General features: G+C 53.0%; 1 protein-coding gene and 1 non-coding gene across 13 annotated transcripts; both read left to right on the plus strand.

The window, feature by feature from the left end:
• The first annotated feature begins 33880 nt into the window (after nucleotides 1–33880).
• PRRC2B (proline rich coiled-coil 2B) lies at nucleotides 33881–121435 on the plus strand. Of its 12 annotated transcripts, none has more exons than XM_078436338.2 (32): nucleotides 33882–34155; nucleotides 61849–62018; nucleotides 62786–62963; nucleotides 65751–65853; nucleotides 68373–68445; nucleotides 72229–72372; nucleotides 74617–74858; nucleotides 75323–75444; nucleotides 76202–76344; nucleotides 81602–81692; nucleotides 84841–85033; nucleotides 88704–89019; nucleotides 91010–91203; nucleotides 93373–93568; nucleotides 98491–98707; nucleotides 99358–101421; nucleotides 102749–102945; nucleotides 103520–103665; nucleotides 104216–104357; nucleotides 106123–106205; nucleotides 106674–106862; nucleotides 107007–107204; nucleotides 107648–107734; nucleotides 108451–108555; nucleotides 108710–108902; nucleotides 109746–109843; nucleotides 110784–110911; nucleotides 111489–111729; nucleotides 114512–114691; nucleotides 115272–115363; nucleotides 117492–117573; nucleotides 118880–121435. In XM_078436338.2, the coding sequence occupies exons 2-32, from the start codon at nucleotides 61904–61906 to the stop codon at nucleotides 119012–119014; spliced, it is 6687 nt and encodes a 2228-aa protein (XP_078292464.2). In that variant the 5' UTR covers nucleotides 33882–34155; nucleotides 61849–61903; the 3' UTR covers nucleotides 119015–121435. The 12 variants fall into 12 exon arrangements, with proteins under 12 accessions (XP_078292471.2, XP_078292464.2, XP_078292465.2 ...); XM_078436339.2 differs by having other exon boundaries at nucleotides 114515–114691; XM_078436340.2 differs by having other exon boundaries at nucleotides 106677–106862.
• LOC132663958 (small nucleolar RNA SNORD62) lies at nucleotides 113666–113749 on the plus strand. The gene has a single exon (XR_009603345.1). It is a non-coding gene; the product is annotated as a small nucleolar RNA SNORD62 (small nucleolar RNA).
• Nucleotides 121436–121896: the final 461 nt, after the last annotated feature.

The following is a 121896-nucleotide window of genomic DNA, read 5'->3' on the forward strand; positions in this document are numbered from 1 at the left end:
GTAAAGGTAAGACATCAAACAAATACAACTAATGCGTTAGCTGAATACAACACTGTCTGAAAATACATAATGCAGGGGCGCCTGGGTGGTTCAGTCAGTTGAGCGTCCGACTTCGGCTCAGGTCACGATCTCACAGCTCATGGGTTTGAGCCCCGGGTCGGGCTCTGTGCTGACAGCTGGGAGCCTAGAGCCTGCTTCAGATTCTATGTCTCCCTCTCTCTTTCTTCCGTTCCTCTGCTCATGCTCTGACTTTCGCTCTCTCAAAAATAAATAAACTTAAAAAAAATTTTTAAAGCAAAAACAAAAAGCTGCTTCATGCACGTGATGAAATGAACTATATCCCAAGATTTCGCAAGGGACGGTTCACCATCAGGAAAAATCAATCGGTGTCATTGAACACACTCACTGATTAAAGGAGAAAAAAACAAAACACAGGATCATCTCAACAGATGCCAAAGGAGCATTTGTAAAAGTTCGACATAAATTCTTGGTAACAGCTTCTCAGCAGTTCAGAAATGGAAGGGAACTACTTTGGCTTGATAAATGGGAGAACATTAGCAGCCTTCCCTCCAAGGTTAGAAACAAGAAACATTCAGGGCACCTGGGTGGCTCAGTCGGTTGAGCGTCCAACTTTGGGCTCAGGTCATGATCTCACGGTTCGTGGGTTCGCGCCCCGCACCGGGCTGTCAGTGCGCAGTCCGCTCGGGGGTCCTCTGTCCCTCTCTCTCAGCAACCACCCCCCCCAGCTTGTGCTCTCAACCACCAGTAAAACATTAAAAACAAACGAGAAGTGTTCTGTGTACTTTCCTGCTTTTTCTGTCAACAGTGAGTATTTCTGCGGTTTGGGACACCCAGGGCGTGGGGTTTTGCAACGGCAGCCCTGGCAAATTCCTGCAGAGACCGAACGTTTTCTGGCGAGCTTGTTGACTGTTGGATTTGTTCTTGGCGAGTTGCCTGTCCCTGTCATCTGTCCTTCCCTTGTTCAGGAACCTGAAGTGTGCTGAGAGCCCCTCACCTGGGCAGGTCAGCGGCCCGCCATGCTGAGAGCGAGATCTTGCTGCTGGACAGAAGTAAAAAGGTCCCCAGAAGCAGGTGGCCTCTCTTAGGATGACGGGAATGGCTTTCAATTATTCAAGGAACCAGGAGCCCACCTGCAGAGGTGTGGGCGTGGTCTCCCCAGGGTGATTGTTTCCAGGCTCCCCAGGTGATTCTGGTACAGCCGAGAACCAGCAACCTTGACCCTCAGCTGGAGAAGTCAATGGCGTCCAGCTGGGGTGGGGTGGGGGGGTGGCCCAGGCCTCTGCCCCCAGGCTGATTCAGGAAGGCCCGGGTGCCTATTTCTACCAATCCCGCTGCAGGTAAGGAGCAGGGGCGTCTCACCCCCCCACACACACACACACTGGTTTGTGTTTATTCTGTTTGCATAAGTCATGCTGCTGCCAGAGCCACTGCGTGTCAATCCAGTGGTGTTTCCACCTGCACGTGAACCCAAACCAGGCTCTGGGTCCGCGGGACTGGACCGCAGCACCAACTTCCCATCAGCAACTGCGCAACTTTGGGCAAGCCTCTCGACTGCTCAGGGCCTCGGTTTTGGCGCCTCTAACTTGGGAGGAATGGGGTTGTTTGGAGAATTAGCTGTGCCGGAGTTTCAATCCTGGGACGGCTCGGGTGCGTGAGTAGATCAAGTCTCTGCCGTGGGGTGGGGCTGGGTTTCTGTCACTTGGAACCAGTAGGGACTGGAGGGGACAGGAGGCTGTTGGGAGGTGGGGGGTGGGGGGCGGTCATGGAGGTGAAGGGTGTTCACTGTAACCAGGGTGGGGTGAGCAGGCTCACTGGAGACTGGACCACTCCTCAGTCCCCTACCCCCAACCCCAGGAAACGGGGGGAAGCCACGTTGACCCCCTGCCCCTGTCTCCAAGTCTAGGTGATCCCAGACAAGCGTAACAGTTGCTTGCACGGATAAAATCTAACAAATATTCTACTGCCGACACTTACCCAAACCTGTGAGCTGGCCACCTGTCCTTACTCACTAGACTCACAAAGAACGGGTCCCGAAATCACGAGGGGGCTGACCTACATTTCCTGACATCTTTATGCGATCAGGGCTCCTTATCTGTAGTATGCATCCTCTATTACCTGCTTTCCGTGAAATGGTATCATTTGCTGCATAATTCTTATATTTCAGATATATTACACTTATTCTCTCTTTTTTTTAATGTTTATTTATTTTGGAGAGATGGGGGGAGGGGGAGGAGACAGAGAATCCCAAGCAGGCCACGACTGTCAGCGCAGAGCCCGGCGCAGGGCTCGAACCCACAGACTGCAAAATCGTGACCTGAGCCGCAACCAAGAGTCGGACACTTAACCGACTGAGCCACCCGGGGCACCCTCCCCCTGCCGCCATTTTTTCAGTAATCTCTACACCCAACGTGGGGTTTGAACTCACAACCCCAAGATCAAGAGTCGCACGCTCCGTCGACTGAACCCGCCTTCTTGTCCCTTTTTGAATTGAGTTTTTTTTTTAATTTTTTTTTAATGTTTATTTATTTTTGAGACAGAGAGAGACAGAGCATGAAAGGGGGAGGGGCAGAGAGAGACGGAGGCACAGAATTGGAAGCAGGCTCCAGGCTCTGAGCCATCAGCACAGAGCCCGACACGGGGCTCGAACTCACGGACCGCGAGATCGTGACCTGAGCTGAAGTCGGACGCTTAACCGACTGAGCCACCCAGGTGCCCCTTGAATTGAGTTTTTAAAAAAGCCCCGCCTTGGGCTCTGTGTTGAGCGAGGAGCCTGCTTGGGATCCTCTCTCTCTCTCTCTCTCTCTCTCAAATAAAATTAATTAATTAAAAAATGAAAGATATTTTTCACTTCTAGGAGTATCATTTGCTTTTTTCGAGATTTTATTTGTTTTTTGAATTTAATTTATTTTTTAAATTTACATCCATATTAGTTAGCATATAGTGCAACAGTGATTTCAGGCGGAGATTCCTTAATGCCCCTTCCCCATTTAGCCCCTCCCCCTCCCACAACCCCTCCGGTAACCCTCTGTTTGTTCTCCATATTTAAGAGTCTCTTCTGTTTTGTCCGCTCCCTGTTTTTACATTATTTTTGCTTCCCTTCCCTTATGTTTGTCTGTTTTGTCTCTTAAAGTCCTCATATGGGTGAGGTCACAGGATATTTGTCTTTCTCGGACTAATTTCGCTTAGCCTAATACCCTCCAGTTCCAGCCACCTCGTTGCAAATGGCAAGATTTCATTCTTTTCGATTGCCGAGTAATATTCCATTGTATATACATACCACATCTTCTTTATTCATTCACCCGTCGATAGACATCTTGGCTCTTTCCATACTTGGGCTGTTGTCGAGAGTGCTGCTATAACCATGGGGGTGCATGTGTCCCTTCAAAACAGCACACCTGTATCCCTTGGGTAAATACTTAGTAGTGCAATTGCTGGGTCATAGGGTAGTTCTATTTTTAGTTTTTTGAGGACGCTCCATACTCTTTTCCAGAGTGGCTGCACCAGTTTGCATTCCCACCAGCAGGGCAAAAGAGATCCTCTTTCTCCACATCCTCGCCAACATCTGTTGTTGCCTGAGTTGTTCATGTGAGCCATTCTGACAGGGGTGAGGTGGGATCTCCTTGTGGTTTTGATTTGTATTTCCCTGATGATGAGTGATACTGAGCATTTTTTCATGTGTCGGTTGGCCATCTGGATGTCTTCTTTGGAGAAGTGTCTGTTCATGTCTTTTGCCCATTTCTTCACTGGGTTATTTGTTTTTTGGGTGTTGAGTTTGATTTTAAGATTTTATTTTTAAGCAATTTCTGCCTCCAACATGGGACTTGAACTCACAACCCTGAGATCAAGAGTTGCACATTCCACTGAATGAGCCAGCCAGGCTCCCTGCTTTTGATGTGTGTGTGTGTATGTGTGTGTGTTTGTATACACACATGCATTTTAATCAGGGTTATATATATGTTTATTTATTTTGAGAGCTTGAGCAGGGGAGGGACAGAGAGAGAGGGAGAGAGAATCCCAAGCAGGCTCCACACTGTCACTGCAGAGCCCCACACGGGGCTCGATCTCACAAACCGTGAGATGATGGCCTGAGCTGAAATCAAGAGTCAGACGCTCAACTGACTGAGCCACCCAGGTGCCCACCCCCTCCCCCCCATTTGCCTTTTCAATCTGTCCTTTCCCGATCGCTCTTTTTTTGTCACGTTGTGCCCTTGATCTCTGGACGTGGGGAACACTCTGGCCGTTCTGGTTCTGGACCTGACCATTCCCATACCCGCAGTCCTTGAGGGGTCATGCTCCTGCTGACTTGCCTTCACTATGTCATTAATCTCTGTCTTCGAGTTCACGGTTTGATCTTGGTCTGTGAGCACCCCCCTGGGGGCCTCCTTTGGCCACGGCATTTTCTTTCAGTGAGGGTTCGCTCTGCTTCTGCTTTAAAGCTGGGATGTCCCCCTTCCAGGCTCAGAACTGGGGCCGGAAGCCAGGTCCTGCGCCGCTGTTGCTGGTGGGGGTATCCCCGCAGCACTGTCGCCATAGGAACGTGGCCTCCGGGCACCTCTGTGCACTGGCTAAGCTGGACGAGTTTCCTGCTCTCTGGCCCTAACACTGCCCCCTGCCTCCCCCCAGCTGCTACCACCCTGGCCTCAGCACCTGGCTGTCCACGCGTCCCTCTTCAGCTCCCGAGGCCCCAGCTCACATTTGTTCATTTGTCTTCTGTTTGGGGACTCTTCTTTTATGACTTTTCCATCCGGGGTCCGTTTTATGTGGCAGGCGTGTCCCTCAGAGCTCCCGCGGTTCTGGTTGAAACACCAAGGCCCCTCGAGCCCTGGAATTTGAGCCCACGCGTGTGCAGCTGAAAACCCACGATCCTCAACCACGTCCCAGGCTTCTGACTGTTGGTGACGGAGCCACGATCCTCCCAAAGGCTGGCGACGGGTGCCGGGTGCCCCCACGCTGAATGGCCAGACTGCTTTGCTTTTAGAGTTCTCCTGGCTTCTCTGAAGGCTTAACTGCCTCCCCTTCGGGTCGCCTCTTCAGGTTTCTCCACGCGCTCTAGACGGGGCCTGGGCTCCGTAGGGTCTGTGCACGGTCACGGGAGCCCCGGGCCGGGTCTGGCAGGCTCACCTGCGATCTAAGCACAGACCTTCACCACGGACTTGGACAGTGCCCACCTTTTTTTCTGCCTATTTTCTCGGCCACAGTTGGGGATGGGGGACCTCCAGGGTCATGAGATGCCTGCTATGTAGACAGGGTGATAAGTGAATTCATCTGAAAGCCTGGGACTGTGGTGATGAAGAGCCTACGCCTTGAGGTCAGACCGACTGGGACCCAAGTGGTTGTTCCGCTCAGAGCTGCGTGACCCCGGGGCAAGCCCACTCCTGGGTCTGAGCCTCGGTTTCTTCGCCCGCACCATGGGTATAACGATCGTATCGTAGTCCTGGAGTGCTGGTGGCTGGTGAATGAGCTTATCCACATAGACAGGTCGGCGTGTGACGGCCACTTGGCTAGAGCTGAATAAACGTGTGTGTGTGTGTGTGTGTGTGTGTGTGCGTGACCCACAGAGAGCTTTTCAGCAGGGCTTCCTGGTGCCAGGTTCCATGCTAGGCCCCCCCCCTTTTTTTTCATCTTTTTAAAAATTTCTTTTGAAGTTATTTATTTTGAGGCGGGGGGAGAGAGAGAATGAGTGGGGTAGGGGCAGAGAGAGAGGGAGAGAGAATTCCAACCAGGCTTCATGCCGCCTGTGCAGAGCTGACGCGGGGCTCAAACTCATGAACCATGAGATCACGACCCAAGCCAACACCAAGAGGCAGATGTAGGGGCGCCTGGGGGGCTCAGTTGGTTGAGCCTCTGACTTCGGCCCAGGTCATGATCTCGCGGTTTGTGGGTTCAAGTTCCGCGTCGGGCTCCGTGCTGACAGCTCGGAGCCTGGAGCCTGCTTCGGATCCTGTGTCTCCCTCTCTCTCTGCTCCCACCCCTGCTTATGTTCTGTCTCTCAAAAATGAATAAATGTTAATAAAAAATGTTTTATTTTTTTTAAAGAGTCAGATGTTTAACCACCTGAGCCACCCGGGCGCCCCCATGCTGGGCCCTTTACGCACATCGCCATGTTTTTGCCTCACAGCCCTAAGAGGTAAGACTTTGATTATCAGTAATTGAAGGGGGGGGGGTACGTGGAAGCCTCGTGAGGTGGGCAGCCAGCTGAGAAAGGTGGGTGCTTCGAGAGGAGCCCTCCAGCCTCTGGCTGAAACCCAGCCCTCTTCACCAACCACATCCTGGCTCTTTGGGCCTCTGGGCTTCCAAAGGAGGTGGGAGGTCACTCTCCCCCCACCCCCCCCCCCCCGAGGTCGGGATCATGTTCTAGGCCTCTGGGCCCCCCAGCCCAGCCCCTGGTGTGTTCCCAGGCTGGCTGAAGAAACAAGCAAAATGCAGGATCTTCCTGTTTCCCTACCCCCCTTTCCTGCCCCAGGAGTGCCCCCTCCCCACTTGACAAAACTCTGAAGAAGGGCCGGAAAGTGGCAGGCTTTATCTTCCCCTCCTGGGAGGAGAGGCCTGGTTGGAATGTGTCCCCTGATAACAGGGCTTGTGAGGGGCTGGGGCGGGCGGCTGCTTGCCATGGGCTCGGGGACGTGTGGTGCTGACAGATAAGGGCTCTAAAGGGCATCAGAACCGCAGCCCCAACGACATGAGCCGTAGGCAGGGAGTGAGGAGGGGCCAATGTTGCCGAATTCCCATGCGGGGAGCACAACTATGGCGGGGAGGGGGCCATTAAAAGGAGAATTTGCTAGTGATGAAATTTTCTTAATGATCCATTAAGTTATTCAACAAATGTTACAGAGGCCAGGCTGAACGAACGAGCTGAGAATCAAGGTTAAGAGTGAGGGCTCTGGGGGCGCCTAGGTGGCTCAGTGGGTCAAGCGTCCAACTCTTGATTTCAGCTCAGGTCATGATCCCAGGGTCAAGCCCCGCGTTGGGCTCCATGCTGAGGGTGAGGCCGGCTTGAGATTCTCTCTCCCTCTCTTTCTTTCTCTCTCTCACTCTCTGCTCCTCTCCCCAGCTTGCATGCTCGCGCACTCTCAAAAAAAAGGAAAGGCTCTGGAATCAGCCAGACGTGGGCTCAAGGCCTGGCTCTGTCACTTGGTGGCCTGTGACCTTGCCTTGTGGGCCTCAATGTCTTCATCTATAAAGTGGAAGAACAAACATGAGGATCTGAGGGGGTGACGTGTGTATCTCGGGCTCCAGGGTCTGGCCCATCCTCAGCAAACAAGTTTTTAAACCGTGACTCAGGAATTCTGACGGCCTGGTGGTCAAAGACGATCTTAGCTCCGCCTGCCACGGCGGGGCCGTGTGGGGGTCTAAGGCGGCAATGCGGGTTTTGCGTGGGGGTGTAGGGCAGCCCCCTGGAGCCTGGGATGGGAAGGGGTGCAGAGGGCTGAGAACCTGAACCTAGCAGGCCTGTCCCCTGGGGCATTTGTCTTTCGGTGCACCTGCCTCATTTCGTCCTTTGCAGTCTGGCCCCTTCTGCTGTCATGGCCCCCCTCGCACGGACCTTCATTATCCCCTCCCCGAATCCTGGTGTGGTGTTCTTTCCTTCAGCCAGTGCCCACCCCATAGGACCGGAGGGCCCAAGGCCCAGTTCCAAACGCCCGGGAGAGTTCATGGTAAGACCAGCTTCTGTGTGGTCCCCTGCTGAGCCCACTCAGCTGTGGCAGCCGGCTGGTGGCCCCGTGTGGGCAGTTGGTGGGCAACAGGACCCCCAGGGACCAGGACAGGGCTGGGCGCACAGCAGGCCCTCAAGAAAGCATTTTCTGGAAGAACAGCTCTTGCTTCGTAGCCCCCGCCATGTGCCAGGTGGTTTAGGAACACTGCCTGACCTCAGCCCCGGGGGGGGGGGGGGGGGGTCTTGTCTCCACAGTTAAGTGAAGTGATTTGCCCCCCACCAGGCCACAAGGCAACTCAGAACTGTGGGGCGTCTGGCCTGCGGTGGGCGGTGCAGGTGGGAGCGATAGGGCACCAGGGAGTCAGGAATATTCCTGCCGTGCTCAGCCCCTGAGTCTTGTGATGCTGAAACTCAAGAGCCCCCTGACTCAGCAGGATATTAATAAGCCTGGCGGGCTCCCAGGGGGCCGGCTCTGCCAGGGGCTAGAGCCGGAAGACTGAGCCCTGTGGCCTGGGATCTCCCTCCCCATGTCCCCAGCTGGTCCCAAAGCTCCAGCTTCTTCCCCAGGCCCTCCTGATCCCCTGCCCTCCCCCCTGCTCTCCTGGCAGTGATTCTCCTGGAGGAGACCCCTCCCCACCCGCTGAGCATGCCTGAGAAAATCCCACTGAGGTTAAGGAAACCATCTAGAAGGGACCCAGAAGGAAAAATGGAGCCAAAACGCATGGGGACAGGGGACAGAGGGCAGGGGTCAATTGTTGGGGCTCTTGGGGTCAGAGGTGAGTTCACACTCCCGCTCTCCCACTCACCACGTGGGGACCTGGAACAAACCCTTTAACAGAGCCTTAGCTCCTTAATCCGTAAAGCAGGGGTCCTAAGAGCACCTAGCCCTAGATCTGCAGTGAGGACCCCAGGAGGTAGTTGTCACAGAGGGCCCGTCTCGGGAATGACAGCTCCTTCTCACCTGTCACCACCACATCGGGTGCGGGGTGGCCACTGACAGCTGGTTGGTCGGGTCTGGACTGGGTTTCTGTCCCACAGTGCCCTCTAGTGGGGAAGTGTGGTTATTGCCGGTCGTGTGGGCTGTACTCCTTCTGAACCCCCAGGAGTCTAAAACGTGCCCTTTCTGATGGACTTAAGTTCACGGTCCCTATTATGCACAGGAGGTCAGGCTAAGAGAAAGGAGACCCATTCCCTTCAGCCTGCCTTGGCATCAATGACCTCTGTCCAGTCCTGTCCTGGGTTCGGCTCCCTGTAGCCTGGACGAGTCACAACCTCCCTGACCTCATCTGTGGATGAGACATGGAACCTAGAAGGCCAGACCCAGGAGGCAGGCATTCAGGAAGCGGCGGTGACCAGGGGTCTGCACCCGGGGCAACCGGGGGCCCTGACAGTTGCAGATGCAGCAAGGCTTGGAGCCCCCAGGGGGAGGGGTCCCTTGCCTGCCATGGCTGCCAGACTGGAACAAATATTTGCTCCCAGCAGACCCAGCCTGTCTTTGCCCAGCCTCCTAGCACCCCCAGCTCCTCCTACAGGCTGAGGACCCCGTGTCCTTAAACGAATGTCCATTTGCTGAAGATTCCCGGGGGTGGGGGCTGCATCTCCTGGAAAGTATCTGCATTCTTCGTCTCGGCCATCCCCCCACCCCCCACCAAGACACAGCCCTCAGGCTTCCAGCTGTTTCCCTGAACAATCCCCTCGGCCTTTTCTAAATCCACGTTTGCCCAGGTCCTTCTGGATTTGTCAGTTTCAAACGCTAGCTATTAGCTTCCTACCAGGGCTCGTCAGGGCTCAACTTTCTTACCTCACCCCCTCCTTCCACAGCTCACCTTCCCTACGTTCCCCCAAAGTGCTTACACTCAACTTCCCAAAATGGTTCCATCAGAAGTTCGGTAAAAATAACCAGAGTTTATCACGAGTATGCAACTGTGGGACCCAATATTTCACTGAGATCTAGTCTTCAGCCTGCACGGGTGGCTGGCTGGCTGTCAGTAGAGTGTGTGACTTGCTCTTGGGGTCATGAGTTGGAGCTCCGTGTTGGGTGTAGAAATTACTTTAAAAAAAAAAAAAAAAAGCAGCAGCAGGTGCCTGGGCGGCTGTCGGTTGAGCGTCTGACTTCCGCTCAGGTCATGATCTCGCGCTTCATGAGTTCAAGCCCTGCATCAGGCTCTCTGCTGACAGCTCAGAGCCTGGAGCCTGCTTTGGATCCTGTGTCTCCCTCTCTCTCTGCCCCTCCCCTGCTTCTGTGTGTGTGTGTGTGTGTGTGTGTGTGTGTGCACGCGCGCGCTCTCTCTCTCAAAAATAAACATTAAAATAAATAAACTTAAAAAAAAAAACAGGAGTCAGTTGCTCAACCAACTGGGCCACCCAGGTACCCCTGAATATCTGACTTTGACTAAAGAAAGCTTCCTTTTCCACATTGTCAACTAATTTCCCTGAACAACCATAAAGGGATCACGTTTTTATGTTCTTAACAAGTAGGAAAAAAAAAAATCCAACAAGTTCATCAAAAATCTACTTAAATTCTTTGTCTAGAAGACTTTCGGTTTGCTTTTGATTTTTTTTTTTTTCTTTTCAAGTAGGCTCCACCCACACCTAATGTGGGGCTCGAACTCACGACGCTGGGATCAAGAGTCGCACGCTCTACCCACTGAGCCAGCCAGGCGCCCCTGTTTGCAAGATTTTTGAACAGATGAGAAAACTCCATCCCCAAGTTACTTAAGTTTGCAGATATAAGAGCTCTTATGTGTGACCAAATCACGTAATACTAGAAACATGCCAAACTTCCGTTTTTCGAAACGCCCTCTCTGTAGCAAACATTTGTCAAAAAGTAATCTTTGTGCCATTCTCTGCCTTGACTTCGGATGGATAGCGTGTGTCCACGTTTATTATGGCAGATCTCTTGGGTAGCACGCTGCTGAGAACCACTTGTCTTCACTGCAAAGGCCAGGAAGTTGGGAGCCTGCGACTTTTTGTAAAAGAAATATGCGAAACCCGTGTGTAAGTTACAGAGTCCATGTGAATTCCTTGCCTTGGGGTAACCAGTGAACTGCTCTGTGATGCCAACATTTCTATGATCATTCCCTTACCTTATGGGAAAAGGTTGGAAGGGAGGGGGGGCGCCTGGGTGGCTCAGTTAAGCATCTGACTCTTGATCTCAGCTCAGGTCTTGATCTCAGGGGTTGTGAGTTCAAGTTCCACACTGGGCTTCACATTGGACCCCACATTGGGCATAGAGCCTACTTAAAAAAAAACATTGGGGGGCACCCGAGTGGCTCAATCGGTTAAGTGTCCTACGCTTGACTTCGGCTCAGGTCATGATCTCACGGTTTCGTGGCCCTGACAGCCAGGAGCATGGTTGAGATTCTCCCTTTTTCTCTGCCTCTCTCTCTCTCTCTCAAAATAAATAAATACACTTAAAAAAAAATCGGAAAATTCTATTATATAAAGTATACTTTGGGGACACTTGGTTGGCTCCATTGGTAGAGAGCGCAACTGTTGATCGCAGGGTGGTGAGTTTGAGCCCCACATTGGGGCTCGAGTTTATTTTATTATTTTTTTTAACATTTATTTATTTTTGAGACAGAGAGACAGAGCATGAACGGGGGAGGGGCAGAGAGAGAGGGAGACACAGAATCGGAAGCAGGCTCCAGGCTCCGAGCCATCAGCCCAGAGCCCGACGCGGGGCTCGAACTCACAGACCGCGAGATCGTGACCTGGCTGAAGTCGGACGCTTAACCGACTGCGCCACCCAGGCGCCCCTCGAGTTTATTTTAAAAAATAAAATAGGGGCACCTGGGTGACTCAGTCGGTTAAATGTCCAACTTCCACTCAGGTCATGATCTCACAGTTCATGAGTTCCAGCCCCGCGGCCGGCTCTGTGCTAACACCTTGGAGCCTGGAGCCTGCTTCAGATTCTGTGTCTCCCTCTCTCTCTCTGCCCCTCCCCTGGTCACACTCTGTGTGTGTCTGTCTCTCAAACATGAATAAACATTTTTTTTTTAATTCTTAAAAATCCAGGAACTATTTTTTAAAAATTAAAAAAAAAAACCCAAAACTGTACTCCATGTACTTCTGGCTTCCTTTCTTCCCCAGGAGTGATACGTGGAATGATTTTTATGTTGTTATCTCAATAATGGCATCCCAGGATCCTCGGCTTGCCCCGGTCCAAAGCAGCTGCCCCATCAATAACTATTCTCACACAGTCGGGTTTATTTTTTCCATCAATCACCGTTTTTATTAAATGAGTCACTTCACGCAGACCACATCATCTTTGCTTTTGAGACTCACAGAAATTAAGGAGTAGTGCTCTGGTCTTTCATCAGTGATGCGGAATCTGGCAAATGCCTTAAAGCAGAGACATGGGGAAAACACCCACCTGCCTGCACAGTATGTCCCAGTACGTGTGTCTTCAGCCGCCCTTTCTGCCCAGCCTTCCAATAATATTTGCTGGTGAAGAAATACGTTTTTTAAAGGAGGGAATAGGGGCACCTGGGTGGCTCAGTCGTTAAGCATCAGACTCTTGGTTTTGGCTCAGGCCGTGATCTCCTGGTTTCAAGAGTTCGAGCCCCGCATTGGGCTCACTGCTGTCAGTGCAGAGCCTGCTTGGGATCCTGGCTCCTCTCCCTCTCTCTCTGCCCCTCCCCTGCTTGTGCTGTCTCTCTCTCTCTCAATAAATAAATAAATAAACTTAAAAAAAAAAGGAAATAGATGAAATACATTTTGGTTCTTTGCCAAGTTGTTTTTTTATTTTCGTTACAATTTTCACCACCGACAGTTTTATCACAGCAGGAAGAACAAAGGTTTCCCAACGGTACTTAAGTTTCTGCTTTTGCCGTGAAGAAACCTCCACGGGGCACCTGGGTGGCTCAGTCGGTTGAGCGGCCGACTTGAGCTCAGGTCATGATCTCACAGTCTGTGAGTTCGAGCCCCGCATCGGGCTCCATGCTGACAGCTCGGAGCCTGGAGCCTGTTTCAGATTCTGTGTCTCCCTCTCTCTGACCCTCCCCCGTTCATGCTCTGTCTCTCTCTGTCTCAAAAATAAATCAACGTTTAAAAAAAATTTTTTAAATAAAAAATAAAAAAAGAAACCTCCAAGGAAGACTTCAAAACATTTACATTAAGTTTAAAGAAATTTGGGGGAAGGAAAATATTGAGTATGATACAGCTTTAAACATTCTTGGAAAAACTGTGGAGGTTTGTCTACACGTTTGATTTTTACATGTTTTCCAACTTGGGATGGCTGAGTATCATATAACCTAGTATAACATATATCTCAAGGCCAATTCTATGTCCATTTAAAGACACTGTTTGGGGCACCCGGCAGGCTCAGTCAGTGGAGCATGTGACTCTTGATCTCGGGGTCATGAGTTCGAGCCCCACCGTGGGTGTAGAGATTACTTACAAATAAAATCTTGGGGCGCCTGGGTGGCTCAGTCGGTTGAGCGTCCAACTCTCGATTTCAGCTCGGGTCATGATGTTGTGGTTCCTGAGATCGAGCCCCACCTCCCACTGTCGGTGTGGAGCCTGCTTGAGAGTCTCTCCATTTCTCTGTCCCTCTCCTACTCTCCCTCTCTTTCTCTCTCTCAAAGTAAACATTTTAAAAGTTAAAAAAATAAAATCTTAAGACCATAAAAAATAAAAAATAGACTGGCTGGCAACCCCCCATCTCGAATAGTCTTCTGGATTAATCCAAGCCCTGGGACAGGGAAAAGGGCCGATGGCTCTGACATTGTCTTACTGTAGCTCAGTTTTTATCATCACCACCCTCAGCCACTGTTTGCTTTTCCCTAGATGGCTTCATTGTTCTTTTATTGCTTTATTGACGTAAAATTGTTGGAGAGTAAACTGCAAGTTTCAAGTGCACAGTGTGATGTGTGTTGTTGTTAAGTTTATTTATTTTGAGAGAGAGCGCGTGCGCGAGCGAGCATGGGGGAGGGGCAGTGCTATTGGCTCAGAGCCCAGCACGGGGCTCGATGTCGTGAACCGTGAGATCACGACCTGAGCCGAAATCAAGAGTCGGACGCTTAACCGACTGAGCCACCCAGGCGCCCCAGTGCGAAACCATCACATCGGTCTATCTCCCCCGCCTCCACAAGTTTGCCTGGGCCCCTTTGTCACCCTCTGTCCCCCCTCTCCCATCCCCAAGCAACCACTGATACATCACTCTAGATCCGTTTGCATTTTCTAGAATTTTATATAAATTGGCTCACGTGTCATGTACTCTCTGGCCTCTTGCATTCAGTCTACTTCTTCCGAGACCCAGAAATGTTGAGTCTATCCCCAATTCCGTGGCTCGTGGCCCTTCTTCCGTCTTCAAAGGGCATCCCTCCAGCCCGTGTTCCCAACGTCACACCTCTCTGCCTCTGACCCCCCTGCCTCCCTCTTCTAAGAACTGGTGATTACAATGAGCCCGCCCAGATGACCCAGGCTGATCTCCCCATCTTAAGATCCTTAACTTAATCAGATTGTCTGCAGAGTCGTGTACGGTAACGGTGGGAGGTTCAGGAGATTAGGACAGGGAGATTTTTCGGGAGCCATTATTCTGTCTGTTACGGCTACAATGAACATTGGTGTCTGAGTTTTTGTGTGGACATATGCTTGAGTTTATCTAGGAGCAGGCTAGTTGGATCCTACGTTAGTATAGGGTTCACTTCTTAAGAAACTGCCAGATGGGGGCGCCTGTGTGGCTCAGTCGGTTAGGCATCCCGCTTTGGCTCAGGTCATGGTCTCACGGTTCAGGAGGTTTAAGCCCTGCGTTGGGCTCTGTGCTGACAGCTCAGAGTCTGGAGCCTGCTTCAGATTCCGTCTCCCTCTCTCTGCCCCTCCCCTGTTTGCACTCTGTCTCTTGCTCTCAATAATAAATAAACATTAAAAAAAACAACAACAACAAGGCAAGGATGTCTGCTCTTACCAATGCAATAATGTAAACAAATAAAAGTCCTGCAGATCAGAAAACAAGAAATAAAACTGTCTCTTTTGGCAGACTGCATGGTTGTCCATGTAGAAAATCCCAGGGGCGCCTGGGTGGTTCAGTCAGTTAAGCATCTGACTTCGGCTCAGCTCATGATCTCACAGTTTGTGGGTTCGAACCCCATGTCGGGCTGTGTGCGGACAGCTCAGAGCCTCGAGCCTGCTTGGGATTCTGTGTCTCCCTCTCTCTCCGCCCCTCCCCTGCTCACGCTCTGTCTCTCAAAAATAACAAACGTTAAAAAAAAAGGAAAACAAAAAGAAAGAAAGAAAGAAAGAAAGAAAGATCCCAAAGAATCTACAAGGAAGTTACTAGAACTTGTGAGTCTAGTGGGGTTACAAAAAAAAAGGTCAGTATACACGAGTCAGTTGCGCGTCTGTATGCTAACTGCATTAGCTCCCCACTGCTGAGTAACAAAACCATCCTAACACTTAGCTTCCTGAAACAACAAGCTTTTATGATTTCACGTGGTTTCTATGGGTCAGGAATACAGAAATGGGGCTGAGGATCTGTCACGAGGTTGCAGTCACGATGTCGGCTGGAGTTGCGTTGTCACCCGATGGGTTGACTGGACCTAGGAGGACCCACTTCCCTTGATGTCCTCATCACCAAGAGAGAGCAGGGCAGAAGCCGTAACATTTTATGCTTTATGATTGAACCTTGGAAGTCACAGTCTGTCGTTTCTGTCATATCCCGCTGGCGGCATAGGTCAGTTCTACGCAGGGCGTAAGGGCACTAACCACTCGAGGGAATGGAGAGCAGGAGAGGGAATCGCTGATGGCCTTCACGGGGGCTGGCTGCTACCCCAGTACTGAGGCCTGGACACTGAATTGTAAAAAGTACTGTGCATAATAGCACCACAACCCACGAGGTACTTGTGTCTCAACTAACAGACGGGTACCCGGTAGAGGTTTGCCACCCATCAGTTATACCACATGCAAATGGCACTTTCTTTCGCTTTTAAAAAAAAATTAATGTTTATTCATTTTTGAGAGAAGTGGGGTGAGAGAGGGAAGCAGGCTCCAGGCTCCGAGCTGTCAGCACAGAGCCCGACGCAGGGCTCGAACCCACGGACTGTGAGATCATGACCCGAGCCGAAGTCGGATGCCCAACCAACTGAGCCACCCAAGCGCCCCTGCCTATTTCTGATTGCAGAAGATTTCAGATTATCAAATGCTACAGCAGGAGGGGGGAAAACCACAGCCTCTGGTCTAAATCTGGTCCGCTGCCTATTTTTGTAAAATAAAGTTTTTTTTGGAGCATGGCCACACTCGTTTGTTGGTTATTAATTGTCTACAGTGTTTTCACGCTGTAATAGCAGAGGGAAGCAGCTGCAGTGAGACCACACGACCCTCAGAGTCTGAAATATTCACTTTCTAGCCCTTGTTTTGCCAACCCCTAAAGGCTAGAGTAATTTAGCCTTTTGGAAAAAGGAATCTCCAACTTATATCATGAGAATACTTGCCAAGCAACTAGTAGGTAAGTACATATGTAAACTGCTTATCTATTGGTCAGTCTTCCAGCAATACAGACCTTCGAGCCATATTCTTGGAGCACCTGACTGGCTCAGTCAGCAGAGCATGTGACTCTTGATCTCGGGGCTGTGGGTTCAAGCCCCATATTGGGTGTAGAGATTACTTAAAAAATAAAATGTTTTTGGGGCGCCTGGGTGGCTCAGTCGGTTAAGCGTCAGACTTCGGCTCAGGTCACTATCTCACCATTTGTGAGTTCAAGCCCCATGTTGGGCTCTGTGCTGACAGTTCGTAGCCTGGAGCCTGCTTTGGATTCTGTGTCTCCCTCTCTCTCTGCCCCATCCCCACTTGTCCCCTGTCTTTCTCTCTCTTTCTCTCTCTCTGAAAAATAAATAAACATTAAAACATTTTTTTAAGATTTAAAAAAAAAAATAAGATTGCTATGGGGCCTCTGGGGGGCTCAGTCGATTAAGTGTCCGACTTCAGCTCAGGTCATGAGTTCGAGCCCCACGTCAGGCTCTGTGCTGACAGCCTGGAGCCTGGAGCTTGCTTCAGATTCTTTGTCTCCCTCTCTCTCTGCCCCGACCCCACTCACGCTTTGTTTCTCTCTGAGAAATAAATAAACGTTTAAAAAAAATTAAAAAAAAAAAAAAAGATTGCTATTTCGAGTACCTGGGTGGGTCAGTCGGTTAAGTGTCAGACTTCGGCTCAAGTCATGATCTCACAGTTTGTGAGCTTGAGCCCCACATCAGGCTCTGCGCTCTCAGTGCAGAGCCTGCTTTGGATCCTCTGTCTCCCTCTCTCTCTGCCCCTCCCTCACTGGCATGCTGTCTGTAAAATAAACAAACATAAAAAAGAATAAAGAAACAAATAAGATTGTCATTTGAAACACAAAAAAACTTTGGGATTTAAAGGGCCCATTTTGGGGATCTGGAAAGCTAACTTATGGCAAATAATTCGTATTCTTCTTAAGACACCGTTTTGAAAGAGCCGATCATATTCACAAATCGTGTTGTAACTGAGCACCAATTAACCGGTCAGGAGGGACAGAGTTCGTGGGATTAAAAACCCTTACATTTATAATCTTTCTCATCCATTACTGTCAATAATCTTCTTACTGGATCCATTTTGAGAAGGCAAATACTGGTATTTTCACTTGTCCTATTGAAATTACACAAAACGTGCCAGGGCATAAAGGGACCATCGTTCTTTGCCAGAGCATAGCCCTGTGTGCCATCCTGGGGAGTAGCCTGATGGTGGAAAGTGGAGGTTCCATGGCCGGTTGCTAAGTTCAAACCCTTGCTATGTCATTTTACCTGCTGTGCAAATGGCGGTTTCCTCTTTTCTAAAGTGGGAGTGACCAGAGTATCTGCTTCATAGGATTGTCGTAAGGACTTAACAAACTAAAGCATGCAAAGCACTCGCAAAGCGCCCGGGGGGCACATGAAGAGGAGTAACTATTTGTGTCGTTAGTACTAATTATGATTATTAGTATTTCAATGTGGATTCCCCCCTGCTGGTTCTGAAGAACACAATGAACTTTTTATTTAGCAACTTGACCTAAGTAAAAATTCCGGGTCATTTTTGGGTGATCCTCTGCTGGCAGAATAATCTTGTGTGTTTTCACCACCCTAGAAAATTTAAGTGATCTGGAATGCTCTTAATGACCTGATTCGGGAATATCGTCAAGTCGACTCTAAGGAAGAATGCGTTCAGGTCGCCTTACGTGCACCCCTTTATACGCGTAAGCCTCCCTGTTTCCAGGGGTCTCTTGGAGATTCGATCATGCAAGGGACTGACTCAGGGGGACTTCACTTCTTAGTATATCATCTGGCTGTTGCTGTTGCCATTTTTGCCACTACCTGTCTTTGTCATGCAGCAAGGACCCCTGAGTGACGAAGCACCTCCCGTAGGCCGGCAGGAAAACCTCCTCTCAGAAAGTCAGTCTGATCTCTCCTGGGCCTCGGGCATCTCACAGATAACAATCTTGATGCAAGAAAACATTTTTTGGCTTTTTGTAGTGGTGGATTTCTTGCGAGTCTTTCGTGTAACTTCTTCAATAACTTCAGGACGATCTATGCAAGACAAGCTCATTCCCACAGATGTTCTTTCTTCCTCCACCACAGTTAAGTCCGGGACGGGATTTATTCGCCCACAGGCCACGGAGCTTCTGACAGAAGCACCTGTGCGCAGATTTCCGCTGGTCACGTTTCTCCTGGATCTTTCCCCCTTGGCCAAATGCCTTCAATCCTCCTTCCTCCTCCCCCCCCCCCCCCCCGCCAACCAACCAGTTCCCTCTTGAGAGGAGTCTGAGCGCTGAGAGGCTCGCTGCCAGCAATCAGCTTTTTGCTGTGTTTCGTCCAGTTCCCTTGCTCCCGGACCTCTGTGTGCTCCAGAAGCTCTCCACCTGCTCGGTCAGATTCAGTTTCCTGCAACTGCTCCTGACGGGTCCTGTGCATCTATCTGCTGGAGCAGAGAAGCCTCCGATCCCGGCTTCCGAACCCTTAGGCTTCCCAGGCCCGGTGGCAAGCCCGGGGACCTTGCTAGGTGTCCCGTGTCGACCACGCCACCTGGCGTCATCGCATGTCCTCCACCAGAGGTCCAGCCGGCATCTCGGTCCTTCGCGGGCTGGCGGCCACACCCCGCCTCTCCTGCTAGCCCTCTTAGCCCCTCATGCCTCAGGCCTCTCCACCTGACCGGCTCCCAGACCCCTGGGGCCTGGGGATCGCCGCGCGCCGCCCAGCAACCAGCACCCGGAAGCGAGAGCCGCCCTCGGGCGCCCGCAGACCCCTGGGGTGGCAGCCTCGTAGACGTAACTTGGCAAATCCTGCCCCCACCGCAGCACTTCGGCCAATCGAGGCTGGCCACCGGGCGAGAGGCGGCAACTCCGTCCAATCGCGTCTCACCGACCCCGGGGGCTCGCCGAATCGCAAGGTGAAGCAGCCAATGACGCCTCCAGGAGAAACGAGGAAGGCGGGGAAAAGGGAAGGGGTGTGGCCACAAGGCCCCGCCTTCCACTCTGAAGGAGAGGTGGTGCGCCTGCGTGAGGGAGCCTGGGGCAATAAGGCGGAGGCGGCGGTATCGAAGGTGGGTGTCTGTCCCTCAACCCTTCTTTGTAGGAATCTTTTAAAACCACCTGTCCATACTGTGAGAGCCAGTTTAATTAAAACCAAACTTACTGCGCTGATCCACTTATCCAAGCACTGCACGTGACACCTTCTATTTATGTTTATTCTGTTAAAAAATTTTTTTTAATGTTTATTTATTTTTGGGAGAGAGACGCACAGAGCGTCAGCAGGGGAGGGGCAGAGAGCGAGGGAGACACAGAATCCGAAGCGGCCTCCAGGCTCGCAGCTGTCAGCACAGAGCCCGACAGGGGCCTTGAACCCACGAACCGTGAGATCATGACCTGAGCTGCAGTCTGACGCTTAACCGACGGAGCCACCCAGGCGCCTCTATTTATGTTTATTCTAAAAAACAAAACAAAACCCACAGCGCATGACATTTTACTGATATGTATTATGCAGACTGGTCCTCAGCTGAGTGAAGGCACCAGGGTCAATCTGTATCATACGTATGAGTAAAGTCTATCTCTCTGACTTTTTTTTAAAGAATAAAGATAAGCATAAATAGAAGGAACCTATTTTCCCCTCGCGCCCCAGTGGACCAGCTGGCATCCTCCCCAGGGTACTAGCACGTCACTTCGGAGACTCTGCTCTAGAACAATTTCTTTTGTTGTCCGTAAAGAGGTAGGAAAGGGGTAAATGTGTAAATAGGCTTTGGAGACAGACTACCTGGTTGGAGCCCTGTCTCCGCTGCGTACTTGTTGAGTGATCTCAGCCAAGTCACTTAACCTCTCTGTGCAATTTCCTCAACTGTCAAATAAGAGTATTAACAGTACGTCCCAGGGTTCTTGTGAGGATTGAATGAGTTAATATGAAAGTGCTTAGAACAATGCCGAATCTAAAGGCAGCACTTAATCAGTGATAATGATGTTGAGTGGGTGGGTGGGGTCTCAGCGCAGGTAGGGGCTCACTAGTGTCATCTGTCCTTATTCTTCTTTTAAAAAAATTTTTTTTTAGTGTCTACTTATTTTTGAGAGACAGAGAGAGACAGAGTGCAAGCAGAGGAAGGGCAGAGAGAGAGAGAGAGAGGGAGACGCAGAATCCGAAACAGGCTCCAGGCTCCGAGCTGTCAGCTCAGAGCCCAACGCTGGACTCAGACTCACAAGCCACGAGATCGTGACCTGAGCCGAAGTCCGATGCTTAATCCACTGAGCCCCCCCAGGGGCCCCTGTGCTTGCTTTTCAATTATAGGCTTTGAGTTGAAAAGATCAGATTCCACAGTGATTCTGCACGCATGAGCCTTTCACCTCAGAAACTTGACGAAAGCTTTCTAAGCCTCAGTTTCTCCTCTGTCAATGAGAGCGGACACAAGTATAAAATGACAACATGCGCGTGACTTCTTCAGCCCGGTGTCTGACATTTATCAGATGCTCATTCAGTAAATAAGCCCCGTAACAGAGACTGCTCTGTGGTCAGCAATTCCCGCTTCCTTCTCCTCCAGGGGACCCACTAGACTAATTCCCAGCTTCCCGTGCAGTCACGTGGGGCCACCAGACTGAGTTCTGGCCAGTGGAACGTGGGCAGACGTGATGTGCACACTCCCGGGCCTGCCTCCCTCTCCGTCGCTGTGTCTGCACAGCTGAGAGTGATAGTGGCAGGTTCCTGAATCCCTGCGACACCTCTTGGAACAGAGCAGCTCAACCAGGAAAACACTTGGGAGGAAAACAAAACATAGACTTTTATTGTGATGCCCCGCAGAGATGCTGGGGTTGTTTGTCACTGTGAAAGGTCACCCGAATACATGGTCATTTCTATTATTCCTGTAATGTTATTATTTTACTTTCTTTTTCTCCCTCAGCACTTCTGGTTCAGTTGCCACAAGATTAATCGTACTTTTTGAGGGTGTGTTGTTTTGTGAGGGCATTTTGGTTTTGTTTTTGTTTTTTGTTTTTATTTTTTTTTAACGTTTTATTTATTTTTGAGACAGAGAGAGACAGAGCATGAACGGGGGAGGGGCAGAGAGAGAGGGAGACACAGAATCGGAAGCAGGCTCCAGGCTCCGAGCCATCAGCCCAGAGCCCGACGCGGGGCTCGAACTCGCGGACCGCGAGATCGTGACCTGAGCTGAAGTCGGACGCTTAACCGACTGAGCCACCCAGGCGCGTGTGAGGGCATTTTGAATGTGTGCTCAACACGACTGGAAGCCCCTCTCTGAGCTCTGTATCTTTTCTGTGCCCTCACCCCTGCCCTGTGCCTCACATTCACAGAGCCCAGTTCCTCCGGCAATCCCTGTGGAATGATGAGAGTGGTAAGTATCTCTCGCCACCAATGATGAGGTGGGCACAAAAGTTGTTTCCTACTTCATTGACTTGTTATTTCACCTACTTCTCCCCTCCCCTCCTTTTCTGATGGATTCCTTTGTTCATCCATTCACTCATTGGTTTAGCAAGTATCTGTTGAGCTCCTACCCTGTGCCGGGCACCGTATGAGACTCAGAAGCATAGCTCTGAACGTTCAATCACCATCCCAGTCCACCGGATCTTACAGTCTAACGGGCAAGGAAGACAAGCAAACAGTGTCATTGATGTAAAACACTGGCCCGTGAACTTCATGAACATTGTATGTCTTGTAAGTCACCGCATCCCTGGCCCAAGTGCTGGCCAAGTGATGGAGGTGAGAAGGCTGGTCCTCTGGCAGTTTGGAGGTGGGCACCCACAGGGAAGGGTTCTTAAAGGAAGTGATGTCCAAGCTGAGGCCTGAGGATTGAGGAGGATTCACCCGGGTGAAGGAGGTTGTGTGGGCAAGGGGGGAGTTTATTCCAGGCAGAGAGAACAGGTACCAAGTCTGGAGGGGAGAGAAAGCCATGACTCTGGAAAGTGAGGAGGTAGAGAGAAGGCTGGAGAGGTCAGGAGGGGCCAGAGGATATTCCAGAATGCCAAGGAATACGGCCAAAGGCGTGAAGACCTGGTAAGAAAGACTTCCAACTGGTACTTCACTGGTTAATTCCCAGCTCAGCCTCTCAGGGCCGGGACAGGGGATAAGCACCTGGGAAAAGCCACCGCTCACCATGCTGCCAGAACTTCTGCAGGTGTAGAACCTGACCTGTGGGGACACAGCCCAGGGAAGCCAATCATCTCATTATTCTTGTTGCATTTTAATTTGCACACCTGGGCCCCACGGGCATGTCCTTCCCCCCTCTCCTGCCCCCGGCTGTTGTTTGTGTCAGGTACTCCACTGGGATTATGAAAACCTGTACACCCAGCCTTTGTGAGAAGGGACTCGCCGTGATCACAGCCCATCATTCTTAATATACGTTCTTTAGGGGCGCCTGGGTGGCTCAGCTGGTTGACCATCTGACTTCGGCTTAGGTCATGATCTTGCGGTTCTCGAGTTTAAGCCCTGCATCAGGCTCGCTGCTCTCTGTGCAGAACCTGCTTCGGATCCTCTGTCCCCTTCTCTTTCTCTCTCTCTCTGCTCTTCCCTGGCTTGTGCTCTCTCTTTCTCAAAATAAATAAACATTAAAAAAAAAATACACCTGGGACACCTGTGTGGCTCAGTCGGTTAAGCGTCTGACTCTTGGTTTTGGCTCAGGTCATGATCTCATGCTTTGTGGGTTCGAGTCCTGCATCAGGCTCCATGCTGACAGTGCAGAGCCTGCTTGGAATTTTCTCTCTCTCTCCCTCTCTCAATAACAAATACACTTAAAAAATTGTTTTTAATTTTTTTTTAATGTTTATTTATTATTGAGAGACAGAGAGAGACAAGCATGAGCAGGGGAGGGGCAGAGAGAGGGGAGACACAGAATCGGAAACAGGCTCCAGGCTCTGAGCTGTCAGCACAGAGCCCGACGCGGGGCTCGAACCCACGAGCTGCGAGATCATGACCCGAGCCGAAGTCGGACGCTCAACCGACTGAGCCACCCAGGCGCTTCCAAAAAAAATTTTTTTTAAATAAAAAAAATACACCTTCTTTAGACCAGCCTTGTACACAGCTACTCACCCTCTGGCCCAGGCGAATTCATTTTGTTGGCTCTGGGAAGTCAACAATAGATTCATATAGGCAGGGTAATTATTCAAACTTATTTACAATATTAAACTTTCCTTTAATTATTTTCCTCCTTTTCCCCCTTGATCTAACTTATGACCAAAGGTTTTGGTGCCAAACAGAATCAGTATGGCACAGTTATTAAGAGGATTAGCTTTGAAGTCTGGCAAAACTGGGTTTAACTCCTGGATGTGGTCATCACTAGCTGCCATGGGCTCTTCTCTGGGTCTTGCTTTTCTCATCTGTAGAATGGGGATGTTAGATTCAATAAGACAGTGTATGTCAAATGTTTAGCATATCATTTGGCATGGTAGGAGGAAGCCAGTATTCAAGATTCAAGGGGCATCTGGGTGGCTCAGTGGGTTAAGCATCTGACATCAGCTAAGGTCATGGTCTTGCTGTTTGTGGGTTCGAGCCCCGCATTGGGCTCTCTGCCTGCTTTGGGTCCTTGGTCTCCCTCTCTCCCTGCTCCTCCCCTGCTTGTTCTCTCTCTCTCTCTCTCTCTCTCTCTCTCTCTCGTAAACTTAAAAAAAAAAAAAGATTTAAAAATGTTTATTGAGCTCCTACTATGAGTCACGTGCTCCATAAATAATTCAAAGTGAGTCTGCTTCTTCTGGGTGGGTTTGTCTGTTCTGCTTTTAAATTACCATGAAGGAAACGAGCTAAAACAGGTAGTTTTCAAAGTGGTCTCCAGACTCCTGGGGGTCACTGAGCTCTCAGGGACCTGCAAGGGTGAACATTATTTTTATAATAATACTGAGATATGATTTGCCTTTTTCACTGTGTGTGGACGTTTTTGCACGGGTGGTACAACAACAGAGGTCGGTAAACCAGCTGGCCCCTTAGGGCGAATCGAGGCGGTCCCTCCAAGCTGTATTAGTGACCATTGCATTCTTCAACTGCCACGTTCTTGCAGGAAAAAAAATAAAAGCCAGTTCTATTCGAGAGTGTCCTTGATGAAGCAGTAAGAATCATTTTATTAAATTTCGACCCTTGAGGACATACCTTTACAGTACTTTGTCTGACAAGATGAGAAGTACCCAGAAGGCGCTTTTCTGCAACGTACCAGAAGGTACAGTGCTTGTCTCCAAGAACAGCACTCAGAGGACGGAGTTGTCAGCTGAAGCGGGCCACCATTTTTATCTGACAAACGATGGCGATCGAGACTAGACGGATTCGTTTTTGAAAGTGAACAAAGGGGGCCTGTCCTTTCAAGGAAAGCAACTGCCAGGATTTGTTTTCACTGACACAACTTGAAATTGCAGGCCAAAGTTAGAATTTTGGAAAACTCGTACCAGCCATTGTGAGCTTGACAGTTTCCTGGTTAGTTTCTAAGATTTTGGTGGTGCTTTGAACAAATGCGATTTGGAAGTGTTGTCAGATTAAGTTTGTTGGCATCTGGCAGGTCTGTGTGAATCCGTGAATCAGTATTTTCCAAATGACCAATGCACGAGACTACAAGATGAGTAAAGGATCCATTGAAAGGGAAAGATAGACCAATGGATCTCGAGATCACAGAGTAGGAAAAGTTCATCGTTATGGTTTCAGCTTCAACATTGCCGCTAAGAAACTAAAACTCGACGAGTTTTGGTGCACTGTTAAAGAATAATATCCACAGTGATCGGCAAAGGATTTTGAAACAGCCCCCCCTTCTCCAACGGGGTGCTTCTGTCAGGCTGCATTTTCCTTATATACGTCAACCAGAACAACATATCACAATAGATTGATTTCAGAAGTAGCTATGAGAATCCAGCTGTTTTCCGTTAAGTCAGACATTAAAGAGATTTATAAAAAAAAAATTTTTTAATGCCAATTTCCTCGGTAAAAAAAAAAAAGTGTTTTGGAAAATTGAATTATTTTCATAAAACCATAGTATTTATATTAATATGTAATGGGCTTGTTGTAATTTTAATTGAAATAATATTTAGAATTTTTCTGTTTTAAGTTCTAATATGGTAAATAGAGATGGTTATAACCCGTGTAAACAAAATCTCTTCGGGGTTGTGTTAAGATTGAAAAGGAATTCTAGTACCAAGAAGGTTTAGAAGCACTGACTTTGTTTACGACGTGCTATAAACTGTTCAGAGCATTTCATGCATACTGTCATCTGAGCCTTAAATCAAACCAATGCGATAGCTTGTGTGAACTGTCCATTCCATAGTCTCTAACTGCCACCAAGGAGTCCAAAGCCACCTCCCTTCAAAAATCCTAAGCTTCTGGGGCGCCTGGGTGGCTCAGTCAGTTAAACATCTGCCTTCTGCCCAGGTCACGATCTCACAGTTTGTGGGTTCAAGCCCCGCATTGGGCTCTGCACCGACAGCCTGGAGCCTGCTTTGGATCCTCTGTCTCCCTCTCTCTGCCCCTCAACTGGGCTCCTCCTTCCCTCAGTGAATTTCCTCCCAGGGGTTCTTACTCAATTCTAGGACCTGCCATCCACCGGACCACCCTGCAATCTGCCAGCCTTGTCGGCCCAGAAGCTAACCCAGAAGGCTCCTCAGATGCCATTCAGGACAGAGCCCCCCCACCCCGCCCCGCTCCCCGGCTTTAAATACCTCACCTCACCTTGGACTCAGCTGCGTGAGTCTTTTAGAAATAGACAGAAAGTTGCGTATCTTCCTTAAAATTTAAATATCACCTGGAAGTTTGGAAATGTAAATGATACACGTGTAAACCAATGAAGGTAACGTAACTGACCAAGATCCCTGCAAAAATGCCATTTCAAATCAGATTACTTTTGTTGTGGTAAAAGACACACGACATAAAATCTACCTTTTTAACTACTTCTAAAGTGTGCAATGCAGTAACACTTAGTACCCTCACAGTGTTCTGCACCCCTCACCTCTGTCTGGTTCCAGGATTGTTTCATCATCCCGGAAGGAAATCTCATACCCGTTAAGCAGTCACTCCCCCTCCCCTCCCCCCCGACCTCCCCTCACAAACACTAATCTGCTTTTTTGTCTCTATGGATTTGCCCATTCTGGGGATTTCATGTTAAGTGGTTCATACAATTACGCGGCTTCTGTGTCCGACTTCTTTCTCTTAGCATAATGTTTTCAAGATCCGTTCGTGTTGTAGCGTGCAGAGTCCTTCGTTCTTTTCAGCAGCTAAATAATGTTTCAGGATATGGATCTGCCGCATTTTGTTTCATCATCAGTGGACGGACAGCGGGGTTATTTTTACCTTTTGGCTCTTGTGAATAGTGCCGGTGGAGACTTTCCTGTGTACATTTTGTTCGAGCATCTCTTTTTAATTCTTTCAGATATACCTAGGAGGGGAATTTCTGGGTCATAGGATAATTTTTTTTTTTAAGTTTATTTATTTATTTTGAGAGAGAGAGAGGATCCCAAGCAGGCTCCGCACCAGCAACGCGGAGCCCACCGTGGGGCTTGAACTCCCAAACGGTGAGATCAATGGCCTGAGTCAAAACCAGGGGTCCAACGCTTAACCGACTGAGCCACCCAGGCGCCCCTTGCAGGGTGATTCTGTTTAGCTTCATGAGGACCCACCGGACTGTTTTCTACAGCAGCTGTACCATTTTACATCCCCACCAGCGCCTAGGAGTATTCCAATGTCTCTCCATCCGTGTGAATGCTTGTTATCACCCATCTGTTAGATTACAGTCATCCTGGTGGCTATGAGGTTGCATCTCACCGTGCTGTTGACCTGCGTTTTCCAGGTAGCTAATGATGCTGGGCGCCTTTTCACATCCTAGTGGGCCATCAGTATGTCTTTGGAGACACGTGTGTCCGAGTCTGTGACCCACTTCTATATTGGGTTGTTTGTCTTTCTGTCTTTGAGTTGCAGGTGTCTTTTTACTGGAGATCAGACCCTTACCAGATATTTGGCTTGCAAACATTTCCTTCCATTCTGTGGGCTGTCTTCTCTCTTGAAATCAAGTTAGATTTGGAGATCTCTTCTTTCTCTAGTGCCTACATTTCGGAGAGACAGTGGCTGCAGAGGACAAGACCTGATAACTAACTTCCCCCGCCGATGACCCTCCGGAGAGCAACGTGTTGAGGAAGGCGGTGAAGGGACTCACGGGGGAGGAGGCGTGGGTACGGAAAGGGAGCAGGTAGGCTGTCTGGCCGGTGTCTGCCGTCCCTGTCCTTTATTTGGGAGCCCCCGGGAAGAGCTGACTCTTCCTTTCCTTCCTTTGCCTTCTCAGACCCCACCCCTCAATAATTTGTCGCTGCTTTTTCTCAGCTGAAGTTGCTCAGTTTTAAATCTTTCCCTCAATCTTCTTTTATTCCCAGTCTTGGCTCTTTTCCTCCCTGTCTCCCCAGTGGGAAAAGGAGGGCAAATTTGTAAGAATTCCGTGTGATGTGAACAGGTGTCAGGGCTCTCTGCCCTGGACTGTCCTTGTCATTGAGCCTCTCCAAGGAGATTGCGTTTAGTCTCTGTGCGTCAGGTGCTGAGACTCAGCTGCTGTCCCCGCCATGGTGTGAGGCCCCCTAGGTCTGTGCAGGGGCAGGGCCCCCCCCACCCCCCGCTGTGTGCTCAGACCCTCGTGTCTTATTTTTAGCTCAAGGCTCCCACCCTTACTGGAATGCACATTCCCTGGGATGGGGCCACTTTTCCAATGGCTACCAGCCAGCCCGTGGGCCCCTCCCGCTGCCCAGACACTCCTACCTCCAGGCCTTTGTTCAAGCCGGCCCCATCCATCTGGAATGTTCTTGCCCAGTCTCCCCAGCTGCAATCCATTTCTCCCTGGACTATTACCCTTTTTTCTGCCCCCATTCAGATGACTGAAACAGGGACTCGCTCGCTCTCTCATTAGACAGTGCCCTTTGGAGAACAGGTGCAGTGAATACGAAAGCAAGGCCCTTCCAGGAATCCTGGGACGCATGGTCGCTCGCTACACAAGTTGCAGGCCTCCCGGTCCTGGAGTATATTGACGGATAGCTGTGGGCAGGTCTCCCGGCGTCCTCCTGCAGTCCTGGGCCGCAAGGAAGCACCAGACCAGGTCAGAAGCAGGCCCTGGTGATTCGGACCCACCTCAGGCAGGTGCCCGGCAGGTGGTGAGAGCCACATATGTCAGTGTTCATTATTGCAGTTTTGTTTTGTTTTTCATGAGTTTTGGGAGTTTCTTGAGCATAGGGAGTGTGTATTTTCTCTTCTCGCCAGTTTCCCAGCACTCTGACTGGCTTGGCCATGACTGATCTCAGTATGAAGTGTTTTTGTTTTTTGTTTTTGTGTCGTTTTTGCAGTCAGACCGAACGTCTTCATTGGACAGAATGGGCGGAGGGCATAGGGCGGGGGAAAGCAAGAGGTCCTGAGAACCTGAAGGTTCATCCACGAGTAATCCGCCAACGAACCGTTCCCTCCCTGCACGCGTATGTAGCTCTCACCTTCAAGAGGGGGGTTATCTTTTCTTCCCCTGGAGTCTGAGCTAGCCCTGTGACTCACTCTGATGAACAAAACAATGCATCAGAAGCGACACCCTGAAGACAGACGCCTGTCTGCTTCCTCTTACTCCTTCGGAATCCAGCTGCCATGCTCTAAGAAGCCCAGACCATTTTTCTGGACAGAGAGCACATGGAGACTCCTGGAGGGTGATGAGACATCACATGGAGGGGGAGGCAGTGTGACAGCATGATTGACCCCAATCAACACCAGGTGGAACAGGAAAACTGTTCCCAAGCCCACCAAATGATGAGCCGTAACAAACTTTTTAAGCCACTGGATTTGGGGGCCGTTTTGTTACGCAGCACGAGTGACTGCAAGAGGGGCTCTGATGTGTCTGAGAACAGGAAGGAACGACTGTGATTATAGACATGCATTGAGTGCCGGCCAGATGCCAGCTCGTGCTGACAGGCAGTGCACAGAATTCTCATTCAGTTCTCACAACGGTCCTCCTCCCCGATTTTCAGAGGCTCAGAGAGTCGCAGTCACCTGTCTAAAGACACACAGTAAATGAGGAGAGAGACAAAATTCACATCAGGTTGGTCTGACTCCAAATTCTGGACTCTTAACCGTGGCTCCATGCTGGGGGCCCGCCCAGGGAAGGGGCACAGACCCAGTGCCTGCTTCTGGGTTTATCTGGGAAAGGCCCCACTGAGGAGGTGAGCTGAGATGAACCTGGCTGGGCTTCTGTGTATTGTGGAGTCAGTGTCAGTATGCATGCCCACGTTGCTCACAACACTCAGTCTCAGAGGAGCTGGAGGGAGGCTTGCCTTGAAACTAGACAGGGTCCACTTGAGAGGCTTCTGGGCCTGCCCCTGGGCTCTGTGCCTGGGCTAGCACTTTTAAAGGCTGGCTCTGGAGTCTGGGTGACCAGAAAAGCTCTCCTAACCACAGTGATATGATAAGCATCTGGGAACTAAGCAGCGGTAAGTGAATGTCCTGGAGCCTCATTTTACTAATCTGTAAAATGGGGGTAATAATAGACCCTAAGTCACAAAGCCTGCTGAAGAGGCTGTGATTCACAGAAGCTCTTCTGGCTTCCCTTTGAGGCCAGGACTGGATATGGTACCTGCAGAGGTCAGATTCTCAAATTTTCTCTGCCTTAAATTTTTTCTTTCATTCAATAACTTCTCATTAAACACCTACTATATGCCACAGATTGTGTGCCAGGTGCTGGGGCACCTTGGTGGCTTAGATGGCTAAGCGTCTGACTCTTGGTTTTGTCTTAGGTCATGATTTCGAGGTTCGTGGGTTTGAGCCCCGTGTTGGGCTCTGTGCTAACAGCGCAGAGCCTGCTTGGGATTCTCTCCCTCTCTCTCTGCCCCGCCTTGCTTGCTCTCTCTCTCTCTCAAAAATAAATTAATTAATTTAAAAAATTGTTTTAATGTTTATTTTTGAGAGAGAGAGGCAGGGAGAAAAAGAGAGAGAGAGAGAGAGAGAGAGGAATACACAGAATCGGAAGCAGGATCCAAGCTCTAAACTGTCAGCACAGAGCCTGACGCGAGGCTCGAACCCACAAACCGCGAGATTATGACCTGAGCCGAAGTCAGATGCTTATCCAACTGAGCCACCCAGGCGCCCCTAAATAAATTAATTTTTTTTTAATTTTTTTTTTAATGTTTATTTATTTTTGAGACTGAGAGAGACAGAGCATGAATGGGGGAGGGGCAGAGAGAGAGGGAGACACAGAATCAGAAGCAGGCTCCAGGCTCTGAGCCATCAGCCCAGAGCCCGACGCGGGGCTTGAACTCACGGACCGTGAGATCGTGACCTGAGCTGAAGTTGGACGCTTAACCGACCGACTGAGCCACCCAGGTGCCCCTAAATTAATTTTTAAAAAATATTGAATAATTCAGTGACTCCGTTTGGCTAAGCTCCTGGTCTTGTATACAGGGGACAGAGGTATGTATAGAAATGACAACCACCAGCCAGATAGAGGCTGTGATAGAGGGAATGTCAGAGTGTTAGAGAAGAAGAAGCCAGAGCGCGGGGAAGAGAAAGAAGAAACAGAACATAAAAGGAGATAGTTTTTTAGATGAGTTAAAAAAAACAAATCAAAACAAAACAAAACAAAACACAGAATGTGACCATGGCAGGGTTTTGTATATTCTACAAGAAATCAATGTGAAAGAGATCCGTATCTAGTCATACTGTGGCTCAACAAAGAAAATCATGGATGTGGGGCACCTGAATGGCTCAGTCGGTTGTGTCCAACTTCAGCTCAGGTCACGATCTCAGTTTGTGGTTCATGGTTTGTGAATTCGAGCCCCACATGGGGCTCTGTGCTGACAGCATGGAGCCTGCTTGGGATTCTCTGTCCCCCTCTCTCTCTGCGCCCCTCCCCCACATTCTCTCTCTCTCTCTCTCTCTCTCAAAATAAACCAATGGGGCGCCTGGGTGGCTCAGTTGGTTAAGCCTCTGACTTCCACCCGGCTTGTGATCTCACAGTTTGTGGGTTTAAGCCGCACGTCAGGCTCTGTGCTGACAGCTCAGAGCCCGGAGCCTGCTTCGGATTCTGTGTCTTCCTCTCTCTCCACCCCACCCCTGCTCACGCTCTGTCTCTATCAAAAATAAATAAACATTAGGGGCACCTAAAGGGGCTCAATCGGTTGAGCGTCCGACTTCGGCTCAGGTCATGATCTCACAGTCGGTGAGTTCGAGCCCCGTGTCAGGCTCTGTGCTGACAGCTCAGAGCCTGCTTTGGATTCTGCATCTCCTTCTCTCTCTGATCCTCCCCCGTTCATGCTCTGTCTCTCTCGGTCTCAAAAATAAGTAAACATTAAAAAAAAATAATAAACATTTAAAAAAAACTAAAAATAAACTTAAAAAATTCTTTTAACATAATAAAAAAGAAAACAATGGATGAAAACCTTTATAAGAATTATACAAAAATATTACATTTCAATGTAACAAAAATCATCAATCACATTTTGGGAAGAATAAAATTATGTAGATATAAAATCTGGATTAGGTCTCTAGGGATGGATGAAATTCCCCTTCTGTTCAGTTTGGAGGTCTGAAGGGGTTTCCCCACCCATTTGCAGAGTTGCAAGTTACCTAATATTTGGAAAGTAAAAAAAAATAATAATAATAACGCAAGTGAAATAAATGTTTGCTCATTGGTTCTTGTCAACTCTCTGCTTGGTCTGCTCCTTCCTTCCTCTCAGTATTCCCACTCTGGACACTTGCTGTTTACAGTAACTTCAATGATATGGAAATGTCTCCTTGAATGTACCCCTCTACACGGTGGACAGTCTCTTGAGGCTAAGTGACCCCAGGAGCCTTGATCCAGCCCTCCTCATGCTCTGCTCCCTCCTTCCTCCCTCCCTCTGGTCTCTCTGGGGCCCTAGTTCTGCGAAAATTTGGCCAGGCTTGGCTGGCCCAGAAAAGGTGCTCAGTAAGTGGTACCCAGCGTCGCTGCTGTTGTCACCCCAGGAAAGTGCAGAAAGAAAAATGTTTCTCGAACAGGGCAAGCGATTTGGATGCAGCCTGATCCTTGGGTTTTGCAGGAGTGAAGCATCTGCTGCCTTTGAAGTCCCAGGAACTTAGCAGCCCTCCTGTCCCCAGAGGGCGTCACTCCCCTACACCAGACCTGCCAGAGCAGAGCACTTGTTGACTTGGTTTTTACCCCCTTTGTGGTCTTTACTATTTCCTCCTCTGTCTTCCTGGAGCACTCAAGGCTGAAGCTTTTCATCTTATGTTCTCTCTTGTCAGATCATTAAAAAAGAGACTCCCCCCCGCCCCCCATTCTTAGGGAGTCTCTACCCACCAGCCTATAAGAGCCACTCATTCTGCCATTCAACAAACCAGCCAGTATTTATAGAGCGCCTACTGTGTGCCAGGCACTGTGCTCTGTGGCAACCCCTAACCTTATTCGTTAGGCTGCAGTAGGTTGGCTTTCCTGTCAGGTCTTGCTGTGTGGCCTTGGGCAAGTTACTTAACCTCTCAGAGTCTCCGTTTCTCATCAGCGAATTGGAAAAATCACATCCGCCTCAGGGGTGGGATTAAATGAGGCAAACCACTCCAGACTGTTGCACACGGGGTAGGGCCTGTGGCTGTGGTTTAAGGTGTAGGTGATCAAGTGCCAGAGACAGGGGCAGATGGTTTGGATTCCAGGTCCCAGCCACATTTCCTTATGCTGTTTGCTTTTGCGAATTGTTTGTTGTTCTAATTGCCAATGTATTGAGAATGAAAAGCGAGAAGTCTTGGCTCTCCAGACCTCAGACTGCAGAGGTAACCGAGACAAGAGTGCATTCTCCCAGACCTTTTGTTTTGCATTGACGCAAGTACACAAACACCGAAGACGATTGGCTTATTTTTCCTCATTTTCCAAAAACGGATAAAGTATCTATATCGTGCAACAACCTTGCTTTTGAATTAACAATGTATTGTTTCTGTTTCCTCTCTGTGTACATATCCTATAACAAAATCCGGGCTCACGGTCGGTCAGGAGGCGCGGCAGTGCTGAAGGGGAGGGGGCGGGGATCCAGGCTCAAACCCCCTCCCTTCTCAGCCCTTCTTCCGTCTGGGCCTCACCACCTCAGGCCCTCTCCCTCTCTAGCCCAGCCCTTCTTCCGGACCACTCCTCCCCGCCCCCCTCCCCCGGCTCGCCCCAACCTCCTCCCCAGGACCGCCTCCCCTTCCCTTCCCTAAGAACCCCGTCCCCTTCTCTCCCCGGACCCCTTCTCTGGGCCTCCATCCCAAGTCCACCCGCTTCCCAGACCGCCTTCTCCCAGCTTCCTCCCCTCGTCTCCCAGCCCCAATTCCGGCCCTTTTCCTTCCCCCTTAGCCCTCTCAGCCACCCCAGAACCCTAGCCCCCCATCTCTCGTACCCGTTCCCCTCTGTCCCCCTGGGACCCCAGCCCCCCACTTCTCTTGTGCCCCTCCTGTCCGCTGCCCGGCTCCTCCCCTCCCGGGACCCCAGCCCCGCTCCTCCCGTGCCCCTCCCCCGCCCCCGCTGCCCGGCCCCTCCCCTCCCCTCTCCTCCCGGGACCCCAGCCCCCCCCTTCTCCGGTGCCCCTTCCCCTCCGTCTCCCCCGAACCCCAAAGCCCCTTCTCCCGTGCCACTCCCCTCCGCTGCCCGGCCCCTTCGCCTCCTCGGGGGGGGGGGGGGCCCACCCGGGGGGGCCCACCCCGCCCCCGCCTCCCTCCGGCGCCCCTCCCCTCCCGGGGCCCCCAGCCCCACCCCCCCCCCCTCCGGGCGGGCGGGCGGGCGGCGCGGCAGGGGGCGCTGCGCGGGCCGAGGCGCGGCTGCGGGCGGGCGGGCGGCGGGAGGAGGAGGCCCGGAGGAGGCGGGGGCGGCGGCAGGCGGGGGGCGGGGAGCCGAGCGCGAGAGGGAGGCGAGCGGCGAGACACAGGCTCCGAGGCTCCAGCGAGCGAGCGAGCGAGCGACGAGCGAGCCCGGGAGGGAGGGAGGGAGCGAGCAGCCGCGCCGCCGCCTCGCAATCCGCCGCCATCCCGCCGCCTCCGCGCCCGACCGCCGCCCGACCGCCATCGCCCGGCCCAGTCGCGCCCGCGGAACCAGACCAGGTGGGCCGGGGCGGCGGGGTGGCGGCGCGGGCCGGGGGCCGGGGGCCGGGGGCCGGGGCGGCGGTCGGGCGCTAAGATGGAGGCGGCGCGGCCCGGCGGGGCTTTGTCTCGGCGGCGGCAGACCGACCGACTGACAGCGGCGAGCCCGGGCCCGGCCGCCCGCCGTCCGCGAGCGCGCCGCCGCCTGGGCCCCGCCGGCCGGGGCGAGGGCCGCGGGGCCGGGCGGGGCGGCCTGGGGGCGGCGGGCGGCCGGGCCCGGGCTCGCCATTGTTGTGCGGCGCCGCGCGGCCTGGGCGGGCGGGCGGGCGGCGGGGTCGGGGCCGGCGGGGCGGGGCGGGGGGGGGGGGTCGCCGCCGCGTCCCGGGGCCGCCTCCCGCCCGCCGGGGGCCGGCAGCCCGGAGCGCCCCGCTGGCCTGGAAGTAGCCGGGGCGGCCTTCCTGCGCCCCCCGCCGCCCCCCCCTCCCCCCGGGCCGGCCTGCAGAGGCCCCACCCCGCCCGGGAGTCCCGGGGTCGGGGCGCCCCCCCTTCCCCCCATCCCCCCATTCCCCGGCGGGCGGTGTGGGGGGCGGCGGCGGCGGGGGGCGCGGCGGTGCCCCTCCCCCTCGCGGAGTCGCCGGCCGGGGGCGCGCAGGGGGCAGGGGGCTCGCCGCCGCCGGCCGCCCTTTCGGTGCGCCAGCGACGGGATTATTTTCGAAATACTCCATGCTCTGTTACTGAGCGTGTTTAATAATAAACAGGATGTCGCTCCTCGGGGCCTGCCAGATGGGGATTTTTCCTTCCTTCTTTTTTCTTTTTCCCCCCTTTCGCCTGAGTGAGGAACAGCGCTGTTGAGACCGTGGGCCTCTGGAGTGGATTTGCCCACACACAAAGCTGGAAGGCGGTTTTCTCTCTCCTCCCTCTCTCTCTCTCTCTCTCAATACCGTGGGAGGTCCGAGCCCACCTTTCGGCGAGGAGAGGAGGTGTTTTTCGAGGGAATGGGTAGCTCGGAGGAAGTGGGGGGAAACGGGGGCTGGGGAGGCTCCCCAGACGGTGTCATTTGCTCAATGGCTGCCAGGGAGAAACCTTTAGAAGCCTTTGGTTTACGGGGTTGTTAAATTGGCCCTCCCCCCCCCCCCTCCCTCTTAAGATTTTCTGTGCATTTTGTGTGGCTGTGTATACATTTATCCGGTTTGGTTTTTGGAACCAGCCGTGTGGAATCCGAGCGTGGTTTCTCCGAATCTGAGCCTTTTAGCTCGGTATACAGTGGTGTGGTGCAAAGAGGGCCTGGGGGGGCCCAGGCTTTGGGGTGCAGATCCTTCTGCCAGAGAAATCTAGGGTTCAGAGAGCTGTCATTGGCCTACATTTCGCATCCCCCACCTTGTAGAGTTAGGGAGGTGGTGAAAGATCTGGAAGGGCCCGGCCCGCAGGTGAGTGTTTAGCAGTAGTTTCTGTAACTGCCGTCAAGCCCCAGGATGGAATTTAGCCACCGTGATGCCACCCGTAGGACTGACTGACCTGACGGAGCTGGTGCAGATGCCACAGGTGCTGGGCTAAGGCGTGGACGGGAGAGGCATCGAAGGCACCGAACGTCTCCGGAGCACTTGGCTTGTTCGGTGCTCAGCCTCTATGGGGAGACAAGGGTGGGAGAGAGTAGCGTGTGGAGCTCCCAGGAACCGATGGTTGTAAGTCCGTGTCCTCGGGTCTGGGCTGCTTGTCCCCTCCCAGGCACGTTTCCAGCTTTGTGTAAGGCAGACTTAGAACAGTGAGAGATACCGAGAACAAGCAGAGGCCGGGGACTTTGGAGGATGACCGCTTTCCTTTGGGGATGGCAGATGACCACTTGGGGAGCCTGTGCCTGCTCGGGCAAGTGTCTCTCCTGGAGCCTGCATTCTGGTCTTCACCGGCTTGCCCTCGGCAAGTCTCTGAGCCGCGGCTCCTGCATCTGTGAAATGGGAATGATTATGCCTTGCCTGGAGCATCTGTTGGGGCTCTTGTGAGGCTCATATTCTGTTTGTACAGCAAACCGCTTCGTTCTGTGGGAGGGTGACGAGAATGTATCTCGTTCTTGTTGATTTCCCGCTTTTCTCATCCTTTCTCAGCTCCTGAACTTTTTCTCCTGTTCTCCTGGCTGATGGCGCCGTGACTTCCCCACCCCAGATTCTATCCTTAGCTAGTATTTGCGTGTCACGGCCACTACTCGGGGCCTGGAAGCAACAGAACGGCCTAGAGCAGCTAGGCTGCCCCGGGGTGTTTATTAGAGACCATAGGGAGGACTGAGGCTAATGCAAGGGAAACTGACCCCGGGTCTCGGTCATGGGTGAGGGCCGAGACCCAGGTTATGTCTGGGCCACACCTGTAGCATGTTTGGAAACGGCCCTGGAGACGCTCTGCTTGGGCTTACTGTGCTTCTGCAGTCTCCTGGGCAGTTGTTTTGGTACACTCTGGCATTCCCCCAACCATCTTGGTTTTGTTGTGTTCTCTCTTTTTTTTTTTAAGCCTCCTTGGAACCTCCTCCAGGCCCACTGGCTGCGGGACTGAAGACATCTTAGCGGGGGGCCCTGTCTTTAGTTTTCCCAGCTTCCTGCCTCTTGGCCTGTCTTTTCTGTCTGATTTCATTGTGGCCAGGTCTGGCCCTGCACTATTACTTAGGGAAGGAGAAGAATCCGCTGTCCTTCCCCTTAAGCTTTTGGATTACCTGTGAATTTCAGTTACCCAAGGCTTCCTGGAGGGGCCACGTTTCTGCCCATTGTGGGGGCCTGCCTGCAGCGGCCTGGGTCCTTTGCAGTCTCCTTCAAGCCCAAATGGGTAAAGAAAGAGCCTGGGGAAGGGAGAGCCAGAAAGCCCTGGGAGAGTAGAATTTCAGGAATGGCAAGCCAGAACTAGTTCCAGCACCGACTGGTTGCCTGGGGCCCTGCCGAGGGATTTTTGTTGTGCCCCTTCACCATCCCCCACCCCCTTTTAAATTTCAGTTCTCTTTTCTCCTGAAGGATTATTTTATTGTACTTGAAAGATTTTTCTTTTTCTTTTTTTTTTGGCTTGCACAAAGTCCTGACTCATGTTGCTAATGGCTGTGTGCTGGTTGGATGTCTCATTATTCTACCATTTAAGATTGATCATTTCTGTGTTGGTTTCTGTTTCACACCAGAATAGGCCGGGTGGGTCAGGACATGTATTTCTAAATTTGATAATGAGGCTTCTCTACTATCAAGCGTATGTGTCTTGTTATGGGCAGGCAGATCTTAAGTGGGGCCTGTCTACACTAGATTTTAAAGCTGTGCGCTCCCCTTGAAAAATAGTCTCCGGCAGAGAGCTGTGGGGCTTTGTGCTCTGAATCTCAAGAGTTTTTGGTCAGGGGTAACCAGACTGCTTTTCAAGTCGTAACTCAAGTTTCTTAAGAAAGTCTCGTTTTTTTCTGGGCCTCGTGTGGACTTGGGAACCTTTGGTCTGTCATTTGGACGGAGAAATAGAGCTTGTGGTGCTCAGGACGGATGAGAAAGACTGAGAGCTTTCTGGTGGACGGAAATTGTGGATGACAAGCTTTTCGGCTTCAAAGGTGCCGTCTGGACCAGGCCGCCTCACCTGGGAGCTCCAAGACCCCGGCTCCGTTGTCGGACCTGTGTCACCGATCGTGTCTGTGGCTGGCGTGTGCGAAGCCTCGGCCCCGGGAGAGAGGCTTGCTCTGGTGACTTGAGCCAGAAGTCCGGGTTGAGTGTTGCTGTTAGCTGTACTTGTTGATTTTGTTTTTTGTCCCCCGCCCCGTGTGGCCTGAGCCGAGGGCTGGGTTGCTTCTGTATGATGCTGGCAGCCGCACTGGTTTGTAGAGCTCTCTGCCTGCAGCGGGAGCGGTCTGTGGGCAGAGTGAGGTCTATCTTAGGTTGCTGGCGGCCCTTCGCGTTCCCTCTGAGAGCACGTTCTTCTCCCACCTCTGCAGCTGGTTTTGGAGCTCGGGCTCTGGATCCTTTCTCCCTCTCAGCCTCTTTCCTCTCAGCGGCGGTGTGGCGAGGCAGTATGTAGCGCCTTTAAGAGTCGCTGTCCTGCACCAGCTACTCCTTGAGCGTGTACTGTTTGCCAGGCGTTGTGCAAGGCCCTAGGAGTACGTTTTTCCCTATTCATAAGAATAACATCTTTATTAAAGAGAAAAAAAGGGAAATACTGAAAGAAAAAAGATAAAAAAATATAAAACACCTCTAAGCTCACCATATGGAGAGAACTACAGAAAACACTGGTGTATTTTTTTCCTTTGCTTAGGTATTTGTTTTTTCAAAGTTAGGCAAATACTATATACGCTGTTCACAATTTATAGTTCTTGGTTTTTTTAATGTTTATATTTATGATTTGAAAGAGAACAGATGGAGGAGGGGCCGTGAGAGGGGGACAGAGGCTCTGCGCTGAGAGCAGTGAGCTCGAGGTGGGGCTCGAACTCATGAACCGAGAGATCTTGACCAGAGCCGAAGTCAGACACTCAACCGACTGAGCTGCCCAGGTGCCCCCATGGTTTATAGTTCTTACCGTTAGAGTGTATTTTCTTAACTTATCGAGAACATATTTTTATTTTATTTCATTTTATGTTTTTAATTTTTTAAAGTTTATTTATTTTGAGAGAGAGAGAGTGCGTGCCTGCACAAGTAGGGGAGGAACAGAGAAAGAGGGAGAGACAGAATCCCAAGCAGGCTCCACACTGTCAGCACAGAGCCTGATGCAGGGCTCGAACCCACAAACCGTGGGATCATGACCTGAGCCGAAACCAAGAGTCGGACGCCTAACTGACTGAGCCACCCAGGCGCCCCTACTTTATTTTATTTTTTTTTAAGTAAGCTCTCTGCCCGACACGGGGCTTGAACTCACAACCCTGAGATCAAGAGTTGCACGCTTCACTGACTGAGCCAACTAGGCCTCCGGAAAACATTTTAGTAACTGTGTAATTGCTTTATATGGACTTGCCATGATTTTTTTTTAACTCTGTTATTAGACATTTAAGTTGTTGTTACCATTTTTCCTTCACGTAAACAAAATTTTAGGGCACATCCTCCCATGTAAATCTTGGTGTATGTTGCTCATGATTTCCCATAAGTGGCATTTCCTGGCCAGAGAGAATGCAGGCTCCTTCTTCAGTTCTGTTTTCTCCCTTAGCCCTTGTCCCTTTTGACTCCCAAGGTGGTTTCCTGCTTGAGCCACCAAGTTCTGGGTGTCTCGGACCTGGCTGTTTCAGTCCTGGCTGAGCTGTCTGATGAGTGAAGTTTGGGGTTTTAATCCATCTACTGGGTTGAGTCTGAACCAAGTGTCTTGACTTCGACATTTACCAGTCTGAGGCCACATGGCTGTTGGTGCCACGTTTGTGTTCCTTGGGAGCTTGTCCAGTGGGGAGAAAGCGAGCCCCTCCTTAAAGAGGCCTCCGGACCTCTCAACCCGATTGTGTCATCACCTCCCTTGATTCTTTCCTTTCCTCCGTTGCTGTTCTCTGTAGTTCTTTTCACAACTTTAAATACACTTTCTTAAACAGTTATTTTATTGTGAAATATACATAAGGTTTATCGTTTTAGCCATTTCTAAGTGTACGATCAGTGGCGTTAAGTTACAGTGTTGTGTAACCGCCACCCCCCTCCAGAAAGTTGTCACCTTCCCAAACCGAAACTCTGTGCCCGTCAAACACTGACTGCTCACTTCCCGTCCCTCAGCCCCTGGCAGCGACCGTCTGCTTTATGTCTCTCTGAGAGGAATCATACCCTATTGGCCCTTTTGTGTCTGACTTCATGCTTTCAGGGTTTGCCCAGGCTGTGGCGGGTGTTCGAACTCCATTCCTCTTGGTGGCCGAGTAGTATTCCATATTCTGTTTATCTATCACGTTTCGTTTACCCCTGCGTCTGTCAGTGATGACAGCTTTTGAATGCAGTTTTGCTCTTTATTGACGGGTACATTTTCCCCAGTGGGGTGAGTGAGGGAGGGGGGGCCAGGAAGCAGCATTCTGTTTCCTGTTTGCTGTGCTCGGCGTCTGACACAGGGAGGGGGCTCAGGTGCGGAAGCACTGGAGCTGCAGATGAGGTGCGTGGGAGTCAAGGCCATCCCAGCCTGGGTGTGGGGTGGTCAGGGAAGACCTTCTGGAAACTACAGCAGACTTGGAAATCAGCACCTGACCAAGAGCATGTGATTCTTGATCTCAGGGTTGTGAGTTTGAGCCCCATGTTGGGTGTAGAGATTGCTTTAAGAAAAAAAAAAAAAAAATTCTTAAACAGAACCAGGCACCTGTTGAAAACAGTACGCCAAGCCCCCTGGAGTATTAAAAATGCGTTTCTAAGTTGGAATCAGAACCGCGTGAGCCACGGTAGAAAACTTGCCGGTCAGCTTGCTTTGCAGAACGCGAGAGCCCTTTGGACGGGAACCTGTTAGGCGAGTACTTTGCTGTGGCTGGTGGCCAGCCCGGGGGAGGGCAGACAGGACTTCGGAAGCTCGAGCTGACTTCTCCCACCGGGGCTTCGAGATCATCTCTCTTTGTGTAGAAGGATGGGATGCGTTGCCGCAGGACCAACTGGGAAAAGGAGGTCATCCCCGGCACTCTTTCCACTCTTTCCACGGCTCCTTTGTGTCTTCCAGCGCTTTTTTCGGCAGGTGTTGTTTACATACAGTTCAGAGCTTAAAGAACTGCTCTGTTTCAGGCGCTACAGAAACATAGGCCTGTCTGGGAGCGGTGCTGCCTGGCCGACCTGCCGGGGGAGTGAATGGGCTGAGTGTTCAGAAATAGCTGGGGACAGTGGAAACGTTGTCCTAAGGCAGAAAGTGGAATTTTTTTTTTCCCCTGATAGAAAATTAATTACAGAAGTATACACACTCATTAAGAAAGAGAAAAAGCAAGTGTATGAGGGAAAATGAAAGCTCTTTCCTCTAGCTTTCCAGGCAGTAACTACTGTTTACAGCTCAGTGTGTTTATCCTCCCAGACTCGAGTCTTTTTTTTTTTTTTAAGTTTATTTATTTTGAGGGCGGGGGAAGGGCGGGGGGAAGGGCGGAGAGAGAGCGTGCGAGTGCTCTCCAGAGGATTCCAAGCAGGCTCTGCACTGTCAGAAACCCAGAGCGGGCCGCTTAACCCGCTGAGCCACCCAGGCGCCCCCCACGACATGCGTTCTTAAACACATCAAGAGCACGTTTTCATATTAATGCGTACCAGTGTGTTACGCTGCTAACACTTTTAAGATAATGCTTCTGAAGCTTTTAAAAAATCTACAAGCGTATGAAGAAAAACAAAAACCGCTAGTAATTCCACGACTCAGATATTTCCAGTTGACTTTTTTCAAGAAAACAGTTAGGAAAGTTAAGCTGTATTAAAAGTGTAAGGGCTCTTCCCCAGTCTCTCTGTAGAGAAACCACCGTGAGAAGTTTGTCATTCCTTCCAGAAAAAAATTGTGCACACGTATGCCACGACAGTCCGTACAGATGGATTACGTCGTCTGTTTTAGCAATGCAGAGGATGTTTTGTGCATACGCTTGGTTTAATCTGTTTCCCATTGGTGGACATTGGGGCTGTTTCTGACTTTTGGATATTGCACAGTTTTGGTAAAATTCTGCCAATTTTCTCTTGAGAAATGTATAATTTGTACATAATTGCATGTGTTTCTGTAGTGTGGACCCTTCGAGATGAATAGCATTTTGGAAAGAATTCTGCTAAATTCCTCTTCAAAAAACTTTGTGTCGGGGGCACCTGGGAGGCTCAGTGGGTTAAGCATACGACTTCAGCTCAGGTCATGATCTCGCGGTTCGTGGGTTCAAGCCCCGCGTCGGGCTCTGTGCTGACAGCTCAGAGCCTGGAGCCTGCTTCGGATTCTGTGCCTCTTTCTCTCTGCCCCTACCCCACTCACACTTTCTCTCTCCCTCTCTCTCTCAGGAATAAGAATAAGTTTAAACCCAACTTTGTGCCCATTTGTAAGTAATAGTATAAATCTGAGAGCGGGTGTTTCTGGACTGTGGACTTTACTAACCCTAGAGCCTTTAACTTGTCCCTTTGGATGAATGAGCACGGTTTCCCAAATCAAAAGCAGTCACTGTTTCGGACTTGCTCTAGTAGTCAGTGTCGAATCTTAGGGTTTTTTTATGGAAGCAGTATTCACTGTGGTCTTCTGGTGCTGGAGTGGTGCCCTGGGCACCTCACTGGGGGAAGGTCAGGGTGGGAACCAGAAGGAGGTTGTGGAGAGAGGCACAGGTAGCCTCTTGGCACAGATGTTTTCTTCCAGCCTTTACACACTGGAGCCTAGCCTCTCTGGAGATTTCTGAGGCTCCCGTTTTGCAGCCCTTGGTGGTTTTGTTGCTGTTAATATTTCTTACTGTGTGGAACTTACCTGGAGGCCAGCTCTCCGTTGCATTTCCTGCTAATGGCTCTTAGGCAGATCTGCTCAACCACTTGGCTTCAGGGCCCACGTCTCTCTCCCTTCTAGCTACTCAAGGAAATCACACTTCCTGGGCGAAGTGACTGCAGAAAGGAAGCCCCTGGAAGTGCCTGGATGGTATTTCATCAGGCGGGGTTGGGAAGGATTTGTGCTTGTACCCAGGGGAGGTACCCTTTGGGATTACACTGCTCCTGCCCTTGAGGGCTGTTATTGTTAGCTTGAACTGGAAGCAGTCGCTGGCAGGGTTGGGAATGCCTTGCCCTCTCCTCTGCTCCCTTTCCTGATGGAGAGTAGCCCTCGGCTTCGAGGTCCACTGGCTTCATATCCAGGTTCGTCCATCCACTTGCGAGCTGGGTGATTTAAGGTTATTTAATCTTTTGGAGTCTCTGTTCTTGTCTGCAAAATGGGGGGTAGTAATGCCATCCTCCTGGAAGGGGGAGGGATCCAGTGGGTCCTGTACCAAAGTGTGTAGAAGGTACCAGGCACGAGGCAAGCAGGCTCGCAGTAAACAGTAGCTATTAATGGTTCCTGGATACAGCACTAGCCAAGGGCCTGGGGGTTTGGAGTAGGCAGGCGTATACACTTGGGGCTCGTTTGTTTACTAGATGTGGCTGTTTCTAATAGTGTGCTAAGTCCTGTGCTACGTGCAGAAGACTTAGACCCAAATCAGATAGCCCCCGTCTTCACCTCCAGGAGCTCAGACACCTTAAGCAGGGGCCTCCCCGAGGGGCAGGTGCATCGGAGCACTTTCTGCCATACTTGTCTTCGTTCAAGGTAAATCTGGTCACTTGCTGGCGCCCTGTGCTGTTGCAGGTAAATGTCTTGCTAGGAATAGAGATAGGTGCACTCAGGCAGTTGACGGGTGCAAGGGAGGCCCTGCAGCTTGCTGGGCTACGACCTGTCTCGGCATCAGGCAAACGGGAGCGTTCATTTCCATCTACTTGCTGGAGGACCTTGAACAAGTGCCCTTCATCCCTTCGAGCCTCCGCTTCCTGCCAGATGGGGATGAAACCTGTCACACGGTGTGGCGGTGACCACGGCACCTACTCAGCTCAAACGGTGTAAGGTGTCGATTCTGTATTGCTCAGTTTACCCAGACCTTAAAAACAATGTATCAGTAATGACACAAGCTTGTTACAAAAATGCCCGAACGCTTTAGAAGTGCCCAGAGTAGAAAATGAGTCACTTCTTCCCGCCCACTATTCTGCTTTCCGATGAGATAGGGCACCTTCGGGGTGGGATGGCCATAGGCCGCCATCCCTTTTTCAGATCAGTTGATGAGTGCTGTCTGGAGAGCAATTTTGTCTTCCGCTAATGGGAAGGCTTTATGCATATGAATTCTAAATCGGAAGTGACCACTGGAAAATAGGAGCTAATAGGTGCTTATAGGTATATCTTAATATAAACAAAGGTAAATAAAAGACATTTTATATGTGGTGTCCATATATGTTGTATATTTAATGTATATGTTAAATGTATAATTGCCTGTTACAGATATAGATAATATTTCCTATATTATATGTTTATATAATGTATATATTATCACGGGGGTCCTTTCTTGTTCTCTTAAGGAATAAAACAAAAGGCCCTCGTAGTTCCCTGCACCCCGGGTGAGTCATGACGCTGTGCCGGTCATACTGAGCAGTGGCAAGAGGAGATTTAATGAGCCAGTGTGGCCCTGCAGAGATCTTGCGGTTGTGCGATTCGGTGTTGACACGGGGAGTGGGGAACGAGGTGGGCCGTGTGGTCTGTGGTGCGAACTTGTTAGGGTAGAGAGCAGCACACACGGCCTGTGGTAGTTCGGGGATGGTGGCCGAGACGACGGAGCCGGGAGGGGGCCCGGGATTTGTGAGAATAGAGCTCCATCGGTGGGGGTGACGTCTCTAAGACCCGTTACGAATAATGAGTGAGTGGAGTTGGTGTGTCAGCCGTGGGCGCACATGTTCCTTTTGACCTGTGACTGGCTTGGCGCGCCCGTGAGAGCCCCTGGGGACACTTGGCCCTTATTTTTGGGTTCTTCCTTTTTGTTACTTCAGACCTGGTCTTGCCCGATGGGAGGCCCAGTGGCTGTAATCATCCTGGGTTTCCTGTGGTGTCTGAGGCTTGGGGAATAAATAGCCTGTGGGTTCCGGGGCTCTAGTGCTTTGGGCTTTGTTGGAGATCATTTAAACCAACCGAGCCCTTTTAGCCCCCCCCCCCCCGCCCCCGCCTTCAGCATATTTGGGTTTGTTAATTTATTTTCTTCAAAGAGAAGGTGGATTTGCAGGGGCTGAGTTGTTGATGAAACGTCTCTGCGTAAGCACACCCCCTGGTGTGTGTGGCTCGCCTCTGGGTCGGCATGAGTCGCTGAGTGACAGAACACAGAACGGAGTGACCTGGGCCTGTGGCCTCCACGTGGGGGTGATAGTTAGGACACCCACCTCTGCGGTGGTTAGCGGGGTCCTCTGTGCAGTTGTGACCGTGACTGAGGCGGCCTGGTGAAGTATTTCCTCGCCGGATTAAAGGGCCCATCACCTCCGGGTGGCATGGCTTGTTGCTAGGGAGTCTCCTTTGGGGCTTGTCAGGAGGCCACTGCTGCCCCCCCGCCCTGCCTCCTCAGGGTGCAGCCACGAGAGTGCCACCGTTGGAGGAGGGCTGCAAGATGGGGTCTTCGTCTTGTCGCAAGTGGGGCGCGTTCTGCAGCCCTCAGGGCGCCCCTGCCAGAGGGCATCTGTCCCCCGTGAGGTTCACCGGGGGAAGGGTCTGGAGTCCGCAGCGCGGGGCGGGGTGACAGCTCTCATCTGCTGCCTCTCAGCTCCTTGGGCACAAACTGGAAACCTGCTCCGTGGAAGTGTCAGATGGTCCGCAAGTGTTGGCCCGAGTGCGTATAGGCGTGTGGACTGCGATGCTGGCTGGCGCATTATTTGTCATAGCACACAGCTGGAAGTCGTTTCTGTATCTGTCTGTAGGGCAGTGGGTAAAGGCACAGCTACGCCGTGAAATACGATCAGGCATTCAGACGATGAGATGGATCTGTATGTGTTTTCTTGGGAAGATGACCCCAGTGTACTAAGAGAGTGAGCTACAGCATAACACGGAAACTTCCCACGTTGGTGGGCTGAAACTCCAAGACCCCGGGCCGCTGCTAGGTTTGCGCGAGCTGAGAAGGAACGGTATGGAGGACGTCCGCCACGTTAGTGAGTTGGATTGACGTGTCGTGTTATTTGCATTTGTTACACTGGATGCGGGGTAGTGACGGGTACTGGTTGCGAAGGGCGTACAGGTGTAACAACCATGCGTGCTTGTGGGTGGTCGGGGCCAGGACTGGGCAGCTCGCGCATTACTGGCTCTTTTCCGGCAACAGCTTCGCCCAGGGTCAGTATTTTGGTCAGCCTCATCCCGAGTGCCCCCGCTCCTGGTGTTGGGGCCCTGACGGTTCACAGGAATCCACCTGATTCAGTCATGTGTCTCTGTTCATGGCCCTTGGAAACCGCTTTGTTGATCTGGTTAGAAAGAACAATCCAATTCAAATGCCGTCTCGGTTTCTGTTCTCTGCTCAATCAGACCTTACGATATAGAACATGGATTTTGGTGGCATTTGCAAAGTGCTTCTCACTTGCTAATTTACCGTTAACGGGAGGTAGAAAAGGAAGGAGAAACTGAAATAAAGGTGTATTTCTTTTTTTTTGCCAGGTCCGTGGTAAGTTTTTCTTTTTCTTGTTTCTTTTTTTCCACTGTTCATTTATTTTGAGAGAGAGAGAGAGAGCACTTGAAAGAGTGTTCATGGGGAAGGGGCAAAGGGAGAGGGAGAGAATCCCAAGCAGGCTCTGTGCTGGATCTCATGAACTCTGAGATCGTGACCTCAGCCGAAATCGAGAGTCAGATGCTCAGCAGACTGAGCCACCCATGCACCCAGTCCTTGGTAAGTTTTGACCCTGGAGAGGGAGGCCTGTGTGTGGCATGTCTATCCCGAGTGTCCGTCTCCAGCTGTAAATTGAAATTGCCTTTTTTTTTTTTTCTCTCACTAAATTAACTGTATGTTCAAAAGGTGAGGTTGGCTGGGAGCTCTGCAGACTGCTTATGGATTTCTAGCAGACTCTTCTGCAGGCTTCAGCCCGTTCCTGTGTGCCCGTGAGCTGGGCGTGTAGTGACTGACCCCATGGCCCATGAAGAAAGGAGCCATAACAGAGTTTAAGTTGGTCAGGAGTGATGACAGGGTCCCTGGAACCATTCAGGTACGGTGGCTTAGAGACTCAAGACAGACCCCTGTAGGGGCACCTGGGTGGTTCCGTCGGTTAAGCGTCCTTCCGACTCACGGTTCCTGAGTTTGAGCCCCGATTTGGATTCTGTGTCTCCCTCTCTCTCCGTCCTCCCCACCCCCCCACTTGCTGGCACACCCGCTGGGGCCACAGGACTCTTGTTAGAGTCCCTCACCTGACGTGGTGCCTCCTCAGACCCCACCCCAGCCCACATTTGACCTGTACACTCACCACGGCCCCAGGAGCACTGGGAGAGCTGGGGGGTACTGTGGGCATTTTATTCTGGTGGCCACGTGGTCATTCTCTGGTGCCCACATGGGTCCATGCTTCAGAGCAGACCTGAATGTCAGACTGAGCTGGGTTTGTTTAGGCTCAGGTTTTACGACGTCCTAACTTGTTGATAGTGACCTTGGGCCAGTCTTTTAACCTCACAGACTTGGTGTCCTGTCTGTGAAATGAGGTACAAATAACTGTTTCTCAGTGGTTTATCTGTTTTATTTCTTGGTTCAAAGAACTACTTTTAATACCATTTTATTCCAATGTATTCAGTTAAATTCATTTAATTATTTTCGGTTCATTTTTCTTCATTGTTTCTGCTTTCCTTTGCATTCCATTGTGTCTTTTTCTGACTTCTAGAATTGGATGCTTAATTTAATCTCATTCTTTTCTCTTGGAAATTTAAAGTTTTTTGGGGCACCTGGGTGGCCCAGTTGGTTAAGCGTCCGACCTCGGCTCAGGTCATGATCTCGTGGTTTGTGAGTTCGAGCCCCTCATCAGGCTCTGTGCTGACAGCTCGGAGCCTGGAGCCTGCTTTGGATTCTGTATCTCTCCATCTGTTGGCCCTTCCTCTGCTCATGCTCCGTGTCTCTCTGTCTCTCAATAATAAATAGACAAAAATTTAAAAAAAAAGGAAATTTAAAGTATTTAGATTATTAAATTTCCTTTGAGTATAAATTTGTTTTAAAAGTTTTGATAGTGTAGTGTTCTCTCCTCCATTTGTGGTTTTCTAGGGATTCTGCATCTATGGTTTTGAATTTCCCTTTGATTCAGAATTTTTTAAGAGTGTTTTAAGTTTTCCAGCCGGTAGTGTTCTTTTTTACTTCTGCTTTCATTATGTCTTCTTTTATTGCACTGTGGTCAGAGAGTTTTGCTTTTCAGAATTTGGGTTTTTCCTTAAAGTTACATGTGTAGTAATTTCTTTCTTTCTTTCTTTCTTTCTTTCTTTCTTTCTTTCTTTCTTTCTTTCCTTTCTTTTTTTTAAAGACTTTATTTTTAAGTAATCTCTGCCCCCCAACGTGGGGCTTGAACTTACAACCCAGAGACCAAGAGTTGCGCGCTTCATCGACCCGGTCAGGCGGGTGCCATGTAGTCCCTTTCTGAACATGTTGGCTGATCTACCTTAATCAGACCATCTGTGATCTTCTCTCTTTTGAGTGGGCTTTATCCACCAAGGTGCAGAGATTTTTTTCCCAGTGTTTTCTATTTAACAATGATTTTTTTCAATGCCTTTTTTTTTTTTTTTTTCGTTTTGAAGTTACTCTGCATATATAGGTTTGCGCCAGTCCGTGTTTTCGTTACGGATTGCCCCCTGATGCTTATAAAATGACTCTCTGTTCTGCTTCTTTTTTGTACGTGCTTTCATTCAGCATGATATCTGTGAGTTTCATCAGTGTGGTTTGTGTGTGACAGTTTATTCATTCCCATTGTTGAGTAGCATTCCATTATGTGGGTATGATATTTATTTGTTCTAGTGGTGATAGACTTTTAGCTTCTGTTAGTTTCCATTTTGAGCTATTCCCGAATGATGCTGCCGTGCACCTTCAAACAAATATCCCTGGACGTGTGTGCGAACTTGTTCTGTTGGGTACGTACCCAGAAGTGGGAAGGTTGGGTCGCAGGGTCGGCATATGTGTGGCTTTAATGGATGGCTGCCAGTTTTCCAGTGATTTTACCAACGGGCACGTCCACTGGCAGTGCGGGGCAGCTGTCCTGGCCACGCATATCAGCAGCGCTTGGCCTTGTGAAGATGTCAGTTCTCCTGAATTTGAACTCTGGGTTCCATGTAATTTCGGTAAAAATCCCAGCAGGCTTTCTTTTATTGTTGTTGTTTTGTTTGGAAATTGACAAACTGATTCTGAAATTTATACGAAAATGCGGAGAGCCAAGAATAAAGCAGTCTTGAAGAATAGCAAAGCTGAAGGACTTATCCTACCAGATGTCAAGACTTTATAAAAGCTGCAGTAATTAGGGCAGCACAGTGTTGTCAGAAGGATAGACAATAGGCTGTTAGAAGAGAGGTCTTGAAACAGACTTCACAGAAGGCCGTTTACGACAAGGGTGCCTCACGACAAAGGGAAAAGATGGCCTTTTCAAAAAAGGTACTGGGAAAATGAATCTTCTGCCTCAAATCATATCCAGAATCAGGTTTACATAGAGCATAGAGCTGACCATGAAAGATGAGACCGTAAACCTTCTAGAAGAAAACACAGGACAATATCTTTCCGATTTCAGGTGAGACAAAATCCCTTACGTGGGAAAGCACACCAGAACGGATACATTGGTTGATAAATTGAATGACAATAAAACTTCAATCTTCTCCTTTTTTGCAAATGCTCAGTAAAATGCAGCAAATGCTGTTTTCAGATTGCACAGATACATTAGGTAGTTGTGAGCTCTGTTTACCTCCTGGAACCCTCCCCGTCTTCTTGCCTGTCGTGCAGTGGCCATCTTGGGCTTCCTTTGCATGTCATCCTGGGACTTTGTCCCTCTGTGCTGGATCCCTTGTTTCCTGGATCCCATGTGTGTACCAGTCGGGTAATTTGAACATCAAGTAATTGCAACCATCTTAAGCTGCCTTGAACCACGAGGACGTTATTGACAGAGGAACCAGGTATGTTAATTGGGTGGGTCATGAACCCATGCTGAGCCGCTGAGCCTACAGCCCAGCCCAGCCAGGGGAATGGGCTTCTAGACCCTGCATACCCCCCCCCCCCCCCAGGCAGGGTGTGGGTCAGTCCCCTCAGGCTGGGGAAGGACGGGATCGCTTTTCCTCTAGGAAAGAGGAAGGGAGAATTAGCATCTATGACGTTTGCTTCTGTGTTGGATTGCTCTCTCGTTTGTTAGAGTATATTCCTCTGGAACTTTCTATGAAGGTATATGTTTTGAGTCCTCATGTGAGTCTGAAAGTATCTTTTTCTATGCCCATATTTGATTTGGTCAGCTGAGTATTGGATTCTAGGTTGAAACTCCTTTTCCAGGGAGGGGAATGACGTGGATGAGAAATGCAGACACACATCATTGTTGTTCATGAGTCTTCATGGCCGTTCTCATTGCTTCTACCTGGTAGGTGGGGTGCTTTCATAAACTTTGGGGTTCTTCTCTTTGTCCCTCATAATACTGGAATGTCACCTTGTACTCTGTTCTTTTCACGTCCGTTATTCTGAGCACTAGGGGTGCCCTTGCAATCTTGGGCACTTCAGCTCTGGGGATTTTTCATGTTTTTTTCATTTGATAAATTCTTCTCCCCTGTTTTCCTCTCTGTTTTTATCACTCCTGGTTAAATTTGGACTCCTGGGTTCATCCTTTAATTTTGGGTTGACGGAAACACTAGCGTTCATCTCTTTGTTAACTTCCTGAGATTTTCTTCACTTTATTTTTCATTTTTTCTACTGAAATTAAAGTTAAAAAAAATTTAGAAGAGTTTGGATTTACACAACAGTTGTAGTTTCTGTATACTGTGCTGCCGGTTTTTCCTATTACGAAGTTCTAGCGTTAGTACGGTTCTTTGTCCCAATTAATTACCCAGTACTGATATGTTATGATTAATTGAAATTTTATTAGAGAGCATGTGCACACGCAGGGGCGGAGCCGAGAGACAGGGAGAGACAGAATCCCAAGCAGGCTCCGTGCTGTCAGCACAGAGCCTGTCGTGGGGTTCCACCCCACTAACCTGTGAGATCATGACCTGAGCCCAAATCAAGAATTGGCAGCTTACCCAACTGAGCCACCCAGGTGCCCCTTAGATTTTGTTAGTTTTATACTTAATGTCCTTTTTCTGTTCCAAGATACCACATTTAGTTGTCATGCCTCCTTGGTTCCCTCCAGACTGACCCTTACCCGATTTGCCTTGTTTCTGATGACCTTGACGGTTTTGAGGGGTACCGGCCCAGTATTTTCTAGAATATCTGTCAGTTGAGATGTGTCTGCTGTTTTCCTCGTGATTCACGTGAGGTGGTGGGGGTTGGCCTGTCCTGTGTTTAATACTTGCTAGGGCTTTTTTTGATTGTCCCTGAAGAAAAGAAACCCTGTTTTTATTGGATGGGTGTAGGATCTTCCGATTTTCTGAGGATATTAATTTTATGTCACTTTCTTTTTTTCTTTTACTGTTATTTTAAAATTCACTTATTTTTGAGAGAGAAAGGTGGGAGAGGGGCAGAGCCAGAGGGAGACACAGATTCCAAAGCAGGCTGCAAACTCTGAGCTGTCAGCACAGAGCCTGACGTGGGGCTAGAACCACGACCTGAGCCAAAGTCAGACGCTTAACCAACGAGCCACCCCGGAGCCCCTAATTTTATGTTACTTTATTTTTTTTGAATCTTTGGTTCCTGGTGTTGTGTGTTTCTTGCAGGTTCTTTTGTCTGCGTTTTTCGTATCAGCCTTTTTGTGAGGCCCTTCAGATGACTGTGGTCTTGGGCACACACAGCTGATTGAGGATGGGGTGGCTGGCTCTGGGTGGCCTACCTCCCTGTAGGGTGAGTGGGTGGGAAGCCGGCCTTCTTTTCTCAAGACCCAAGTGTTTGCCTATTGGTTTTCAAGAGAAGACTCCTTCATGTTTGCCAGGGACGTGGAGAAAGGGACAGAATGTGTTTATCCGCCACCCTGCAATGAGGCCCACAGCAGAGAGGGCTGAGGCACCCCACGATTCGCTTTGTGACTCAGGTTTTCACCTAGCTTTTTTTTTTTTTTTTTTAAGTCTTTTCCTCATTTCCATTCCCTTTGACCCTGGCATTCTCAAGTCTAGACTTCTCTTGTTTAATTTATACAGGCGGGGGAGGGGTCTTTCAAGAAGCTGTCCCACCTTCAAATCCCTGCCTCCCCGTCTTACAAGGTGCCCACCGCCTCCCAGTGCCTCCTGAGCTCTCTCTAGTGTCCTGCAGGCCTGTCTGAGGATCTTTCAGTCTGTGAAATCAGTTTCCACTCGTGTGTCTGTTTCTCGTCTGCCAATATTGTCCCTGACCTTTGGGTGCTCTTTGTGTATTTTCATTTTAGGGGGTTTTGGAAGGGTGAGCTAGAAATGCCTGTTGTCCGTGTTTAACCAGAATCCCCCATACTCTATATAGTGTTTTTTGGATGGAATTGAATTAAGGGACGTGTGTGCATATATAGAGACTCGGTCATATTTACGTGCGCGTGTTTGAATGTGTGCTCGTGTGTACCCGTGTACGTATCTGTCAGTTACACCGCTCTGCTGCTGCTGTCCCCCACCCCTCCCCCGCTACAGTGAAAGGGCTGGTTGGGATCCCTGGTCATTTGTCTCCACCTCCTTGCGTGTGGAGTGTGAACTCTGCCCTCCCCTCCAGTTCTCTTGAGAAGGTTGGGAGCCGGAGGCTTCTGGGGCTGCAGGCGCGGTGGAGGGAGTCCTGGCGGGAGTCCGGCGCAGGGAGGAGGGTGGGAGGGGAGTAACTGGAGCCGCGAGTCCTCCACCAGGCGTGTTTGTATCACGTCTTGCGACCGGCATTTCTAACAACCCGCTGAAGTACACTTCCTGTCCCTGCGTGTAGAGAGGCAAACGGAAGTGGCTGAGGTGGCCCTTGGACTCCTGGCACTTGCTTGCGTGTGTGCAGAGGGTGCGACTGTCTGCTCGAGGGGGCTCACCCTTGGTAGGGGGGCTTTGCCCGAGAGCCCCTTAGTGGTCACTGGGGCAGGTGTGAAGCGATGGGGTCAGTGGTGGCTGGTGTTCGGCATTTGTAGAACCAGCCTCTGTCCCTGCACCACCCTGTGTGTTTATAGCCACGGATCTGTGAGGACTCGGGCTTTGGGAAGGTGGTGGGATGCTTTCCCCTGGGCTGAAGAAAGATGCTCTCTGCCCACGGTCCTCCCTCCTCTAGCCCAGCTTCCAGCCTGGGCTGTGACATCATTCCTGCGGGGAGGCTGTGGCTGTCAACAAAGTCACTGCCGGGACTCTCCTTCTGTGTGCCTGTGCACCGCCTGTCCCTCTCGGAGCTATCCTTAAAGTCATTCGTGTAATTTTCTTTAAAAATTTTTTTTAAATGTTTATTTATTTTGGTAGAGTGCGAGTACGGGAGGGGCAGAGAGAGAGGGACATATGGGATCCGAAGCAGGCTCCAGGCCCCGAGCTGTCGGCACAGACGGGCTCAAACCCACAAACCGTGAGAGCGTGACCTGAGCGGAAGTCAGAAGTCGCTTGACTCACTGAGCCACCCAGGCACCCCTGTGCAGTATTTTTTACACAAGTAGCAAATCGGTTTAGAATTTAGTGACGGTGTTTTATATGACCTTCCTTGCCGAACTCTTTTGAAATAGGAAACAAAAGCAGAGCAGAAGAGCGGAACGGGAGGCAGGTGGCCAGAGTACTCATACTGGCAGAGGGAGAGCTGCCAGTGTAGCTGGGAGGTGGTTGACTGTATATATATTTTCTTAATGTTTGTTTATTTTCGAGAGAGAGGGAGAGAGACAGTATGTGAGCAGGGGAGGGGCAGAGAGAGAGGGAGACACCGAATCCAAAGCAGGCTGCAGGCTTTGAGCTGTCAGCACAGAGCCTGCTGGCCCCGTGTGGGGCTTGAACTCACAAACCTCGAGATCGTGACCTGAGCTGAAGTCAGAAGCTCAACCGACTGAGCCACCGAGGCGCCCCGTTTTTCTGTATGTCGTAAAGCTTGCGACCAGTATGTATTCCTTTTCCTAAAGAATATTACAGATGAAGAAAGGAACTGGGGCTAGGATCACCCCCTCCTCGAGGGGTCTGTGGTAACACTGGTGTGGGATTGCGTTGAACACCATGCTTATTGCCCTGAAGTGGGAAACGTTGAAGCGGGGGCAGTCGAGTGTTGTTTAAAAGGTAGTCGCAGCGGACTCTTTATCTCAAGGGGGTTTTCTGAGAATTAAAGCGTGTCTGTCTCCTGAGAATTAATTATGGGGTTCACCAACAGATCCTGAACATTGAACAAATTTCTTGCCGTGGTTTTAGAGGCCTGTGCTCTGCATCAGGGCTCTTAAGCTGTGACACCCCGAAGTGGGGACAGGTCCCTTGATCGCAGGAGGAGGCGGGCACAGGTCCCAGGTGTGGCAGCACCCAGGCCTGTGGGAGCCCAGAGGTGGGGAAAACGAAGGCTTCGTTGCTTGCACGGGAATCCGGAGGAAGGAGTGCTGTGTGCCAGGCTGACGGTGGGGCGGGGCAGCTTGAGGGCTGGACTGTGCAGAGCCGGTGTGACAGCTGCCCTTGGCTGAGAACCTTCTAAGGGCAGGCGAGCTCTGGGTCACGTGTGTTGTGTTCCTTGTCTCATTTATTCCTGACGTCAGGCCTGGGAGGTGGGTAACAGTATGTTCATCGCTGTTTAGTCCACGAGGAAACAGGCCTAAAGTCACAGCCAGTGTGGGGCGGAGTCAAGATACAAGCAGCTTGTTTTGCAGAGCGGAGCCTGGTGGCGTGGGGGGGAGACTGGAGGGGCCTGTTTGGGGCCAGGGTATCGGGCCGGAAGTTCGGGCTTGTTTGTGCCGTGGTGGGAATGCCCGATGCCGTGCCGATGAAAGGGTTACAGCAGGGGCTGCAGATGGAGTTCGGTCCCGGAGGGGGCCCGAGGGTCAGTCCAGTCTGTGAGAGCTGAGCCTGTGTGTGGTCCAGGGAATCAAGGATGGGGCTGGCAAACCCAGCGTGCAGAAGAGGGGCCTGGGAAGTGCTTGGGTCCCTGCAGCACACGCCTTCTTTCTTGTCTTTAATTTCTGTTGCTTCCTGAACATGCTGTCCGGGAATTGGGGGGTTGGGGGTGGGGGCTCTGGTGCCCAATGGTGGGGACCAGAAACCTCGTTTTCATCCCTTTGTGCTGTCGTCTGCAGGCACCCCCTCATACTTTTCCTGCAGAAACCTCGAGGCCGGGCATTTGCAGGTGGAAGGACTGGCAGGGGACGCACAAGTACAGGTCCCTGCTTTTCTCACTGCTGCCCCAGAAGGAGCCTCTGAAAGCGGGGTGTGTGTGGGGGGGGGGAGTGGAAGGTTTGACCCCTGCTGTGGCTGAGGGGGAGGCGGCAGAGTTCCCCTGCGAAACCCAGCTAGGATCCCCCACCCCCACGTCTGTCGCATGCCCCTGCTCTATCCTGCTGTGTATGCGAACCTCTTTTAGTTGAATCCGTCTAACTGTAGCCCATCATTTTCCTTTAGGGTGGGGTCAGCAGACTGCGGCTCCGAATCCTCCTGCCTCCTGTTTTTGTAAATAAAGTTTTATGAGAACACGAGTCTTCTTTTGCGCGTGTTGTCTGTGGTAGCTTCTGTGCTGCAGTGACAGCCTTGGTAAGAGTGGAGTGGCTGTGGTGGGGACTGCGGCCGCAGAGCCTGACATACTATTTGTCCTTTCACAGAAAAAGGGTTCTGGGGACAAGCTTGGAGTCTCGTTGCCAACACAAAAAATGAGAATTTGGAGTAGGTGGCGCGGTGCCTTTCTTACATTAAAGTTCTCTTCTGCCCGAGAAGAGAACATGCCTTTGGCGTGTTGCAAAAGGGCGGAATTACTTATTAATCTTCTAGCTGGCTTTTGTGGCGATGGTTCTTCACGTCTGACTGAGATTTAACAAGTGTACTGACTAATGACCACGTCCTTTCCGGCCCCACTGGTTGTTTTCTCAAGCATTTATCCAGCCTGCTCTCAGTTTCCACTCCTGTCGGATCAGGGTTTTTGATATGTTTTGTGTGGCAGTGGGGTCTTTCTGTTCCTTCTCTACAGGGATATTCTGCCACCTTTTCCCCCCACCCTGGTCTGGGAGTTCTGCCTGTGCCGCACTGTTCTGGCCCTGTGTCAGTGGGTCGTGGGTCGTCCGTGATCCCTTGGCCTTGCTCTGAGAGAGCATCTTGGAGCTGGGGCACACAGTGGGTCCTTCCTCAGTGTTGGTGCTGTCTCCAGGTGTAGTCTTGTGACCTTGGACAAGTTACTTCTCCGCCCCAACTACGCCTTCGCGTCCTCTGTAAAGCAGGTTGGTGGCAGTAGCGTCTTCCAGAAAGGGCTCTTGGGAGGAGCCCTGTGAGGGCACGAGAGTGGTGGCTGGTCAGCAGGGTGCCTGGCTCTCAGGAGTGAACGTGTAGCTGCAGTGGTCCCCTGGTGATTTATAGGCCATCCCAGATCGCCTGGCCAGGGGGGCTTCTGACTCGGGCCGGGACCCAAGCAGAGTGAAATTAATCCTGTTCCCGGAAATAGCTTTTGATAAGATGGGAGTACAGGGAGGTTTTCCCTTTGGTGGGCAGATAACAGACCGGCTCAGTAACCTGCTTGACAGGTGGGGCTGCTGTCTGGAGAGGCGGGGCTTGGGTATTAAGTTGCCTTTCTTTGTTGGCGAATCTTTCTGGTTGTTTCTATGCCAGCAAATCCTGGGCCTCTTGAGCTTTTTTAGATAACTTGCCAGAATATGCATGCAGACCTTTTTTTTTTTTTTTTAAATGTTGGTTTATTTTTGATAGAGCAAGATGCCCACTTACGAGCTGGGAGGGGCCGAGAGAGCAGGGGACAGAGGATCAGAAGCTGGCCAGCCCCAGGCTGACCGCAGAGAGCCTGATGCAGGGCTCAAATTCACAACCCTAGAGATCATGACCTGAGCTGAAGTCAGACACTTAAACCGGCTGAGCCCCCCAGGTGTGCCTCTCTTCACACATGGATCTTAGGCCCTTTTTTTCTGTGCCTAATGGCAATATTTTCATTTAGGCCAGCCATTTCCAAAATGCTCCAGGACCCTGCGGCATGCCTCCCTGGTGTCTCAGAGTGGCTGCTGTGGGAAAGAGTGGGTTACAGTGTAGGGGGTGGGGTGTAGGCCGGACCCCTCCTGGCAGGGCATCCCTGGCTGTTGTGTATGTAATATGGAGGGTCCAAGTTAGGTTTTATTTGGGGAAAGAAAATTAATTCTGGTACCTACAAAAGGGAGAGAAAGCGGTGGCTACAAGCCAAGCGTGGTCATGCCCATCTGCAAGGACCTGGTGCGTCTCAGCCAGTTCTTGTCCCACGGATCCGGCCGTGAGTCAGGCTTGAATGAACATGCTTCTGATCCACCGAGAACGACGTTCTCTCGCCTTGACCGGCCTCATGATTCACAGCCAGATATTTGCCTGCACTTTTCTGCCATCTGATGAGGCCTGTCAAGCATGTTGTGTGTGTATGTGTGTGTGTTGGTGGGTAGCAACTCAGCAGATACCTGTAAGCCGTTCAAACTCCTGTTAACAGTTAATGCTCCCGGCCTGAGGTTTATGAAAACCAAGGGGAAGGCAGAGTAGCCAGTTGGGTGTGGGGCTGGGCTGGGCCCCAAATATGGCAATAATACCCGAGTGACTATATTTGTGTTTTTAGATTTGTGTCCAGTGAAATCTGGCCTAATGAAAGGAACTTGGTATGCTGTCAGGCTGGTGTCTGTAATCTAAAGGCCAGACGGTAAATAGGTTATGCTTTGTGGGCCTCCTAGGCCTCTGCTGCATATTCTTCGGGCTGTCAGTAATTCGGCGACCCCAGTTCTAAAGGGAAAACGGGGGCCGGGAGACCCTGCGTCTGTACGGTCTTCCCGTCCAGCGTTAGAATGAGAGGTATCCGGCCCCTCCCCCACAGGTGCTGTCTCCATAGCAACGGTGACTCGGTGGCACTGCCTGGCAGCATCCCAGGTTCGGTCGGAAGATAGAATGCAGTAGCACGTGTGTGGCAAGAGACGGCCACCTTGACCGGGAGTCAGTCCTAAATGCTGTGGCTGTGGGTTTTTCCCACTGGCGTGTTTGATTTTTGGAACCGGCTGCCACTTGTGAAATCTTGCTGTGGCCCCTCCGTTCTGTGGACAGGGTGGCTGAGGGCAAGAGAGGCCGCTAACGTGGCCTGCAGGTGCAGAGCTTGGGTGAGAAAGCAGGAGGAGGGGGGCCACCAAAAAACTGCGCGTGCAGGTTGAATGTGGGCGTTAGTTCAGCGCGTGCCTGTGCTGGCTTTTCTGAAGCCCCGTTTGCAAGGGGTCCCAGCGCAGTAGGGACTCAGCTATTTGCTGAATGGTTGGATTTCTTGGGAGGGTCTCAGGCAACAGCTGCGGGCCAGCTAACGGTCGTGGACAGAATTCTCAGTTCCCGGGAGAGTGGATCCCCTTGGCCCCGGGGTTTTTCTTTAATTTTTCCCAGGGGTGCCAGGAGTCAGGGTGCGGTCAGGCTTCCCGTCTCCCAGTGCTTCCTGGGGGTGGGGGTGCGGACAGGTTAGTTCTCAGAAGTGTGTTGTCCCCAGGAAGGCCCGAGAGAGCCACCTGTGTTCACTCTAACCTCTGCCCGCGGGCCCAGGCAGTGCGGAATCAATCCAAGAAAGACCTGTTTGTATTCACGAACTGGCAGGAGTTTGGGCTGACAGATTTGAAGAGGACTTTTGATCACTATCTGTGGAAACAAGTATTTTCCGCCAGGTCTCATAATTGAAAGACCTTCGATGTGTCAAAATCAAGCCCATTAAGGTTTCATGTGGGAATTGGATAGGCTGGTCGATAATTTTTTCTTCTCTTTGTCAGTTTGGTTTTTAATTTAGTAAAGGACTCTGTAGTTACGTAAGTTTAACAGTGCTAAATGTGTAGTCCCGCAAGGCATGTGGCCAGGAAGGGGGCTTTATTCACGCTGGTTTTATTCAGCACTGTGTGTAGGTTCACGGGTCAGGTGAAAGCCGTGGTCAGGGGTGGCAGAGAGGAGCAGTTTTCATCACTGTGCCCAAGTGAAAAATTCTGGAACAGGTTCCTTATTGATTAGCTGTGTGACTGTGGGTGGTCCCGTCGTCTCTGCGGGCTGGACATGGGGAGGGGAGGGCCCAGCCTGCTGTCTGCTGCATCCCACGCCCAGCTCAGTGCTAGGCACAGGGCAGTGCCTACTAAAAGCCTGTTAATGAGTGCATTCTCTGTTGTAACCGGTTACTGTAAATCCAGTGACTTAGAACAACACAGACCTATCCTCTTACAGTTCTGGAGGTCAGAAGTCTCAGGTGAATCTTACTGGGCTGCATACAGTCAAGGCGTGGGCTGGGCTGGTTCCCTCTGGAGGCTCCACGGGAGAATCGTTTTCTTGCTTTCTCCAGCTCCCAGGGGCTCCCGCACCTCTCTGCAGTGGCCCCGCTGATCCTCGAAGAGCACGCCCCAGCCTTAGCTCCGGATGGCACGCCTTTCTGACTCTGGCCCTCCCGTCCCTGTCCTAGGGACCTTGTGATCACAGTGGCCCTGTCCGCATAATCCAGGATAATATCCCCATCTTGAGATCCTTACGTGAATCATATCTGCAGAATCCCTTTCTCGCTGCTAAGGTAAGGAAGTCACAGGTCCGGGAGTTAGGATGTGAACTTCTTGGTTATGCAGCGTGCTACACAAGTTTGTAAAAAGTACTAAGTAGACAAGTCCCTAAGGGCCCAGTTCACAGTCCAGGGAATAATTTGCTCTGCCTGGGCCCCTCCCCCTTGTGCCGAGCCCTGCCCCGTCTCCTGGCTGAGCAGTAGGGCCTCTTCCCTGGTTCTCTCCCCACTCTCATCTGTTTCCCTCCTGGAGACTTTTTTTTTAAGTTTATTTATTTATTGTGAGAGAGAGCGAGTAGGGGAAGGGCAGAGCGAGAAGGAGAGAGAGAATCCCAAGCAGCCTCCGATGCAGGGCTCGATGCAGGGCTGGAACTAGACCTAGACCTAGAACTGGAAGCGAACTGACGAACCCGAACTGATGAACCCGTGCCGTGAGATCCTGACCTGAGCCAAGAGTCTGGACGCTGAACTGAATGAACCACCCAGGCGCCCCTCCCTCCTGGAGACTTTTCAAAGTGCTTGCTCAAGGCTTTTTCTTTTAGGCTCAGGGTCTGCAAAGTTTTCTTACCGGTGGCCACACGGGGTTATCACACATTCTTTGTTTTTTTAAACAAAGGTGAAAACGGATTTAAAAAATCATTCTTAGCTTGAGGGCTTTGTGACAGACAGGCCATTGGCCGGTCGCCGACCAGTGTTTGCCACCCCTTGGGGACTGGGACTGTGAGCTCTGTGACGCAGGCTCCACATGTTGCCGTCACCGCCCACCCTGGAAGTTTCCAGGGCTTGTTAGTAGTGTGGGGTGTGTGGGTGTGGTGTTTTGTATTTTTATCTGCATGATCTTTTGATTTGATAGAAGTGTCTAGAAGTTAGATCTCTTCTGATCTTAATAGAGAATTTCAAGTTGACTTACATTTGATAGCCTGTTAAATGCCACTTACTCTGATGAAAATGAAATCTAGTCCCTGCCCTGAGCGTGGGGGAGGGATGTTGTTCCCAGTTGGGACTTTGGGGCCTGGCAGGGCAGAAACTCCCTGGAGCCAGCTCCGGGGAGGGAAATTTAAAGAAAGAGGTATGTTATGGAACCCCTGGGCACCAAAATCAGAAATTGGACACGTTTGGCCAGTTTCCATTCCTGGTCACTCTGCTCCTGGCACACGAGGCAGGCGCGTTGGGGGAGGGTTGCTGGCATGTAACCTGGAAACTTGGGAGCTGTGAGCACTTTCGAGCGTTTCTGGTTGGTTTCTTCATGGAGGCTGCTTCTCCTACACATCTCTTTCACTGTCAGGATTTCTTGAATGAAAGGGTGGATGTTCCCGGCTTTGTGTCAGAACAAGCTTGGTTCACACTTGGCGTGGCACCGGGCTCCGTGTGATGTCACTGTCCCCTGGTTCGCTTTTCTTGGCCTCGGTTGATAATTGATCTTTGCCTCTTTGCCCCTTGCGCTTTATACAGAGTCTTGGATCATAACGTATAGGGTTTTATCTTAGAGTCATCTCTGGGGGTGCAGAACACTTTGCCAGCACACTGCACGTGTTCCTTCTGGCCTGCGTGGCTTCGGAAGAGAATAAGACGGCAAAGCGTACTGCTGGGGCCACCAAGGTCTTATTATTACCAGTGGATGTTTTTACGGTTCCCTCCGTTTTGTCACTAAAGACATTATTAGCACTATGCCTGAGCGGATGGTTTAGCTTTCTTCCCATCCATTAATTCCAACGGGAAGTGGTGGGCACTTCTCCGAGTTTATCATGATCAAGTTTTAGAACCTGTGGCCCTGAGTCCCCAGTGCCTGCCCTGTGGCACTCACCCGCCCTCGGCAGGCACACGCTAGGTGTTTGAGTGAATGCATGAGTGAGTGAATTAATGCTTTAACGGCTAACAGACTCGGTGAAGCCCGTAGGAAGTCAGAAAGTGGCAGGGGGAAGGGGCTTCTTTCTTGGTCATCCCCTCAAGATTTTCTGAGTGGAGGGGGCGGTGTCACCGCTACGGCCCCCCAGGCGGTCTCTCCCTGGGAAGTCCTTGCTTCCTCTTCTACGCCTGCGCCCCAGAGAACCCCGCTTATGTTCCCCTCGCAGGTGTTTTTTCTCTGGAGGCTGGTTCTTTAGTTTGAAAAGTGCACACACCCAGCTGTTCCTGAAGACTTACTGATTTTGGTGGCTTCCCTTTGATTTGGTTTTGCTCATCCTCGACATGAACAGCCTTCCACAAGCAGGTTACGTACGTCCCCGCTCTGCCTTAGTTTTTCGTGTTAGGTCGATACAGCGGTGAGGATTTGTTTTTCCATCTTGAGGAGCGGTCCTTGACTTGGCCGGAGGACTCTGTGTGGGAAAGTTTACATTTCTGTGTCACTGGTGAGCAGTAGACTCTGGTCAGTTCAGACAGAGTAAGACTTCTGAACTTGGGTTGGGGAAGGTACCTACAATGAAACGCACTTTAAATGTGGGCGAAACAGCCTGTGCACGGTGAGGGTGTTTTTCTGGGGACAGAATCCAGGGCTTTCTTCAGGTCGTCAAGGAGATCCGTGATCCCTGATGGGTTCAGCCCCCTGGCTCAGGGACTTTGGCGGATTAACACTCTTTTTTCTTTTTTTTTTTTTCCTCTCTTACATTTCAAAGGCAGATCGGGAGCGGTGCCGAGAAAAATTTCCTTACTAGATGACATTTCATCGCAATGTCCGATCGTTTGGGGCAAATAACCAAGGGCAAGGATGGGAAAAGCAAGTATTCGACTCTCAGCCTGTTTGATAAGTATAAAGGAAAATCAGTAGACGCGGTCAGATCCTCAGGTAAGAACCGGGCTGGAGGCCACTTCTTCATGCTTTCCCTTCCGTGAGAAACTCCAGGTCCTGAACTGTGAGGACCCAGGGTCCCCGCCTGGCCGGATGGTCTTCGGGGCACGGAGTGGTCACCAGGCAGTTCTGGGGACGTGCGGTCACCCCCTGCTCCTGTTCGATGTCCGATTTCGAGCAGGAATACCCCCTCTCTGCCACAGTGGGATTGTTTCCTTAACCGTGTTCCCTCGTTGGCCACAGATAGTTCTTCCCCTGTGAGGTAGAATGGAACTGACTTTGCGTCAGAGCAACCAGTTTTAGGCTTCGGGGTTCTGACGTTCTGGACCTTTTGTCCACACCCCGGGAGGATTTTGTGGACGTCAAGGGCCCTGCTGAGCCTCGGGCCCGGCCCCGGGGCTAGGTGGAGGCTGGCCCTTGGGTCCTGCCAGGGAGGCCGGAGCAGTCTCAACTTGCGGAGAGGTGGTGGAGAGGTGGTTACTGTGTGGGCCGGAGGTTTCTGGGCCCGGCTCCCCGCCCCGTCATAAACTCCCCACGCCTGCTCCTGCCCGCTAGTAAAGTGGAAGCCTCTGAAGACCTCAGCAGCTCCCAAGTGTCTGAGGCCTCGGTGAAGGGCTTGTAAAGTGGCGAAAGCAGCTACCAGGCCATTTGGTCTGTGGGCACAGGGCCGCCCTTGGTGGTGGTTCGGCCGTCTGTCGTCGTCGCTTAGAGCTTGCGAGAGCTTCTGAAACTCCTCCCCCGCCCCCACCCCTCTCTCCCTACAGTTATTCCTCGACATGGCTTACAGAGTCTCGGGAAAGTTGCCACAGCCCGGCGTATGCCGCCCCCTGCAAACCTGCCAAGCTTGAAGTCTGAAAACAGAGGAAACGACGCCAACATCGTTATCGTTCCCAAGGACGGAACGGGATGGGCAAACAAGCAGGACCAGCAAGACCCAAAGAGGTGGGTGGCGAGCCGGGGCCTCACGGAGCCCGGCAGCTCCCTTTCCTTCTGCAGAAGGCAGAGCTGGAGAACCGGGTGACCGCAGAGGAGGGAGGCTGCTTTTGCTCGGACTCCCCCCGCTTGGTTGGTTCTTCCTCCCTGCCTTCGCTTTTCCTGGCTTCTGGAGCTGACGCGGCCTTGCCTCCGTGGGCCACCTTGTCCCCAGTGACCAGTGTCGCCTGTGCCTCATTAGGAAGGACCTCCTCCCCCCAGAGGGGCTTATGCAATGCCTCAGAGCCAGTGCCTGAGCCAGTAAGGGCCACTGTGGCCAGAGCGGGTGCTTGAACGCTCCATTCTGGGGCATCCTGTGTGCTGGGCTCCGGGTTGAGGAGGCCGACTTCTAAGTGCGGGGTCAGCGGCGTCCCACACAGACTGCTGCGGTTAGTTGCTCCAAACAGACCCAGTTATGAAGGGTGGCAACCCAGAATCCTCATTATCGGGGGCGGGTGTGCAGCCTCGGTAGGCTCACCCCTCTGCCAGCACGCCACCTCCGGGAGCCTTCGGAGGCCCAGGGTCTGGCACAGAAATCCCCATCACGGCAACAGAGTGAGTGTCGTGGCTGCTGCTGCGTCGTGTGGCCGGTGCCAGCTCTGCCCCGGGCACGTAACCTGGGCCGTTCCCTCCTGCCCAAGCCCGTGTCCCTCCCCTTCCACTGCAAGTCTTCTGGGCGCCAGCCAGGGGAGAGGGTTTGGGATTTGCACTGGGAAGGGACCAGAGAGGAATGGGACCCTGATGCTGGGGTTTGCCCGTCGGGGGATGAGAACAAAACTCGGTCCCGTGCATCTTCCTGCCCTCCATCTCTTGTGCCCTGGCTGCCGAGGCTCGGGATCCAGAGAGTAAGCGACCCAGGGTGCAGCCTGCCAGCCAGTGTCCTTTTCTCTCACCGGGAACGGCCGCGGTAGCTTCTGTAAAACTTCGCGCAGTTACTTGACACAAGATGTAGAGAGTGAGCACGTCACTCGTTCGGATGAGCATAGGGTAGCAGTAACCACACTAGGGTCTGAAAAGCTGTTTTTAAAACTTCTCTCACGATTTGTTTAGGGGTCACACTGGGCCGGGGGTGTGGCCCGACTTTCAGGGTCAGCCGGGCTACCTACTACTAGCTTTGCGGAACTCGGAGAATTGCTTGATCGGTGCGCTCCGGCATCCTCCTGCGCGGCAGGACTACTGCCTTGCCTGCTGCTTGTAAGAAATAGACCGGGCAGCGCAAGTCGCGCACCTGGCGCAGCACCTGGCAGGGGACACGCGGCAGGTGCCGCTACCACCGCTGTCATTCCAGAGTTCACACGGTAGATGCTATCGTACATTCCAGCACGAGTGTTGCGATGCTGCTGCTACGGGAAGTTCCAGAGAGAGGACGAGGCATCGCTTCCTCCCGGTATCGGCTCCCGCCGACACGGGCACGGGAGGGATGAGGCGGCTTTCGTGGGGCCGGTCGCGCTGAAGCATGCCAGCCAGGGAAGAGGTAGAAACAACACCGGACAAGGCCGTGGACCCCAGGCGCCGTCCTCTGTTGCCCCGGGGCCACGTCCTCCTTGGGAGTGTCAGGGAGGTGACAGAGGGAGGGCCACAGCTGCTGGGACTCCATGCTGAGGTTTGGAGAACACGGAAGCAACACTCGCTGGAAGCTTCTGTTGTAGGTAGGAGGTGAAGTAAGAGATGAGTGGCCTTCATTACGGAGGAATCCTGCCCGGTGAGTTCCTTGGATCCCATAAACCCTGGAAGCCTGTGTGTGGAGCATTTGGCTTCAGCTTACTGGGGAGCCCCTGGCGTTGGGCGACTGGCGGAGTAGACTGCTGCCCTCCTTGGGTCCCACCGGGATGAGGGAGTGCGCTGGAAGGCTCTGGGTGAGCAGACGTCTTCCTCGGAGCCCCTACTTGTTTGGGGACTGTGTCTCGACTCACCCCGCCTTCCGGGGAGCACGCTTGGGCAATATCTCTTAAGCTCCAAAACCTCTTTTGATCCAGCGGTCCTGTTTCTAAGAACTTAGACTACTGGACTACCTACACAAAAGGGTGCCAAGTTATGTATAAAAAGTGCTCATTGTGGTTTCGCCGGTAATGGGAAGAAAAGATGGGAATTGTTAAGTTAGGGCCTATCTAGCCGGCTACACTGTGTCACTAGAACAAAGAGGTAGATCCAGGCGTTGTCCTAAAAACATGTTCGATACAGTAAGTAGGAAACAGGTTACGAATTGTATGTGTGGTGTTAAAAAAAATACTATGTTCATATACACACACACACACACACACACACACACATATATAGAAAAATCTGTTGGCATCTCTCTCTGGAGGATGAGATCGTGACAAATCCTGTGTTCTCTATATTTATACATTTATTTTTACTATGGGCATGTATTTCTCCTATAAGCCAGGAGAAGAAAAAAATCACGTCGTGAAGCAATCAGTCCCCTGTACAGCTATGAGCTCTTGGTCAGGAGCGAGGGGCTCAGAGCCCCTTCGCCGTGCTGACTCAGTTTCCCTGTTGGCAGCCCCTGCAGCACCTGTTTGTGGGGAACCTCTAGCCTTTGCAGGAAAGCCCTGCCAGGGGGCCGAGGACCGTCCTGCCCGGCAGACATCAGCGGGCAGGCCTCGGAGGGGGCCCGGCTTCTTGTGGGCTCTGAGGCGTCAGAGTCTGCCGGAGAGGTTCTGTGCTGCCCCTGGGCCACCGAGCAGCCGCCGCTGTGGGAAGCGCGGAGGGGACCGCGCGTGCCCATCTGACCCCTGCGCCCCCTGCCTTGTCCAGTTCCAGTGCGACGGGCTCTCAGCCGCCGGAGTCGCTGCCGCAGCCGGGTTTGCAGAGGCCTGTCTCCAGCTTACAGAAGCCGACACAGTCGAGCAGCCAGGAGGTAGGTGCCGCGTGACCTGTTCCTTCCAGGGGTGAGCCTGGCGGGTGGCTGCGGAAAATGAGCGTGGGAGGTTGTCCTGGTTCCCGGGAGGTGCCTGAACGCGCGGCTCTTGGAGAAAGACCCCAGATGCAGAACGGAGTACGGACACCTGATTTGCTTCCTGGTGACTTACCTGGAGGCAAGGTCGCTGGGGCCAGCTCTACGCTAGGTCAGGGTCCCCTGAATGTGCGCCGTGGGGACTGGTTAGGCCACGGGAACGTTTGGGGGTCAGGTAAGTTGAAAAAATTAAGCATGCGCCTTTACTGTCACACTTCTCATCAGTGTCTTTAACGTGCTGACGTGTGCTGTGACTCTGTAAAGACACAGTGGGGACAGCATCCCCCAACTCATTTGTCCTGGGAAATCTTTCTAACTGACTGACTTTGGAGACTACTGTCCCTCAGAACACACTTGGGAAATACTGATCTGTGACCCTTTATTTGTCGATGCATTTAAAGTGTTTTCCCCGGGGGTGCCTCGGCTGGCTCAGTCAGTAGAGCACGCAACTCTTGATCTTGGGGTTGTGAGTTTTGAGTCCCACGTTTGGTGTAGCGATTGCTTGAAAAATAAAGTCTAAAAATAAGTAAATAAATTAAATAAGTAAAGTGTTTTCCTAAGCAGAAAGTTAGGATTTAACCGAGCCGGGGCTCGTAATATATTCAGCCCCTCCGAGTCCGTCTGGGTTTTGCGGCCAGCAGGAGGGTGTACTTAGCTGGTAGTTAGAAATCTGGATGAGAGGTCTCCTAATCCTGTAGAAAACCGCGAGGCGCGTGGACGGGTACCTAGCATTTGGCAGCTCTCTGGAAGACAGCCTGAACGGTGTGCTCTCGTTCTGTACTGTGCCCTGGGCAGCAGAAGGTCTGGGGTGCCACCCAACCACGGGGGACAGTGTATGGGTCTGCCAGAAGGGCACCCTGCCCCACCCAACACTGAACTGTGCCTTTGGAACTGAAGGGAAAGGAAAGAGAGGTCCACGTTCACGCGGAACTCTGTATTCATTGGCCTGCATCCATGGGTGCCGTCACGCAGTCAGAGCACAGAGAGTCGAGTTTGGATCTGTCTCCTGGGATCGGCAGCTCAGAGATCGGAGAGCCTCGGTTTGACAGCCCTGGCTGGATGTCCGACTCCCCTTCAGAGCCGCCCGAAGGGTGTCTGTTATGTGGCGTACCCAAGCATGGCGGGGTTTAGGCTGGGGCCTGGTGTGGTCCCGGCATCTGTCAGCAAACTGCTGGAGGTCAGAGCCCTGTCCTGGGGCTGGCACGCCGCTCGCTCCGTCCAGGGCGCAGCCCTTCCTGCCGTGGTGGGAATGGGACCCCCAGCGTTTCCCAGCCCCTAAAGCCTCGCCTCAGGCACGGCAGCCTTCTAACGGCAACGTTAGTAACCCCTCCTCGGCCCCGGGAGCCCTTCTCTAACCGGTCAGTGCATCTGGTGGGCGAGGGCAGGGGCATCTTCGTGCGGCCCGCGGACGCCGAGTGGGAGGCTGTGGGACGGGCGGTGCCCCTGTGCCTCCTGGGGACCTGCCAGCCCCGGTGGCACTGCCCTGTGACGTTGCGGGCACATCCCTTCTGTGGTCTGTGTGCGTGTGTGCGGGGGGCCTGTGGCCACCCCAGGGCGCTGAGGGCAATTTCTGATCGGTAAATGGATTGTTACGCCTGGCCGGCTCCACATGGAAGGTGAGAGAGGCCGCCGTCTGCCCTGAGCTTGGTGGTACTGGAGGCGGGGGTGCTGAGAAAGGGTGATTATTTAACGTGAGGTCTGACCCAGGAAGTGCTGCCCCAGCTTTGTTTTGTGTGTTTGCACCTTCAGTTGGAGGGGAAGGCCGTTGGTTGAATGTCGTCGGGAGGGGCAGATGGGCTCAGTGGTTGGGGACTCCCGGGGCTTGGGACACAGGCAGAGTGGGGCCAAGTCCCTCTGGGCTGGGCCCGGTCGCTCCTTTGTGAGCCTCCGCTGGGATAGGACTAGAACCTTCCCAGGGTGTGGGAGGATTCGCTCGGGCAGGGCGTGCCCAGCACAAAGCCTCGCCTGCAGTGAGTTTTCAGCACGCTCAACTCCTCGGCTCGTGTGCCGAGCCAGGCAAGTGTGGATTAGCGGAGGAGAGAGGCCTCTCACTTGAGTAGTTGTGCCTTGGAGAACGACAGTAATTAGGGAGAGCGGTGCGGTGGCCCTTCCAGCGGAAGATCAGACACGCCAGCCTCCCGTGCCGATGCTCCTCGGTTCGCGGTGGCACACGGGTTTTGAGACACGCGTTAGAATTGGGGTCTGGTCTTTATCTCTGGAGCAAGGCCTCGTAGCTGCCAGAGTGTTCCGGAGTGTCGCACGAAGCGGACGTGGGTTGGAGTCCTGGCTGGGCTGTGGAACCGGCCGTGGGAGCTGCCCCCGCCCCCCGCGCCGTGGGCCCAGGCTGCCGTGCCCGGGTGGGGAGCTGGGTGGAAAGCAGGCCGACCGGGCTGGCTTTGTTTTCATTTCCTTCTTTCTTCCAGAACACAAATTCAGTGCCAGGTGGACCAAAGTCATGGGCACAGCTGAATGGAAAGCCAGCAGGACACGAAGGTGGTAAGTGTGGTCGGGTGGCGTTGGGCTGGGTGGGAGGGAGGGACGAGTGCCTTTTCCGGACGGTTCTGCCCGGGTCTAGGCAGCCCTTGGCCAGAGCTTTGCGGGATCTCTCACCCGACTGAGCTGCTACCCTGAGGAGCCTTACCTCTGCCCCCGGGGGTGGGGGCGCTGCGTCTGCCAGGCCTGTCCGCTCCCTGGTTTCACTGAACCTTATTACTCCTGACATCCCCCCTGGGGGCTGTGGGGAGGCTGGGCGCTGGCCCTGCTGCTCCTGGACTCCGCCGTGTGGTTGGTGCCCTTGCTACCTGCTCAGCGGTGTGGCCGACACGCGCCTACTTCCTCTCCCTGGGGCCTGCAAGGAGGAGGTGTGGTGTGGTGTGGGGCGAGCTTCGGGCCTGGGTTTCTAAATAAGCCAGGCCCTGGGAGTTGGGCTGCTTGCTCTTTGGTGGGTGACACCAGAGCATTCACGGCTCACACGCTCCTTGGTACCGTTTGTGTCGCGCCCGACACGGGAAGCGTCAGAGGTGTTGCCCGCGGGACCTCAGCCGCGGCAGCTGTGCAGAGGGGAGATGGCGGGGAGGAGCAGGAAGGGGAGATGGTGAGAGGGCTTCCCTGGCAGGCCCAGAGCAGAGGGGAGGGCCCACCTGGGCAGAGAGGGCGGCCAGACTGCTCCACTCCCCACCCCCCAGCCACCACTGACAGCTCGAATGTTTCTAGCATGTTGTACGGACCAAACTGGGCGATGCCCCCGCACGGGAAGGAGAGGGCTGCAGGTGGGAGTGGCGGGCCACGCTTGCTCTTCCTCCCACCACCCTCCCCCCACCGGCCTCCCCACCGCGGCGCCCTCGGACTTCTGCGTGCCCCTGGCTGCCAAGGCTTCGCCAGCTGCCTTCTGTAGCTCGTGTAGAGAAACAGCGAACATCCTGCCTGCCCTAAACCCTCCGCTCCTACCCAGCACGTGCCCCTTCTGGGCGGGAGTCCTGTGTGGTTGGAGGCTCTGTCCCCAACTCGTCAGTCAGTGTGCCCACTGACGTCAGACTCCGGCTCCTGTGGAGGGGCTAAGGGCAGGAGGGAGCTTTACGGATTCTCCAGTCCGTGGGGTGTGGTGGAGGGGGCAAGATAAGCGGGGGCGGGGGGCAAGGGGAGCAGCGACCAGCATTTCAGTCCCCTAAAATTAGGTCTTTAAAGAGGCTTTTTACAGAGAGTGCTCACTAGACTGTGTTAACGGTGGTCTTTGCTTTCTACAGCTTTTACTCTGTGGGTTAGGATTTTTTAAAGTAAATCACATGCATTCATTTTTATTTAAAAAGAACTGCAGAGGGGTGCCTGGGTGACTCCGTTAGTTAGGTGTCCGACTTTGGCTCAGGTCATGATCTCGCGGTTCATGAATTTGAGCCCCACGTCGGGCTCTGTGCAGACAGCTCGGAGCCCGGAGCCTGCTTCAGATTCTGTGTCTCCCTCTCTCTCGGCCCCTGCTCCCCTCTGTGTCTCTGTCTCTGTCTCTCTCTCTCTCTCTCTCTCTCTCTCTCTCTGTCAAAAAGAAAACAAACATTAAAAAAAATAATACAAAGAAATACTAGAGTACATTGGTACAGCCCCTTGGCGGGCAGCTTGGTGCTATCAGAATACTGATGTGTGCACCCTTTGACCTGGCATTTCCACGTGGAGGAAGATCACCCCAGAAATGATGCTTGCCAATGTGGGAAATGGCGTATATTCAAAAGATACTCATTGCGAAATTGTGGTAGGGAAAGATGGGAAACGGTCACTTGAAATGTCCATTAAATGTTGGTGCTTTAAAGAAATACTACTTGCCTCTAGGGAAAAAAAAAAGTAGTTTTCCACGGATCTGGCAAGATCTCTAGGATATATTCTTAAATGAAAAAAAAGTTCAGAATAATATGTAGAGTATGTTACTATTCATGAAAAAAAATTGGGACGAGGGAAAGTGTACTTACAGAAAATGTAGGTGCCATCAAAAAAAAAAAAAAAAAAGTCTCCGGAAGGAAGCCTGAGAGGGAGGGGGGAAGCCGCCTGTTTTCTCAGGGCGTCAGAAGTAGGCAGGTGGGCACGCAGGCAGGAGGGAGTCGTCTGTTTGTAGTTTTCTATGCTTCTTACTTTTGAACCATGTGATTGTGTTTCTTATGAAAAATAAGTGATCTAGAAAAGAATTCTGAAACACAGCAGCACCTTCTGTAAATGTGTGATTGCTCATCTGGGAGGCAACAGGGCCCAGGAGCCCGGGAGGAGGGACAGATGCATCCTAGGCCTCTGCTGGGGCTGAGGTGGGAGCAGCCCCCGGTTCCCCGTCCTGTGCTGCCGTCACGAGTCTGTGGTGCCATCAGGGCGGTGGGCACTTGGTGGTGTTGCCCACACACATGTTCAGACTCTGCAGTTCAGAAGGGCTCTTCCTGCGTCGATAGACCACTGCACGGAGAGTGGTGTTTGGGCCTGTTGCAGCTGGGTCAGACCGGGGCGGGGTGGGGGGGCCTGACTGGTGCGGGTGGAGGCCAGGGGGATGGTTCCATCTGGGACCTTAGAAGAAGCCCCTGACATTCCAGCCTCAGATTCTCACGGCAGAGATCACATAGCACACGGCATTGGTGGTGAACGTTGTAGAGCACTGAAAACCTTAGGAATGCTGCTGCTTTGGCTTGAGATTTTGGGTTCTTTGTCCTTCTGGTCTGTGGAAGGGAAGTTTAATTCACGCATAGAGTAAGACCTTCGTGACTGCTGAGGCAGATAAAAGTAGTGAGTGTTTGTTTTCAGGCTCCAGATCTGCGTGTGTTTAAGGCATGACTTTCACATTTCATCCTTGCCAAGGATTTTTTAACCTGGGTCCAAGTCCCCCTCCGCAGAGTAGTGGAGCTCCTTCGTGACACCGGGAGATTGTGTCACCCTGGCGGGTGTATTTGACCCTGGGACTTTTTGCTAAATAGGGATGTTATGCCTTGTGCGTCTGCACCAATCCCAGCTGCTGCTTTCTGCAAAGTCTGCTGCAGTTCATGGGTCCGTGAAACAGTGGTGGGGAAGAGGGGGGAGAGTTTGGTTTTATCGCCTAGGGAACGAGGCGTTTCTCAGTTAGACATGGGCCATGTGCTGTTACTGTCGTGTTAAGTTTAGATGGTGCTGGGCATTCGGTCCAGATAAAAGCACCAAATCCCACTCTGGACCATAGAATGCACCTTTTGTTATTATCTGTTTGTCCAAAATAGATCAGAGGTCCCCAGTGTTAAGTGCTGGGAGGGGCTCCTGCAGAGATAAAGCAGGGCTTCTTCTCAGGGGCCTGTGGCGTTGGGGAACGGATGGGACAGCAAAGGAGGGAATTGATCCCAAGACGGCAGGTGTAAGCTGTCCGGTGCTCATGAGGGTGGAACGAGGGTGCAGACCTTTCTGTTGGCATTACCTCCACATGAAAGCAGTCGACCTCCCTGGGCTGATTTCCCTGAAGACTGTGTTTGTGTGTCCCCCGGGGCCACCAGGAGGGCCTTACTGCCTTTTTCCGGCAGCGTGAAGGATCCGAGCTGGAGCGGCTGTGCTGTCCTCTCCCTTGCTCCTGCAGGTTAGCTGCTAGGGCCTGGTGTAGCCTGCGCCTGGTCTCTCCTTGTCACATGGGGTCTCCAGTGCCACCCTGCCAGCACAAGATGCCAGCACAGATGGGGCACTTAACAGGAGCTCACGCCAGGGCAGTGTGGCTTCCGGCCCGTGGAGCGGCTGAAGCAGAGAACTGTCGATGCCCATCTCACTTGCTCCCTAACTAAATCTTTCTGGTTTTCTTGGCAGGTTTAAGGGGCTCAAGCCGACTGTTATCCTTCTCTCCCGAGGAATTTCCGACGCTGAAAGCAGCTGGAGGGCAGGACAAGGCTGGCAAAGAAAGGGGCGTCTTAGATCTGTCGTATGGGCCAGGACCAAGCCTCCGCCCTCAGAGTGAGTGAGCTGCAGTCCCTGTCCGGGCACCTGTGGGGACAGCGGGGCTCCCCCTCATCTTCCTGCCTCTCTGCCTGTTAGAAGCGTACGTGTCCTCAGCAAGCCGAGCTCCCGGGGCCCAGGCTCCCTGCCTGGAAAGCGTGGCTACTGACCCTTTGTCTGCTCTCTGCCTCTGTGGGACTTGCCCCCTGGGTTGGGCCAGGCCTGTCTGCTTCCCCAGCTGTCATCAGACGTGAGTTCTGCTCTGCTCAGGTGGTCCTGGCAAAGACAGACTGAGGGCGCGTTAACTCTGTCCCCGAGCCAGGAGCTTGTTTTCTAAGCCAGTGGTTCCTAAACCTAGCGGAGTCCTGTCAGGGTCCTTTGGGGAGTTTGTTAAAAAGTCTGATTTCCCGCCCTCCTCCGTCCTCAGCCAAATTAGAATCTCTTGTGTGTGTTTTTTTTAAAGTTTATTTATTTTGAGAGGGAGAGAAAGAGAGAGAGAGAGAGAGAGAGAGAGAGAGGGAGTGAGCTCATCCCTGGGGGAGGGGCAGAGAGAGAGGAAGGGCTCTGCACTGTCAGTCAGCACAGAGACCCATTGCAGGGGCTTGAACCCATGAACTGTGAGATCATGACCTGAGCTGAAGTCAAGAGTCGGACACTTAACCAACTGAGCTGCCCACATGCCCCGAGAATCTCTGGTTTTTAACATGTTCCCTTGGGGATTGTTTGGTAGCCAGTCTAGGATTTGTCTCCGCAATTCCCTCACCTGGGGTCTAGCCAAGGAGTTGGCAGGATTATATAGCAATACTTGCAGGTAGGATTTTCTTTTTAGTGGCCTCGAGCGGTTAGAGGTTAAGGTTTTTTTGAGGAATGAGATTTTTCCATCTGTTCTAAGCAAGGGTTGTGAAATAGCTCTTATGTACTTTGTTTGTTTGGGATGGGGGGGAGGGGAGGGCTTGATCAGGTCTTGAAATGGAGGGACTTCTGTCTGCCTGTCCTGATTAATCCCCAAGGTGTCCCGGGGTTAGAGTTAGAACTGACACCCGATACAGGAAGTGATCACTAGGTGGCTCCTTAATGAGCATGTTACCTTTTCAGGGGCCTGTGGTGGGTTATTTTGTCTGCCCCAAATAGGTAACCAAATTCTCAGGCCGAGAACTGTGTAGCTTTCTGGGATTAAGATGACCTGCTTTGTAGGACCACAGAAATTTAGACCTAGCAGAGGCTCCTGGGATCAGTTCCGTCTCTTCATTTGAGGAGAAGGAGAAGAAGCAGGAGTGGCCAGAGCAGTGGCCGTAGGGCTTGCCCAAGGTCACACTCAAGGCGGTCATATTGCCGGGAGCTGACCCTGATTTTGTGGCTCCTGTGCTGTGTCTCTTTCTCTTGAGGGTCAAGTACTCAGGGGCTTTGTGTTTCACCTCCTAGCCATACGTTGACTGAGAAGGGGCAGGCTTATCTGATTTCTCATTGGCCCGTAATTCCCCCACATCTTGCTATGTTTGGCAGTGGGAAACGTCATCTTAGAAAGGTCGATAGGTGGGAAGGTTTTAATCTGTGACCTGTAGGAGAGCCCTGTGGGCTGGAGCAGGACCAAGTCGGGTGAAGGCCTGGTGGGTAGGGCCCCAGACCCTTTCACGCCCCCACTTGGAGGGAGAGGGGCTCTGCTTCATATGACCTGGGGAGTCTGTGTGACCAGAGATGTCACCTTGAATCAGAGTCGAAACACGTCAGGACTTACTCCAGTTTTAAAGATTTCATTTTTAAGTAATCTCTACACCCAGAGTGGGGCTCAGACTCACAGCCCTGAGGTCAAGAGTTGCACGCTCCTCTAGCCAGGTACCATAGGACTCGGTCCAGTTTTAACGTAAAGGCCAGTGCTGCTCCTGACGGGTCAGTGATCGTGGGAGAGATGGCCCAACGCTGTTTCATCCGGGCTGTCCTGATTTCTTTGGGGTGGTCGATCTGTGGGTGTGCGTGGTTTATATTCACCCATGAAGACCGCGTCTTGCTTCTACCTGCCTTCTCTGTGAGTGGACCTTATTTTGTGTTTCTCTTTACGCCCGACTTCCCGCAGCAAGTTCATACTCGTTGGCCAGGTGTCCGTCCTCCACCTTCCGTGACAGATTCGACCACTTGACTCGACTCTGCACTTTTGGGGCTTTTGTTTTTGGTGAATGAGGGGGTCCCTTGACCTTCAGACCCTCATACAATCCCTCCTCCCCCCCTCCTCTTTCCTTTCCCCTTTTGCCCCCTTTCGATTTCCAGATGTGACAAGCTGGAGGGAGGGCGGTGGGCGAAACATAATTTCTGCCACGTCTCTGAGCGCCTCCCCGACTGAGCTGGGCAGCAGGAACTCGAGTGCGGGAGACGGAGCCCCCTCCTCGGCATGTACCAGCGATTCTAAGGACCCCTCTCTCCGCCCGGCTCAGCCTGTCCGCAAAGGGGCTTCACAGTTCATGGGAAATGTATACCACCCACCTACATACCATGACATGCTTCCTGCTTTTGTAAGTTTTCAGAGTGTGCATATTTTTTTTTCCCATGGAGTCGGATTGCTTGCGAAGGCAGAACCTACTCTAAGTGGTTGAATATCCACCTCGGTTCCCCCTCCCAGTGTCTTTGCCCCGATATACCCTGCCTCGGAAGTGCCCGTTACTTCTGCGTTTGCTCTCCCCCTTTTCAGATCTTAAGGGTCTTCGGCTTCTTTCCCTGGTGATGTAGATACTGTTTCAGCCTTGGTTCTTTAGCAAAAGGAGAGGCAGGCATTGCCCCGGACACCACAAGTCCCCAGGTTCACTTACTGACGGCAGGAAACAGATGGGGGAGATGGTGGTAGGATTAACTGGGAAGTTCCAAGACTTGCCTGTCTCTTTCTCCCATTTTCTATTTTTCCCAAACAAATTCGAATGCAAGGGGAACTTAGAATTTGAGCCATTACCGGAAAATCCTGTTCATTGATGTTATGTTTCAGATGTGTTCGCCACAGTCATCAGAGAACCAGGGTACCGTGGAACGAGGACCTTTCCCCCTCCCCCAGCTCCGTCTTGAGCCCCGTGTCCCTTTTAGACAGTTCCAGATGAATGACCAAGATGGGTAAGGCTACTGCATTAATAGTCCTGTGTGTAGAAATTGCCCCCGGTGGTTGTATTGCACAACATCGTGGGCTCATGTGCGAAGGTGTCTTGTCTCCTGGAGACTCTGAAAACCAACTCAGAGCTCAGAGTCCTGGAGACTCTGAAAGCCAACTCAGAGCTCCAGGGTGTGTGGGGTAGCTGGGATCTGGAGCTAGACGAGCTTGTATTATGATCGCGAGTTCTTGACAGAGTTGGAAGTTTTGGCATGTGTTTGTGGCTGCTATGCGAGGCGTTAGTGCCGAGTGTATAAAACTGTGGAATGAGGCGATACTCTCTGGGACATATTTGTTCGGTGTAGGTTTCTTTTATCTTTTCATCATTAGTTTCTTTTAACTTTTTTAAGTTCCTTCATTTATTTGGAGAGACACAGACCATGCGAGTGGGGGAGGGGTAGAGAAAGAGGGAGACGGAATCCCAAGCAGGCTCCGCACTGCCAGCGCAGAGCCCGACGCGGGGCTCAAACCCGCAAAACCGAGAGATCACGACCTGACCCGAAACCAAGAGTCGGACGCTTAACCGACTGAGCCCCCCCCCCCCCAGGCGCCCCCGTTAGAAGTTTTTTTTTTTCCTTTTTTCCCTTAAAGGAGAGGATTTAAATATTAAATGCAACCATGAACCTTTGCAATGTGGGACATATTTTTGGAAAAGTATTGGCTTTTGCTGCCATCTGTGCACTTGACACGAGGCCAGATCTTTACTCTTCTCGCCCTCATCAGAAAAGAAAGCAGGCTGGGAACGACTCGGCCCATCCGCCCGCTGAGGCAGCTGGTGGGACGGGCGCCGCGGCCCACGATCATCAACGCGGAAAACCTGAAGGGCCTGGACGACCTGGACGCCGACGCCGACGACGGCTGGGCAGGTGGGTTGTGGGGCTTTCAGGGTCGGGGTCGCCTCTGCTTTCCAGGGCTGAAGGCCCCCCGGCAGCAAGGTGTGTGTCCCTTAACCAGCCACCTCGCCAGCGGTGACTTCCTCTCTGAGCACTGACTCCTGTTGGCCTTTGGTCTTGATCTCAGATCCATGGGAGATTTTGTTAACTTGCCAAAAAGACTTTTTGGAATGGGAAAGTTAAACCGAACTGTAAATGGGGTAATGAGCCCCCAGCTTCCCATCACCTAGCTTCAACAACTACCATGCCCCGTCTGCCAACCTGATGATTTTCTCTTAAAATCCTTTTTATTTGCGTTCACGTACACGTGAATTCCGTTGACAGGTGCCCATTTGAATGATGCAGTTTTGACAAACGGATACATGTGTGCCGAATGTCCCCCCTCCCCCGCCCCCCACCAGACTTCCCCCCCGCCCCCCCAACTCCCTGCTCCCACCCCAGGGCCTCCCCTCTCCTGAGGGGAGTTCCTATCGAATAGTACATTCATTCATTCGGTACCCAGGAGTGAATTGTTAGGTCAGAGGGAAGGTGTGTGATCGGGCCTGTGAGACCCACCTAAACCTTTCTCCACGGTGGCTGTGGGGAACGCGGGTCCCCTGTATCCTCACGACGCTTCCACGTGATTAGTCTTTTTAATTTTAGCCCTTCTGGTGGGTGTGTAGTGGTGTCTCATTGTGCATTTCATTTGCATTTTGCTGATGACTAATGCTGATGAATAAGTTTTCTTGTGTTATTTGGCAACTGGTAGATTTTCTCGTTTCTTCGAGCGGTAGGTTACAAGTAAGTCATGGGTACGAGTCCTTGGCCACTTACTTTTTACAAATATTTCCCCCATTGCTTGTCTTGTTGGTTCATTTTTTTTTTTTTTTAGCACTGTTTTGATGAGTTTTTTTATTTTGATGAAGGTTAATTTGTAAGTTTATGTTTTCTATGGTTGTTTCTTTTGCGTCCTATCTGAAAATCTTCGTCTCTCCTTGACAGCAAAGATATTCCCTTATTTTCTATAGTTTCAACTCTTGTTTTGGGGTCTGTGATTTACGTGGAATTAACTCTTGTACATAAGATGGAGTTGAGGCTCGTTTTAATCCGTCAGGATATCCGGTTCCGCACCATTTGTTGGGAGAACTTTCCTCTGCCTATTGAATTGCTTTGGCACCTGCCAAAAATCAATTGACCGGATAAGTGTGGGTCTATTTCTGGACGCTGTTTGTGCCCTGGATGTATTGATTCATTCATGCCACCACCACACTGTCGCTCTATAGTAAGTCTTAAAGTTCAGGTAGCATAAGCTTTCTGGCCTTGTTCCCTTTCATGTTATTTGACTGTAAGGTCTTTTCATTCCCGTATAAATTTAGGATCAGCCTGTCAGTATTTACAAAAAGCCTAGAGGCATTTTGGGTAGGACAGCGTCGAATGTATTTCTGGATAGATGATACCTTGGATCTCCCATCCAGGAACTTGGGTGAATCTCTGACTTTCTTCAGTTCTGTTTCAGTTTTCAGTGTTGGAGGTCTTGAACATCTTCTGTTGAGTTTATTCCTAAGTAGTTGATGTTGTTTGGATGCTGCTGTAAATGGCATGATTTTTTTTTTTTTTAAGTGTAATTTATTTCTTATGTTTGGTGTTCCTATAGATAATACAGTTGATTTTTGTGTGTGGACCTTCTTGTAGGCACTTTGCTGAATATGCTCTTTAGTTTTACTAGTTTCTGTTGATTTCTTAGAATTTCTAAGATTTTTTTTTTTTTTTTTTTTTTAGAGGGAAAGAGCGAGAGAGTGCACACACCACATAAGTGGGGAAGGAGGAGAGGGAGGGAGAGAATCCCAAGCAGCCTCCACACTCAGTGTGGAGCCCACGTGGGGCTCTAGTTCCCATGACCTGAACTGAAATCAAGACTTGCATGCTTAACCAACTGAGCCACCCGGACACCCCCATTTCTTAGAATTTTCTACATAAACCATCATGTTGTCTATAAATAGGGATGGTTTTATGTTTCTTTTTCAGATTATATGCCTTTTACTTCTTTTTTCCTTTTTTTTTTTTTTTTTTTTTTTTGAACGTTTGTTTTTGAGAAAGAGAGTGGGAGGGGGGCAGAGAGAGAGAGAGAGAGACAGAATGCGAAGCAGGCTCCAGGCTCCGAGCTGTCAGCACAGAGCCTGCCGTGGGGCTCGAACCCACGAACTGTGAGATCATGACCTGAGCCTCAGCTTAACCGACTGAGCCACCCAGGCGCCCCCTACCTTTGATTTCTTGCCTAAATGCTGTGTGGTACTTCAGTACAGGGTTGTTTCAAGTTCTTTGTTCCTGATCTGGTGGAGAAAGCGTTTAGTGTTTCACCATTAAATCTGATGTCAGCTGTAAGGTTTGGGTGTTCTTTATCAGATTGAGGGTTTCCTTGTATTTCTGGCTTGCTGAATGTTTTCTAAATCACGAATGGGTATTGAATTTTGTTAAATAAATTTTCCTGTGCTGTGATTATAAGGTTTTTCTCCTTTATTTTGGTAATCTGGTGGATTGCTTTTTTCTTTCTTTGTTTCTTTGTTTGTTTCTTTGTTTGTTTGTTTCTTTCTTTCTCCTTCCTTCCTTCCTTCCTTCCTTCCTTCCTTCCTTCCTTCCTTCCTTTTATGTACATGAGCAGAGAAGAGGAGAGAGAGAGAGAGAGAGAGAGAGAGAGAGAGAGAGAGAGAGAAAAAAAAAAAAAAAAAGAATATTCCAAGCAGGCTCCCTGCTCAGCATTGAGTCTGGTGCTGGGCTCAGTCCCACGACCCTGGGATCATGACCTGAGCCGAAATCAAGAGTTAGACGCTCAACCTACTGAGCCACCCAGGTGCCCTGCACCAACTGATTTTTTTAATGCTAAACCAACCTTGCATTCCTAGACTAAGCTATACCTTTTTGTATACCTAGATTCAATGTGCTGATATTTTATTAAGGTTCTTGGCCTCCATGTCCATGGTGGATATTGGTCTATAATAATTTTCTTTTTTTTTTAATTTCTTTGTTGGGCTCATAAGATGAGTTGGAAAATGTTCCTTCTCTACTTTCTGAAAGAGTTTCTGTAAGTTTGGGATTATTTCTCCCATAAATGCTTGATAGAATTCACCAGTGAAATAACCTGGCGCTGGTATTTTCTTTGTGGTGACATTTGTGATAATAAATTTAATTTCTATGAGTAGTTAATGGGACTGCTCAGATTCCCTTTGTTGTTTTGTGTCAATATTGGTACGTTGTGTTTTTCAAGGGATTTATTTGTTCTTTGTGATTGAATTTATTGGTATAAAGTTGATAGCAATTCCTTTTCTTTCTGATGTCTGTAAGCTCTGTAGTGATGGACTTCTTTCTTTCTCATTAATTGGGTAATCTGTATTCTTCTTTTTCTTACTTATGCCAAGGGCTTATTGGTTTTATTAATCTTTTACTAAAAGGCAGTTTTGGGCTTTCATTTTCTCCATTGTTGGATTGTTTCTATTTCATTTTATCTGTTCATTTTAATTATTGGGGCTCTCTAGATTTCTAATTTAATTCCATTATAGTCAGAGAGCATGCACTGTATGATTTCAGTTCTTTTCAGCTTACTGAGACTTGTTTTATGATCAGAACATGATCTTTCTTCATGAATATTCCAAGTGCGTTTGAAAAGAATGCGTATTCTACGGTTGTTGATTATTACATTCTGTAAATCTCAATTTAGTCACTATCAAGGTTGTGGAATGTGTCTTTCAGACCTTACGTAGTTACTGATGTTTTTGTATGATCCTCTCAGACAATGAAGCAGTAAATTCTCCACTGTGACTGTGGATTTATCTGTTTCTCACTTTAATTCTATCAGTTTCTGCTTCATTGATTTCAAAGCTATTGTTGGGCATATGCACATTTATAATTTTCATGAGTCGACACATTGACCCTTGGTATTGTTTGCAGATGTCCTTTATCATTGGAAGTGCTTCTTGGAGTGTGTCTTGTCCTATGTTACTACTGCTCCGGTGTTACTGTGTAAACGGTGTGTCTTTTTTCTTTAATCCTTTTCCTTTCAACCCATTTGTGGTTGTATTTCAGCGGATGATCTAGACAGCATATAGTTGCCCTTGCTTTTTCATTAAATCTGCTTTGTCATTGTATTGGGCTTTTTGCCTTTTTACTAAGATACAGTGCATATAACAAATTTCATATACCATAACATGTACCCTTTTAAAGTCTGCAATTCATTGATCTTTAGTATATTGACAAGTTTGTGCAACCATTTCCACTGTCCAGTTCGAGAACATTCTCATCAGCCACAAAAGAAGTGTTGTATCATTAACCGTCACTCTCACTTACCCCCCAGCCCCGCACACAGCCTCTGGCAACCACTGAGCTACTTTCTATCTCTGTGGTTTTGCTTATTCTGGACATTTCATATAAATGGAAGCACCAGTATAGAATGTGGCCTTTCACGTCTGGCTTCTCTCACTGAGCTTGTTTTTCAAGGTTTGTCTTGTTGAGGGGGTGTGTCTGCATTCATTTTTTTTTTTTTTTAATGTTTATTTATTTTTGAGAGTTAGACAAAGCACGAGTGGGAGAGGGGCAGAGAGAGAGGGAGACACAGAATTGGAAGCAGGCCCCAGGCTCTGCGCTGTCAGCACAGAGCCCGATGCGGGGCTTGAACTCACGAACCACAAGATCATGACCTGAGCTGAAGTCGGTCACCCGGCTGACGGAGCCACCCAGGCGCCCCTGTCTGCATTCATTTTTGTGGCCAAAGTACCATTCCCCTGTGTGGATCTCCCACAGTGTGTGTGCCCACTTGCCAGCTGATGGGCACTTTCTGCCCCTGAGCTGCTCAGGCCGGGGAGTGCCCTCGGGCACAAGCAGCAGCCCACGAATCACGCTGGCCGAGCCTCTGTGTTGCCAGATGGATCTGGGTCCTGTCTGGTTTTTGCCTGCTTCTTTCGTTCACCCTTCTGCACTTTCCAATATAATTCCAAAATACTTTGTCCCGATTTAAGAACTGTCCTCTGTGGGAAGGTTAATCTGACGGGGCCGCCTTGCTGTCACCCGAAGCCGGAGCTGTCCCTCACTTGATCCGCAGTGTCTGTCTGGTGGTTGCGGTTGGCTGGGTGGCCCTCCTCGTCAGCTGGGCCAGGACGAGCTCCGACCGGAGGAAGCCCCCCCCACCCCTCGCCCCGTGTGGCGCTCTTGGCGCTGCTGAGTCTTGGCTTTGCCCGTTCTCCCTGGCCCTCCCCGGTTACAGGTCTTCACGAGGAAGTGGACTACTCCGAGAAACTGAAGTTCAGTGATGATGAAGAGGAGGAGGAAGTTGGGAAGGACGGCAGGCCCAAGTGGTAAGGATGCCCCCCAGCCCTGCTCGTGGCACCGCGCCCCGGTGCCGGTCAGCGTGCCAGGCGCATTGCCTCGTCGCCCCGGCAGCCTCACTGGGGCAGATTTGGTTTCCATTCTGTGGATGGCACAGCCGTGCGGGACGGGAGCCAGGGCGCGCTGGCCGGGTGGCTGGCGGGCCGGCTGAGTCCCGGTGGTTTCAGCCGCTGTGCCGGTGTCCCCCTGAGTGTGTGTGTATACGCCGCTGGTTCCACAGATCACTTCTGTGGGTGTGGTGCCCGGAAGGGTTTCTCTAGCCAAGCACGTTTGGGAAACCACCGGGGTTCAACTTACCCCTTTACTCCGGGGTTGTGCGTGCTAGAGTGCACATCAGGGATCTTGGGAGAAGCACCGGACGGGGGATACGAGATTTCCGGAGCTTCCTCGACCCCTTCGGTCTTCCCTTTTCTGGGTCATTTCGTTGGGTTCATTTTACTTATGACGCCTTTTGCAAAACCACTGCATTGTAGTCTGGTCCCTCTAGTTTTTGTCATAATAGACTGATTGTAGAATGATTGGCTAGGACTTTTTATTTTTAGTTATTTACTTATTTTAAGTTTATTTATTTTGAGCTGGAACATGAACAAGGGAGGGGCAGAGAAAGAGGGAGAGAGAGAGAGAATCCTAAGCGGGCCCTGCACTGTCAGCATGGAGGCCGATGTGGGGCTCGAACTCACAAACTGTGAGATCATGACCTGAGCCGAAACCGAGAATCGGATGCTTAGCCGCCTGAGCCACCCAGGCGCCCTATTTTTATTATTTTTGGAGTAAATTCCATCCCTAACGCGGGGCTCGAACTCCCAGTCCTGAGATCAAGAGTCACACTTTGTATGCACTGAACCAGCCAGGTGTCCATGGCTAGTACTTTTTTTTTTTAATTTTTAATTTTTTTAATTTTTTTTAATTTTTGAGACAGAGAGAGACAGAGCATGAGCAAGGGAGGGGCAGAGAGAGAGGGAGACACAGAATCGGAAGCAGGCTCCGGGCTCTGAGCTGTCATCACAGAGCCGGACGCGGGGCTCAGACTCACAGAGTGTGAGATCATGACCTGAGCTGAAGTCGGACCTCGACCGACTGAGCCGCCCAGGCGCCTCTGGTTCTTTTTAAATAGTACCTACAGCTGCATTAATTTGCTTTTTATTTATTTATGTTGAATACCAGCAAATATGGATGCTTTCTTTTGTATGGAATTGCCTATGTTCTTTGCATATTTATTAGACTTAATGTATTTCCTTTAAAATGTGATCAATGTTATATATTGTTTAGGTATTAATGCTTCGCTGTTTTTCCTTAAAAAAATTATTTTTTAATGTTTATTTTTGAGAGAGAGAGAAAGAGAGAGACAGAACCCAAGTAGAGGAGGGGCAGGGAAAGAGGGAGACACAGAATCCGAAATAGGCTCCAGGCTCCAAGCCCTGACATGGGGCTTAAACTCACAAACTGTAAGATCATGACGTGAGCTGAAGTCAGACGCTCAACTGACTGAGCCACCCAGGCACCCCTTGATGTTTTTCCTTTTGTCTGTTTTATTGTCTATAACTGAATGTTCAGAGGGCCAAGTTTGCGAGCCTTGGGGTTTTTTTTTTTTTTTTTGGTTATTCGATGTTCCTCCCTTTAAAGCTGTTCTAGAGGGAGCTGGTAGTGACCTTCTGCTAGTTTTTCACTGATACACAAACAGTTAACTATCTGAGGCTTCTCTAATTTATTTTAATGCTGTGTGATTTTAACTGAAGTTTTAGACGCACTTGGGAAATATCTTGTGGGTCAGTTCTTGGAACACTAAGCTCAGAAGGAATTGTGAGCAAGCATTTAAATCAAAAGCAAAGACATAAAATATTACAGACTTCTGGAATAGTAGGACACTCTGTTCCTTGTCTCTTTCGGTTGATGTGAATTGAATATTCAACCGAAAGAGTTAGGCATGGATTTGGACGCAGCTTTGCTAATGTGACCAAGGACATCTCAAATTGAGAATCCCCAAACCACCCCCCGCCCCCACCCCACCCTGCTGAACCTGATCTTTCTACGGTGTTCTTTGAGCTGGTTGTGAGTCTCCTCCTCCAAGCTCCCAGGTCTTCCTTACATCTTGTCTCCCCACCTGTTGACGGCTTCCGGACACTTCCCTGGATCCCAGCCCTTCCTGCTCACCGTCTCTGGGTCTCTGGGACCTCATCCTTTCTTTTCCAGACCGCTCAGAGGTTAGCCGGCTCGCCTCCTTCCTTCACACTGTGCCCTTGTCATCTTTCCTGGGGGGTCGGGAGCCTCGTGTGGTTTCCGCGCCTTTCAAGGTGAAGGCAGTAGTCACTAGCACTTAGTGCCCTGCCGTGACCTCAGCCACCTCCGCGGCCTCATTCCCCCCCCCCCTCCCACCCCGGTGTGTGTGTGGACACCTGCGGACACGCACGTGCGGGCCACACCTGACTCCCTGCTTTTCTCGGAACTCCTTGATGTGTGCTGGGCACTTGTTTTGCATACACGAGGTGCTTGGTAAATGCGCACAGTGTTTTTCCCTGGTGCCTTTGTTTCCCCCGCGGCAGGTAAAGGTGAGCAGGGGCTGGATCTCCATTCCCTCCGAGCCTCCCTTTGGAACCTCTCCCCTTTCTCACGTGGAGTCTGCTCTGCTTTCCTCCTCTTGGTCTCTGTTACGGCATTATTCAGTGAGCCTTCTTTTGCTATTTTGAGGAAAATCGATCGAGCACCTCCTTTATGCAAAGCACAGGGAGGGAGCCCTGGTATGAGGAGAGAGACCTTCCTCTGGGATCTTAGGTTCCAGTCTAGTCACTCCTCCTGGGAAGGCAGCTCCCCAGCCTCTCTGACGCTCCGTTACCACCCCTTTAAAATGGGGGTGAGGACTTGTTTTCCCGTAAACCAAGTAATGGGTGTGAAACATCCTGCCCAGAGCTTTGTGTGCAAGAGGGACTTGGTAAATGTTGGTGCCACCGGACTGTGGTGTTCTGGGCATGTCCTCTCAGCCGTGAGGGGCTGGGTCTGTTCGAGGGAAGGACACTGGTATGTGGGCGGCTGGCTTCGGCATTCCGGAGGCCCTGTGACGGGTAAGATCAGACTGCACTGGGGCCGAATGGGGAAACTCACATTCACTGTGGTTTGTCCTAGGAACAGTTGGGACCCCCGGCGGCAGCGGCAGTTGTCGATGAGCTCCGCGGACAGTGCTGATGCTAAGCGTCCCCAAGAGGAAGGAAAGGACTGGGGTGAAGCAGTGGGTGTGGCCCGTGTTGTCCGCAAAGTGCCAGAACCTCAGCCACCTTCTAGGAAGCTTCACAGCTGGGCATCTGGCCCAGACTACCAGGTACCATGGGCACTGGAGGGGTTCTGTGCATGTGATGAGCTTGGAAGGCGCACACGCGTGCATAAAACTCCTAGGTGGACGTTTCTTTCTCCTGTTTTAATTAAAAAAAAAAAAAAAAAAAAATTGTCTTTGAAAATTTCAAAACAGTTAGCTGGATACAAAGACTATTTTTCTCTGAACCTTTTGTAGAGTAAGTTGCCGGGCTGACCAGGCCCTGTCACCGCAGAACACGTTGGCGTCTATTTTCTACCTCCTGGGTGACCTCAGCCAAAGCTAGGAAGGCAGCATCGGTAACCACTGCCATCTGGCCCCCAGACCCCCTCCGTCTTGTAGCAGTGGTGGCACTGATGTTCTTTGTACGGAAGAATCGGTTCAGAGTCCCATGCCGCCTTCGGTCCACGATAGCCCCTCAGCCTTCCTTAACGGTCAGGACTTGGACACTTGTGGGGACTGTAAGCCAGTTATTTTGTAGACTGTACCTCGAGTGGGGTCTGGTGCTTCCTCACGATTGGGTTCGGGGTTTCCATTTGTGGCTAGAATCTCTCAGGAGTGACACTGGCTCACGTTGCCTCCCGCCAGGTCACTGATTCCACTCTGCCCGCCTGCTGACAGCCTTCGCTCTGATTTCTTGACTAAGGTTATGATGTCCGCCGAACTTCACGCTGTGGGGTTTCTGTCTTCCACATTCGTAATTGATGAGAATTTTGTGGGGAGATACTTTGAGGCTATGAATGTCCTGGTTCTTATGAAACTTGGAATTTATTTATCGATACCAATGGGTTATGATCTGTGCCTCTGATTGTTGGCTCTGAAGCCCCAAGTATTTTTGGGTTGGCTGTTGGGAACCTCTTCAAGCTGCATCTGTCTTTATGTGTCTCCATCCTTATGGAGCAAATCCCTTGCTTTCTGATTAGACAAGTTGGCTTTTTTTTCTTTTCTCTTTTTTTTTTTCCTCTCTCTCTCTTTTCTTGCCCTTTCAAAATTTTTCTTCAGGCCCACCAGGAGAACCTTTCCCAAGCTCATTTTGTCCTTACCCTGCCTCGGTCTGAAATCAGCCCTTGTGATATTGAGAAACTAGTATGTGGTCACCAGGAGTGCTCACTGCTCTTGGGTCCTTTTGGTGGGCAGAGTGAGGAAACGTGTGTGTATACATAGATATGTGCGTGCACACGTACGTACATGTTCGTGTTGTCTTTATTATTTACTCCCGTGTCTGCGTGGAGAACTATGAGTTCACAGTCATATCTCAGGTTCCACACATCCCAACCTAGTTCTCTCCCCCCGCGTATCTGTAACTCCTGTCTCCCACAGTGAGACACCTGTTCCCGTTGTCCCCAGTATTCACACTTCCTCGATCAGCTCCCCTGTACGTGACCCGTCTCCCGTTTCTGCCCCCACCCTCTCTCCCTTGTAAAGATGCCCTCCTCACTCACTCAGCCATCCGTGTCGTTCCCCCACTCCCAACCCCACAGATGCCCTGAATCTCCCCTCTAGGCCACCTCTCCTTACGAATTGCCTCCTGACCCAGCTTGATGGGGCGCTCACTCCCACACCAGCCACATGTCCACACGGACATCCTCCTCTCCCTGCCCGGGTTCCGACCACCTGCTCTTAGCCGCCGTGACTTCCTGGTGCCAGACCTGCCACACTTCATGACTTCATGACTTTGGGACTGAATTGTGCAGGAGGCACGGTGTTAGGGGCAGAGAAGGCATTAATTTAAATATATTTGGGGGAAAAAAACCCAAAACAAACCTTGCTTTTTTTTTTTTTTTTTTTTTAAGAGAGAGAGGGAGAGGGAGAGGGAGAGCTCACCAGCAGTGGACAGGCAGAGGAAAAGAGAGAGAAATCTTACACAGGCCCAGCCATGAGATCATTACCTGGGCCGAAATCAGGAGTCAGGCTACCAACTGAGTCACCCAGGCACCCAAAACTTGCCATTTTTAATGCACTTTGCCATTTAAGGGAGTCTGGTTCCATATCTTATAAAATGAAAATACCTTTATCTTCAGGTTTGTTTGTTTTTTTAAAATTGAGTACCAGGCACTGTGCTGGGTACAGGGGAAAACAAAAACGAAACAAAATTGACATAGAGCTAGGGCACCCGGGTGACTCAGTTAGTCAAGCATCTGACCCTTGATTTTGGCTCAGGACATGATCTCCCAGGTTCATGAGATCAAGCCCCGCGTCGGGCTTTGCGCTGACTGGGTAGAGCCTGCTTGGGATTCTTTCTCTTTTTCCCTCTCTCTCTCTCTCCCTCTCTCTCTCTCTCAAATAAACAAACATTAAAAAACAAATCGACACAGACCTATTCTTGGAAATTACCCTGCAATGAATCCAAATTTTGTTCATATATTGGGGTTGGTGAGTATTCAAAGAAGATTTCGTTTTGATCTCATAACAATGTGAATTAACTGAGTCGGGAAAGAAAAATGTAGTTTTCTGCATTCCGATTTCTGAAAAGTTCAAGTATTTTGCAGAGCATGGAGTCTATGAAATGGTAGCTACCGTTAGGGGAGTTCGGAAAGGCGCGTCAGCCGTCTCGATGGAAGTATTCATACACTTCAGGTGCTGCTCCTGCCTCTCTGGGAGCACTGGGGGCTGGTGGTGGAGGCTCTGTCGTGCCACTGTGCCCAGCGCTACAGAGCGCGGCCGGGGCTGGTCAAGGGCCATGTGAAGGACAGTGCAACACGTCGGCCCCAGTTACATCGTGTGAAAGTACTTTCGTGCTTCCAGGTCAGAAGTTTCTGATCTTTTACAATTGTCACCGTTGTCTCTGGATTATGAGAAGCCAGCTCTCAGGAGGAAAAGTCCTTGACTGCAGTCAGCGTGTTGCATAGCGCTTTTGTGGAGGGTTCACGAGCAGACCGGAGAAGGCCCAGACCGTGTTTGTTTATGTTTGAGGACTCGTGACACTTCTGTGCATCACTAGCACTCAGAATGGGAAGCTGTGTGTTGTGACGGTCACCTCGCCGGAGTTCCAGTGGCTGGGGATCGGTTGAACTTGGCCGTCGTCCGTGCTGGTGCATATTCTGGGTGTTCCCTGCAGATCAGGGAGGAACCTTCCCGGTGTTGAGTGGGCTTCTCTCTGTTGCTGTCCGGTAACTGGCGACCGGTGAGAGAGACTCAGGAGTGGATGAAGTCGCCAGAAGAGATGTTTTTAGATGAAGCGTCACTTTGTAACCGTCGATCTGACTGCATTTTAATTTCTCGTACCTCTTTATTCCCAGAGGTTTCTGTATTTTTACGGGAGAAAGACTAGAGCCGTTTTGCAACTCAGGGGATGAGCGTGTGGTCCCTGCTCCCGTCCAGTAGCCGTGGAGGCCCTTATCTTGTGTGCCCATTAGTGGTGGTGGGGGCACCAGGGTGCTGTTTTGTTTGTCGGTCACCATGCAGAGTGTGGTGCGAATCCTTCCTTGAACACCCACCATCCCGAGGGCCTCCTCTATCCCCAGCTTACAGTGGGGAGCTAAGGGAGGGAGGGTTGACACTTGCCCAGACCTCACTGGAGGTTAGGAAAGGGCCCGGAGACCCAGGTCCGTGGTGCGCGTGACTGCTGCCTCTCGAAGGTGCTCGGGGATCTTGGGAAGCAGAACCGCTCCCATGCTGGGGTGGCCCCGTCTCCTGGGTTTGGGGTCTGTTGTTCCAGCAGACTTCATTCTCTTGGCAGAAGTCCTCGCTGGGCAGCGTGTTCCGGCAACAGTCTGTCGAGGACAAAGAGGACAAGCCACCTCCACGGCAGAAGTTTGTACAGTCAGAGATGTCCGAGGCCGTGGAACGAGCCCGAAAGCGCCGGGAGGAGGAGGAGCGCCGAGCACGGGAGGAGAGGCTGGCTGCCTGTGCCGCCAAGCTCAAGCAGCTGGACCAGAAGCGTAAGCAGGCTCAGAAGGCGGGCGAGGCCCCGAAACCGGCGGAGAAGGAAGTGCCCCGATCTCCAGGCACCGAGAAGGTGCCCCCACAGGAGAATGGCCCTGCTGTCCGCAAAGGTAGGCGCTGGGCCCTTCTCCCATCAACTGGACACCCTAGGCTGTGGGTGCCTCCCTGCCTTACTGGTTCAGCCTGTGGCGGGCAGCTGGAGGGGGCGGGGAAGCACCGGCCGTTGAGCTTCGGCATGGGTTCACATCCCGTGTCAGGGACTGAAACCGGCTGGCTGCGGCCACTCACCTCCCTGGTGCGCGTTCCCTCATCTGTAAAATGGGCTGGAATTAGTATGCACTTTGCCACACGCTGAGGGGCACGTGAGATAACGTACAGAAAGCACCTCGTGCAGCTTCTAGATACGGAAAGTGTGCGCGCTGCCCGCTTGGTTGTCATTCCGTGCCTTGTGGCCATTGTCACCCCTGCCACTGCTCAACCAAAGATGCGGATGGTGGCGGGCCTCAGTGCAAGCCCAGGGCCCTCTGAGTTCACTTAACAAAATCACAAAGCGGGGCGACTGGGGGCTCAGTCGGTGAAGCGGCCGACTTCAGCTCAAGTCACTATCTCACGGTTTGTGAGTTGAAGCCCCACGTCGGGCTCTGTGCTGACGGCCCGGAGCCCGCTTCGGATTCTGTGTCTCCCTCTCTCTCCGCCCCTCGCCTGCTCGTGCTCTGTCTCTCGGTCTCTCTCAAAAATGGATAAACATTAAAAAAAAAACCCAAAATCACAAAGTGGGGCGCCGGGGTGGCTCAGTCGGTTAAGCGTCCACCTCTTGATTTTTGCTCAGGTCATGATCTCATGTTCGTGGGATCGAGCCCCAAGTTGGGCTCTGTGCTGACAACGCGGAGCCTGCTCGGGATTCTCTCTCTCCCTCTCTCTCTGCCCCTCCTTCACTTGTGCTCGCACATGCACACTATCTCAAAAAAGAAAGAAAGAAAGAAAACCACAAAGTATCTTTGTGACCTTGGGGAGAAGCCCGCCTGTTTGTTAGAGTATGTTTTTCCTGGCCTGGATTCTGAGGGATGGACCCACATGGCTCCATAAGAGATGTTGAACAGCGTTGCACGTCGGAAAGTGCCTCGTAGCAGTTGTAAAGAACCTGTTCTTTGTGACCAGCTTTGTTCTTTGGGACCTTCTTAAACGAACTAAAACCAACTCTGTTTAGGAGAGAGGGGCCCGATGTTAGTTTCAGACCCTGAAAGCTTCTCAGGTGGGTCTCACTCGTGGTCAGGGTCTGCTGGTCCTCAGCCCCCTTCTGGCCAAGGAGCACCGAGAAGCCGCCACTGTCCTGTCCATCGCCTCTCACTGAGGCCCGAGTGCGGCCTGTGCTGGTGTCCACACTCGCTGAGACAGGCGGTGGAGAGTCCAGGAAGCGGGTGCCACGGTGTGAGTGTGTTCAGTTGAGACCGGCCTTTGGGGTGTGTGGGCACCTGCTCTGTGCTGCTTCCGTGTTCCCCCTGCGCTGCACCGCTGGGCCCCTGAGGCTTTGCATCAGGGTTTGGGTGTCCCCGGCAGTAAGATTAAGAATGCTGACGTCTTTTCTACTTCGTTAAAGCTGTAAAGGTGGGTGGAGGTAAGGAAGAAGGGAATTTCAGAGAGTATACAGATGGGAAGTTGTGGGGAGCACTTGCTACCGGCCTTGCATGGATTGTCTCCCTTAAGGCTCACAGAGGCCCGTGGGATGGACAGGGTTGCTGTCCTCCCCTTACAGATGAGGCAACCAGCCAGGGGACGCGTGCTGACTTGGTGGCCAGCACGGCCTTTGGCTGCATTGACTCATGTCGCTCAGGTGATGGCTGTGGGCTGTCGCCGAGCTGGTGGCTGCTCTCTCATTTACTGGGGTCCTTTTCAGTAGAACCCTTCTCTTCTGGAACCCTGGTGGTTCCTCTGACCTCTCGACCCTTAGCGCTCTCTCACCTCTGAAGCGATGGCGTCGTGGGGAGCCCATGAGCTCGTGCACCGTCCGTGCCGACGAGAGCAAGCGTTTGCCGTCAACGTTTGGCTGGCCCGGCTCCCGTGAGCTCACCGCAGCCGTTTCTCTGGTTACTTGTCCTCCAGGCTCCCCTGAGTTTCCCGCCCAGGGAACCCCCAACACGTTTTCAGAAGAAGCCCCCGCGGCTCCTCCGGCTGTGGCTCAGAGTGGCGGCAGTGAGGAGGGCGCCAGGGAGGCTGGGTCCCCCGCACAGGAGTTCGGCAAGTACCAGAAGTCTCTTCCTCCCAGATTCCAGCGCCAGCAGCAGCAGCAACAGCAGGTAAACAGATCGGACCGCTGAGTGTGGATGTCCCCTGTCTCCTCCTCTGGTCCCCTCCCCCTTCGATGAAAAGAAACAACTCGAATGTCCCCATCACTGGCACGGATGTTAGGGGCTGCACCTGAAAACTTACGGCCTTGGAAGATCATCCCTGGCCGTGTTTTGTTTTTCCGAGTGATTTCTCCCATGGATGAATAGAACGGTTGTTGGTAGCGTCTTCCCTTGTCTGGTGTTGGTGAGGCAGTGGCAGCGGGGCGTGCACTCACCCAGTGCAGTCTCGCTGAAGAGTGGTGTTTTCATTCAGAGCAGTGCACTGCATGCAGCCTGTCCGTAGGCCAGCGTTGTCCGCCCTGGGACCGTCCCAAGGAGTGAGGAGGCCCGGGAGGGCTTGGAAAGCTGGCAGAGAGGTGTACTAGTTTGGGATAAGCACGGGGGTTTGTAGGGGTGGAGTTGAACTGCTGTGCCTCCTGGTCCTAATCGTGCAGCTTCTCGGGTCGAGTGTGGCCTCAGATGGGCCAGGAACAACGAGTACCGGCCTCAGAGGGGCAGCGAGGGTTTTGTGGCACCTGCATTCTGGTTGATCGGTGTTATCAGTGTCCTCTTCATTAGTGTCTTGTGAGCTTTAAAAGGGACCTGCTCTTCGCCCCAGAGAAGATTACGTGGGTGATGGTTGTAATCGTGCCGATCTCTGGTGGCCAGCCGGAAGCACCGTTGGTGATCGTGTGTGTTCCAGGAGTGATCAATGAAGGAACAGATGATTACTGATGAGCAGTGCACTCGGGTGGGAAACAGATGAAACGTGGACCTCACGTAGCCCAGCAGCTAGACGTGCAGTAAATCATCCTTAATGACAGCGAGCCCGGTGCAGAACATGTGTGCCTTAGGGACACAAATCAGGATCTCCAGCATCTCCAGCCTTTTCCAGAATCTCATTTAGTTGCCTGTGAAACCTTCACCCCAGAGCCTCCTTCCCCTGGGCCCCTACGAGGTCTTCCGGAAGCTCATCAGGTCCTGAGCTGTAAACACGAAGCTGTGTTCCTCGTGTGCTGTGACGGTGTTACAGTGTGAGCCAGCACTGTGCAGTTACTCCCCGGCTTGGTGGGGAAGTACTGACCAGGAAGGTCTCTGGGGTGACTCCAGCCAGACGCAGCAGCGAGAGCTCCTGTGTGTAACGCTTCTGGGGGGCGGGGACGGGTAAGTCCTTCCTCGGGAAGAGAAAGGAGTCTGAAAGCACCAGGACTGCCGAAGGAGCCTGGCAGACAGACTGGTCAGGTTCCCCGGGGGCCTGGGGTCCAGACGGAGGAGGAGCTCTGGGCGGAGGCCCACAGAGCCGTCCTGGGAATCCAGCCTGGGCCTCTTTGTTTGCAGATGGGAAGGGTGCGGCCCGGTCCGCTTTTCTTGTCTGACTCTGCACCTGGGTCCTGCCGGAATGCTGATTCTGGGTGCACTGGAGAGGACAGCCCCGGAGGTCACTGATGTGAAGGGGCAGGGCTGGAAATGCGCCCCCACGGGGTCTAGGACCCGATTTCGAAGGTTTTGCTGATATTCATCCATTTGTGCACTGGATTTTCCATGTGCCGTGACTGGTGGTAGGCCGCAAGGATACGACAGTGAACCCGGCGTGTAGTTTCTTACGGTTTTGTGAGGGAGACCGGCAGCTCAAAATGATCACCCGTTGTCAGTGCTACAGAGGAGGAGGACCAGTGCTGCAGAGCAGAGGCAGGGGCCTCATCTCGTCCAGGGACTCGGGGTGGCTGCCCGGAGGAAGGGCGTTTTGAGCGGAATCCTGAAGGAGGAGCAGGGATGAGCCAGGATGCAAGGGAGTAGGAAGCCTCCTAGACGGAGGGCCCAGTGTGCAACCAGGGCCCCATGTGGGCAGGCAGTCGTGTGCAGTGAAGCTGGTGGGCGGTCGGGCAGGTCACGTGGGGCCTGGTGGGACTCGGGCTGTTCCATGGAGAGCTGTGGGGAGCCATCAGAGACTCCTACAGCCCGGGGTTAGTGCGCCTGTGTGTGTGAGTGTGTGGGTACGGGGGGGGGGGGGGGGTGTGGGGGGGGTGCGTGTGTGTGTGTGGTGTGTATATGTGTGAGCGTGCGTGCGTGTGCGTGTACGCACCTGCACGGTCTCTGCCCCGAGCACCGGTCTGACCTGTTCTCTCTCTGTCTGCTCAGGAGCAGCTGTATAAGATGCAGCACTGGCAGCCCGTGTACCCCCCACCTTCCCACCCACAGCGCACTTTCTACCCCCACCACCCCCAAATGCTGGGCTTCGATCCCAGGTGGATGATGATGCCTTCCTACATGGACCCACGGATCCCGCCCACTCGGGCCCCAGTGGATTTCTACCCGTCCGCCCTCCATCCCTCGGGTAAGCGAGCCCCAGTGGGCCACCCCAGTGGCGTCCAGGATGGTGTGGTGTTCGGGGTGTTGCTTCGGGATCCAGTCTGGCCGCTCCTGTAACGCACGTGACCAGTCTGAGTTTTAACTTTGTTGTTTGCACCATGAGGGCATGGATGGTACCAGTCGCAAAGAATTACTGGGCAGAGTCTTTCTGATGATGCATTATATGTTGTTTTAACTAGTTCCGATGTCCCTGCAATGCCCTTTTGTTCCTCTTTCCTTTTTTTTCCCCTTGTTTCTTTCTTTTTTTTCTTACTGAAGGGTATCTCTCTTTCCATTCTTAATGTTTTTTTGTGACTTCTCTCTTTTTTTCCTTGATTTCTCCTCCCCATTTTTAAAATGCCATTTTTAAGTATTGTACTCTTTTGTAATTGCGCTGAATACTTAGCCCAGTAATTTCTGATTTTGAGATGTAAGTATTTAAGTATTACTTTAGCTGTAAATTGCTATGAACAGGAGTTTTAAGATACAGCTTTTTTTTTTTTTTTTTTTAAATTTTTTTTAACGTTTATTTATTTTTGAGACAGAGAGAGACAGAGCATGAACAGGGGAGGGGCAGAGAGAGAGGGAGACACAGAATCTGAAACAGGCTCCAGGCTCTGAGCTGTCAGCACAGAGCCTGACGCGGGGCTCGAACTCACGGACCGCGAGATCGTGACCTGAGCCGAAGTTGGCCGCTTCACCGACTGAGCCACCCAGGCGCCCCAAGATACAGCATTTTTGTTACTGTACGGTTTTCAGTGCTCGTCAGATTTTGATTTGTTACCTTTCTTTGGTTGATGGTTTTTAATAGTATGGCATAAATTTTCCAAATACAGAGTTTTAAGAATATCCGGATGGTGTTAATTTCTAATGTGGCTGCTTTGTGGTCAGATACCATTGTCTGTATGATCTAGAACAGGGGTCAGGAAGCTTTTCTATAAATGCCAGATAATAAATATTTTGGGCTTTGAACAGCTACTCCATTTTGCTGTTGTAGAACAAAAATGACCAAAGACGATAGTGATTGAACGAGTCTGTCGCTTTCCAGTAAAACTTTATTTTTAAAAACAGGTGGCGGGTCGGGTTTCACTCAAGGGCATTCGTATGCCGGCTAGCTCCCGATCGAGATTGCTTGGCGTTTTGTTGAGATTTTTTTTTGTAGGCTATTACATACTCTTTATTTAACATTCTGTGTTTTCTTGAAAAGAATATTCTCCAATTGGATGTGGTCCGTTCCATCGAACTTGCTGGCTGTGCTGTGCGAGTTTCTCTCACATCCATCACGATTTGTTACCCCCCCCCCCCCCCCCATCACTTACTAAGAGGTGCGTGAGAATCTCCCACTGTGACTGTAGGTGTGTTGAATCCCTAAGCCTGTCGGGCTTCGCTCTGTCTGGAAGCAGACGGGTTTGGACTGATGTATCTCGTTCTCCTTATCCTCACACAGCACTGTCCTCCTTAACTGTGCTGTCCACCTCTCCCGTCCACTGTGTCTGATTACTGATGCCATCATTCCAGGTTTCTTTTGATGAAGATTCATTTGGTATCTTTTTACCATCCGCCTCCCTGAGCCCTTTTTTGCAGGGGGCGTTTGTAGGTACAAGATGCGTATGGTTTTACCCACCCTGAAAATCTGTGACTGCAATCGCCAAAGTGCCTCTCTTTGGATTTGGGGCGATTATGATATTCGGATTTTCTGCTGTCCTACTTTATGCTTTCTGTTGATCCCACCTTTCTTACTTTTCTTCTTCCTTTCTTTGGATCAAGTTTTGCTATGCTTCGGGTTGTTTTACTTCTGCGTGCTGTTTGTACTGTGTTAGTGGTTACGGGACGTTCTGAGACGTGCCTGTGACTGGCATAGGCTGATGGGCGTTCTCACCCTTCAGCCGAGCTGGTTAGCTCATCAGTCTGCCTTCTGATTTCTCCCTCGAGTTTTAGTTCTTGTTTTTATGCCACCAAATCGGGCATTGTTTCTGTTGCTTCCTGCAGTCTGCTCCTGCGGACTCGCCTGTCCCTTCGCTGTTCCTTCCCGTGTGTTCCATCTGGGTGCGATACGCTTCTTTGTGAAGTACATTCTGTCGAGTTCTTCAGGAAGTTTTTCTGGCAGTAGGTTTTCTTGGCCTGAAGAAGTCTTTATGACACCCTTTCTCTAGCTGGGTGTAGAATTCTGGGTCGGCACGTCTCTTTTTCAGGACCAGGAAGGTAGTAGTCCATTTTCTTCTGGTTCTGTGGCTGCTCAGAGTGATTTGTTTCTGTGGAACCCACTCTGTGTTCTTTCTGGCTTCTTTACAATCTCCTCTTTCCTCTGTGGTTTCGTCTCCCCGTGTTGTGTCCATTTTCTCTCTGCTTGTGTCCAATTTCTCTCTCTCTCTCTCTCTCTCTTTTTAATTTATTGCCCAGTGAGTTTTTTCAGTGACTATATTTTTTATTATTGGAATTTCTTTTGTCAATTCTAGTGTGTGTGTGTGTTTGTGTGTGTGTCATGTTTTTCTTAAGGTTTTAATTCCTTTTTTATGCTTTTAATAACTTAAAACCTGATTTCTAGTATTTATTATTCTGTTATCTGAAGTTCTCAGGCAGGTAACCCTGTGGGCTTACTGTGGGCAGCTTCCCACACATGCTGGGAATTTTGGGTTGTGAGCTCATTTTCAACAGAGCTGTATTTGTTGTGGGGATCCGGTACAGCTCGAGGGGAGAGTCTGTCCCTCCAGTTATGTTTTCTCTTGCCTTCCTAGAACCCCTTGCTATTCTAACTTGGGAAAATTCTGGACCACTCTTGGGGAATGCATCTAAACCCTCCTCCCCACAACCTGCATGAAAGCCAGCACAGTTATACATTCCTAGCAGCAAACTATTTTTCCCTAACTGGCCCAGGCCAGGACATAAACTTAAGTTGTTTCCCTGTACTAAAGAGCGTGTGTGTGTGTGTATTTTAATATTTTTATTTGTTTATTTTGAGAGAGAGAGAGGGAGCCACCCATGTGAACAGGGAAGGGGCGGGGAGAGAGAAAGAATCTCAAGCAGGCTCCACACTGCCAGTGCAGAGCCTGATGTGGGGCTTGAACTCACGAACTGTGAGATCATGTCCTGAGCCAAAATCATGAGTCAGGCACTCAATCGACTGAGCCACCCGGGTGCCCCAAAAGAGCATAGATTTTTAAATCTGCCTTTGAATTGAGGGCCTCTGTCTTGAGCAGCTTCTCCTTGTGCAGAAAGCTCCATCCCCTGTGCTGCCGGGGGTCAGAGTCCAAGCCCATGGTTACTAGGACTGACAGGTGTATTCCCCTGCTCCCCTCCAGGAAGCACCGGCTTGTGGTGCTGGCCGGTGGCTGTGGTTTCAACTCCCTGGAGATTTCCCAATTGCTTGGGAACACAGCTCTGCAAGTGATATGTGTGATGACCTATTCTGCCCCGCGTGTTTGTGGTAGCAGGGTTTTCCAGGTAATAAGAGCTGTGAAAAGAAGCCAGTGTGCCTCATAATGAGTACTTAATGAGTGGTGTATAATTTCAGGGTTCCAGAGAGGGTCCCCACCGGCTGACTCACACTAACTTTATGTTGGAGTCACATATCAGTGGCATTTGAAGAGGGCGCTCTAGAGCTAAAAGAAAGCTTTAACGCACCGGCCTAACGCAGAGCTGTTTTCTGGCCAGATTATCTCTGTGTAAAAGCCACACAAAATGTGTGTATGCTAATAAGCTCTGTGAAGAAAGTATCTGAAAAATCAGATCTTTTTTCTGTCCACAGACTTAGGCCTGATGAGACGTTTCATTTCTGCACCACCTCCCTCCTCACTCTCCCCAGGTTGATGGACGTGGACAGATAGGCCACGGTGGCAGGGAGGGGGGTGGTGGCACACTTTCCCCTGGTAGCTTATGTCTGGAGGGACCGAGGTGTCCTCTGTGTCTTAATCACCTCAGGCCCGTTAAACAGTTTATTGTCATCTGTGCACCACCATTCACCGTATAAAAACGTGGAGTGTGGCAGTCAGTCCTAGGGCTAGAGATAAAAGGAACTGGGGCACCTGGCTGGCTTGTTCAGGAGAGCATCTGACTCTAAATGGTCTAAGGGTTGTGGGTTTGAGCCCCATGTTGGGTGTAGAGATTACTTAAAAATAAAATCTTTTTAAAAATAAATAAATAAAGGAACCGATGGGGGCACCTGGGTGGCTCAGTCGGTTAAGCGTCCGACTTCGGCTGAGGTCACGATCTCATAGTTAGTGAGTTCAAGCCCCGTGTCGGGCTCTGTGCTGACGGCTCAGAGCCTGGAGCCTGCTTCGGATTCTGTGTCTCCCCCTCTCTGTACCCCTCCCCTGCTTGTGCACTCTCTTTCTTTGTCTCTCTCTCTCTCTCTCTGAAATATAAGTAAACATTAAAAAAAAAAAACAAAGCTGACACCAGAATCCCTTCCTAAGGCTTGCTGCTCGGGGTTTGAAGCCTGCAGACGGCAGCTCTTGGTCCGTGTGCCTCTTGGCCACACGGCTGGTCTTCCTCGCGCCTGGGCAGGAGACCTCAGCGTCCCTGCTCACACACAGACCCTCGTGGCCGACGGGTTGACCTCTCTAGCCTTTTGCTGACATGATGGGCTCTCTAGTTAGATATTTCCAGTTTCCATTTGCCAGTTTGAGGCACTCTTCAGCATGGGGTCCTGAACCTGGAGCTCAGGTTGGACTTCACAGGTCTTAGAATGGATCCGTAGACCCCTCCCGTCGCGTGCTCGTGCGCCTTCAGAGGTTCCGTGTTGAGAGAACACGGAGGGCTCGGCGATGGCGAGCAGGTGGGGTGCTGTGTCCGCCTGATAGGGTAACTGGTAACTACGGTCTCCCTCGGGCCTTGGGTTGCCCCCGAGGTCGGAGTGCGGCTCTCTGCGCTGGCTGATGCAGGGTGATTCTTTGCCTGTGCCTCCTTCAGGACTGATGAAACCCATGATGCCCCAAGACTCCCTCGGTGGGACTGGCTGTCGCTCTGAGGACCAGAACTGCGTGCCCCCGCTGCAAGAAAGGAAAGTGGCCGCCCTCGATCCGGCCCCCGTGTGGAGCCCAGAGGGCTACATGGCGTTGCAGAGCAAAGGCTACTCGCTTCCGCAGCCGAAATCAAACGACGCTTTGGCCGTGGACGTGCATGTCAGGTGAGCTGGAACTCCGCCCTCCTGGCCTGCGAGTGAAGGCAGGATGTCCAAATCCTGCTCGTGCGGGGCTCCGGGAGGGGGCGCTGTCCCCACAGGCAGTGTCTTCCGTGGACGGGGAGTACGAGGAGGTTTGCTGGAACGCCTTTGTGTGAGAGGCGCTCACCTGCCGGCGGGGCTGACGGCCGAGGAGAGGTCCTGGGTCAGAGGCAGATCTGCTGAACCTTGGGTCAGGGCGAGGGGTGGGGTCTGGCGGGGCCACGTGCCCGGGTCGTGGCTCCTTCCCGTCCGAGTGGAGCAAGCTGGCCCTGCTGGCCCAGGGCCCCAGACTCTCCGTGGACTCCCGGGCTCCGGCTTGTCGCTTGAACCAGAGGATCCCCAGCTGCTGCGCCTCCAGGTGGCACGCTGAGTCCACCAGCAGCCCCCGCGTTCTTCACTCTGGACTCCAGGGGCCGCCGACCAATCCATGGCCCAGCAGCTCTGAGACGTGTTTAAAGCTAGAGCAAATGTTGGTGCTTGTGGTTTTTTTCTTTTTCATTTTCTTTTTAAAAAAGATTTTTTTTTTTTCTTTTTAAAACTAAGCTCTGTGTTCAGCATGGAAACCAGGAACCAAGCTCCAATCACATTGACTGATTTTTCTGGTTCCTTTTCAGGAATGAAAGCTCTTACTCTGCCCCCCACGGAAGGTCAGGGGGTGTAGGTGCCCAGCGCGATCTCCTTGAGGAGAGAGGGGAGGAGTTCTTGAGTGCTTTTGACAAGAAGGCCCCAGCAGACTTTGACAGCTGTGTCTCTTCTCAAAGAATAGGCCAGGAGCTTTTGTTTCCACCCCAAGAAAATGTTCAGGAAGCGGGTGCTCCTGGGGGTCACAGCCCAGACCTCAGGTGTTCCCCACTGGAGCCCGACTTTGCCCCAGCGGAGAAAAAGCCAGAGTATAGCAGTTGGGACGTTAGCCACCCGCCAGAGTCCACGGACACGGCCAGCGGCATCGAGAAGGGGACACCCCGGGAGGAGCCACCCTTTAACGTCTCCTCCTGGGAGAAGGACGGGAGCCCCAACAAACAGCCGTCCCTGGAGCCCGAGTGGACTGCCGAGCCCCGGGGCCCCGGCAGCCAGCACCAGGAGCAGACCAGCAGGACGCGGAGGTCGGGACCCATCAAGAAGCCCGTCCTGAAAGCCCTCAAGGTGGAGGACAAGGAGAAGGAACTGGAGAAGATTAAGCAGGAGCTGGGGGAGGAGAGCGCCCGCGTGGCCAAGGAGAAGGGGCCGGCTCGCAAGGCGGAGAAGGACGAGGATGAAGAGAACGACCCCGCGCTGGCCAACTCCTCCCCCTCCCCCTTGGAGGACCAGGGCCCTGCCCGTGCTAGTGTGGGCCGCGAGGCCAGCAGGTGTGACGAGGACGAGAAGCCGGCCAGGGCCTGGGAGGGCAGACCCCCCCGGGAGTCCAGTGACACGCCCGCGACAAAGAGGAACAATTGGATCTTTATCGACGAGGAGCAAGCTTTCGGGGGCCGAGGGCAGGCCCGGGGCCGCGGCCGTGGCTTCCGAGAGTTCACCTTCCGAGGGCGGCCGGCGGGCGGCGGCCCAGGCCTCTGCGGTGGGGGGGTGCTCGGGGCGCGGGGCGTCTACGGCGGCGGCCAGAGGAGTGGCCGCGGCCGGGGGCTGCGGGACTTTGGCCAGCCGGAGGACTTCCCCAGGGCCAAGCCGCGACGGCGCATCGCCAGCGAGACGCACAGCGAGGGCTCTGAGTACGAAGAGCTTCCCAAGCGGCGGCGGCAGCGAGGCTCGGAGAACGGGAGCGAGGGCTCGCTCCTGGAGCGGGAGGGCAGCACCCTGAGGAGGGGCGACTTCAGGGACTCCTGGCGCTCCACCAAGGCATGCTCCGAGGACCACGGCGGCCCGGAGGCCAAGAGCCGAGGCCCTCGCGCCTTCGGCCGGGCGCTCCCTCCCCGGCTGAGCAGCTGCGGCTACGGCCGGAGAACCTTTGTGTCCAAAGAGGCCGCCCACTGGCAGAGCAAGGGCCCGGGAGCCTCCTGGCAGGAGTACAGCTCCCCAGACACGTGCGGGTCCCGGCGACCCGCAGACAGAGACTGTGTCCCTGACGCCTACAGACATTCTGACTCGCTTGGCGCCAGGGCCTTCGAGGACGGCCGCCTGGAGGACAAGAGGCCCTTCTTCCCCGATGACCACGCGGCCGACTCGGAAGGCGCCGAGAACCGGCCCTTCCGGAGAAGGCGCCCCCCGCGTCAGGACAAGCCCCCTCGCTTCCGGCGCCTCCGGCAGGAGCGGGAGTCCCTGGGCCTGTGGGGGCCGGAGGAGGAGCCGCACCTCTTGGCGGGGCCGTGGCCGGGCCGGCCCAAGCTCTGCCCCGGGGACAAGAGCGGGTCCCCCGAGCTCTCGTACCAGAACTCGTCCGATCACGCCAACGAGGAGTGGGAGACGGCTTCCGAGAGCAGTGACTTCAGCGAGCGGCGGGAGCGGCGCGAGGGCCCGGGGGCCGAGCCCGACCCGCAGGCGGACGGCAGCCTGCCCGGGGCCGCCGCGGGTGAGAAGAAGGAGCTGGCCAAGAGGAGCTTCTCCAGCCAGAGGCCCCTGGCCGACAGGCAGAGCCGAAAGCTGGAGCCGGGGGGGTTTGGGGACAAGTCCATTAGGCCAGGTGGTGGTGACGCCTCTCCCCGTTATGACAGCCAACAGAATGGGACGCCTTTGAAAGCCAAAAGGTAAAACGCAGACCGAACCCCAGGCTCTTCTCTGTTGCTGTTCTGTTACCAAGCCTGTCGTTGTAAGCAGCACCCATGCATGCATGCCCTGCCGTGTGTCCGGCGCCCCGACTCCGTCCCTCTGTCGTCCTCCAGGAGGGCCGCTGCCCACCCGGGCCGTTGTGTGTGGGCGTCTCCATCACTCGCTCTCACACTGCTTGTCTGCCTCTCTCGTGGCATGTTGTTGTCGTTGTTGTTGTTGTGGCTTGAAAACCGAAACCCAGAGCCCCAGCCCGTTGGTCCTCGAGCGGTGGCTGCCCCGGCATCCGTCAGGAGAGCTCAGCCTCCATAAGTACCCTTTGCCGCCCCGCCGAGGGGGACGCTTCCTGTGCACGGTGCCGGTCCCCCAGATTCCTCTGCCCCTGGACTGCTCTCCCCCCCGCGTCCTGCTGGGCCATCTAGCCTCCTGGTCCTGTAGGGACAGCTCTTCCCAAGTGGCTCTGCCTCTTGGCGGTGAGGAGATGCGGCTCCGTTTCAGGGATTGACCACCTCCTGGTGGGAAGAGCCAGGCAGTGGCAAAAGCAGGTGAGCTGCCTGAGGCCCTGTGAGCGTCTCTCAGGGGATCTGGAGGCTTCCAGGTGGCTCAGGTTTGTGTGGCTCATTGCCTGCAGGCTGCCTGGAATCCGGGAGAGGGGAGAGCCCGTGCAGAGACTCACTCGTGCAGCCTGTTTTTCTGATCCATGCCTCCGCCTGAGGAAGGCCACTTCCTACCTCCCAGTCTCCTGAGAATCCAGGGCCAGAAACCTGGGGGCCAGAAACCTGGATTGGAATCCACTCAGCCCCAAAGAAGGAGCCCTAGGGGAATGCTGAGCTTTCCAGGTGTTGGGCTGGCCTAGCTTTCCAGGCCCCAGCTGCTGACACGGGGCTTTGCTTCTGACTTCTGCTGAGAGCCTTGTTGTGCGGCCTGGCCCGGCCGGCTCCTTGACTCCCTGGTCAGTCTCCTGTGTCAGGAGCGGTAAGGGCTGTGGCCCTGCTCTGGGCGTTCCCCTTCGTTCTCTCCTGTCTGCAGCCCTGCTGAGTTTGGCACGCAGTGGGAAAGAACCGAGGCACTGAGCCCTGGAAGGGGTCAGAGAAGAGCAGTTGTCCCCGTGAGCCGGCAGAGCCACCGCAGCAGTGTGGCCGTAGGAGGGCTGCCGCCGGGGAGCAGCTTCGACTGCGCAGAGGGGGCGCGCTGTAGGTCGGGGCCCTGTGTCCACGTGCGTGCCGTGTGCACATGCTGATCGTCCCTTTCTGTCCTTCCCCAGCCTCTGGCCGCTTCCGAGCTAACACGGTTCCTCCTTCTTCCTAGGTCCCCAGATGAGGCCTTGCCCGCGGGTCTCGGTTGCAGCAGTGGGAGCAGCCACTACGTGCTGGAGCGGGTGGCCCACGGTGCCTCTGACGTCCCCGAGGCCTCCTGTGAGACGGCGGAGGAGGCGGCCAAGCTGGTTGCTCAGAGGGCGGGCGAACAGGGAGAGACCATGAAACAGTTTGACCTGAACTATGGAAGTGAGTCTGTCCCCTCACATCTTCAGGCCCCTCAAAACCGAGGGCCACGGTGGCTTTCGAGGGTCGCTGGGTTTGCCCATCTGTTCTCTGGACATCGTGGCCTCTGGGCAGGTGGTGGGCCAAGTTCCGGGGCGACGCTGGTGAGCCGAACGGATATGGTTCCTGCCCTCCTGCTGCTCACAGCCTTGCCACCCCCCGTAGCAGCCCCGGTGCCCCAGTTTTACAGAGGGGGACCCCGAGGCCTAGCGAGGTTGTGTGTTGTGTCCAGGGTCACGCGGCTGGCTGGTACCAGAGCAGAGACTTTGGTCACCAGCGTCTTTTCTTAAACTGTAGTGTTACTGGCGTCTGCGGTGTGAGACGACCGTGTGCCGAGGAGGTCTGGGCGGGGGGGAGAAGGGACCCTTTCAGGATTTCCGTAGACTCCATGTACAGTCTGCTCCTTGGAGGCATCAGGCCTGGTGCCGCCCAACCTTCGGAGCTGAGCTGTCCTTAGATATGAGAAACCGGTAGGGTTGGGTTATTCTTTCTTCCGATGAATGGAGACACTGTCCCTTCTTGTGAAATCTGGGTTCAGATTCCATCATTGAAAACTGCGGATCCAGCCCTGGGGAGGAGAGTGAGGTGGGCCCCATGGCGGGCGAAGGCTTCATTGAGGTCCTGACCAAGAAGCAGCGCCGTCTGCTGGAAGAAGAGAGGAGGAAGAAGGAGCAGGCCGTGCAGGTAGGGGGTGTGGGGTGGAGGGCAGGCCGGCACAGAGAAACCCAGAGCGAGGAGAGAGAGTTCTGAATCAGGCCCAAGCTAGAAGAGGGGAAGGCGGGCACAGCAGCGTGCTTGTGCCCCCGACATCCACCAACCCTGTTGTCGTGTGGGAGTAGGTGATGTTAGCCCAGTGCTTGGAGAAGGTGACTCATCCCGGGTGACAACAGGACGCAGACCTCCCTCAGGCCCCCCAGACCCCCCTCCTCCCACCACTCCAGCCTGTGTGGGATGAGATTCGTCACCCACGGCGTCTCGAGGGCCGGGGACCCTGTATTCGAACTGCAGTCAGGCATGGACCCCGCACCCTTGGCCTCTGCAGCCTGCGTGCACCGGCCTGTTGCCCTTCCCGGGGATGGTGTGGTTGGCCTTGCCAGTCACCCGTGGCCGAGGCCTTGAGATGCCAGCGTTCCTGCACCCCTGGGGCAGTTTCCCGTGGTGTGGTTCTGGCAGGGAGAACTCGTGCTTCACGCCTCACGTCTGGGCCGGACAGCGTCACCTCTTTTCTCCTTAGGTGCCTGTCAAGGGTCGAGGTCTTTCCTCCCGTATTCCTCCTCGGTTCGCTAAAAAGCAGAACAACTTGTGCCTGGAGCAGGGTGATGTGACCGTGCCTGGCAGCAGCCTGGGCACGGAGATCTGGGAGAGCAGCGGCCAGGGTAAGAGTTGGGTGCTTGGGCTCAGCTGCTTGGTCCACGGCTGTCCCCAGGGCAGGGGGTCTCTTCTCTGGGAGCGTCCTGCTTTGGGGCTGTGCATGCCTGTGGGGTTTGCCTGTCTCCTGCCTCCTCTCCGGAGCCACGGTGTCAGATACCGTCTCGGCACCACCGGCAGCCCCTGAACAGCTGGAAACTCCCCCGCCTGCGATTTGGGGCAAGAGCACACCATTCCTTGCGTCCATTGATCTGGACAAGGGAGGCCCCGTCCCTGCCCGGCTCCGGTCACGGGGGGAGTTGGCTCGACTCCTTTGCCCCTGTCAGGCACCCAAGAAACTCAGCTTGTGGAGGAGCACCAGGTGACCGCCAGGGAGGAGGAGCGGGTCCGAAGCTTTCCTGTCTGTGCCGCGTGCCGGCCCTGACGCCGGGCGCTCCTGGCCGCTCCTCCTCATGCTCTCCTGAGCCAGACAGGCTTGAGACCAAAGTGAGGAGACCTCACTTTTTGGAAAATTTATTTTCCTGAACTTAAAAAAAAAAAAAAAAAAAAAAAAAAATTCAAACCCAATGCCCTTTTTTTTTTTTTTTTTTGGTAACTCTTTGTTTTAAAATACAAAAGCAATTTTTTTTTTTTTTTAGCGTTTGTTTTTGAGGGAGGGCACGAGTCAGAGGGGGGCAGAGAGGGGGACAGAGGACCAGAAGCAGGCTCTGCGTTGACAGCGTGAGCCGGACGTGGGGCCTGAACTCACGAGCTGTGAGATCATGACCTGCGCCGAAGTCGGACACCCGACCGACCGAGCCACCCAGGTGTTCCTGAGATACAAAACCATGTTAATCGAGCAGATTCTTCATTAATGCCTGCTTGAGGCAGAGCCCTGGAGAGTACACAGGTGAAGAAAAGCATGATGCTTCACAGGGGAGCCTAGAGAAATTATCCATTTCCGGTGTGTTAAACAAAGTAGCCGAGGACCCTGGAGTGCAGTGACGTGATCCCAGAGCCACATGACAGACACTCAAAATTCTGGGTCCTAGGTGTTGATTCTTTGAATCTTCCCTCCTGGCCTGTCACGTTCCGGGCTAAAACCTAGGTTCCAACATGTTACAAATAACACTGGACGACGTTCAACTCTGATTCAAAGTATGATCTTCTCTTCATAAAATATGGCTGTGAGTTGATTTGGTAGCACACGTGAGCAGGGTATCACACTCCGAATGTCCTCAGATAACCTCCCAGGTTGTCGCTCGGAGCAGGCTGGACGCCAGCCCCTGCCCTCGGGCCTTTACCGCCAGGACCCGCCTCACCGGCCGCTCAGCCTGGGGGCGCGCGCACGGCTTCAGAGGGTCCCTGGCTCTGAAAATAGCATGTCGGGTTTGCGTACATACGCAGGCTCTGCGGCTTTGGTGGGAGTCCTGGAGTGGTCCTCGAGCTAACAGAGGTTGAGTAGTACCAGCCTAGATCCTCGAGAGACTCTGTGAAGCTGCCAGGCTCGTAGAAGTGAACAGTCGGCTTAAGATTAAGACCACGTCAGTACACGGAGTAGCGGTACAGCTTTCTCACGGACGTGAACGAGAAGTTGCTGGCGTGCCTTCCAGAGCAAGTAGCGGATGAAGTAAAGGGAAGCACGCTTCTTGGAGTGTGAGGATGTTGGGAAGTCGGGTGAAGCTACCAGAGCAGCTCCAGTGCCCTGCATGGGGCAGGAGAGCTGGGAGGGGCTGCGCCAGCCAGGCGGTTCCCCTGCGCGGCCCTGACTCTCTGTCTTGCGCCCTCGGGCAGCCCTCCCCGTCCAGGCCCCGGCCAGCGACTCCTGGACTAAAGCCGCAACTGCCTTCAACAGCGCCGAGCCTGGCTCCGCCGAGGTGAGTGACCACTGAGCCGCCCGCGGGCAGCGCGCGAGCCCGCCGCCCCCACGGCCGGCTCGTCCTGGGCCTCGTGCACCCTTGCCCAGCCCAGCTCTTCCTCGCCGAGCCGATGAGCCCGGCCCAGAGCCTGATTCCACCGGCCCTGGCTTGGCGCTGGTCTTTGTTCCTGACTTCTGGGGAGGGTGGGCGACCGGGCCCGTGGTGGCAGTCAGGCCCTGTCTGACCTGGCCACAAGGGAATGAGCTTGGCGGCCCCATCCCTGGCGCCCATTGCATATCGTGGTTTTTTTTGATCGCGTCTTCAGTTGCTGGGTACTGTTGGCGGGTCGGGGCCCAAGTCAGGACGGGGCTAAAGAGGACAGGCTTACGGGGGTGTGTCTCAGCCACGCACTTGGTCCCACTTCCTGGGCAGTCCCGTGTTGGAGTTTGGGGGTCAGGGTTCTCACCCGTTTTGTGCCTCGCACAGCAGGGTTTTAAGAGCAGCCAGGGGGATAGCGGCGTTGACCTGAGCGCGGAGTCTCGGGAGTCGTCTGCAACATCCTCCCAGCGCAGCTCCCCGTATGGCACTCTGAAGCCGGAGGACATGAACGGGCCTGGCCTGGAGCCCAAGGCTGACGGCCACAAGGAGCAGGCCCAGAAGCAGCCCGATCCAAAGGTCAGCTGGAAGTCCCTCCACGGAGGCCTGGGCCGGGGCAGGGGACTGCCGTCCCTGGTCTTCTCCCCTCTTCCTGGTGCTCAGAAGCTGGGGACTGGGGTCCTTCCAGCCCGTGTTTCTCAGCATCTCTGGTTTTCTATCAAGGACTCGGATCAAGGCTCAGGACAGAGCAAGGAGCACAGACCGGGACCCATTGGCAATGAGCGCTCTCTGAAAAACAGGAAGGGCTCAGAGGGGGCCGAGCGGCTGCAGGGAGCCGTCGTCCCGCCCGTTAACGGGGTGGAGATTCACGTGGACTCTGTGCTGCCGGTGCCGCCCATTGAATTTGGAGTCAATCCAAAAGTGAGGCTTGGATGTGTTTCTTTCCCACCCCCCAACCCCCCTCACAAGTCCCCCGTGGTTTTGAACTTGGAGAGGGAGGGGAGGTGCTGAGACGGGGCCGTCACCTAGAAAGAGCCGGGGGACAGAAGCTGAGCAGGTCTCTGGGGGAGTGTGTCAGCCTGCAGGATGAGGCAGGTGCCACTGAGCTGCCTTCTAGATTATTCTGACACCAGCCAGGTTCTCAGGCTGGGCAGACCAGTGATCTTCACTGTCTCTTTCGGGATTGGCCAGTGGGCACAGGCAGGGAGCACGGAGGGAGGGTCACGGGGTGGCGTCCTTTTTTGGGTGCTATCTGGTGGACGCTGCCCACTAGATTTCTTGAGTCTTGGAGACTGGATCGAATTAATGTGTGCCTCTTCTGAAAAGCGGGCAGATGATTTCAGTGAGCTCTTCCTTCTCTTCAGGACTCGGATTTCAGCTTGCCACCTGGCTCTGCCTCTGGGCCCGCAGGGAATCCGGTCGTCAAACTTCAGGATGCCTTGGCCAGTAACGTGAGTGTGTGTTTCCCCCCGTTTCTTGTGCTGGCAGGCCCTGGAGAGAAAGGAGCAAGGCTTCTGGGGGGCTCTGAAGCCAGAGGAGGGGGCCAACACCAGCTTTGGGGTCAGGCCTGGGTGCGCGGCACAACGCGTTCTCTAGCTGGTTACGTGTCCTCGGGCATGTTGTGTAAACGTCCTGTGCCCCGGTTTTGTGACCTTACCACGGGAAAACCGAACTTCTCAGGTCCCGGTTATTTGACGTTCTGTGGTTACGTATGTTTGGTAGTGCTGGGATAAACCAACGTGTTTACTCAGAATCCCTCTGATACGCTGAGGGGCACTGGGCACACATGGGAGGGTCTGTTGGCCACATGTGTGAAGAAACGTTACCAGGGACCTCGTTCAGTTTCTGGTGGGGGGCGGAGACGGGACCTGGGGGTCTCCACGCCAGGCGTCGGCGCCTCTGTGCTGGCAGCCCGTCGTTGTGCCTGGCGCGGCCGCCCCTGCCCGAGTGCTCCGTGGGCTGTGGGTGTGCAGGTGGCTCTCCACAGACTTCTGTTGAGGGAATCGGGGAAGACCACCGACCGGAGCAGATCAGCTTGGGTGTCTGCTCCCGGCAGGTTCACCGTAGGGGTCTTGAGCGCCCGCGGGCAAAACCAAAGGTGCGTTTTGCTCTGCTGTCATGTTGGCCCTGTGCCTGTCGTGTTCCATGGTCTCCTTTCCCCTTCCAGGCTGGGTTAACACAAAGTATTCCCATCCTCCGGCGTGATCATCACATCCAGAGGGCCATCGGCCTCTCCCAAATGTCCTTCCCCACCGCCGACCTCACCCTGAAGGTAACGCCAGGCCGGCGCTAGGCGAAGGCTGCGGGGCGCCTTAGCTTGCCGAGGGCTGGAGCACGCAGCCCCGCCCGCCCGCCCATCCTGGGGCCTCGATCTGTGCCGTCCCCCGCCTTCTTGGAAGTAATTCTTCCCTCCCCTTGCTTTCCAGATGGAGTCCGCACGCAAGGCTTGGGAAAATTCACCCAGTTTGCCAGAGCAGAGCTCCCCGGGAGGCGCGGGCTCGGGAATCCAGCCCCCGTCCTCTGTGGGCGCCTCCAACGGCGTCAGCTACAGCTCGTTCGGCGGAGTTTCCATGCCGCCCATGCCCGTGGCCTCCGTAGCACCCTCTGCTTCTCTTCCAGGTATCTCCTCCCTCACCTGAACCAGCTCAGGGAGGCTCCCTTCGCCGTCAGGAGAAAAGTGGTGCCGGCCCTGAGCGCCTCCCCCTACCCTGACTTGAGTGTGCAAAAGTAGGGGCTTGTTGATGGACCGGGTGGTCCTGGCCTCCCAGGTGCTACAGACCCCTGGCCCTCCCCTCTACCCTGCGTCCCTTCTGTGGTGTGGGAAGCAGACCAGGGGCAAGCAGAGACAGGGCTTGGAGTCAGAGCCGGGTCACATGCAGGGGCCGTGTCCTCTCCGCCTTCGAGTGGCTCAGCCCTCCGGGCCACGGCCCCTTCCTTCCTCTGTGAGATACACCTGGCTCTCTCTGGGCTGTTAGCTCGTGACACAGAGTCAACCTGCAAAGTGCTTCGTGTCGGCCAAGCCCTCGCAGGTGGCCCATCAGTGGTAGACCGCTGTGTTGGTGCCCCCAAGGGAGAGGGCAGGGGTTTTGAGGGCCCAGCTGCCAGGGTCTCGACGCATTTCCAGTGGACCGTCCTGCTCTCCACCGTGGACTCCGTGCAGGGAGACAGGAGTAGGGGCTGAGACCAGGGCTGCCTGAGCTGCAGTGGAGCCCCTCCCCAGGGTGTGGTTCAGTGGGCCCGGGGTCTGGTGAGCGAGGTCAGTTGTCCACCCCCCTGGGCCCGCGTTCCCCTGGGGGCGAGCAAGTGTGGGGCTGTGGGGCGCAGGGCCAGCAGCAGGGGACCGAGCAGGCTCTGCACACACTCCGTCCCTCCCACTGATTCCCCAGGAGAGTGTGCGTGCGTGGACGTTCAGGAGGGGTGAGGCTTGACCCTGTCCTGTCTGCTCTCGGGTTCTGTTTGCAGGCAGCCACTTGCCACCTCTGTACCTGGACGGCCACGTGTTTGCAGGTCAGCCTCGGCTGGTTCCTCAGACGATACCTCAGCAGCAGAGTTACCAGCAGGTGATGACAGCCGGACAGGTGGCCCCGTGGGGGATGGGGATGCAGCACACGGTGGAATTAACTTCCCTTCTCGACTTGTGTACTGTCTTGTTTCTGTGTCCCCTCACGTGGACCGCCCAGCACCCAGCCCATCCTAGCAGGCAGGAAATGTTTGGTGAATGAACACAGGAGAGGCAGGGAAGAGGAATGGAGCTTGGCACTCTAGACTCCTAGATCCCCTCTGTCAGTTCTTCCTGTGTCCTAGCTGGGGAATTAGCTGAAATGGAATTCTCTTTGGTATCCTTTGGTATCAGGTATCCTTCTGATGAAGAGAAGAAAGGCCTAGACTCCCAGGCATGGATGCGTTAGAAAGAGGTAGTTTTAGAAATGTGCAGGTGTTTGTTTTCGTGCAGGATGGGCGTATTTTCTGTGCTGCAAGGGGCAGAGTTCTGGAAGTCTCCCTCCTGAACCTGGTGCGGGGCCTTTGATGGTCTGGCACCCCATGGACCTGTGTGCCTGGATGGTGGGGCCCTTGGGCAGAAGTAGATTTGGGGACAGAGGACAGAGGACTTGGCCTGTCCTGATCTCTTTATGAAACATGTTCTTAAACATTACGTTGTTGAGATTTATGATGTATCGATGTTCACCTAACCGGATCATACTGAATGTAGTTTTCGTGTCTGTTTCCCGTTGACAGGTGCATGCTGAAATGCACCTCTGTGGACAGCTGTAGCCAGAATTCGTTCTTGCTGTTGTATAGAACCCAATGTAGGAAATCATGGTTTGGGGTTGATACCCAGGTTTTGCCTTTTCCCCAAGAGCAAGGAAAGCACCGGAAGGCCATGCTCCAGTTTGCATTTGGGGCAGTGTTTGAGCTGCTGCGTGGAGCAGGGGGTGTGGCGGGGGGGCAGACACCCACCCTGGAGGGCACTGCGGTTACCTGCCTGGCTTCCCACCACAGGCTGCCGCTGCCCAGCAGATCCCGATTTCCCTTCACACGTCTCTGCAGGCTCAGGCCCAGCTTGGACTGAGGGGCGGGCTCCCCGTCTCCCAGTCTCAGGAGATCTTCAGCTCCTTACAGCCCTTCAGGTGAGGTGCAGCCAGAAGCTCAGGCCCCCGCAGCCCGTGGATGTGCCCCTCTGGACTGTTTCCGCTCCACAATTCTCTGCTTGGCGGTGGGTCGGGGGTGTGGTGGTCTCGGCACCGCAGGGTCATTATTAACCTGCTGCAGGAGCTGCCGTGGGCTTGATAACATTCGATGGTTGGCCTTGTTTTTCCTTTCCCTGTCATCCTGCCCCTCCTGAGCCCCTCCTCCTCTTCCCATCTCCCACCACCCTCGGTGGGCTCTTCCCACACATCTGAGGTCCTGTGCTTTTGGCATCCACTGGGTTTTCCTGTGCCTTGTACAGCCTGGATGATTTCGCTCGTGTAATCGAGTGATGCTCAGACTGTGGTCTCTAGACCTGCAGCGTCAGCACCATCTAGGAGCTTGTCATAAATGCAAATCCTCAGGCTCTGTCCCAGGCCCTTCTGAGTCAGAAACTCTGAGGGGGAGGCCAGCAGTGTGGGTTTTAGCAAGCCCTCTGGGGGATGGTGGGGTGTGCCCTCATTTGAGACCCCCTGGTGTAGTCCTGCACCCGACCCACTATCTGTCTGGCTTTTGCAGATCTCAGGTGTACATGCACCCCAGCCTGTCACCGCCCAGCACCATGATCCTCTCTGGAGGCACGGCCCTGAAGCCTCCCTACTCGGCCTTCCCAGGCATGCAGCCCTTGGAGATGGTGAAGCCCCAGTCCGGCTCCCCCTACCAGCCCATGAGCGGAAACCAAGCCCTGGTCTACGAGGGCCAGCTCGGCCAGGCTGCTGGCCTGGGTGCCTCGCAGCTGTTGGACTCCCAGCTTCCACAGGTCAGGAATTCAGCCCCTCTCACCCAAAACACTGGGCTTTTTTCTTTCACCACGGCTTTCTCCCTCGTATCTGCCTCTCGCTGCGTGCTGACTTACATGCTGTTTGCGACCATTGGGACTGGTCCTCGGGCTGCTAGAACTGGGGCCAGGTCTCCCACCTCATGTGCCTATCCCAAGAGTGCTGCTTCTCCCGCGGCTTCTCTCCTGCCCTCATCCTGGGGGGGCTTGGAGATGAGGTGTGCGCGTCCTCCTGGCATTCCCACCGATGCTTCTAGACCGCTGTCCCTCCCTTCTCCCTGAAACCCCAGCTCTGGAGCCCATGGTGTTGACTACCGCACTGGCCTCCGTGTTGCTGTGAGTCCATATTTTGAATCTAGCATTTGGCTTCATGTCGTCCTCTCCCGTGACCGTCCGCAATATCAGACACCTTCGGGGGTCACCCCTCTCCTCCTTTGGCCCCTGGTCCAGTCTCTGCGACCTGGCCCCAGGTCCAGTCTCTGTCCTGTTACAGCTGCTGGTGGTTTCGACGTCCGCGTAGATGATACGCCGTCTGTGTATGCACAGGCCCCGTTGCCGCCACCGGTCCTCTGTGCCCATGATCCTGTCTGGATCGGTCACTGCTAGAAACTGTACCTCTTTCTTTATCTCAAGATTAAGGGTCTACCCAGTCACCGCCTCTGCTTTCTTAGCTCTTTCCCTCTAGCCACCCGGCTCCAGCCACCTTTTTATCACCTTCCCCCTATGGGCTCACTTCCTTCTCTGCTCACTTCTTCTCTTCTCTGGGCCCCCCTGCAGTGTTTCCACCTTGGTGGAGTCCAGTCCCACCTTTGCACAACCGTCTGTGCCAGGAGAACACCAGCCCCGCTCAGACCACCTGCGGCTGCACGCCGGCAGCCGCGCTCAGGCCCGGTCCCTCCCCGCCGCCCCAGCACCCGCTCCTGACTTGCAGCTTCCTCCTCACCACCTTCCACCCGCCTGCATCTTGCTTACGGTGTCCCTAGAGAAACAAGATCTCGTGTCGGGTCTCCTGCCACCAGGGTGGGCTAGTCGTGCCCGGGAGAGGCCCCCTCACCCCCCGTCCCTTCCAGCCAGCCTCCTGCTCGCTCCTACAGCACATGTCCCGTCAGCACACAGACGAGCTGCTCGCAGGGCCACCCTCTGGGGAGAAGGGTCCTCCGGATTATTCCCAGACAACCCTATTGTTCCTCCTTTCAAAAAAAAAAAAAAAAAAAACCAACAAAATTGTGTAAGCACACGCATCAGTTCCCAATGGTTATTCTTTGCTCTCGTCCTGCTGCCCCGTCGGCCACACTTGACCCAGAGATGCTCGTTCCCCCAGAGTCCTGTCCTTCGCTCAGTTCACGGGCACCATCCTGGCGAAACCCTCCTGGTCTGTGGTTTCTCCGTGTCCCACGGGCTCTGCTCTCCAACCCCTGTCTAGCCCTGTGGCTCTGCGTCCCATCCAGACTGTCTTCCTGGTGCCCCCAGCTGTGTTCTCCAGCCTGTGGGTTACGCGTCGCCTCTGCTCTGGCGTCTTGCGGCATCTCCTGCGTGACACGTGCTGGCACCGTGTCCAAGACCTGAGTTCTCCCGGTCCTCCTGGCTGTCGTGTCCGTGTCCCCTGTAGGTCCCCGCTTCCCCTTGCGCCTCCTCTGATCCTTCCACAGGGGTCCTGTTGGCCCTACCTGTGGAAAGCATTCCGAATCCAGCCATGCCTCATCCCCGCCCTCCACCTTCCTCCCCATCCAGGCTCCCGTGGGGGCTCCTCCCTGATCTCCCGCCCCTGCTCTTGGGCCTGACAGTCTGTTCTCCACACACCAGCCAGGGTGCCCCCGGAACACAAGTCTCCTGAGATACAGCGCTGTCCTCCTCCTCGTCCCGCTCCCTGCCGTGTGCAGGGAGGAGCCTGGGGTCTGGAGGCTCTGGCTGCTGCTCGTCTCAGTGATGCAATTCCAATAGATCCTTCTGACCCTCCACTGTGGACTCAACGCAGGGGGTGAAGAGGAAAGTGACTGAGAGACGACAAGTGGCTTCCTTGCGCCAGTCCCGAGTCTCCAGGCCCCTCTCCTCCCTGTCACCCCCCCCACCGCCCCCACTTTCTTCTGATATAACAGCCTTCAGAAGGATCCAGAGTCTCCAGTTCAGTTCCAGAACCCCTGAACCCCAGAACCCCAGAACCCAGTTGTGTCTTGTTTTGTATCACCGTTAGAGCAATAGCAAAGCAACAGAGGAGTTTTGCCTTTTTGTGCTGCACAAAAGAGGCCAAAGATACACATCCACACAGCTTTCGTCTCTGGGGGCTCGCTTGGACGTTGCTTCCTAAGAAGCCTTCCTGACCTTCCCTTCCTCTTCCCCATCCCCCACACACATGGGGTTTGGTTTGCTGCCCACATTCCACATGCTGGGTCCTTGCCGCTCCCTGGTCTGACCATGTCCTGGTGCTTCCCCGGCACGTAACGTGCACTGAGCGGACCCTTGCTGGGTGCGAGCAAGAAGGTCTGGGGTGCACGTGGCTCTTGCAGCCCAAGAGAGGAGCCGCGTGCATGGCCTTGGGCTTATCTTCACCCCCTGCCTTGTTCTGGCGATCAGACCTGCCCCTCCCTCAGAGGGTGTGCTCGAACAGAAACCCAGAACCTATGGTTGTGCAGAGGCCTCTCTTTAGCTGTCTGGAAACGAGAACCTGAAGCATAATCTGTGTTTGCTCTTGGGGGCAGGTGTGACCAGTAGTCTGTGGCTTTCTCCCCAACATCCATGCCTCCTCTTGACTGTCCCTGTCATCCAGCAGCTGACGATGCCGCTGCCTGGCTCCCAGCTGCCTCTGCCTCGGTACGGCTCCGGGCAGCAGCCCCTGATTCTGCCACAGTCCATCCAGCTGCCACAGGGGCAGAGCCTCTCCGTCGGGGCTCCCCGACGAATCCTTCCACCTGGGTCCCAGCCTTCGGTCCTTAACACCAGCAGAGAGGTAAGGATGACTTCATCCTGTCGCGTCCTGGGGAGAACCCTTACTAGCTAGTCAGGAACCACTGTTGTGGCAGAAAGTGCCAGAGGTCTAGGTGAGGGGCAAGCTCTTGGCCTCACCAGACCACTGGTTTCCTGCTCGTGGGGAACCCCATGGCGGGCCCCCCTTGGTTCCCGTGTAAGCTAGCGATGGGAACCAAGGCCCAGAGCAGAGGGGAGGAGTGTGGTAGCTGATGCTGATGCTTGGGCCCTTCGGCCTGTGGAGCCGCTGTGGGGCCATTTCAGAGACCGGTCCCCCAGATCCCCAGAAAATGTGTCTGGCCTGGGCTCTGCTGATGGCCGTCCCGGTGGTGACGCACAGTCCTGTCTCCCCACTGCACTTCAAAAAAACAGAAACACAGAGTACAGTTCCCACTTCAAGAAGCCGCCTCCTGAGCCTAGACTGGGGGGCAGGGGAGTACGCGTTTCTTTAGAGAATTCCTCTGTCCGCAGAAGTCCTCATCGGCTCTGCACGGGCGGTTCAGTGAGGGCCAGGTGTCTCCAGGGCCATCGAGTGACCCCTCATTCCTTCTTGGTGTCTTTAGTCCTCTCAGATGGAGATGAAGGGCTTCCACTTTGCCGACAGTAAACAGAATGTTCCTTCAGGAGGCTCCGTGCCATCGCCGCAGACTTACAGGTAAAGAAATGCCCTGGGAGTCGGATGCTGCATCGCCGAGTACTTGGTCTAGATGCGACTCAGTGGTGCTGGCGAGTCCTAGGGGACCAGGGAGAGCCCCGAAAGGGCCCTGAGGCTGGGTCCCCTTGGAGGCCACGTGTCACCTTGAAGTTTCAGTGCTGGGACACACTCCTGTTTTAGTTAACCATGGAGAAATCAGGAACTGTCAGAGCAGTTTGCCTTTAATCGTCATAATAAAATGCTCTGGTTTGGGAGAGCTTTCTGGAAAGGTAGGAAAAGGAACAACGGATGTTTTACTAGTGTGAGGCCCATCCCGACTGCTCACAGCTTTCTCACCAGATTTTACAAAGGATTTACTGGCCAGGAAGGTACACGCCCTGGAAGGCGGGGAGAATTCCCTTTCCTCAGGGCTGCCTGTCCCCTGCACCGAGCCTCTGGCCCTGCCAGGCCGGTGGCTGCTGGCCTCACAGGGGCGTCCGTGCCTCCCACAGCGCGGACCGGCACCTTCTCTTTGCGTCCTTGGCCTCGGTCTCTGCCTCCAATAGCTGCCTCGGGTCCCTTACTTAGCTGGATCTGGAGGTGGCTTTGTGTGAATCCCTGTGCTGAATTCCTTCTACTAGAAAGTGGCAGAACCAGTGGTTCGCTGACCTGCTCGCCCCTGAGGAGAAGTGTGCGGGGACGGGAGGCAGCATGCTGTGGCGTGGGGCCCACGGGTGGGTGCAGCCAACTCTTGTCTCATGTGGGAGAAGCCTGGAGAGCCCTCGGGCTTGCAGGGCAGGGGGTGGGGAGAACAGACGCGCACGGCTCGCAGCACCCTTGCCCTGTGAGAGGTTAGCAGCCCGGTTCCGGGGCGGCCCGGGCCCCTTGAAGGGAACGCTGTTGCACATCAGGTCGCCATCTCGAGTCTTCGTGCCGTGGCCACGCTGCCCTGTCGCTCCTGGAGTGTCGAGGCTGCGTTTCTCCTCTGTCCCGTCCGTCTGGTCATTCCATACTTCCACATTTCCAGAGAAAGGCGTTTTTTGTGACCTTTTCCCCATTTCATCATCTTTTCTGTTCTTCTTTTATTCTCTTGGCTTCACTTATTTTTGTTTATTTGTTTTGTTCCCCAACCATATTTTTCACAAAGGTCAAAACAACAGAACTGTAGGAAAGGTGCAGCCAGACAGCCACACAGAACAGTGAGCGTAGTTTGGACTAGAGGAAGCTTCGCAGATGAACAGATGCTGTGTCTCCGTGGCTGCCACAGGTGGCATTTAGCCGCATCCAAGGACAGAGACAAACCAGAACACGGAAACTCACATAACAGGAGTCGTCCGTGTCTATTTAGCATAAGAATGGCAGCAGCCAACTCTTTGGAGAAAGACTATGTAGAAAACATAAACATTAACGGATAGCCTTTGTTCGGTCGGCATGTTACTGGGGTTGGGAAAATTGGTATATTTTCACAGAGCAGTGTTTCCCATGTTTTCTGGACGCAGAGCTTCTGAGGCACGTCCTGCCACAAAAGGGCCCTCCGGTCAGGTCCTTGGACGTGCTTATTGGGGGGTCATGCTCCTCAGCACGAGAGGGGTCTAGGTACCCCCACCATCGCGGGTCCTGACAAACTCAGCACATAGCACTTCTCAAGCTTTTGACCACAGACTCTTTTTCTCCACGTGGCATGTAATTAGCGTCCACGAGAACGGATTGTCCAGTCAGTGGAACACATTCAGAAAGACGTCCTGAAAGATTTTTGTTGCTCTTGGTTTCCCTTTCCGCCCCTCCCACCCCCATCGTATACAAAATTGAAAACCTAAGAAAATACTCCGCACCGCCCTTAAGTCAGCTGCATAGACCGTGTGTCTGGGTCACAGAATCCCATTGGCCCAAACCCCCCAAACCCTGAGAGACGGTCGGTGCCCGTCCACCCGTCTGGTCAGTGTCTGCCCACGGCAGGGGCCTCGGCCTCTGTGCCCTCGGGTGCGTCTGCGTGAGCCGCCCCGGCACCCTCTGCACTCTGGCTGTCCGAGGTCTTGGCTTTCCTCTGTCGGAGAGGGTGCCGCCCGAGCCAGGGCCGCGCTGTGTGCTAGGCTTGACTCCATTGTCTGGCGACGCGCGTGTTCTCACCCCCTGCCTTTGGTTTTTTCAGGCCTAGCTCTGCTAGCCCCAGTGGGAAGCCCTCTGGATCAGCAGTTAACATGGGCTCTGTGCAGGGACACTACGTTCAACAGGTAGAAGATGGCTTTCCAGACCTTCCAGCCCCGGACGCTTAGGCCCATCTCCAGGCGCCAAAAGAGAAGGGACTGTGTCCAACCCATTTGAGTGCTCCTCTTATAAAGAGAGACGTGCCCTAAGCGCTTAGAGTGTGGCGCCGGGAGCCGGCAGCCGGCAGCCTGAGTCCCTCCTGGCGAAGGCATTTCTCCTCTTGACGGGCGTCTGGATCCTTCCTTGTCCTGCAGAGAAGGGAGGATGCGGATTCCTCTGACGAGGTGGTGCCAGAAGGTGGACTCTCCTTCCACAGCGATTTGGGCTGTGAAGGCGCTGGGACTCGGTTAGGTCTGTGGGTCAGCTCTAGAAGCCGCGTGTGTGTGCATGTGCGTGTGTGCGCGTGTGTGCGTGCGCGTGCCGGCTCCAGTAAGTGCTGTGTCTCGTCTCTGTCTTGGCTGGGTGGGATTACACGTGGAACGACGCCTTCCCATTCTGTGACAGAAGGGGTTTCTCAGGGTCTCTGCCTTCAGGCACCGTTCTCGGCTACTGCTCTAAAACGCGATGGGGCTCCAGAGCTCCTACGCATCAGGCGTGGTTTTTTACTAGAACCGCATTCCTGGCTGGTGGAGGTGGAAGTTTGATTGGTTCCCTGGAGGGTCGCTCCTTGAATTGCTTGAACTGAGCTGCTAAAGCTTTCTTCCAGAGTTTGCACCCCGGGGGGGGGCGGGGGGGGGGGCAGAGTCGAGGCTGGCCGCTCTGTGACCCGTCCACTGCGCAGAGCTGCAGGTCAGTGGGACCCTGGCTGGGAATCTCGAGGGCATACTAGGGTCCTGGGGAAAGGTCTCCACGGAGCGGGAGACGGGGGAGGTCCAAGATTGGGGAGGACCAAGTCCACCTAGTGGCCCCGTGCCCCTCGGCAAACATCCGGGAGTTCCGACTCGTGGGGTGCACTTGGATCTGGTCGGGGGCCTTTTACCCTTGGGGCACGGGGGGCACGGATTTGAAAAGGTCTCTCGGGTCGGCCTGGGAAGTGCTGCTCCTTCAGAGGCCCGTGGGCATCGCAGAATGCTTCCCGGAGGACCCAGCCTCTTCCTGCCTCTCCGAATCACCGCCCTCAGCACCCGTGGGAGGGGAGAGAGCATCTCACGCCAGCGTCCTTCCTACTCGTGCCAGTTCCTTCTCAGTCCGGTCCTTCCACCAAAGGATGGGCTTCTTAGGGTGGCTTTTCTCTGTGACTCAGAAGCAGTCAGGGGGCGGTGGGGGCTGTGTATCCAGACCGGTGTTTCTACGGAAGGGTAACTGTCTTTGTCCCCATTCATCTGTCCAAAGGCCAAACAACGAGTGGATGAAAAACCCAGCTTGGGAGCTGTGAAACTTCAGGAGGCCCCCTCGGCCGCCTCCCAGATGAAGAGAACCGGAGCAATCAAGCCTCGGGCGGTCAAAGTGGAGGAGAGCAAGGCCTGAAGGTGCTTGGCCACGCCTCGCCCCCCCGCCTTGAGGCCAGGGCCCCCGCTCGGCCTTGACATCTCACCAGATCCACCGTGCAACCACCCGGCCCGGACTGAGAGACCTCCCTTCTCTTCTCCACTCCTGAGAGCTCCATCGTCCAACCGGCTTGCCCCCGTGGATACGTGACGTTGACCTGCTCGCTTTAATACGAAACAAGCAAGCAAGCAAACGACCCCGACCCCATGTCGTCCCCGCCTCCTTTCCACCGTGACTGTGGAGTGACTCCCACCTTTGTGCAGTACAGATGAGCTCGCCCCCCCCACCCCCACCCCGCTCCGCCGCTGGGTCCCCAGCCTTCCCGGCCCCAGGCACAGTGGTTTGTCAGCAGGGCCATTGTAGTTGGAGGCTTTCTGTTGTAAAAAGCAGCTGAAGTTTTTACAAAGGCGGAAGGAAAAGAAAAACAAAAACACAAGCTATGTCTGCGTAGCTGAACTTTTCTACTTTGCCGTCCTCTCCCTCACCTCCTCCTGTTCCGGTCCTACCCTTAACCGCGTCTGCCGCTCCGCTGGTCCGTCGCTGCGATCCCTTAACACCTGACGCAGGCGGGCGCCCCCCACCCCCTGTGCTTCCTCCGTCGGTGAATCGGTGCCGGGCCGTGCCGGGGGCGGCTGCCTGCTTGGGAGCAGCGAGCGAGACAGGGGAGGCGGGTCGGTGTCACGGCTGGATTCTCGCCCCTGGCCTGAGGACCCCTGGAGTGTAGGGACAGCCTAGTGAAGCTGATGACGATTTTAGCGTAGGAATTACACAGAGTTTCTGTCCTGGACCCTTCTACGGCCGGTGGACATGCTGACCCCGGGGCACCTGAGGTAAACCACGGAGATACACAGTCACCGGCGTTTTCCGGCGTGACCCGGACGGTGCGAGCTGACCGCACCGCGGGCCCCGCGGCGCCTCCGCGTCTAGGGCTCTAGCACCTGGGGGCTGCTGTCTGACCCGCACGCCCTTCTCGAAGCCTTCCGTGACATGCCCTCCTCTTTTCTTCCTGAGCCTGTCTCTTGTCTGGATCTTCCTGTCCTGCCATCTTTCACCCAGCTCGTCCCTGGAGATCGTGAGGCCCCTTCTCGTGGGGACAGGGGCGCACGGACGGTTGTCTGACTGGGTCTGCGGCAGAGGCGTGTGGCTTGCAAGGCTGCTGGGAGGGATCCCTTTCTTTTTTCTCTTTCTTTCTTTCTTTCTTTTTTTTTTTTTGGCTCCCAAGGCAGACCCGGGTTGTTGGGACAGAGGCACCGGAGCTGGGCAGTGGGTGTCCGTCTCTGCAGACGACTGGGGCAGGGTCCCGGGGCAGGGAGGGTTGAGGGTCTGACCCTTGTTCCTCAGCAGCCTGGGGGCGGCCTCGGGGGGAAAACGACAGCCTCTTAAGTCTGCAGCGATGCCTCTGGCAAACTGTTTGTGTGAGCCATTTTATGCTGGTTTTTTGTTGTTTCTTCTTAAAATAAGAACTAGAAGGAAATCGTCCCAGGTTTTGTCATTCCAGGGAGAGGGGAAGGGAAATGTCAAGTAATGCACGTGCTCTGCAGAGCATCTAACCAGCCAGCCCGCTGGCGGCTCCTGGGAGGATCTGGCTCAGAGGACAAGCAGCCGGTGAGTGGGGACGTGCCCCGCAGAGTCCACCCTGAGTGCCACCACAGACGTGTAACAACACCCTGTGGCTCTGAGCTGTATGTTCAGTGCAGAACCGGGCAGGGCAGGGCCTCAGGAACTGTGCACGCGACTCCCTGTCCCCGTTCCCTGCTCTAAGGAAGCGGGGGCACGTCCTGCCCGCAAGGGTGCCGGGCGTTTGCGGGGCCCACCCGGAGAAGGCCGGCTTTCCCGAAAGCCGCCCTGTTGCTTAGTCTGCAGCTTGCCGCGCTCCCCCTCCTGCCTCCACCCTCAGACCTCGCTTACCAGCTGGTCACCTTCATGCCTGAAGCTTAGCTTACTCTGAGGTCCATTCTCGAAGGGCCGCTCGCTCGAGGAGTTGCCCGCACTCAACCGCCCCCGTGTGCGCACCTGCTCTTTCTCTCCCCTGCAAGTGTGTGACTGCTGTCCCCGTGACCAGCCGCCCTGCCGACAGCTCCCCTCTGCCACCACCTGCCCCCGCAGGAGCCACCCTCGCTCACCTGTACACTTAGAAACACGGCCACACCCTCACACCTAATTCCGGTGCACGTTGTATGTCAAAAGGAAAAAAAGGCTTTCTCGTTTTGAAATTCAAAGAACAGTCGTGGATGCTGTTACACACTCAAGACGTACCCTGCAGGCAAACCTGCCGTCAGGGTGACAGTCCTCCCTGTTTTGAGAAAAAATAAAAACAAGGTCACCTGTTCTCCAGCCCTTCTCTCTACCCTTGTATTTTCTCTCCTCCCCCTCCCCAATAAAAAAAAAAAAAAAACAAAACACTAGAATTTATTTATATGTATTGATGTTGTAGGTCTAGGTGAAAACCAGTAAATGTTTCACTGCTCTATTTATATATAATGTCTGAATTATTCTGTGCAGGAAAGGCCAGGAAATTGCATGTGAAGTTCAGTGCATTCACCACCTCCGTGTGCCCGAGCTGCCGTCTCTTTCCCACTAAGATGCAGATTTTAAATTGGACTCGGGGCAGAGGGCAGACCTGAGGCCTGCCCGACGTCCCGTCCCTTCCTTGGTCTGATGAAATGCAGTTTTTAGTGCAGAGGTGTTTAAGGTGCAATATCTCTTCCTTTCATGTGGTTTTAGAACCGCGCTCAAGGTTAATGGGGCTTAGGGTCTTATTTTGGTTTCAAACCCTCATCCTCAGAGTGTAAATCCACGCAGAGGCCTCTGCCAGGATGCCGTGGGGCCTTTGGTGGGAACAGGTGAAGACCAGCACTTAG

Source organism: Panthera onca, chromosome D4 (assembly GCF_046562875.1).
Source record: "Panthera onca isolate mPanOnc1 chromosome D4, mPanOnc1 haplotype 2, whole genome shotgun sequence".
NCBI lineage: Eukaryota > Metazoa > Chordata > Mammalia > Carnivora > Felidae > Panthera > Panthera onca.

Bases quoted from the DNA above. Each gene is read 5' to 3' on its own strand.
- PRRC2B (XM_078436338.2), top strand. From the start codon at position 61,904: ATGTCCGATCGTTTGGGGCAAATAACCAAGGGCAAGGATGGGAAAAGC. The intron at 68,446-72,228 runs GTAAGTGTGGTC...TTTTCTTGGCAG, and splicing joins GCCAGCAGGACACGAAGGTG to GTTTAAGGGGCTCAAGCCGA. The intron at 76,345-81,601 runs GTGGGTTGTGGG...CCCCGGTTACAG, and splicing joins CGCCGACGACGGCTGGGCAG to GTCTTCACGAGGAAGTGGAC.